The 120,123-nt window shown below is 60.5% G+C and overlaps 10 protein-coding genes across 30 annotated transcripts; 2 read left to right on the top strand and 8 right to left on the bottom strand.

The window, feature by feature from the left end:
• Positions 1 to 5,974: 5,974 nt before the first annotated feature.
• QRICH1 (glutamine rich 1) lies at positions 5,975 to 29,461 on the bottom strand. Of its 6 annotated transcripts, none has more exons than XM_074835706.1 (11): positions 29,448 to 29,461; positions 28,177 to 28,237; positions 24,223 to 24,552; positions 14,748 to 15,767; positions 11,348 to 11,525; positions 10,594 to 10,748; positions 9,680 to 9,794; positions 8,233 to 8,341; positions 7,728 to 7,879; positions 6,932 to 7,022; positions 5,975 to 6,167 (listed from the first exon to the last, which is right to left on the bottom strand). In XM_074835706.1, the coding sequence occupies exons 3-11, from the start codon at positions 24,529 to 24,531 to the stop codon at positions 5,975 to 5,977; spliced, it is 2,322 nt and encodes a 773-aa protein (XP_074691807.1). In that variant the 5' UTR covers positions 24,532 to 24,552; positions 28,177 to 28,237; positions 29,448 to 29,461. The 6 variants fall into 6 exon arrangements, with proteins under 6 accessions (XP_074691807.1, XP_074691804.1, XP_074691803.1 ...); XM_074835703.1 differs by having other exon boundaries at positions 28,177 to 28,285; positions 29,361 to 29,454; XM_074835702.1 differs by having other exon boundaries at positions 29,361 to 29,454.
• A 1,059-nt stretch (positions 29,462 to 30,520) lies between these two features.
• QARS1 (glutaminyl-tRNA synthetase 1) lies at positions 30,521 to 37,956 on the bottom strand. The gene is made up of 24 exons (XM_074836092.1): positions 37,786 to 37,956; positions 37,426 to 37,573; positions 37,241 to 37,350; positions 37,050 to 37,125; positions 36,759 to 36,823; positions 36,490 to 36,543; positions 36,234 to 36,291; positions 36,040 to 36,111; positions 35,789 to 35,874; positions 35,473 to 35,559; positions 35,264 to 35,363; positions 35,072 to 35,150; positions 34,840 to 34,948; positions 34,619 to 34,749; positions 33,690 to 33,782; positions 33,273 to 33,410; positions 33,112 to 33,199; positions 32,890 to 33,033; positions 32,248 to 32,352; positions 31,748 to 31,840; positions 31,361 to 31,488; positions 31,079 to 31,145; positions 30,780 to 30,905; positions 30,521 to 30,702 (listed from the first exon to the last, which is right to left on the bottom strand). Exons 1-24 carry the CDS (start codon positions 37,951 to 37,953, stop codon positions 30,652 to 30,654), a joined length of 2,376 nt encoding a protein of 791 aa, XP_074692193.1. The 5' UTR covers positions 37,954 to 37,956; the 3' UTR covers positions 30,521 to 30,651.
• Positions 37,957 to 39,003: 1,047 nt separating this feature from the next.
• On the bottom strand, positions 39,004 to 41,882 carry LOC141928139 (epidermal differentiation-specific protein-like). Its single transcript, XM_074835843.1, has 2 exons — positions 41,754 to 41,882; positions 39,004 to 40,297 (listed from the first exon to the last, which is right to left on the bottom strand). Exon 2 carries the CDS (start codon positions 40,280 to 40,282, stop codon positions 39,224 to 39,226), a length of 1,059 nt encoding a protein of 352 aa, XP_074691944.1. The 5' UTR covers positions 40,283 to 40,297; positions 41,754 to 41,882; the 3' UTR covers positions 39,004 to 39,223.
• On the bottom strand, positions 41,769 to 47,449 carry SLC6A8 (solute carrier family 6 member 8). Of its 2 annotated transcripts, none has more exons than XM_074835841.1 (14): positions 47,166 to 47,449; positions 46,645 to 46,899; positions 46,114 to 46,245; positions 45,231 to 45,498; positions 45,023 to 45,155; positions 44,664 to 44,798; positions 44,465 to 44,568; positions 44,252 to 44,376; positions 44,062 to 44,174; positions 43,844 to 43,981; positions 43,482 to 43,584; positions 43,301 to 43,401; positions 42,882 to 43,052; positions 41,769 to 42,284 (listed from the first exon to the last, which is right to left on the bottom strand). In XM_074835841.1, exons 1-14 carry the CDS (start codon positions 47,263 to 47,265, stop codon positions 42,153 to 42,155), a joined length of 2,010 nt encoding a protein of 669 aa, XP_074691942.1. In that variant the 5' UTR covers positions 47,266 to 47,449; the 3' UTR covers positions 41,769 to 42,152. The 2 variants fall into 2 exon arrangements, with proteins under 2 accessions (XP_074691942.1, XP_074691943.1); XM_074835842.1 differs by having other exon boundaries at positions 46,645 to 46,863; positions 47,166 to 47,448.
• Positions 47,450 to 49,021: 1,572 nt separating this feature from the next.
• Positions 49,022 to 71,378, bottom strand: USP19 (ubiquitin specific peptidase 19). Of its 12 annotated transcripts, XM_074835712.1 has the most exons (28): positions 71,281 to 71,372; positions 67,474 to 67,573; positions 67,064 to 67,308; positions 65,205 to 65,261; positions 64,013 to 64,141; positions 63,324 to 63,457; positions 62,584 to 62,991; positions 61,443 to 61,710; positions 61,153 to 61,309; positions 60,976 to 61,047; positions 60,366 to 60,481; positions 59,831 to 60,045; positions 59,359 to 59,560; positions 59,139 to 59,272; positions 58,791 to 58,949; positions 58,594 to 58,704; positions 58,317 to 58,427; positions 58,063 to 58,164; positions 57,170 to 57,310; positions 56,908 to 57,026; positions 56,545 to 56,682; positions 56,091 to 56,455; positions 55,298 to 55,408; positions 54,567 to 54,783; positions 54,091 to 54,243; positions 53,820 to 53,983; positions 53,558 to 53,736; positions 50,563 to 51,689 (listed from the first exon to the last, which is right to left on the bottom strand). In XM_074835712.1, the coding sequence occupies exons 3-28, from the start codon at positions 67,170 to 67,172 to the stop codon at positions 51,456 to 51,458; spliced, it is 4,305 nt and encodes a 1,434-aa protein (XP_074691813.1). In that variant the 5' UTR covers positions 67,173 to 67,308; positions 67,474 to 67,573; positions 71,281 to 71,372; the 3' UTR covers positions 50,563 to 51,455. The 12 variants fall into 12 exon arrangements, with proteins under 12 accessions (XP_074691819.1, XP_074691820.1, XP_074691813.1 ...); XM_074835711.1 differs by lacking the exon at positions 67,474 to 67,573 and having other exon boundaries at positions 71,281 to 71,378; XM_074835710.1 differs by having other exon boundaries at positions 67,064 to 67,573.
• A 474-nt stretch (positions 71,379 to 71,852) lies between these two features.
• LAMB2 (laminin subunit beta 2) lies at positions 71,853 to 82,243 on the bottom strand. The gene is made up of 33 exons (XM_074835958.1): positions 82,026 to 82,243; positions 81,705 to 81,868; positions 81,466 to 81,601; positions 81,218 to 81,291; positions 80,882 to 81,070; positions 80,740 to 80,803; positions 79,713 to 79,915; positions 79,505 to 79,625; positions 79,034 to 79,222; positions 78,769 to 78,948; positions 78,579 to 78,691; positions 78,391 to 78,470; positions 78,175 to 78,310; positions 77,875 to 78,030; positions 77,650 to 77,777; positions 77,449 to 77,566; positions 77,141 to 77,333; positions 76,925 to 77,068; positions 76,584 to 76,815; positions 76,345 to 76,508; positions 76,041 to 76,265; positions 75,251 to 75,465; positions 75,031 to 75,127; positions 74,579 to 74,951; positions 74,323 to 74,507; positions 74,005 to 74,246; positions 73,734 to 73,937; positions 73,494 to 73,638; positions 72,955 to 73,162; positions 72,717 to 72,858; positions 72,432 to 72,608; positions 72,193 to 72,352; positions 71,853 to 72,112 (listed from the first exon to the last, which is right to left on the bottom strand). The coding sequence occupies exons 1-33, from the start codon at positions 82,066 to 82,068 to the stop codon at positions 71,976 to 71,978; spliced, it is 5,337 nt and encodes a 1,778-aa protein (XP_074692059.1). The 5' UTR covers positions 82,069 to 82,243; the 3' UTR covers positions 71,853 to 71,975.
• Positions 82,244 to 82,388: 145 nt separating this feature from the next.
• On the bottom strand, positions 82,389 to 97,334 carry LOC141928166 (laminin subunit beta-2-like). Of its 2 annotated transcripts, XM_074835905.1 has the most exons (36): positions 97,240 to 97,334; positions 96,743 to 96,850; positions 95,064 to 95,113; positions 94,357 to 94,532; positions 94,128 to 94,251; positions 93,939 to 94,012; positions 93,649 to 93,837; positions 93,506 to 93,569; positions 93,226 to 93,431; positions 93,025 to 93,145; positions 92,554 to 92,742; positions 92,276 to 92,455; positions 91,781 to 91,893; positions 91,569 to 91,648; positions 91,157 to 91,313; positions 90,824 to 90,976; positions 90,558 to 90,716; positions 90,353 to 90,474; positions 89,949 to 90,069; positions 89,210 to 89,396; positions 88,882 to 89,025; positions 88,227 to 88,458; positions 87,544 to 87,707; positions 87,229 to 87,453; positions 86,609 to 86,823; positions 86,432 to 86,528; positions 85,527 to 85,905; positions 85,259 to 85,443; positions 84,956 to 85,185; positions 84,628 to 84,831; positions 84,099 to 84,243; positions 83,806 to 84,013; positions 83,572 to 83,713; positions 83,096 to 83,272; positions 82,846 to 83,002; positions 82,389 to 82,664 (listed from the first exon to the last, which is right to left on the bottom strand). In XM_074835905.1, the coding sequence occupies exons 1-36, from the start codon at positions 97,323 to 97,325 to the stop codon at positions 82,531 to 82,533; spliced, it is 5,697 nt and encodes a 1,898-aa protein (XP_074692006.1). In that variant the 5' UTR covers positions 97,326 to 97,334; the 3' UTR covers positions 82,389 to 82,530. The 2 variants fall into 2 exon arrangements, with proteins under 2 accessions (XP_074692006.1, XP_074692007.1); XM_074835906.1 differs by lacking the exon at positions 97,240 to 97,334 and having other exon boundaries at positions 95,064 to 95,109; positions 96,743 to 96,759.
• Positions 97,335 to 98,942: 1,608 nt separating this feature from the next.
• On the bottom strand, positions 98,943 to 109,006 carry CCDC71 (coiled-coil domain containing 71). Of its 2 annotated transcripts, none has more exons than XM_074835699.1 (2): positions 108,933 to 109,006; positions 98,943 to 106,383 (listed from the first exon to the last, which is right to left on the bottom strand). In XM_074835699.1, the coding sequence occupies exon 2, from the start codon at positions 106,319 to 106,321 to the stop codon at positions 105,128 to 105,130; it is 1,194 nt and encodes a 397-aa protein (XP_074691800.1). In that variant the 5' UTR covers positions 106,322 to 106,383; positions 108,933 to 109,006; the 3' UTR covers positions 98,943 to 105,127. The 2 variants fall into 2 exon arrangements, with proteins under 2 accessions (XP_074691800.1, XP_074691801.1); XM_074835700.1 differs by lacking the exon at positions 108,933 to 109,006 and adding an exon at positions 106,484 to 108,798.
• Positions 108,611 to 113,469, top strand: LOC141928078 (uncharacterized). The gene is made up of 7 exons (XM_074835740.1): positions 108,611 to 108,722; positions 108,850 to 109,008; positions 109,185 to 109,493; positions 109,567 to 109,952; positions 110,569 to 110,729; positions 111,104 to 111,236; positions 112,763 to 113,469. Exons 1-7 carry the CDS (start codon positions 108,611 to 108,613, stop codon positions 112,967 to 112,969), a joined length of 1,467 nt encoding a protein of 488 aa, XP_074691841.1. The 3' UTR covers positions 112,970 to 113,469.
• Positions 113,470 to 113,976: 507 nt separating this feature from the next.
• On the top strand, positions 113,977 to 118,834 carry KLHDC8B (kelch domain containing 8B). Of its 2 annotated transcripts, none has more exons than XM_074835813.1 (6): positions 113,977 to 114,037; positions 115,002 to 115,471; positions 116,432 to 116,596; positions 116,813 to 117,037; positions 117,282 to 117,383; positions 118,187 to 118,834. In XM_074835813.1, the coding sequence occupies exons 2-6, from the start codon at positions 115,099 to 115,101 to the stop codon at positions 118,381 to 118,383; spliced, it is 1,062 nt and encodes a 353-aa protein (XP_074691914.1). In that variant the 5' UTR covers positions 113,977 to 114,037; positions 115,002 to 115,098; the 3' UTR covers positions 118,384 to 118,834. The 2 variants fall into 2 exon arrangements, with proteins under 2 accessions (XP_074691914.1, XP_074691913.1); XM_074835812.1 differs by having other exon boundaries at positions 117,282 to 117,395.
• Positions 118,835 to 120,123: the final 1,289 nt, after the last annotated feature.

Raw genomic sequence — 120,123 nt, 5'->3', positions numbered from 1 at the left:
TATGTGGTGAGGTTCATCAGTCAGGTGCACTCCTGTAGTTTGGATGAACGTGTTTTAGTCTGAGCAAGGTTCTCCAAAAGACAATGCGGAGTTTAGAGAAAGACTAGTTAAGCTAGGCTTTGATAGACACTAATACTGACTTTCACACAGGGGGAGAAAAAAACTAAATGAGTGAACCATGCTACGGCCAGAAGCAGGACTCTCAGGTGGCTTGTTTGGGCTCACAGCAGTCACTTGCACATAATAGCAACCGCAGCTTCTAAAAGTTCCAGTTATTTCCCAGCTGAGCGTGGTTTTGTTCCTAGCTGGAAGGGAAGGCCTCAGCGCAGGGACCTTGCCTTTGCTGCGAGGAAGGGTAACGGTGTGGCTTGCAGGGGCCCTCACGGAACTAAGACAAGACAGCCCTTGCACAGTTACGAGCCAGCGACGAGGATCCACGATGCCACTTCAAACTTTATGCCAAGAGAGCGGTAGCGACCCCGTTACTACATGGTAACATCAGCGCCACCGTCCCGCACCCATGCGTCAGCAGTGCTTGAATGGAACTTCCCAGGGCTCCAATTCTTGTTCCCTGACGGTCTGCTATAAAAGATGGCATTTCACCCTGGTTTTACTTCCTTACATCATTCCTGGGCTGATTCTTGGCTAAGAGTGATTTCACCTATCCAGACACCCATTCCCCACTGTCTGTAGCTTGCTCAGGCTACAGAGCTGTAAGAAAAGCACCGTCCTTTGCAGTAAATAAAAAGTGTCTCAGCTCACACCACCGCAAGGGCACCAGACACTCATCCCAGAGGCCGAGTTGAGAAACGCAGCCTGTAAGGACACGCACTCCCGCGTCCGCGTGACCTGTCACAGGCACAGCAGCGCGGGAGGCATCGTGCCAGACCGAGATCAGTTTAACAGGTCTCTTTACCCTTTATTTTAAATAAGGGCAGCGCTAACAAAGGTTTGCTAAGCCTATCCAGGAGGCACACACCGATCTTGGCTGTTAGGCCAGAGCACGGGCACAGCAGTAAACAGGCAAGTTGGCTCCTGTTCCAATAGAAACACCAGACAGAGTTTAATGGTTCTCAAACAGACTACAACAAAGGCTGCAGGGAAAAACATTTTATTTCCAAGCAGATTACAAAGAGCAGAGAATATAAGAGTAAAATTAAATTAAAAAAATAGTTGAGTGCATCTCTTTAAAATGATTTGTAGTGTGAGTTACTCACGGGGCAAAGCTACTGGAGAGTTCTGAAGGTCACTTTGCAGGATGCCAATCACATGTGCTGTTTAGACCAGGGTCAACACGGGAGGGACAGACAAGACGTATTTTGCATATAGGCTGCACACTCATTATCAAGCGAGGCTCTGGGCTGCAACGGGACCCTGCCTTTCTGAGACATCCCCTCCACCTCATTCTCTCCCGCAGTTCCCTCTCAAGTTCTAGACGCGGTTTTATTGCTGCTGTAAGTGGGTTCAATCTGCCTCCCCATTCTGCTGAGCTCAACCGAGAACGGAGAAGCAGGCAAACGTGGCTGCCATGCACAAAGTTACACAGAGAAAGTGACTGTAGCGCTGAGAGCCGAGCTTCAGCCACGCAACAAAGGGAACCGACAAGTAGGGGGACACAGCAATCGCTTCAGAGATTCTGGGGCAGCGTGTCAGACTTCTGGAAGAAGATTTGAGATGCTCCTTAAGGTAGGAAGATGCTCGAGCTGAGAAGGGCTCTTTCCTATGCATTGGCACCAGTGAAACAACAGGCTGGAACATCAGGATAAGGTACGTTCCCTGTAGTATTTGAGAGGAGCAGCTCCAGCAAGAAGATGGAGAGAAAAGCCCCGTATAGGGTGGAAGACGGTTTATATCCCACTTTGACAGTGAATTAAGAGTCCAAACACTAATTGCAAGGAAGTCACTATTAAACTTGGATGAGAACGCAATTTGGTTGGACTGTGCAGAGTCCGTGTCTAGCAGCACTCAGACCACCAAGAGGATGAGCAACTACAGTATCGGCAAGTCCTCCACCCCACGTGCGCTCGGAGGGCTCTGTTCTACCACTTCGGGATGTGTTCTTAGCACAGGAGGCTTGAAGATGGCCTAAGCCATTCTGTGCACACCGAGGCAGACCGCAGCCCCGATGGCAGTTGAGAAAAGACTGTCTTAATTTCTGCCCTAGGAGCAACAGTGAGAAGAGGATTCTTGTTTAGGGATCAGATTAAGTCTTTTTTCATTGGTCCAAGGCAGAACAGTTCAGGAACTACTTCAGACCTTGTCTCCCACTGACAACTGAGGAGCTCTCTAGGGGTGAAGCAGCCAACAGCTGAGAGCCCTATTAAGTCACTTAGACTGTTCCCTAGAGTAAATCACCACTCTAGAGGGGTGAGGAACCACTCCCTAAGTCTGCTCTCCACTGCTTCAGCCATTACCACTTCGAGGAAATGCTTGAACACTGGAAAGTAAATGAAAGTCTAATGGTGCCATGGACAAGTGTGTGTACGAGGCTACAAGTTTTCCTTCGGAAAGCAACACTGTTAGTGTCAAGAGACAGGACAATACACGAGTCTCATGTCTGAATGCGAGGTGCTTTACAGTAGTCAGTCATGCTCTGCTTTCTATGGTTCCTTTCATACCAGAGACAAGATGGGCATAGTTCAAAACCAACAGCGCAGGGTCTCTAGCTTGACTTTCTCAGCTTTATTTATTTAGAGATCGATGCATTTTCAGCCTGTCTCATACAAGGCATAGGGCATGGAGAGTTCTCATTTAATATATACACGCATACAAGAGCTAGCAGTTTGGCACTCTCGAGCCGAGGGGGAATGCCCTTTAAGCAGCAGTCAAGCTGGTTATAGGAAAGTGTTAAAAAGCTATTTTACATGTTTGACTGGGAACGTTTCCCAGAACTTGGATAGCAACCCTAAGCCACAGCACACTTCTGTGCACGTCTTCCTATGAGCCCCTAAAAGGGAGCAGATCATGTTCTTCACTATCAAAGAACATAGTATTTATATTCTAGAAATACTGTACCTTTTAAACTAGCTCCAGAGAGCCAGACTAGAAGCCAGGTCCAGGAAAATAATCCTTAAGTCACAGTATATCGATTGTCTCTAAAAATAGGGAATGAAGTTAACATGGTGGACATTCTGATGAGACAGTACAGAACAGTACAGCAGTCCACTTCTGCATCAGCAAATCCCTCTTCTATGTACGTTCCAACAATGAGAAAAACGATGGGAACACTTCAGTCTGTCAGGACAAAACCAATCATAAATAGATCTCCACAGCTCACCACGTGCCAAGTTCCCCCGCTCTTCGGCGGTATACTCCAAGATCAAGGAGAACGCTTCCCCTACAAAGATTTTAGATCATCCTGCAGTTAAGGGTAGTAAGGAAAGTGCACAATCTAGAATTTTAAGGTAACGTGGACTTCTGTTTCCCCAGAAAGCTCAGCTGAAGTATCTGTTCACCCCTAACCTGGAACTGCCCTAATAGTCTGTCAAGTTATTCCAGCTTCTGGTGATTTTGAGAGTAAGCGGTGACTCCCAGCGCCGCCTAAAGAAACGACTCGTACGCCGGGTATCTGGCAGATGACTTCAACACCCACTGCGTTTCCGACAGACAGACAAAGCAGCAGGCTCACCCCGAGGTGCAGGCATGCTGCAGCTTCCCCCATGCAGTCCTGTGGAGCACATGCTGGGACTCCAGCACAGGCGTCTGCAGTTTCTCTCACAGCTTTGCAACTGTTCAGAAGACAGGACAAACTGCGCCGAAGAACGGGAAACGCAGGAAATGGAGGCCTGTCGGGCATCCTGAGCAACAAGCACACCCAGCTTCTTGAAACAGTGGGAGCTTGCCCCTAACTGTGTCCTTCAATACTTAAGTTAGGGCCAGAAATGGACATTCCAGGCACTAAGACATGAAGGGGTTAGAGGCTTCTGACAGCTGAAGCAGTAGCAGCCATCTCAACAGCGGCAACCACTGGCTCCCCGCGGCTGATCGGAGCTGAGGGTATGGGTGGCCAGTGCAACACACACCACCTGGGCACCATCTTCCCAACTTACCCACCGAGATCTGGGCCCCAACCCCAGGCTGTTTTCCCCTGGCATAACTCAGGGCAGACACTGAGCTAAGAGTCTAGTTCAGAGTACAGGTATTAGTAAACAACAGCGCGTTGCTACTTCACCTCTCTGCGCTTATTTGAGCACAGAGTCCGATACAGGGAACAAACTGCTCATACTGACAACCAGCTCAAGGGCATCTGCTTCCTCATGAACACCAACATCAGTATGAAGCATCAGAGGCTGAAAAGTCTCTCTCTAAGCCCGCACACCTCAACGCTGCTCAAGAGCACAAAGACAGGGAACATTATGGTTACTCTCATCATTTACACTGTGCACAACCGACAGAGAGGGCAGACCTTCCTTCTCAATACAGACAGGTGCTGGCCAACAGAAGCTTCAGAAAAATTGCTTGCCTGTACACAAGTTTAAGTTCTTTTACTGTAATATATATTTAAATATATACCTATATATTTTGGAACAGGGAAGGGACATGAGATGGAGAAGCAGGGAAGACAAGTTCAAGAAGCAGAGTCACCTCTCCGCATCCAAGAAGCTGGTGGCACAAATAACAAGCCTGGCTAGAGTGAACTCCCATTTCAAGCACAGTTGGCTACCCGCTGGCTTCAAAAGAGCAGACTATTTGTTAATGATATAAAATACAGCAACCATTTAAGATGCAGCAAGGCAAGGCTACGGGGCTGGGGTTTATGATCATGAATGATGCCAGAAGCTACACAGCTGTGTTAAAAACTGTGAAAAGGCTGTTAAACGGCAGGAGTAAGCCACATGCTGCTCCTGGAAGGCCTTTTCCCTCCAACAACCCCTCCATCATGCCGTTGGTGCGATGCGTTTGTAAAGGTGGGGAGAGGGGGGGATTTGCCTAGGGGTGAAGCCTCACAGGCTGGCCACAGAACATGAGGACAGTCTGATCTGGTCTCACAGATCCCATGTTCCTAGCCTGACACTGAGCTTCCATCAGCAAGCAGACATTCAGGTCCTTCAACAGAAGTTAATCCCCTTCTACCTTCCTAATTTGTAGGGGTGAAAGAAGTCCAGCGGAGTCGAGCTGGAAAGCACAAACAGGGATGAAAACAACCAGTTTGCATACTGATCTTTGTATATTGACCCCCCCCACCCTCACAGCTCACTCTTCCCCAAATAAAGACACATTGTTCAATGGCATGTTGAAAAGACGTGCTCGTCATTCTTAATAAACAACTAGAGTAAGAATACATAAGAGAAACAGGGTGGTATCTTTATATGATACACAAGTGTATGTTACAAGAATTCCATCAGGCACAGGAGCCTCAAGGTTTAAGGCCTCAATGTTAGGCCAAAAAAGAAGAGTGTGGTAAAGTTTGTACTTTTAACATCTAAAAATGTCACTTAAAGGTCTGAATAGAAATCGTTGGTTTTTGTTTTTGTTTTTTTGTATAAATCACAATTGCAGTTCACTCTCTCCTCTTCCTTCCAAGATAACAGCAAATTAACGTCCAAGCACAAGAAAAGAAGATGCCTGCCTCTCCTCCACTGGCTGAGCAGGTCCATCCATCATTCTGTGCCCTCTAGGCTGCACGTGCTCCAAGGAGACAGAGGCCTCAGCCATCCAGGCCAATCCTGTAGTTCATGTTTTCTACATCATAAAAAAAACCAGAGTCAACCAGCAGCTTTCCACAGCTCCCAGCTCGCAGGGGATATGCAGCCTCCAATGCTTCCAACAGTTTGGTGTGTTGGGTAGGATACACAATGGGTAGGTTTTCCTTTAGATTCTTTTAAAGAGAAGAAGCCTAAAAGGGCTTCATAACTACACCAATAAAAAACCAAAAACTTAGGCATCTCCTTTAGTGTAAAAGTCTGTACAATTTATCTTTGCTTGTCCCTCCCCCGTCACCCCGCCCCACCCCTTCTGAGCCAAGAAGGATGCCTTAGTGCATGGTGCTGGCATTAGCCACGGCAAGAGCTTCCTGAATCTCTCGTATCACCAGGATCCGGGTGAGCATCTGCTCCATCTGCTCTCTGCTGATCGGCTGGATGGAATACCAGATAGGGCTGTTGGGGGCCACCACTGGCTCTGGTGTCAAGTAAAACGTGTCATTCCGGCCTTTCACACTCTGGGGGCTGCATGAGGAAGATCAGAAATAACCAGACTAACAGAATGTCCTGGGAGGGAGAGAACCACCCCAGGGCTCACAATTCCTGACAGTGAACATCTGGCTGATGAGACATGAAGGTACAGAGTTACATCTAGGGGCGACAGCGGTCCCATAGGCCATGCCAAGGTTAAAAACCCATGGTGGTGACTACAGGGAAGTAATTTTTATTTCACGCTGGTAAGTATAACACACACATCGCTTTAGGGGTCTTTCAGAGTGAAGTAAGGATGGGGTATTTTCACATCCAGGCTAGCTACAGACCCATGTGTGCAGAGGAAAGTTTACATTAATTGTCAGAATCACTGTAATTTGGAGGCAAGTCCTTCGAGCCTCCCTCCAATCTCCACAGCAAGTCCTCATTTTTGTTCAGAAGCCCACCTGAATAGGACCCTAATCTCATGTAGTGGATGCTTCCAGATGTCTTGCAAGTCACAGGCAGAACAGCAAGTTCAGGCCAACACAGCAAACCTCTGGAGTGAGTACGTGATTAAGGGCAGCCAGTTCACAAATCAGGATTTGTCTCTTTAAATACCAGAGAAATTCAACTTCTGTGCCATCCGAGTAAATCCCACCCTCTCACATCAACGCCCCTTCCCATTTAAGTCAATTTATGCAAATATAGAAACTGTGCCAGCAATAAAACACAGCCCTGGAAACTAGGCCAGCTGCAAGACGCAGCTTAACAGTCACAAAAGACAAGCAACCATACACACAAACAAGAGCTCTCACCATTTGAAGAGGTAGAAGTCATACAGCTTTATCGGACACCTCAGGGGGTTCTCTGGATTCTCAGTCTGCTCTGCATACATGTCATCTGTAACTACAAACCAGCCCCCCCAGAAGTCTGTCAGACACTCTGTGTAAGTACAGCAAACTGAGCAGTGCCATACAGCCTCAGCGCCCTGAAGCGCCCTGTCACCAGGCAAGGGCTGGCAAGAGACACGGGGCTGTTCCAGGGCAGAGGCACCTGGTTATAAACGCTCAAAGCACCGTATAGACAGTTTGCTTTATCCCAAGGCTACTGAACAACACAACCCATCCGTATACTTCTTTCCGTTTCTCCTCCACCTGTGCCCAAAACTGAGAGAAATCTCACTACTGAGACTGCAAAGCCTCAGCTAAATCCTGGGTCCGTGCTTTTAAGAGGCCAGATTGTACTTACATATGGATTCTATACGGGTTCAACATGAGTCAAGATAAGAGAAGCCCTGCTAAAGAAGTTCCTCCCTCTGCTCATAAGCACTTATACCCAACAGGCCCTTTGCCCATAAAAACCAAAAAGTAACAAAAAAAAAGTTATCCTTGGCTCTCAGTAAGTCTTATATGCCTCATGTACGTCCCCAGGCTTATTATTAGAAGGCACTAAGCTCTCTCAGACAGAAAACCCAGAAAACTCACGCTGCTAGGCTGAAGGTAATGGGCAGAGCCTTGGGTTCTCGTGGCCCTACCTGCACACATCTCCAGGTTCTTCCACTTCCTTCAGCCCAGTAAGTAAATATTCCCAAAGAAAACTTCCAGACACTACCTTTCTGTCCTGTCTGGTGGATGCCAAGAGGCTTCAGATAGCGGATACTCGTGCTTTTATCCTTGGGATTAGAAGGGTTCTTCTTGGTCTGCCTCAACACCTTGGAGAAGGCCAGCTTCATGTGCTGGTCGACTGTTTTCAACAGGAAGTATCTGAGCAGCAAGAAGAGAACACAGGACATTCAGAAGCAAGTAGAGGATACAGCCACAACAGCGAGGTAGTTATCGTCACTCATCGTGAGCCCCCTGAAGCTCAAACCAACACCGAGCTAAAGACTGTTCCACCAGCAAAGCACGCAACAGCCGCAAGTTCAGTTTCCCCTCTGCTAACCCATTTCCTTATTGTACTGCATCTTCTTTCCTGATGGGGCTGCAAGAGGGCTCTGCATGCAACCATTCAAAATTAATGATTTCGCCCTAATCTAGTGCAGCGGTTTCCTACCAACCCTGTCAAGGCGTTTGAAGTTCTTTTATTCCCAAAGATTCCCAAAGATCTAAGTACTTACTTTGTATTAAAAAACATCAGTGTAGTGAGCAAGGTGGAAGGGGAGTGAGCTCCTAGCTGCTTACACTCCCACAGCATCTCTTCTGTTACGTGACTGGAGAGGACATAACCTGCAATAATCAGAAGTCAGCATCACGCCAGGAGACAGGCACAGCAGGAACACAGGCAGCATTTTATAGTCTGCAAGTATTGGAGAACATATAAATCTGAAGGGAAGGAGGAGGAGGAGGTCCTCACTGATGTCAAGATTCACTACTGTGCAAATAACTTTTTAAATAGCAGGTACAGTTAGGAAACACTTGTATACATATGTCAACCTCTAGTTGTGGAGAGTATGCTTCTGCAATACGCCTATACATCCCAGCCCAGAAAGAAATAAATATGCACTTAAACAGCTTTTAATTAATGGCTCTACTCCAATGCAGATGCTCCTAATCCAATAATATGTGAGAGCAGGCAGGCCAGTGTAACAAATCAGCTCTTGGCCCTGTGCGCAGCTTTAGTCAGCGCACGGTGCCAAGTGATGTATTTGGACACATGAGTAATCCTTTGATTCTCAGATTTTTTTTTTCCTTTGTGTAGAAGAGAAATACTATACTCCAAATACACAGATAAACAGAAAAACAGACAGCAGTATGAACTCAAGGGCTTGTGGAATGACAAAGCACAGATCAAACAGCCAGAATGAAGACAAAAGGATTCCAAAACTCACGGTGCTACTTAGCCATCTAGCCTGTAACATCAGCTACTTTTCTGAACACAAGCAATAGCTTCTTCACTGACACCTAATCAGATCAAAGGGAACGAAGTAACGAGAAACCAGGTTTCTGTGCTCTGAAAATGCAATTCTTAATCTAGTTCTCATACGCAACTCTGTCAAAATTTGTCTCTTCAGGAACCGCTCCCCTCACCCCACTGCCATCATCTTCTAAACACGGGGTTGAGATGAGCTGCATTTGATTGCAGCATTCAAGGCTCTAATCACGCATTGATTTTTTTTTTTTCTTTGACACTCAGTTGGTCCTGCAGACCGTATCCATCTGGCTACATGGCAATGTGACAGTTTTGTATTATCTCCCAAAGTAACAATACATATTAGAGGCAAGATGTGTTAGTACTTCAGAGGAGGAAGCTTGATTCAGATCAAGGATCAGCTGGCTTCCGAGTACGCCAATCTCATGACACGACAGAGTCCCAACAATCTGCCTTCTGATGGGTGACAAGTGATAGACAAATAATCCTCAACGACAATCAGGGCTACAGCCTGACTCTGCAGTAACCCTGGCCTTCACTGCAGACACAACATTTTTCTCCCTGACCAGTATGAGCTGTCCTAGGGACACCAAGTACTTCGAAAGGGTTTTTATTCAGATGACACTCACACTGTAGTTCAGTGTAACCATTCCAAACTCTGGAAAGTTTTAAAGTTCTTAAACAAAAGTTCTTACCAAGAGGGGAAATGCGGGGCTGTACGTCCTTGAGAACTTCATGCAGCCATTCAGTGAACCGAATATAGTAGAGATCTGAGAAGATGTCATCTACTCGGCCATTTTCAAAGAGATACTGTAAGAGATTCACAACACAGTCCAGTACAGGGGCAGCGAGCATACTCCTCAGACCAGACCTTATCCTAAGAGCCCACGTACCCAGTTAGTCAAGCATTTTACAGCATAGCACTGAAGACTACGACATTCTACTTAGAAGACTGAGGACCCTTGCACCAAGGCCAGTAAAGGGCAGGTAATCTCAGTTACTATCATGGGAATGCTAAGACAAAAAGGAAACAACATCTTAGAAAATAGAGCTGGTTGGATTTCACCTTTTATTTCAGGTGTGTTCACTGCAAGTTATTTCACATGACTGTCCTTTGGACACTACTTTTTCTGGTTAGGGAGAGAGATGCTCAATTCTCCTACCAGAGTTTAGCTCTGTTCCCACAGCTCTTCCAGAAAGCTCACTAATATTACCAGCTCAGGCTTCCCACACCACACAAGGCTAAGGTTTTGCCTGTTAAAGCTGCAAACTAGATCAAGTTTTGACATTGACAACTTCCTCAAGCATCATCCAACCCTCCTTCCCCCACCGAAAAAACTAAAAGGATTTATTTTCACCATGACACGGAACTCAGTTATTAAGTTATTCTTCACAAACTTAACTTAGTAGGTAAAAACATTGCTGTGCGCTAATTACATTTAGTCTGATTTTTTTTTTTCTTTCAATTGAAGCAAAGAGACTTTTTTCTTACGAAATTGTGGGGGAGCTTAATAGGAGCTACATTTTCCATTTTTATTACAGAGAATCCTCCCTATGCATGCTGACAACATGCACGACTCTGCTGCATGTAGAGCTGTCCTCCCCGTACCTTCTGAATACACAGGAAGATATAGTAGAGCACATCTGGATCGTAGGGTTCACCATCACCGTTTCGAGCTTCTCGTGTCATTAAGCATAGACCATAATTCAGCTCAGCCACAGCTGAAGAGATGAGATCTTCCTGGAACCTCAGCAGCTGACGCCCTGGAAAAACAGAACAAAGCCATATTATTTAAGCCATAAAGCCATATTATTTCCCAATCTTTCAGGAATGATTTCCCACATCTCTGGCTTTACCATTCTATCTGGCATGCCCAGTACTACCTCATTCTCCCAGTACAATAAAGCTGAAATAAATCAAGATCTTAGGCTGTCAGATCCACTAAAAGATAAACGGGCAACAATCCGACAGGAAGACGGTCTGCCCTGCCAACTGCATGACTATTGCCTTCTTTTACCATGTCCACAATGAAATGCTGCCCTGCAGCAACAAGGAAACAGCAACTCCGTGACTGCTCTACCAGCCTGGCTGGCGTTCACAGCCACTTTGTTTGTCCATGCACCACAGTCACACAGCGCCCTTTTCTACTGCTACCAGCCTGGGTGCTCACATTGGCTCAGAGTAGAGCCATGGAGAGAGTGGGAACGTGGAGTAATTAGTACTGCAGAGTAAATCAAAGTTTAAATTTAAAAACAATCACTAGTTGAACAAAGGTGTTTTCCAGAGCAGTAAACAGCTAACGTTTTAGTCATTCCTAATCCTACTGGAAAGGAAAGAAAGGCCATGTTGTCATGACACATACTTCCAATAGGTGCTAGCCTATTTTGGGCTTCTTTTTCCAGCTCTGCATTCTTGGTCTGCGCCCAGCTTTTCCACACCTCAAGTCCTTCTTCTGGCTTCAGAGAGTTTGGAAGTAGAAGTTCAGGTGAAGTCTGTGGCTGTGGTTGTGGTTCAACTTCAGCAACCTGAACAGTTTGAGCCTATAAAAGAAAACATTTCGGTTTATACGTACACTTTGGTATGTGACAGTTTGACAAAAAACAAGTAATGCCACACTACCTCTAGCCCCAGGATATCAGCCTTTTGCAACACCCGTCTCTAACAAGAAATTAATACAAGGAACGCAACTTTTGCTGTCTAACCTGAATTGCCTCTCACGAAAGAGTATTTGTCTCTCCAAGCACACTTCTAGTTTGAACGGACGTATCTATAACCCCTTTAGCAAATCCATCATCTCCCTACAACAAGAGCAGCCCAAGGCCCCTCGCAGACACAGCAGCTAGAGAGAGCAGGGAAGAAGAGCACAGTGCCATCAGCTTTACTAACCACTGCTGCCCCAAACCTGGACTGCCCTGAGCAAAGCTCTGGGTCCGATCGCGTGCTGTACACTGCTAGTATCCTGCCCCACCCTTGCCCACTGAGGGCAGGCTCTCGTCATTATTCAGGACGTAACAGGCAGACAGAATAGATACGTGCTGATCTTATCATCAACTGATAAGATTAATTCATTTGTAAGAGGTATAAAGTAATAACAGACCAGCATCAAAACATTAATTCAGTTGCAACGCAGTGCTCTCAAACTACAAAACACTGTTAGTGAGGACTAGCTACTATTCTGTGAAGAGCTACTGTATGACCTACTATAGACCTAAGAGGTCTCCAGACCCCTTGGATATTTACTTTGCAGCAGGACCTTAAGTCACCAAGAATTACTACCTCAAACTGAAACTTATTTTACGGGCAACCGATGGCACCTATCCAGAAAGAGCAGTGAGCCCTCCAGCTGCACTCTGCATTCTTCACTACAGTTTCTCAGTCCCATGCCACAGAAAGTCTCATGGCTACCTCAATTAAGGAGATTAACTTGAAGCTTTACAGCCCTTAGTCAAATTCTCACTGGCACCCTGAACGTGTTACAGACATAGCAATTCTTACATCAAAACAGTTCTGCTTTCTCTTTAAGAGCCACCCCAAAAAAGCAAGGCTCTGTTATAATGAAGCTTGTAACGTTATAATGAAGTTGCTCTGGCATTACTACAGACCATAATGGAAATGGCATAGAGACTTTAGCAATACCTGCACCTAGTATAACAAAAAAACAGCTGAAGAGGCAAAGCCTGCAAGAGCCTCCCACTGGAGCTTTCTGACTGCCTCTGGTTGCTTTTTCTTTTTTTGCACCAGCTTTTAATAGCTCTTTGCTTATCAGCCCCTGCATCACCAGCAGCGTCTACCACAGCTGCAGAGAGAGACTGACTGAAAAGGGCCCAGCTTTTAATCAAGGTAGATGGCGACAAAGTTTAAGTTGTCAAGCAAGCCTCTGCCTTAAAGAGGACAAGAGTCCAAGGATGAACTGACACCTTGTCTTTGTAGGAGCTAGGACTGAGCCTCGGCTCTCTTCCAAAGCACTGCCCCAGAGAGCAGAAAGCTTTCTAGAGCCAACCACCTCCATCAGCCCAACCTAAAGAGCAACCTTCTGCCCTGACCTCGCAGACACCTTGTCCAGTGTGGAGGCAGGCACACAGGCTGGAGTTAACTCGCTGAACTGGCAGTTGCTTCTTAACTGACTTACATTTTCCACAAATAGAGCAAAATATCTGCAACTTGCTCGGATCCCACAGCAGCACAATGCCAGAGGACAGCGTGGGGCAAGCAGGTAAATTCCTCTCAGTCTCAACAGTTGTGAGAGGGATAACGCCCAAAAGTTCGAAGTTCACCTATAGTAGCTTTACTGCCCTCTTAGAGGAAGAATGCATCCCTCCTGGACTTGCCTCTGTATTTAGGGGCTTATGCAACATCCAGTACTCTGATACCCAAGAATTGCAGACCACTGCGCAAAGGAATACACAGCGTTACCAGAAGCTTTACAAGTAACCATTAAAGAAATTATGGAGCTAGTACCACGGAAAGGATCCCAAGAATGTGGTTCATGCTCTTAAAAGACTCTAGAATAAGCCTAAAAATCCTGTTTAGCAGAAAGCTCAATCAACTTAGTTTGTTCAAGCAGCTGAAAGCGATGAAGTGATCTCTGAAGTACTAATACAGGGAACAGATGAGCTACACAAGGCTCTTTAAACATGACAGAACAAAAGCACCCCAACCAAACAAAACTCCATGCATTACAAGACCCATAAGCTGTAGCTTAAAGTACAGCTTTATAAAAGAGGGCAGCCAGCATCTGGAGGTTGTCTAGAGATGTAGGAAACCCTTTTCAGTGAAGACCTTAGTGGGCTACAGCCCATAATCATCTCAGAAACAATCAGACATGACTACAGAAAGTAATCCTTCTTGTCGCAGTGCTTACTGATGAAGTAGAGGGCATACAAGCCTTTATAGAGCCAACAGTGTTATTTATAAACTGGAAAGAATTTATAACAACATTTATGCTAGCAGACTTGGATATTTTTGCCCTCATTCCATTCAGCAAAAACAGGCTCTGACAGATCAATCACTTTTCACTTTCTGGTAATAAAAGATAAATGACATCCATTTGCACATACAAGAGAGGCCATTAATAGCCCTAGTTATTCAAGTTTTAAAAGCCAATTCAAAATAATCTATGGCTTAAAGTTAGCAACAAAGCCTTTAAAAAAACAGCAACAAATTTGGCTGCCATGTTCGCCAAGCACTACGAAGAGATGCTTACTTGCCACTGCTCGTTACTGTGCTCTTGCACACCAGGCATTTACCAGAAGCAGGATGTGGTGTTACAGACAGGTCCACCTGATTCATGAAGCTTGCTCACAACTAGTCAGATTTCAACACTTTACCTGGGCACTGGATCTGCTGTGGACTCCACGTGCTGCAGAACACAAAGTAGCTGCTAACTAGGTGACTAGTGTATTTGCACACCTTATTTTGCTGCAACCAACCCTGCCTGTCCACTGCAACCCCTAAAACAGCTCAGGAGAAGAGTGCAGACCTTGGAATACCCGCCAGGAAGAAGCTAGCAATGAACACGTATCTATTAATTTACATGATGAAGACTACTTTCTTTTGGGAAGTTTTGAGTCCTATTATTATGTACCAACATTAACACATCACAGTCCGACAACTATCAGGAGTCAAGTGTCCTACATGTCCAGGCTACTGGGACAGACACGCTTCTGCTTCCTAGATACCAGCTGCCTGCTGACATCCTCCCTCTCCACAACATTCACAAGTTGTTAATCACAGACTGAGACCGAGAAGCAGTTTTAACTTACTGAGCAAGTGACTTGTAGCTGCTGCTGTTGCTGCCCTTGCTCTTGGGGTGTGGGCTGCTGCTGTTGCTGCTGCGGGTCCCATATGTGCACTGTCTGTGCTGTATTCTGGTACGTCCCTGCCACAGCCTGCACTGCCACTGGAATGTGGATGTTGCCATTCATAAACTGCGCTGGAAAGAGCGAATTAGCAAGAGTCTGCACCACTTCCTCGTGAGAGTTCTTCACTACCGAAGTACTTCCCACCATCTTATCCTTGTCATCTTCCAGCTTCACGGTAGCCAGTGTCGTTGGCGAGCCACTGACGTGGACGGCGTTGTAGGCCTCCTGAGGGATGGCGATGTGGGTTATGTTTTGCTGCTGAAGGTCACCACGTGGTTGAGCAGAGTAAACAGGGATGGTCCAAGTCTCTCCAGTGGGGCTAGTAATGGTCCCAGTGGCACTGTACAGGTGGGCACTGTCCACTGTTAACAAGTCTGGCCTTAAAGAGACGTAACTTTGCTGCTGGCCCTGAGGAATGGCCAGCACTGTGGCAACTGGCTGCCCTGAAATAGCATACGATACAGTAATAGGCATATCCACTTTACGTTTCTTCACCGGCTGAAGGACACTAGCAGTGCTGATCCGCCGCTCTCCCTCTCGTGGAGATCCTTGTTGAGAAGGTGGAGGTGACAGTGCCCCAACTGTCTGGATCTGTATCTGCTGGCCACCAGTAATGGCCTGTCCTGCCACAAGCTGGGCCTGGATCTGCTGGTGTTGTATGTGTTCCTCCTGTATCTCTGCAGCCTGGATCTGTTGGGCAGTCTGCACGTGCTGCACTTGGATTTGAGCTGCCTGCAGCTGCGATGGGCTGGGGCTCTGAAGACACTGACTCTGTATTGTCTGGGACGCCTGCTGCTGCGCCTGGCCTTGGATCTGCACTTGGACCTGTATTGGTTGCTCCGAAGCCTGATGGACAGTGAGCTGTGGTGAGAGCTGCTGGGCGGAGACCTGCTGCGGTGACTGCTGGACCTGGACTTGAACCTGCAACGACACCAACCCAGCAGTTAGAGATCAGCAAGGGCCAGCGATTCAACAGGGGGGCCACCAACAGAGCTCTACGCTCCAGGTCTTTTATACTCAGTTTTATGATTCCATATATTAATCCTTTAGTAAAGATCTCAGGAAAATGAAACCAAGTCACTCTAGAAGCGCCTGGTTGATAACAGCGACACACGGTAGATGATGTGTTTGCTCAGCATTGCACATGACCACGCTTCTCAGCACAGAGAGAACAGCGCGTGAGCTGCATCTCCATCCTCAAAGCTCCGTGGGCTCAAGCCAACAGATTGCATCCTTGGAAGCCAAGAGTCTTCAGAGCTATTTGCATTGCTAAAATGTTATTTCAGCACAGGCCTGGCAATAGCAAGACTTTAAGGTCATGCACATTACAATTCTGATATTAAGTTTATCTTGCTACAAAATACAGAAGATTGCCTCATTCTTATTACGCTCTAAAGATTTTTTTTACCTCTTTCAACCCTAATCCCCCAAACGGCCACAGAATCACCTGCCAGTGACAGGCAGTAAGAAATATGGGTAAGCTGAAACCAGCACTTGGCTCTTTTCACATAAAGCACAGAAATATTATTTTGAAACCAATGGCTAATAGTAACACTGCACCAACGGGTGTCAACACAGCAAGTTGTAAGTTCAACGTGAATCTCTGTCATGCGCTAAGGGGCAACACTGCAGCATTTGTTTTTTAAACTTCAGAAGTAATTTTTTTGGCAGTGATAATTAAAACCAATTCTTTCTTCATTATTTAATTTCATTTATTGTCCAAATTACTCAGTTGTATTTTCTAGCTCATGCACTTACACAATGCTGAATAACATGGGCAAAATATTTTAAGACTAGGATCCAAACACAGTTCCTTTTATTTTAGGGAAAAAATAAAAACCAAATCACCCCCTCTCACATCAGCGCTCCTTTGTCCAAGGTCTGTCACACTACCTAGCAGCAGCCCAGGAGCCAGAGGTTACCCCCAACACAAAGTTCAGGTCTCAACTTCACATTCCAGGCCTCAAACCCAACCCAGCTGGTATCTTCACTCTCAGGGCACCAAGAGAGGTCTGCTCTTCTCCTCCAGACACTTCACCACTTTGTCCCCCACGTTTACACAGCCACTTTTGTTGCATTTGCCTTGCCCTAGAAGCCATATCTCGGGTTCCCATGACCATCTGCTTCTCCAGGTTTCCTTAACACTTTAAGGGAATTAATTACTCAACCTCTCCTGTCAAACCCAACTTAGAGATGTAGAGCTTTATTAGTGGCACCTACGAGGGCCATATGAAGTTTGAAGCCAACACAGATTTATTTAGTTGCAAAACTATGTCTTCCTACTCAGGTTCTCTCAGCCTTTTCTACCTCACTTCTAGAGTCAGTCAAGCTAATGTAGCGTTTGCACAGAGACATCACACTAGCCAGCCTGACAATACCAAAAAGAACCACCACGCAGGTCTGCACTGCACAGAATCATGAAATCTCACTTCTGAACATCACCTCTAAGAAGTCTTAAAAACCGTTAAGGATTTGTTTGCAGCCAATTAAGAGTTGCTAGGGAAAAAAAGCGGGGTACCAAAATGCACCTCTTGTAGACCAGTTTTTGTAAGTCATCTCCTGTTCAGAACTAATTCTATTTCCAGGAAGAATAGGGAGTTTTACAGGTTCCTGCTGGGAGCTACATGCAGTATACTGTAATCCAGATGACGAGGACTTTCTATAATAATTTCCTGCAAGGTAACAAGAAACATATGACCTTGTGTCAGCATGACAGTTTAAAAAGCTGCATCAATGAGTGATTTGATCACGCAGTTAATTGAAAAAGATTAAGTCACCTATGGGATGCTTCTTCAGTTCTATTTGATACTCTTATCATACTGCCCTACAGCACGAGTACTGCCGTGGGCAAACAGGCCCAAGCACAAATCCCAGTTAAGAGTTCAGTATGAGAAAGCCAGTTTCAATTACACCTCTAAGGCAAGTATTCTCCAAAATATCTGGCTTCAAAAATCACTAATATAGTCCTTAGTATTAATTTAAGTACCTTTTTAAGGGATTACCTGCAAGGCAAAGCCCCAAGACTGGACAAAGTAAAATGCACTATTGCACTGATATATATACAATTTCACACAATAAACATTTGCTTTTATCTGTTAGGATTCAAAATCACGTCACAGAAAGAGGTAAAGGTGTCATTTATCCTATACTTCTGCAGTGTGTTTTCAGAATCTGCACAGGTTGACTTAGAACACCTTAAAAGTACCCCCACTTTCTTCCCATACAAAATTTTACATTACAGTTCCTGTTACTGCGGTAACATATACAAAGTAGACACTTTTTTTTTTTTTTTTTTGCTAGCAGTAAGAATTGAAAGCCTGCTCCTGCACTGAAACAATTTTATCACATAAGTGCAATTAGAAAGGTAATGGAACGGGTTTAAGCAAGAGGCACTGTCTCAGAACAGACCCGACAAGACAGCATTTTTTTCCTTCTGCTTTTATAGACTATTTCAGTTGGAAGGAACCTACAATGACCATCTAGTCCAACTGCCTGACCACTTCAGGGCTGACCATAAGCTAAAGCATGTTATTAAGGGCATTGTCTAAATGCCTCTTAAACACTGACAGGCTTGGGGCATCAACCACCTCTTCCAGGAAGCCTGTTCCAGTGTTGACCACTCTCTTGCTAAAGAAACGCTTCCTCATGTCCCGTCTAAACCTCCCCTGGCGCAGCTTTGAACCACCAACCATTTTAAAGCCTGAGACTACTATCTCTAAAAGTCATGGGCAACTTTCAGCAGATGAGCAATCATGACCTGAGGCCCTACGATACTCCCCCAGGACTAAATCCTAACCCCTACAACTAGGATGTCTTGCTACTGCTCTGGAATTCACACAGTGTTACTGCTAACACCCAAAGATGAAGAAATGAGACTCCAGAATCACTGGGTGCTCTCCATGCTGCAGACTGCAGACATCATGCTTCTGACTACAGACTGCTCCTATTTTAAGAGGATATTGGAGCCCTACCTACTGCACATTACGCATCCCTTGTGAATTACACATCCATTTTTAACAACCATAACTTGCAGTAGATCCCTCCTTATTTTCAAGTAGGTTGTACCCAGGAGTGCTACAAGCATTCCTTTCAGATTTACAGACTTCAACCCAGTCTGAGACCAGAGCTTCTTACGTTGACCTCATTGTCTAAATTGCTATACGAGGAAAAAAAAAAAGGACAAAGAATTACATTGAACATTATCAGCGGTTGACTTTTAAAAAGATGCTGTACAAAGAGGAATGCTTTAAGTTTACAGGCCAAGACCAACAGGGAGGACTTCAAATCTTCACCTTACGCTGAAGATTAAAGTGAGAACATGTTATGCTGGGAATTCCTGTATTATACTGGTGCAAGAGAGGAACACGCCAAGTTACCAGTACTGAAAAACTGCTTACTGCCAGAAGTCTGGATCTAACAGCATGAAAAGAATCACTTCCCAGCAGGCTACCATCACACAGAGAAATGCCTTTTTACCATAAAGTAACTAGAAGTTGGACCAAGCACTAGCTGACTAGAGAGTCAAAAGTGTTAGAAGTCAGCCCTGTATCGGAACAGGAGGGCAGAACTAAATTTTAAGAATTCCCTTAAAGAAAATCTTCTGTCACATTAAGCTCAAAAACATATTCTATCCAGAACTGAGCACATGCTCCTGAAATTACTTATTTTCTCTTCGCATGAGAACAGCTAAAGCCTGCTTTCCAAAAATTTTTTTTCCTCATGGTTGACAGACTAACTCCAACAAACTTCCAAGTAGGATTCATAACATGTCTGCCCTGTGCAGATTCTCTGCCCAACAAGGAATCAGACTGCAGAACTGCAGTTCTGAAACAATTAAGCTGAAAGAATTCCCAAGCAAAGAAAATCTCATCTGTGGACTGACTGTATTACCTAATATTTCCTAAAACCTAACTCCAAATGAGCACGCATACCAACCTCTGGCTTGCATGGGTTTTCTGATATCTAGCTTGCCCTAGAACACCTGACAGGCTCTTAAATGCCTCTTTTCACAAACACACCTTGGTTTCTGAAGCTACCTTTTCACTAGCAAGTAGTAAGATACACCAAGAGCAGACCTTCAGAGAAAAACTGAAGGCCAATGTCTAGTCTTGTCCACTAGCCAAGCTAGACAAACACCTAGACACAACAAGACTGCATCTTATGGCTGAATTTCATCTGAAGGGAATCCCAAATTACAGGCTCCAAACCTATGAGAGATAAGTGGAGGCAGGTGACAAACTTGCCGAGGGAAGTGTGCTCCAAATCCCTCCCCAAGAGGTAGCGTAGGTGCACCTCAAACTTGCACAACTGTGCAAGCTCACAGAAGTCAAACACTTGGACAAAAATTGAGAGCAGGAGAAGAACAATCTCATAATTATTTTTTAGCCCAATTTAAGGAAAGAAGGCTTAAAATACACTTCCCTCAACAACAGGCCTAAGATAAAGCGACTTCAGCATTAAAAACTAACACTGTAATAAAGAGTTCCTTCTAACATTATGCCAGAAAGCACACGCACAGGTACAAAACAGGCCTCGAGTACAGCGTAGGTGAAAAGACTGATCACCGAAGTAGCAGGAAATGTTGGAACTTGTTATTCAACTACTTTACAGGAAGTCCTTTGCTATCTATCTAAGTAAACAAGGTGTAAGGGGAGTGTACAAGCCAGCTTTGCAGAACAACTGCCAGCCAGATTCTCACTCCAGGTTTTTTCCTCTGCTCATTCATCAACATCAGAGAGAGCATTCAACGGGCCAAATTAGGCTTTGTGTGTGTCTGAACAATTACAATATCAACATTATATTGTTAAGCTGTACACTGGGACAGGATTTAGGCCTAAGACACTTAAAACTGGTGAACCAGGTTAAACAAAACCAGCTTACCTCTCAAAGAGGAACCTACTTCCACATACAAGAAGATGCTGCCTTGAAAACACCAGTCTTGACTATAACCATGCTTTGAACTGGCACACTCAGCCCTAGCAAATGATAATTAATACTAGCTGCTACACTAATATCTTATTGGAATGCCTTTCAAAGGCAAGTGAATAGGAGCCCTACCTCCAGGCTAAACTTCAGAACCAGGACTGGGGCAGGGGAAAGCTGCATGCACCAGAAGCGAAGGAAAGATGTATTCTGTGCAGAGCCAGAGATAAGATTTTCTTCCAAGCTACTTAAGAGCATCTTTCCCTGCCTTATGTCATTAATAATGCCCAGCTTCCTATAATGGCCCGAAGTCACAGAATAGGCTCGGGGAACACTGAAAAAGCTGAACAGTAAACACATAAGGACTGCAGCAGTTAGAAAGACACAAGTCTTAACTGAAAGACATTTTACACAGGCATTTAACCATTCCCTATATAGTTCTGTGATCTTGCTCACCTGTAGCATCCTCCCCTCAAGCCCTGTCCAAGAAGCTCTTGCCACCTAACCATCAGACTGGCTTAATAAAAAGCTAAGACTGAGGATCTTCCCCACATGCACTGTATGTATCCTACACAAAGATACTTTCTGTCCTCTGATATTCTTTCAGTTAAATCTTCTTGCAGAAGAGGAAGAAGCGCAAGAGGTTCACTGACCTCTGCAGAAATACCATATTCAGTAAGGAAGTCAACTCTGACACCTCTTCTCACTGGCATCGTCAACTCGATGGCCTCAATGCACAAGACCAACGAGCAACGATCTCACCAAAGGCAGAGCTGATAAAACTCTTACTTGACTAGAGAAAAACACACCAGCCACACCCTGATGCTACACAGGGTATGAGAACTCGTCATACTAAACTCTTTCTTAAGATCACTAATGGCACCGCTGTGATACTGGGTATGGAAGGAGCTCCAAGACACTTGTACTGTAGCACTGACTAGTATATAACCAAGAGTCGCATCCGCTCATTTGGCAACAGTTTGTTGAACCTTTTAGGCAAGAAAACCCTACGGTGGCAACTTCTTCAAACAGGAAATTTATTTTGTCAGCATAAACAAAAGCAGCAAGCGGTCACGCACTGCCTGTCGTTGTTCACAGCAAGTAAACTCTCAGATGAAACCTGAGCACCGTCTATCTTTATGATCATAAGGTTGCCATCAGCACTTGCTATCGTGAGGTCATCTGACTGGTCATATTATTAGTCACCTTCAGCACCACTGTCACACTGCCAGACGTAAGCATAGTCATTCAAAGGGTCTTCCACTGATTTGCAATTGGATTAGCCAGAACTAAACAGATTATCAAGTACCGAGATGACATAAATTTGATCAAAAGCTAAGAGGCTTCAGCGGATGACCAGAATTTCTCATAATACAACACAAGTGGTATTTTCGCAAAGCGAGCCTGCTGGATCAGGTGCACTGCTCTAGGGGAACACTGTCACCCCCAGAGTCACAAAAATATCCAGCTTTGTTCGGACACCACGCTCTGCTACTGCTGCTACAGTGACAGCCTTGAGACAGGCAAACACTAAGTCATGGGCTTAACATAAATCATGTCTCACTAAGAAATCTTGAAAGACAGAAGAACACTCTTGCAAAGGGGTAAAGACATTCCTCTCCATGCCATCCTTGAAAAAAAACTTCAAGATAACTCTGAGCTAGCTGCTCAAATACACATGAATCCAGCTGCAGCCATATCTAATACCAGATGTGCCACCTAAAGTGTTCTGAGGGTTTGTAACATCCTGAAATGAGCGGCAGGGTAGGCAACACAAACACTAATTACGGGCTCTACTGACAGATGTGAGAGCAGGGATTTTAAAGCAGAGTCACATCAAAAACAACAGGGAGAGAGGAGACAACAGTCTTCAGGAAAGTTGCTGAAATCTTGACTTTCATCAGATATTTTTCATATTCAGGGTACAGGCCATTCAGTTTAAAGAACAGGAACAGGTCTCTGGCAGCAACTCTATGGTTATTTTCAAGAAGGTCATGAGATTATTTTTCTCTGGAGCATATGATATATGACCTCCCTCCCTATCTCTGTTACTAGAAGACTTGCAAGGGTCAAGCCTGAACTTTGAGTAGTTCTGAAGCAGCAGGAAGGGGAAAAAAAAAAAAAAAAAAGATTCCTTGGGATTTTTACAACTGGTTTGGGGGCCTTCCACATCTTCAAGGCTGAGGCAACCAAAAAAACCGACCCTCCTAGTTCCTCTACTGAAAAATGAAACTTCTCCCAAAATATGCGCTAGCTGGCAGAACCAAAAGCACCCTTTAGCAGTTTTAACAGGCTCACGCAGAGATGCAAGTCATGTCTGTGAGACTAGAGGCTTTTATTCTTCAAAAGCCTTGTGACACAAGTTACTGTAGGGCAACAGGTTACAGAAGTCCCAGTTAAGCATTTATTTACTCAATAGAGAGAGTAATTGGAGACGAGTTACCCAGAGAAAGAGGTAAGTTTGTCTTTGCTGTAGGATAAAAGCACGCAAGTGAGCTGTTAGCACAAGTCTACTGCACTGCAGCAAGTTCACACTACCTTATCTCCAGCCATTCGTGCCTCCATACCCTCATTTGTTACAAAAGAAGAGAGCTCACAACTTTACATTCATGCTACAGAAGGCAGAAAGATTAGTATCTGAAGTGTATCAGAATTACAACTGTTCAGAGACATAAGAAAACCTCAGTAAACGCCCTGCCACCTATAAACTCTTCAAATTACAAAATGTGTTTGAGGACCAAAACAGTTATCCTAAGTTACATATTTGGTATTTTTCTCCTCGGGTGCTGGGTTTGCTCATTTAATACTTCACAAAAATTACTGCAATACCTATTTAAAAGAAAAATGGAGAAGAATCCTTCCACTGTGCAAAGGGATAATCTACCTTGACACATATGCATCTTTTAGAGTTCTTTTCCCGAAAGGTATCTTCCCCTGGTTCGTATCGTAAATTGACTCGCTGCATTTCTCCCTCACTTAAAAGCCAGTTCAAGAACTACAACTTTTAGAATGTTCAAGCAAAATCCTTTAACGAGTACTGATTTCATTTTAAAAAGCCTGAAGGCGAGTTAGATCCCACGGCCACCCTGAACAACCAGATAAAGTAAGACCAGCAGAGGGGGGTGGTATTTATAGCAGCTCCACACAGAGTGCAAGGCTTCGGGGAGTTGTGTACATGCCAGAACTGTCAACCATTTCTCCAAGAGGTTACTCCACTACATTGCTATGTATGCTACCCCTCCTACAGTGGGGCTCAATGGAGGCACAGTCAAGACAGAAATTTACTACTAAATTCCTTAAACAAAAGGGAAATAGTACTGCTCTATATCAAGTTAATTGGCCCTGTTTCTTAAGTGCTTGCCTGTGATTTCAGGTTAGACAGTAGCTGGCTCTGAACACTACTCCACGGGTTAGCAAGTCATATACACATTTAGAGGTGATTTAAGATGCTTACCTGGACTTGCTGGGGTTGCTGAACCTGTATCTGCTGCTCTGGCTGAGTTTGCTGCTGGACACTGGTTGTCACAGGACAAGCAAGTTCAAGCAAAGACCCAGCCACCTCTGTGCTGTCCGTGTAAATGCAGTTGCCACCCTGCTGATACACCATTGTGGTGGTGGCCGTCTGCTGAAACTCCTGCAGAGCTTCCGGCCCCTTGGAAGCAAGGGAGTCCAGAAACTCCTTCATCCTGTGCTGGGGGATCGATCGCGCCTTCACACGGATGTATTCTTCAAAGGAAATGGTGTTCTCCAGAGAATTATTCATATTGCAAGGTCCTTAGGGTTCCTTAAGGAAAGAGAAAGTAAAAGTCTTAACTGCAGCACTCCTTTGATGCAAGGATATTCCTAACTCCAGTAAGCAATTTCTCATACTGAGTACCGTATGAAAACTAGCAAACATGCACAGCCAGATGCCCGAGACAGATGCTTTAGTTTTATGAGGCATCTTGTGCTACTGCACATTTCTCAGATTAACCCTTAGCAGCTCAGGGAAGTCTGAATGATATTCAGGTGTAACTGTGGTACTATTCAGAGAGCTCACTGCCATGTAGAATCTTCTAGCCTTGTACTTCACCCAGGCCAGGTGAGTCCCATAACAGACAAAATCAAGTCATACATTTCATTCATTTGCAGCATGCAGCATTAGTGAGAGAAGCTCAGAAATCAATATCTGTGGCCCTGCGTTGCAGCCACAGAGGCGGGAGAACCGAGCAGTATGTTCTCTCAGGCCATGCAGTTCTATTCTAGGCAGCTAATGGGAAGCACAACGGAAGAGCAACAGATGCAACATTCAGCCCACTGCTATTAGGACTAGGACAGCCTTATCGATTGGAACATAGCAAGCAAAAGGAGAGTGCTGGAATCAGGAGATTCCTCAAACAGGGAACTACACACATGGAGAAGCAGAGCTCTGGAAATGACAAAGGAAACAGCAGCATCAGTTCTTGATGTCCTTTTAACATAGGAAGAGGTTAACATGAAACATGCCATGTATGAAGACAAAGGAGAGACAGAAAAAGAAATCAAGTGATCAGAGAAGAAGTGAGAGCAATGGAAAAAAAAAAACACACAACAAAAAAAGATGACTCCACCTGAGAACATTAGAAAGCTCTAGGGTATACTGACAGCATTCTTCTCTTATTGACTTGTCTTGTTTAAACCCACAAATTGTTTCTGCAGTGAGTTTACTGGTTGTTTCTAAGGCACTAATTAGTCTTGATAAAGGATGAATAGATTTGAGCTATAACACTACCAGATACTGAGATGGTTGTGAAAAGATGTGAAACTGCACAAAGATTAGGACTAGAAGAGGTGATTCAGTACTACTAGATCAAGCTGCAAAAAGGAGGAAAAAGGGACAAACATCACTATATGTACATTATGACTGTAGTTCTAAAGAGAATAGGTACAAAAGCAGAACCTTTTATATCGTTTTACCATGATTTAACAAAGTGGAACCAAGGCAGAAATACATGGTTGAACATAAGACTGCAAGAGCCTGTGTGAAAATGGGAGTTAGCTCTAGGCTGTCAGTGGCGCCCAAGCATATTCCGCAAGTCCAGCTCCAATTCCCACCAAAATCAGAGGGAGCTAGAGCAAATTCTAACCGCTCTTTACCATTACGTGACAGCGGTCTAAACACACAGAAGTTTTTGTTTACATGGAGGAGGTTCATGGCTAGTGCATTGGACCAGGCTCACAGGAGACAGAATGAATATCAAAGGTAAGGGGGAACACGCACGAGGCAACCTGCGCTCTATCTATAGTTTCTGGAGTTATTAAGCAACATTTGTTGCTGTATGAGATTACTACAGAAAATAAGTCTTAAAGCATGCATCAGTGTTTAGTAAAAAGCATCAGCTAACAGTGTTCATTTAGTAAATCAAACAACTCTTAAAAATCAGCATACAGAAGCTCCCATAGAGCCCATAGCTGGACAGAAAAACAATTCTCCTGCCTTTCAGAGATTCTCATCTGACACTTTTTCAAGCCATCTCTGCGTGATAGAGCCAGTAAGACTATTCAGTTAGTTGCCAAGTGAGGTTTCCTCCAGGAGCCACCCAGAAGTACCCTACACCTCTACAGGACACGTTATTAACCCTTTCCCAGGTGACCTTATGTCCAGGGTGAAACCAAGGGAGAACAACCTTGTTAATGCGTCCTCCCTGACTCAAGACGGGACCTACACCAGGCACACCCAAACACATCTTGCATCTAGTTGTAAGATGCTCTGTTACATACTCTGAAGCTGGAAAACAGATTTTGAGCAATTAACTTGTCCCGATTTTCTACCTGGAACTTACAAATATTTGACTTCAGTATTACAGTTTGGCTTTCAGAAGAGCATAATCGTTTTGCATGTCCACTCTGAGGCGCACCAGCAGACACAGCTTTCAGAGGGAAGACTTAGGAAGAATAAGCCTCCAGGATGACATGCTGGGAACCCAGAGGTGACCACTACAGGTGCTCTTTGAGATTACATGCTCTTTCACAGCTAGCTGCTGCTGAATAGGATGGGCTCACCTCTCAACAAAGGTCCTGCCTTCCTCCTTGCTCCTGCAATTGGTGCTTATTATGTTGTTAACGACTCAGGGAATAGCTATTCACCTTCTGTTAACCTTGTCAAGGGAGAGAGGGGGAGGTCAGCAGGGCCACTGTTTTCCACAGCAGCTATCTGTTAGCCCTAGCATTTGCTTTTGGAACTCCGACCATCCTGTCAAGAGCTGCTCACAGGTACATCATGCTCCTGTGTAGCAGAGACCAGAAGCCACCAGAAACCCAGACACATAAGCAACAGACCCAAAGATCAAGAAGAGATCCACCACCAAATCATCACCTACCTCTTCCAATCACCAAGAAGTGGAACAAACACAGAATTAATTTCTTAGATACAAATCCTTGACTCTGTTCAGCTGTTCCATCTTAACTCGTTCTTTTTACCACCAATATCAAGAGCCTACTGGGCCAGTCTTCCCCTACCAGCAAACCTTCCTCCGTCAGAAGCTATCAGAAAGAATCTCTCTTTTCCTCTCTTCTAGCATGGAAAAAAAATCTTCCTTTATATTTGCTTGAAGTTACTACACTGAGAGCCACTAACACCTGAAACAGCGAGACGCTCATCCGAGCCACTGCAGCCCTTGAAGCCCCAAGCATGGATCAGACCCCACCGTGCCACGTGGTGTTTGCTCCTGCTCCAGAACAGGAGCAGGATCCTCCTTTGGTTTTCTCTACAGCTCTCCAACTCTGGCAATCAGAAAGGAGCTAAAGACACTGCAGGTAACAGTGCGGGCTGGACTAAGTTTCTCCCAGAGTCGTTCCTGTCAGTTTGAAGGCTGCTTGGGGTTATTTAAAAGCACTGAGCCACTCAAAACTGCACTTCACAGAACCCTACCAGCAGCAGAGGCATCAGGTCTAGATGAAGATTCAGGAAAGTAATGCTGTACTCCCAGAAGTTTTATTTATTAAAACTAAACCCACCTGCATTTATGACAGAAACCCTCTTTAAGGCTTAAGTGTGCATTCAACAGGCTTTTGTAGGGCAACGTACACAGCTTGCTGCTGCAGTCACCACTTTTACTGTTATTTAAAAAATACTAATTTACACATCCCATTTATCCCATAGACACGCATTAGAAACAGCAAATACCCGTCCTCACTAGATCTCAGCAGCATGTTTTTAATACTGCATGTCAGATTTTTTTTTTTTTAAAAAAAAAGCATCCAAGCAACAAGCTTTCTCTGATAAAGGGAGGTAATTCCTCCCTGTTCAGCATAACTGCATTTTTTTCCAGGAAATAAGTTCAAGAAATTCTTTGAAGATCATGAGCACATACGGTTAGTTCATAAAACTCAGACTGAGGTTACTGAAAACACACACACAACTTGCAGCATGTGGACAATCTGGACTCACCAGTCACCATGTTGCATGTATTTCTGCTGCTCTTGTCCTGAGCTCTTAGACTTGTAACGTTCTGGAGAAGACAGAACAAAGAAGCCCTTTCCATCCCCAGTTCCTCTTTCTTTATTAAAGCCATTTTATTTTTAATATGTATTCCATTAAGAAAAAGAAAAAAAAAAATCAGGAAAGAAAAATATGATCATCCACACAGCTAGCAGCTCCTACTGAAGAATTGCGAGGTGCCCAATTCCTAACCATTGTGTCCCTCAGCCTGATCAGTGTTACTAGGAACGAGAGTGCGAGCACATCTGTCACAGGGCGCAGAGCACTCGCACCCTGCGGTGACAAGCGCAGCGCAGCCGGTGACACCGGAGTTACTGGAAGACAGAACTTAGAACAAGGCAGCAGCAGTGACCGTATCCAGAGGTCCCCCCCGCTCCCCCCGCAGGTGCTCCCGGCCGAGCCGCCGCGGCCCGGGACAGACGGGAACGACACACACCGCCCCGCCACCCAGCCCAGACGAGGCGAAGCTCCATATTTAGCCCCTGAGATCATCGGCCGCGGCTGGGCCTCTCCCCTGTTCGAGTGGGGGACGCCGAGACCACGGGGCTTCCTCCTGCGGCACGGCCGGCCCTCGCCCAGCACTGCCCGGCCCCGCTCCCCGCCGCCGCCTTTGTTCCCCGCCGGGGCGGCCGGGCCCAGGCCCGCGGGAGGCGCCGCGCCGCCGCCCCCCCCCACCCTCGCCGCCGCAGGAGCCATGTTGGGGGCTTCGCCGCGGACGGCGGCCGCCGAGGGCCGCACCGCGCAGAGGCGGAGGCCGCGCCTTCCGGCGCGCGCTGCCGCCGCCCGTGCCCGCGCGGGGAAGGGGCCGCCCCGCCCGGTGCAGGGGGGGGGGAGGCGGGGACGCGCCCGGTGCACGGGGTGGGGGGGGGGCGTAAGGGGGGAGCAGGGGGCGCGCCCCGCGCGTGCACGACCAAGCTGCGCGCGTCCCCGCGGGCGGGTGGTGCGCGCCCCCGGCAGGCGGGGCTGCCCCCTCCCCCTCCCCGCCGGGCCCGCGCCGCCCCCGGAACCGCCGCCGCCTCCCCCCCGCGCCCGACGGGAGGCCCCGCCCGGCCCCACCGCCGCGCACCCCCTCCCGCGGCCCGGCCCGGCGGCCCCGCTACGCCGCGGCGTGGCCCGGCCCGGCCCCGCCTCACCCCGGCCCCGCTGCCGCCGTCGCCTCGCACCGCCGCCGCCTCGGCCCCGAGTCTTTTCCCCTCACAGCTCCCTGGGCGCCATCTTACATTCAACCCCCCGCAGCCAATCAGCGCATGGCCCTGGCCTCGCGAGAGCGCGGCCCCCAAGTCCCGCGAGAACTCGGCGCCCGGGCCCGCCCCGCACCTTAAAGGGGCCGCGCCCCGGTGCGGGGACGGGGGGGGGAGACGCGGCCGCCGGAGGGCGCCTTCCACGGGGGAACGGCCGCACGGGTCCGGGACGCGCGGGTGGCCATGACCTCGACGGGGGTGGGGACAGCCCCCGGTCGCGGCCGTGGAGCTCGGGACGCCACCCGCACGCATGGCCGTGGGGCGCCGCCGGCCGAGGGGTCCCGCGAAGCCGCTCCGCGCCCGGCGGGGGGCGGCCCGGCCGCGACCCCCACGGAGCAACCGGGGCGAGGCCCCGCCCCGCCCCACGGGTGGGCGAGAGCCCAATGCAGGGGTTCCCCAGGGAGAGCTCTGCAGCCTCCGCGGCCCGTATCGGCGGGGGCTGCGCCCTGTCCCCGGGCGGGACCGCGGGGCGAAGGGTCCCCGCACCGTGGGGCTGAGCCCGGGCTGCTTTAACGTGCCCATGTGCTCGGCGCGGCCTCCCCGTCACGGCTGGCGCTTAAGGTGGCCCGTGGGGCCAGGCAGAGCTTCCCCACCCCCGCCACGGCAGGGCCGGGGCCCCGCTCACGGGGCTCAAGGCACCGGGGTCACGCCGGTCCCGCGGGGGCACCCCCCTGACCCCCCAGCCCGGGGCCGGGCCGGGGCCACCCCACTCGAGTCCACCTTAAGGGGGGCCGGCGCTCGGGCGGTGTTTGTACACAGTGTGCACACTCTCCCGCCTGCCTGCGCTCTGCTGCCCCTGCCTGCACCCTGCCTGCACCCGCCCGCGGCCACGGCGGGCTCCGGGGACCCTCCCTCCATCCCACCCCGACACCCTCAACCCCAGACCAGCCTCGCGGTCCCGGGTGGGGGGAGCTGCATGTCCCACGGGGGCACCAGCCCTGTACCGGGGGGCAGGAGCAGACCCCAAGCTCCCAAGGAACAGGGGAGACCCCCTCCTCGGCACCCCAAGGCTGAGCGGGGGGACAGGAGGTAGTGACAGCGCGGGGACAGGGTTGGGATGCTCCATTTATTGAGGCGATGCTGTGGGGCGCCCTGGGGGGCTGCGCCAAGGCACGGCGGCTCTGGGGGTGCACAGGGATCCCCGGGGAAGCACCACCACGGCGGGGCAGCAGCAGAGGGGCCCTCAGGCCTTGCCAGGGTCCTCCTTCAGCGTCACTGTCCGGTTGAACACCATCTGGGGAGAGGCAGAGGGTCAGCTCGGAGCCCCATGGAAGGGAGGGGGTGCCCCGCTGCCCCCTCCCCAGGGCTCACCTTCCCCTCCTCGCTGTCCGGATCCACTGAGAAGTAGCCCAGCCGCTCAAACTGGAATTTATCGAAGGGCCGGGCGGAGAGGACGGAGCTGTCGACCAGGGCGCTGCGGAGCACGCGCAAGGAGTCCTGGCAGAGGGAGGCAACTTAGCCAGCACCCCCAGCCCCTTTGCCCCCCTCCCCCCAGCCCCTCTCCCTGCCAGGAGGGGTAGGGATCACGTGGAGGTAGGTGCCTCAGGTGTGGGTGGACGAGATCCCCAGCTCCCCCCAGGCCCGTAACTCCAGCTCCTACCCCTACTCACAGGATTGAGGTCACTCAGAAAGCCACCGGGCACCTCCGACGGATCCTCAGGATTTTTGTGCAAAAACCTGCCATGAGACAGAGTCTTATCCCAAAGCCACCAGGGCGAGAGGACGTGGTGCCCCGCGGTAACTATAGGGCAGCAGCCTGTGGGACCCCACAGCAGCATCCTCCCCGCCAAGGAGCCAGGCAGACCCCAGGAAGCGGGCTGGTGCACGGCCATGCTGCCGGTCTGGCACCGCTGAGCTCGCGCCTGCGCCTCTGCGGCGAACCGGGTACTCACAGCCGCTCGTAGAGCCGCACTTCACACACCAGCGGCTCCGACACCCAGTGGATGAAGGCTTTGGGCTTCTCCGCCACATCCGACTTGGTGCAGGTCACCTCCAGCTCTATCACGCGCCCGCTGGCATCCTTGGACACAAAACAAGCCACCAGGCAGCAGTCAGGCAGCAGTCCCATCCCGCAGGGCAGCCCTGGGGCTGAAGCACCAGCCCCCCAGCTCTGGGCAACGCTGCACCCCACTGTGCGAGGCACAGAACTGGCAGGGAGCTGCCACACAGGCAGCCTTCACCCACGCTGTGCCTGCAGTGCCCAGCCCAAGGTGACTATCGCTGCCTTCCCTGGTGGGGCACGGCCCAACCTCATGTCACCAGTGCCCAGAGCCACCCACCTTGATGATGTTCTGGACGGCAATGACGTAGCCAGCGTGGCGCAGCCCCACTGGCTGCCCGGGGGCCAGGCGCTTGTAGCCCTTGTCCACCTCCTGCGAGAGAGTTCATGGCTGCAGAAGGGGTCCTAGCACAAGCAGCAGGTCCCTCCCTCCAGCACGTCCCTTTGCCCCCACAACTGCATCCCCCCACCCGCTCCTGCCGTGCCAGGGATCGCTGCACCCAGGGCTGTATCAACTCCCACATTGCTGCGGGACGTTCCCCAGCACACAGGCCAGGTGTGGGCACTGTCAGTTGGAGGGGTCCTGGCCAGGCTGAGGCCAGCAGGCGTTTCCCCAGTGTTCATCAGAGCTGCTGGCACTTTTGGGACTTGCAGTCAGGTGCCTGACACCCACCTTTGCCCCAAGCAGCATCAGTGCTGCACTCAGCGCTGCCAGGCTCCTATTGCCTGAGCAGGAGCTCCCAGGAGCAAAGGCAGTACAGCCCAGTGGACCCAGCTCACCTCCCTGAAGTCTGTCTCCTCGATGTAGACAGTGGGCTGGAAGGGCACTTTGTGAAAACCCTGGCTCTCATCAGCTGGGAAGTTGGGCACAAGGACCTCAAGTGCCTGGGGAGAAGGAGGGGGTGAATGCTGACCTTGGGGAACCCCATTCCCACCCCAGCCCGCAGCAGTCACAGAATGACAGAATCATCTGGGTTGGAAAAGACCTTGAAGATCCTCCAGTCCAACCATGAACCTCACACTGACCGTTCCCAACTCCACCAGATCCCTCAGCGCTGGGTCAACCCGACTCTTCAACCCCTCCAGGGATGGGGACTCCCCCCCTGCCCTGGGCAGCCCATTCCAACGCCCAACAACCCCTTCTGCAAAGAAATCCTTCCTAAGAGCCAGTCTGACCCTGCCCTGGCGCAGCTTGAGGCCATTCCCTCTTGTCCTGGCGCTTGTTCCTTGGCTCAAGAGACTCATCCCCCCTCTCTGCACCCTCCTTTCAGGGAGTTGTAGAGGGCCATGAGGTCTCCCCTCAGCCTCCTCTTCTCCAGACTAAACCTCCCCAGTTCCCTCAGCCGCTCCCCATCAGACCTGTGCTCCAGACCCTGCACCAGCTTCATTGCCCTTCTCTGGACACACTTGAGTAAGTCTCACCTTCGGGCCAGGGAAGTTGGTGATGGTGACTTTGAGGGGCTCCAGGACAGCCATGGCACGGGGGGCCTGCTCATTCAGCACCTCCCGCACACACGCCTCCAGCAGATGCGGCTCCATCGTTGCCTGGGCCACTGTCACACCGACCTGTGGGACAGCTCGCTGTCACCATGCCAGCCAGGGCCCCATCCACCTGCCCCATCCCATCCTGTTCCCGACACCTACCCGGGCACAGAAGTTATTGATGGCCTCGGGGGGGAAGCCTCGCCGGCGCAGGGCTGTCAGCGTGAAGAGCCGTGGGTCATCCCAGTCCCTGAGAAAACACTGGTGAGACAGCCAGGTGTGCCCCGGGCAAGACCCACCCTGGCTGCTGGCCCAGCTCCTACCTCACAGCACCCGTCTCCACCAGCCGGATGATCTTCCTCTTGGAGACAACGGTGTAGAGCAGGTTCAGGCGCCCGTACTCCCACTGCACAGGGCAGTAGACATCCAGCGCGTTGCACAGCCAGAAGTAGGAGGAGCGCCTGCAAGGGAGGCACAGGCACAGCTCGGCTCAGCCTCACGCCTGCCCACAGCCCCACAGAATCACCAAAAAGACCTTGAAGATACTCCAGTCCAACCATTAACCTCACACTGACCAGTCTCAACTCCACCAGATCCCTCAGCACTGGGTCAACCCGATCTGGTTGACGGAAACACCATCCCCCAGCACTCTGGCAGCCAGGACGTGGCCAGCTGCTCCCCCCCAGAGCTGCCCTGCCAGGTCCAGCTCAGCCCTGGGCCGTACCGTGCGCGGTACTCACCTGGCCTGGAACTCCTTGGTGCAGAGGGAGTGTGTGATGTGCTCGATGGAGTCGCAGAGGCAGTGTGTGTAGTCGTACGTGGGGTAGATGCACCTGCAAGGCAGACGCAGTCAGCGCTGGGGCTCAGCCCAGTTGCTGCTCCCTTCCCGACTGTGAGAGACTGAAATGTCCTATGACCGCCTCAAAGCTTGCTTGTGTCTGTGCAAACCTCCAAGAGAAGCTGCTGCGGCCTGTGAATTGGTCTGGGGGATGTCGCCCAGAGAAGCGGGAGCGTATTGAAGGATGCACCCCCCCACTTCCTTGCGGTTGCATTGTCTGGACTCTTTACACAAGCCTCAAAGGGGCAGACATGTACTGAGCTGGGCCCATCCTGTAGCCATTTGTGGCTCTGTTGTGTAGGCCAGACCCCATGCCTGCATTGCCAATGAACTGACAAGAGGCAAAGGTTCCTGCCCTGAAGCCAGATGCAACAAAACCTGTTGGACCAGAGAAAAAACACTAAAGGTGGGCAGATATGCTAATCAGCGGATACGATGAACTTAAAAAGGCAGCAGAAAATTTTGCTCAGTGTGCATCCACCATCGAAGCCAGATCCGTGTGCACTCACCACCGAAGAACTGAAGACTGAGGACCCACGGGAAGCTGCTGGATCCATGGTGGTGACTATTCTTGCAGACCTATCCCCCATCCTTGCTTTATTTCTGTCTTTTCCTTCCATTCCGTCCTATCGCTACCCCTCTTCACCTTTTTCATAATAAAAACCTGTTTTGGGTATACGGCATTTGACCACATTTCTGTCTTAATCTCGCTCTTGGGATCACACCAAAACCTCCCCTGACATTAGATCGGGACATTAATGACACCTCCCCGCTCCTGGGAGACAGGCCCACCCCCACCACGTGTGCCAGGACGCCGCAGGCCTCCCCTACCACTTGTCCCCGGTGCGGTGGTGCGGAGTGAACTTGACGCGGTAGGCGACAGGGTCCATCTTCCCGTCCTCCATCACCAGCTTCATCCGCAGAGTGGCCTCCCCCTCCCCAAACTTGCCCTTTCGCATGTCCTGCAGAGCACAGAGGGAGGGGGAAGCTGTCGGCTGAGCCATGAACCCAGCCCCCATGGGCACGCAGCGCCTGCCCCCAGCCAGAATTACCTCGAAGAGCAGGAGCGACTCCTCCACGGGCCGGTCCCGCCATGGGGAGGGTGGTGGGTTGTGGCCCTTGATCTCCTCAACCTTCTGATGGCAGACGTACGCCTGGCCCCTATGGAGAGGAAACGCCGTCACCAGACGTGAGTGACCCCATCCCTGGGCGAGGGGGAGCCCCAGCTGCGGCAGGGGACATCCACACCGCCCCGGCACAGCCACACCGCCCCGGCACACTCGCCTGCGGATGAGCTCCAGGGCCCAGGTGTAGAGTTGGTCAAAGTAATCTGATGCATGGGTCACTGTGTAGGGCTGGTAGCCTGTGGGGTTGGGAGAAACAGAGCAGGTTGGAGGCACCCCCAAGGCCTGGCAGCAGGACCTGCATGCAGGGATGTCCCCAGCAGCACCTGGCCCTCCCTAGCCCGAGCTGTACCCAGCCACTCCACCATCTCCCGGATGGCTGTGAAGTACTTCTCCTCTTCCTTCTCAGGGTTGGTGTCATCGTAGCGCAGGAAGCACACGCCACCGTTGGCCTGGGCACGGGGGGGACAGTGAGCAGCCACTCCCTGAGAGACCACAGGGCCAGGCCAGCAACCAAGCAGTGGCTGGGGGGAGCTGCCAGCAGGGCTTGGTGCTTCTCACCTTGGCGTAGCCAAAGTTGAAGTTGATGGCCTTGGCGTGGCCGATGTGCAGAATCCCATTGGGCTCAGGAGGGAACCGTGTCCGCACCTGCGAGGGGAAAGGGGACACCTCTGTCCTTCGGCAGGAGACTCGCCCCCTCCCTGACAGCAGGGGCACTGACATGAGCCCCAACGATCCCACAGAGCCCCCTGTGCTGCCTCTGGCCATGCCCCCAGTGAGCTGTGTGTCCCCCCCAGCCACCCCACCTGCCCAGCTGCAGCCTGGCACAGCAGTGCCACCCTCGCAGGGAACCGCTGGGCTGGGGACGTGGCCTCACCTGCCCACCCGTGATTGTCAGGTGATGTTTCAGCAGAGCCATGGTGTTGGGTGTCACCACGTAGCCCTCCGTCTTGTAGTTCTCTCCTATGGGCAGAGAATGCTCAGGGCTGCAGCACAGCCCAAACCAAGCCAAGCCCAGCAGCCCGTGGGGAAGGACATGGGATCAGTCTGGGGGCAGCACGGGGAGCCAGGGCCAGGCACAGAGTCAGTGGAGCAGCCCCGCACATGGCAGTGACTCCTCGTACTCACCCGGCTTGTGGAACTTGAGGGCTTCTCCCCGCAGCTGCTCCAGCAGCGACCGTGTCTCCGTGCCCACCTCACCTGCAGGGAGAGACGGGGCTGAGCAGGGGCCTGACCCCAGCTCCCAGGGTCCGGCTCAGAGGCAGGTCACAGCCAGGAACCGAAGGGCTGGGCAAGCTGACCGCAGGAGGACAGTCTCTTACCGTTCTCCACCACAACCACCTTCTGCTTCTCTGCTGGGGCCGGTCGGGCCTTCGCAGCCTGCAGGGACCAGCACAGCATCCTGAGTGCCCAGCCCCGGCACGGACCTTCCCCTCCCAGCTCAGCCTGCTGCCCCCAGCGCTCCTTCAGACCCGCGTCCATGGTGGCAGCTGGGCCCAGAGCAGCGATTTGGGACCCTGCCTGGACACTCAGCAGGGAACTACCACCCCCCACCCCAGCTCCCACTCTCCTCCTCACCTTTGGTTTCTTTTCCAGGTCAGCTTCTGTCTTTGGCCCCAGCAAATGCAGCACCTAGAGAAGAGAGACACAGACAGGAGTAGAAAAGGCTCCTGCTGCCCCAAGGCCTGGAGGTGGCCCTGTCCAGCTGTCACCCACCCTCCCCTCACCCTGCCTGTCCCCAGCACCGAGCCCTCCCACGGGACAGGCCAGCAGGTCCCGCCCAGGGCACAGCACTGACAGGGGGACACCACCCCAAGCAGCGCCCGACCCACTGCCCTCGCACCCACCTGCAGGTCCACCTCGTTCTTGATGGTCTTCCCGTCCGCCCACCGCAGCCGGCTCCGCGCCTCCCCTGCAGACAGGGCACCCCGTGGGCAAGGGGCACGGCCCAGCCCGGGGGGGGCTTCAGCCAGGAGGCCGTGGCCAGCAGCTGGAGGCAGCCCTTGCCCCAGGCCACCACGAGCGCCTGCCCACGCCGGGGATGTGACGGGACGTCTCCTCAGCGTCGGCTGAGCTGGCTCTGGGATCCAGGGGAGTGGAAGTGCCAGGCAGGGGCTGCCCCGGTGCCCCACACTCACCCATCAGCAGCCCCATGTTGAAGCGGTAGCGCTCCGCCAGCAGCTCTGCTCGGTGCTCGCCGATCACCGCCTCCACCTGGGGAGCGGCATGGGGACACGGGGGTCAGCGAGGCAAGACGGGGAGCACGACGCCAGGGCCAGCGTCCCCCCTGCGCTGTCCCCACGGGGCAGGCAGGGCCGTGGCCACTCACCGCCTCCTCGATCTGCTCGGGGGTGACGCAGACCCCCACGCCACAGGCCTGCTCGAAGTCCGCCACGTCCAGAGGCTCCAGGGGGTGGCTCCTCACGTACTCCAGGGCAGCTGGGGACAGAAAGGAGGTGAGGAGCGGGGCTCTCCCCTCCCCACCGGGGCCGGGGTCCCGGGGCCGCACGGTACCGCTGAGTTGCAGGTCGGTGAGGATCTCCCGGCGGGCGATGTAATCGACGAGGAAGCCGAGGTGCTTCGGATCCCTGAGGCGGGCGGCCGCGTTGTACAACAGCGTCCCGGTGGCTTTATCCAGGGTGGGGCCCAGCGCGCTCCGAGCCTGCCGCCGCCCCGGGGAAGCGTTAGGGCTGAGCCCCGGTGAACCAGCAGCCCCGGGGATGGGCGAAGCGGGGGAGGGGGGAATTACAAGGCCGCTCGGTGGAGCCGGGGAGGACGCGGAACCGATGGGGTGTCCTGGGGAGGGGGCGGGGTCCCGGCGGTGACGCCGCCGCCGCACCGGGGAACCGGGGAGAGGGCCCGCGGCGTGCTCACCTGCAGCACGGCGCGGCGGAGCAGCGCGCTGAGCGCCCCGTTGCGCAGCGTCTCTCGTGCTTTGGCCTCGCTGAGGCCGATGCCGGTGAAAAGCCCCAGCGCCTCCTCCACCTCCTCCGCCGCCATCGGCCCCACCGCCGCCTCCGCCGCCGCCTCCGCCGCCGCCATGCTGCCGCCACTGCCCGCCGGGGGGGCGGGGCCACGCCCAGCCAATCATGGCGTGGAGGGCGTGTCGCCGGCGCAGGTCGAACCAATCGACAGTGAGAGAGGCCCGTCTCGGCCAATGGGATGGGCGAGCTCGGCGCCGGCTCCGCGAATAGGCGCGTAGGGGGCGGGGCCAAGCCGGCGGCCGGTTGCATCATTTAAAGAGCCCAGTGGGGTCGGGAGCCACGTGGGGGGCGTGGCTGGAGGCAGGGCCTGGGGCGGGGCCGCCGCCCATGACAGGCCCCGCCCTCCCCCGCCCCACCGGGCGCCCACCGCCCCGCGGCCCTTTGTCCTCGCCCGGCCGCCGTAGCGCTCCGCCGGCTCCCGCATCCCGCATCCCGCCGGCTCCCGCAGCCCCGGCGGCAGTCTCGGCCCTCCCGTGTCCCCGTGTGTGTCCCCGGCGGCCCCGAGGACGGTCCCTGCGACGGGGCGGTGGGGACACACACGCCCAAGGGCCCGTGCGGGGCGGAGCTGGGGGGGATCGCTGTGGCCACCCCAGCCCGGTGTGTGCGGGGGCCCCCCCGGCTCCCCCAGACCCGTGTCCCCGCAGCTGCCCCGGCCCCCCGCTGTCCCCCCAGTCCAATGTCCGGTTTCCCCAGCCCGGTGTGTGTAGGACCAGGCCGGCCCAGTGTCCCCTGGCTTTCCCAGCCTGGTGTCCCTTGTACCCCCCAGCCCAGTGTCCCCCCACTTCCCCACCCCCCGTGTCCCTCCAGCTCCCCCAGCCCACTCTACCCCTCAGCCCGGTGTCTCCGGGCTCCCTCAGCTTGGTGTCCCTCCAGCTTCTGCAATCTGGTGCCCACTCCCCCAAGCCTGGCATCCCCTGGCTCTCCCAGCCTGCTGTCCCCCCCAGTCTGGTGTCCCCACAGCTCCCCCAGACCAGTATACCTCTCAGCCTGGTGTCCCCCCAGCCCGCTGTTCCCTGGCTCCCTCAGCCCCATGTCCCCCCCAGCCCAGTGTCCCCCCAGCTCCCCCAGCCCACTCCCACCCCAGCCCCAGCAGAGCAGATCCGAGCGGTTGGGGAAGGGGGTTTATTAGCAACACCCGGCGGGACGAGGCACCATCAGGTCCTGCCAGCCGGAGCCATCCGACACGACCAGGGCACGGCTTGTCCTGGCTCCCCCCAGGCAGGTCGGGCAGGTCGGGCAGGCAGTGCTGGTGGCCCCGGGGGTCCCGCACCACCAAGAGGACAGAGCTGATGCCCAGCACAGGGGCAGAGCTAAAGCTAGAGCTAGAGCTAAAGCTCCATCCCAGTGCCAGGCACTGGCTCCGTTCCATCAGTGACTGCCTGCTCCCTGCCTGCAGCCGGCAGAGGCTTCAAGCTATAGCGAGCACTGATGTTGGTACCCGAGACGCTGCGGTACTCGCCCATCTCCGTACGGACGGCTTCATTCTGGGTGATGGTCAGCAGGACTGGGACGGAAAGCGTCACCTCCTTCCGCAAGACCTGGATGCTGAGTGCCGTGCGCGGGGGGACCTTAGCCGGCAGCTGCACCTCCACGCGTTCCCGGCGGGTGTTAGATTCGCTGCGCCCTTTCTGCACCGTGAAGATGTTGGAGGCTTCCACGGTCAGCGTGAAGGAGAGCCCAGCTTTGAGGCTGGTGGCATTGCTGAAGTGGAAGCTCTGCCAGAGCGTGGTGCCGTACTCCCGGCTGCTGCTGGCTGCCAGCGCCTGCTCCGAGTCTGTCTCGTTCACCCCCTCGATCTCATCCACCAGCACCTCCCGCTCCGCCTCCACCCGCTTCTGCTCCCAGAGGAGACGCGCCGAGACCAGGGGCCGCCCGGGCCGCAGCGGGCGCAGGTGGGACAGCCGAGCCTGGAAGTTCAACTCGGGTTTATAGTCAGCGAGACGCTCACCGGGCCACGCCAGGCAGTGCCAACCGCCCCGGCCGGGGTGCTGGTAGAGCAGCCAGACGCCTCGCTGCACCACATGGGAGGCCACCCGGTCGTTGAAGTACCCGTATGCCAAGTTGGTCTCCTCTGTCACCACCTTGCAGGCACCTTGGAAGTTGGGGCGCTCGTAGAGGGTGATCTGGGGGTCCCCCAGGTCATGGTGCACAAGACGCAGCGCCGAGAAGCTGTTGGGCCGCCCCACCGAGGGGTACTCGCCTTCCTCGAAGGCGTGCGGCTCCCCCTCGTACTTGGGGTCTGTGTAGGCAATCCAGGGCTGCCCCACCACCTTCAGGGAGGCAATGCAGTCCCCAAAATCCAGCTCATGCAGGTCGGGCACGTCGCAGGTGAACTCCCGGCTCAGCCCCTCAAAGTTGGCACGCTCGTACACAGTGATCCGGTTCATGGTGCTGCAGGCACCCTGTGAGGGCACAACGCACGTCGTCTCCTCGCGTGGGTGCTACGGGAAACCCGTGAGGAAAGCCCGGCCAGCAAAGGGGCCTCCTGGCATCCCCTTTAGTCCCTGTCTTCTGCCTCTTCTTTGCCCAACTCTGCCCGGTCCCTGTGCTCCCACCGTCTGCGCTGGCAGCGCCCCGACACCAGGTCACGGCCGTGCCTTTTACAAGGGGGTGGTGGGGCCGGGGCGTGCTGCGACACGCAGCGAAGGCGATGACGGCTCTCGCCCCCGCGCCCAGCCCCGGCCCCGCTCCGGCGGCGGGGAGCCAGCCAGGCCCCGCACGGCCGCACGGCAGCCGGTACACCGGGATGCCAGCCGGGCCCGCAGACCAGCCCTGCCGGAAAGTCCTGCCGCGCCCAGGGCACCCGGCGCTCCAGTGCTAACGAGTCACCGCCAATTATCACTGATGCTTCTGCCCTGCCTGCGCTAATTACGGTGTGCGTTGCCGGTGGGGCAGGAACTGCCGGCTCGCCCCAGCGGGGTGATAGGGTATTGTGGTGGGGCGAGCCAGCGCCCCGAGACAAGCCCCTCCGGCACTCCAGTGCCCCCGGGGGCACAAGACACGGCCCCGCCATGGCACGGCACCACTGTCCCAGCCTCACGCCCCAGGATGGCCGGGGCAGGTGGTGGCACTTCTGCCCCCTTGTTCCTCCACGGGCAGGATGGCCACGGACCACCCAGCGTGGCCACAGCGCTGCTGGAGGGCGATGAGTGCCAGTGCTGGGCGCAGCGGGACGCTGACACCCAGCCAAGGCACAGCCACCCCAAACACAGCATGTCGGGGGCTTCCTCAGGGCACCATGTGGGTCCCCATGGGTGCTGGCCTCCCCAGGGAGCTGTCAGTGCAGGGCACAGGGCACATGCCCCGCCTGGCTGGCACCCCCCTGGGAAGGGGACTCGGGCAGCTCGAGGGGTCTGGGGCAAGTAGAGCCTCTGGCTTCTCCTGGCTATGTGCCTGGGCCCTGGGGCTACCTCATGCTCTTGTCCCCACAGTTCTGCCCAGCCCAGGGAGCAGAGAGCCCCAGAATCGACATGAGCAGCTCCCGGTGAGGTATGGCTGGATCCTGACCCCCCCCTGCAGCCCCCACTCTGGGCTAGGGACAGCCAGGACCCCCAAAGCCTCTGGGTTGAAATCTGCCCCTTGGGGCCAGTGCAGGGCTGGGAAGCGGGGCCAGCCCCAGCTGCGTGGGGTGCCCCAGTGCTGCAGGGAACCTGCAGGCACCCACATCCTGCGGTAGAGGAGGACAGAGACCCCCCTGCTCTGGTGGCCTGTCACCCCCCGATTCACCCCAAAAGAGGAACCCAGGTGTCCCCCCATCCCTGAGCCCTATCCCCCCCCAAACCCCTGTCCCCCACAGGGAGGTGCCACCCCACATCTCACCCCCCCCAGCTGCCCACGCCCATGCCCCCCGTCCCCTGCCTGCAGTGCCGGGGCTGCCAGGGTCTCCCAGTTTATTGCCAGATGTCGGGGCGGTCGGGGTTACACCAGACAAACGCTACAGGAAGCGGTTAGTGAGCGGGGGGCTGCGGGGGCTGCGGGCGGGGGCCAGGGAGGGGCCGTCCCGCTCGCTCCCCCGGCCCGCAGCCTCCCCATCGGCCCCCCGGGCTGCCACGCTCCCCCGCGCTGGGGACCCCTCCCGCCCCCTGTGGCCGCCCCGGCCCTGCGGCCCCCAGCAAACCCCCACCTCCCTGTCGTGCACCCCTCCCTGTGGCGAGGCCGGCGGGCCGGGGCGGCGCGGGGGGCACGGGGCAGCGTGGGTGGGAGGCGGTGCTGGCATTATTGCTATGGCGGGCGGGAGCAGCGCGACCCTCCCCACGCTCAGATCACAGTCTCGAAGAGCGTCGCCTTCTCCTTGGGGGGCTCCGGGGCCAGCAGCTTGGCTTCTGCCTCGGGCGTCAGGTACTCCAGGTGGTGGTGGCCCCAGATTGGAGTGGTCAGGAGCTGCCAGCGCTGCGGGGACGCCGTGTCAGCACCCGGGGATGGCGGCACTGGGGAGTGCCTGGACCCAACGTGGTGCGTGGGGATGGGATTTAGATGGGGATGGAGGTGAGGCCGGGATGGGGAAGGGATTGAAATGGGAGCGAGAGAGGGAGAGCACGGGGACAGGGATGGGATTGAGACAGTGACGGGATCGAGACAGCGAAGTCAGCAAGGATGGGATTTAGGTGAGGCTGGGAGTGAGACAGCGATGGCCACGGGGACAGGATTTGGATGGGGATGGGGGTGAGACTAGGATGGGGAAGGGTTTGAAATGGGATTAAGACAGGGACAGGGATTGCGTGGGGACAGGGGTGAGATGGGACGGGATTGAGAGCGCAATAGGGACAGGATTTGGCTGTGAGTGAGTGATAAGGATGGGGACAGGGACAGGATTTAGATGGGGATGGGACTGAGTGATGCAAGCAAGGATGGGATTCAGGTGAGGCTGGGAGTGAAACAGGGATGGGGACGGGATTTGGCTGGGGATGGGGAGAGCGGGACAGGGACAAGGATAGCCGAGATGGGTTGGGGACGGAGGCAGGAGGGCCCCCGTCGCGCCGCCCTCACCTCGCGCAGGGAGCCTTTGCAGCGCAGGAGCTTGTAGAGGACGGTGCAGGGGATGCAGAGCATGGAGGAGAGTGCCAGGACCCAGCCGATGGCGTCCCCCCACCACGGGTACACGTACGTCTTGTTGTAGGTCAGTGGCTTGTAGTTCACCACGTGGAACACGAAGATGCCCTGGGTGGAGGAAGAGTTGGGGGAGGTGAGATCCCGCGGGGGAGGTGAGATCCCGCGGGGAAGGGACGTGGCAGCCCCAGACCCCCCCCACACGTGTCACCCCACACTCCCGATATGTCACCCCGTGGCCCTGACACCGTGTCACCCCGTGGCTGCCGTGCCCAAAGCAGCCGCCTGGGGGAGCCCGGTGCCCGCGGCAGCGAGCACCCGCAAACCCACGCGTGTGTCCCCCCCCGCGCCGGGCTCACCACGCAGACCAGCGGGGTCACCACGGCCCAGCACCACTTCATGAAGGGCAGGGGCCGGTAGCCGATCATACGGGCCACGTCGTCCATGAAGCGGTCGGCGCCTGCGGGGAGAAAGGCGTCAACCGGGCTCTACGGGGCACCTGTGTCCCCCCCCACCCTGCCGTGTCCCCCCTGGCCTCACCATAGACCCAGGCAATGACCACGCACTCCCAGAAAGCCTGCCACAGCAGCGTGATCCCGCTGGCCGAGTAGTTGTCAAAGAGCTGGAACACGTACATGCCGCCCTGCCGGGATGGCACCGCATGTCACCGGGGCTGTGCTGGCTGCCCCCGGCCTGGGGCTTGGACACCCTGCACGCCACGGGCACCCCGTGCTCCCACAGCACCCCCACGCCACGGGCACCCCAAGCTGCCGTGGGTGCAGCAGCCCCAGGGAGCTCCCACCCCCACGCTGGGGCCCTGTGGGAGGTGACATCCCGGGGGGGGGCAGGTGTGGGTGCCCGGCGTGAAGCCGTTTGGCCGGTGTCCCCGCTGCGTCCCCCACCTGCGTGACCATGGAGAGGTCGATGAGGCAGCAGACGATGCAGCAGAGCGCAGCGGTGAGCTCGCGGCGCAGCGAGCCAGCCCCCGGCTGAGGGAACAGGTCCAGGATGCCCGTGATGAAACCCTCCACGCCGACAAACTGCGGCAGAGAGCGGGGCTCAGCGGGGACGTGCCACCTCGTCCCCTCCCTGTCCCTGTCCCCCTTGCCCGCCGCTGCACCTGGCTGTCCAGCCCCAGCACGAGGAGCATGAAGAAGAAGAGCGTGGCCCAGAGCGGGGACAAGGGCATCAGCGTCACGGCTTTGGGGTAGGCGATGAAAGCCAGCCCGGGGCCTGCGGGAGAGCAGGGTCAGCGGTGTCACCCCAGGAGGGGACACGGTGCCAGTGAACAGCCACCGCCCAGCACTCACCGGACTCGGCCACCTTAGAGATGTCCACGCCTTGCTCGGAGGCCATGAAGCCCAGCACGGAGAAGACGACGAAGCCGGCAAAAAAGCTGGTGGAGCTGTTGATCACAGCCAGGATGTAGGCGTCCCTGCGGGCAGAGCGGGTCAGGGGGTGCCAGGGGGACACTGGGGGACACCTCGGAGTGGGGGGACACCCCGCAGCCAGCACAGCCCTACCTGTAGCAGTTGTTGTGGAAGCGGTTGTAGCTGCCCAGCGCGGTCAGGGCGCCCAGCCCGATGGCGTAGGAGAAGAAGATCTGGGTGCCAGCGTCGATCCAGACCTGGGGTGCAAGGGAGGGTGTCAAGCGGGGGGTGAGGAGGGTGTCGGGGGGATGCCCAGCACCCAGCCCTCTCCTGTTCCCCCCGCTGCCCTCACCTGTGCCTCAGCCAGCTTGGACCAGTCGGGTTTCAGGTAGTAGACGATGCCACCCAGCGCCCCGGGCAGTGTCACCCCGTGGACCAGCAGCAGGATGAGGACCACGTAGGGGAAGAGTGCTGTGAAGTAGACAATCTGCAGAGGAGTGGGTGCCGGTGAGACACCCCGGGCCGGAGCTCTCCGTCACGTGCCACAGGTGTCCCAGCGGGACCAGGGCTCGGGGATGTCCCCAGCAACTGGTGGCACGTCCCAGACAGATGTGGGACAGGGGATCTTGCACCCCCATGGGCTGCAGCACAGGAGGGGCAGGAGCCCTCGTGCCGGTGGCCCCGACGCGTCCCCCACCCCACCAGCGTCACCTTCCCAGTCGACTTGACACCCTTCCAGATGCAGAAGTAGACGACGACCCAGGTGGTGACCAAGCAGAGGATCATCTGCCAGTTCATCTCCCCCGGCTCGCTGAGGTCCCCCGAGAGCCGCAGCACCTTGTTCCTGCAAAGCGGGGCTGTGCTGAGCACCAGCATGACCCTCCCCTGGGCGAGACCCACCCTGATCCCCCACACTCACTCCCAAAACTCGATGACGGGCGAGCGCTTGCTGGCCAGGTCGGCACAGCTGAGGTTGAAGGGCCCGGCGCTGGCGTTGGCGCTGCCGTTGCGGCAGAGCTCGAGGTGGAAGAGCTCAGCGCACTGCTCGGTGTTCCAGGCGTGGCCGCAGGTGGCCCAGGGCAAGGTGTCCGTCAGCGAGTGCACCAGGTAGAAGAGCCCCCACACCAGGATCATGATGTAGTAGGAGTTGCAGAAGAAGACGATCACCATGGAGGCCAGGCCCAGACCTGCGGCACGGGGAGATCAGAGCCCACGGGCACCCACAGGCACCCAGCAGCCCGGCGGGGTGGGGGAGCCAGCCGTCTGGGGTGGGATGGGGGGTGCTGGCAGGGATGGGGTAGGACATGGTGGGGACGCAAGGAGCTGGCAGGACAGCGGGGAGCTGGTGGGGACAGGCCAGCGGGAGCTGGCAGGGCGGTGTGGGAGCAGCCGGCAGCACGGACAGGACTGGGGGGGGCCAGCGGGGCACCGCTGAGGTGGGGATCAGGCAGCCCCCCGGGGAGGCCGGCAGCACGTAGGCAGGGAGTCACGGGGGCCGGGCAGGGCAGCGCAGGGTGCCACGAGGCATGGGTGCAGGCAGCTGCCACCCTTGGCCAGGGCGCAGGGTAGCAGTGGGACGCGGGCAAGGTGCACGGGAGCAGGCAGGGCGTGGGCAGGGTGCCGCCAGCTCTGGCAGGCTGCAGGCAGCCCGTGCCCCAGGCAGGGTGCTGGCAGGGTGCTGCCAGCCCCGAGCAGGGCGCCGGGGGGCCCCTGGGTAGGGTGTAGGGTGCCGGAGGCCAGGGGCAGGGTGTAGGAGGCCACGGGCAGGACGCAGGCAGGGTGCAGGCAAGGCGCGGCATTACCCTTGAAGAGGGGGGCGATGTTCCAAGCGGCGATGCCCCCCTGCTTCATGAACTGCCCCAGGGCCACCTCCAAGAAGAAGACGGGGATGCCGCCCACGAAGACGATGAGCAGGTAGGGGATGAGGAAGACGCCTGGGGCCGGGGGAGGGGGGTGCAGGGGGCCGGCTCAGCCACCGCCGCCCCCCCCGGGCCCCCCCGGGCCCCCCCCTTCCCTCCCTGCGCCGCCCGCCCCGGGCGCAGCGAATGGCGAAGGCGCCTCCGCGCCCTCCCCTCGCCGCGCCGCCGATGTAGGTCAGGGCAGGCAGGTGGCTGGGGGCTCCCCATAGACCCCCCACCCCGGTGGGTGCCACCGGACACGCGTGGGGTGACCCACGAGTCCCTCAGACGGCCCCTCGCCGCGGGGAGGCGCGGGGTGGGCTGACCCACCGTGGGGGTGATCCCCCGCACACACTTCGGGGTGAAAAGGGGTGGGGGCGTGCTCCCACGCGCCGTGGGGTACCCCCCACGCCGTGGGGCAGGCGCGGGGCTCACCTCCGCCGTTCTTGTAGCACAGGTAGGGGAAGCGCCAGACGTTGCCCAGCCCCACGGCGAAGCCCACGCAGGACATGATGAAATCCATCTGCCGGGTCCACGTCTCCCGCTCGGGGACGGCCGCTTTCGGGGGGCCGGGGGGTCCCACCAGCGGTGCCGTCACCGCCCGCTCCTCGCCCGCCGCGGGGGGCTCCGCGCCCTCCGCCTCCCCGCGGGCCTCTGCCGAGACCGAGTTGGGGAGGGGGGGGGCCCACGCTGCCGTCACGAGCGCCCGTGGGGGCGCGGGGAGGGAAAAGGGAAGGGGGGGGGGAATGGAGGCGGCCCCCCCCCCCCCTCCCCGCGCGCCCCTCTCCGCGCGTGGGGGCGTGACGTCAGATGTCAGGCCGGCGCGTGACGTCACAATGCAGAGCGGTGACTCACCCCGCGGCGGCGGGAGGGGGCGCGCCGCGGTCGCGCGTGGCCGTGGGCCCCCCCCCCCTTCTCATCCCCAACCTCATCCCTCCCCAGCGCTCCCCGCTTACCGGAGCCCGCGGGGGCAGCGGCGGCGGCGGCAGCAGCGGCGTCGCGTCGCGGGGCGGCGGGCGGCTGCGGGGCGGCCGTGTCGGCGGGGACGGGGGGCATGTCGCGGGGGGCCGGGGAGCGGGGGCGGGTCGGGGGCGGCTCCGTGGCCGTGGGAGGGGGGGGGGCGGCTCAGAAGCAATCCACGAAGCACTTGAAGGTGAGTCGGAAGAACCTCATTGAGGGCGGCGGGGCGCGGCGGGGCGGGCCGGGCCGGGCGGGCGGCTCAGAGCCGGGCTGCGGGGCCGGCGCCGCGCGGCCGCTCCGGGGCTCTCTGCGCCGCGGCACCGGGCGGCGGCGGAGGCAGCGACCGGCCGCGCCGCCCCCCGAGCCCTATTGGACGCGCCGCCCGCCCGCGGCTTGACGGGACTTGCAGTCCCGCCGCCCCGGTGCCGGCGGGGCGTCACCTGGGGATACCGGGCACTAAGGGATACGGGGCGATAAAACACCCCGCGGGACAGCGCGGGGACGGGGCGCTCCGGGCACCAGAACACCGGGACTTGCAGTCCTGGAGCACCGGCAACGGGGGACACCACCAGGCACCAGGACTTGCAGTCCTGGAGCACCGGGACACACCCGGAGCACCGGGACTTACAGTCCCGCCGCACCAGCACCGGGGCACACCGGGGGATACCAGGCATTATGGTGTCAGGACTGCGCCGGGTGACAGCGGGTGCCAGGGCGCACCGGGGGACTCCAGGCACTGAGGCAAAGTGGGGGACACCGGGGGTCCCCCCGCTGCTGTAGGGTGCACTGAGAAACAGCCAGCACATCAGGGGAGAGCAAGCACCAAGTCACACCGGGGGACACCCCACGGGCCGCAGAGCCCAGCAGGGACAGGGAGCTGTGGGGGGCACCAAGTGCCAGCGGCCCTGGGGGGCACCAGGGGACACGGAGCTGGGTGGCACAGTGGCACGTGGAGGATGAAAGCCCTGGGCAGAGGTTGAGGGGAGAAGGAAGTGATGTGTGAAACGTTGGGCGTCAGCGTGTGCCGGCCCACGCTCTGAGGTGACAGAATGACGGACCTGCCCGCGCCCTGCTTCTCTGCCCACCAGTGTCTTGCCCTGAGCTGGAGCAGGCTGAGACTGCCCCGGAGAAGGACTCGGAGGAGGGTAAGTCGAGGCGTGCGCCGGCTGTCAGCGCATGGCCGTGGCGTGCCCTCGCCTCGTCGTCGTGCCGTGCTCCGGCACTGAGCAGAACTAACCCCAGCGCTCCCTCGCCTCAGCGTTGATCTTAATGGGCCGCGGCCTTCCCGGGTCAGAGAAGGGTGCACGTGGTCTGCGAGGAAGAGGCCCTGGGCGTGGGGCAGGCTGCTTCCCGCTCGGGTGTGACGGTGTCACCGAGCCCAGCCCTGGGACACCGGGACAGTGACATCTGTCCTGCCAGTTCCTGAGCAGGAGCTGCGCTGGGCTGGGAAGATCCCAAGTTGTGTCACCCAGCAGGCTCTGGGGGCTGGTTTCTGCCCTGGTCTGGGCTGCTTTGAGGACAGAGTAGGACATCCTCGTGCCACAGAGGGTGGAACAGACCTGATGGAAATCACCTTTTTGCCTTGAAGGCTTCAGGACACCTCAGGGCCACACCTGGAACCTGGCAGGCACCTGGGGGAGGTTCTGCCTGCAGCGCTGGTGCCCTGGGGTTGGGGCCCACAAGCTGCTGCATGAGGGCACCCAGGGTGGCAGGGTGCTGGGGACCCCAACACCACACTGGGGCAGGGGGGGGGCTCACCAGGCACCAGAGTGTCCCAGGGGACAGCAGGCAGCAGAGGCGAGTGGAGTTCAGCGAGTTTAATGAGTGCAGGACAAACCCCGACCCCCCACCCTGTCCCTCCCACCCCCTCCCCGGTGCCCGGCCCGGCCCGCACCCCCCGGGGCAGGCGCCCTGCAACACCCTTAGTCGACTTCTTCCATGCTGCTGTAGGAGGGGGCCGGGCGCTCAGCGGGGCTGGCGAAGCGGTCGGGGAGGCCTTCCGCGGCCAGCGCCGGAGCTCCTTCGGGGGCCAGGCCGGATCCAAACGGCACCGGGGGCAGTCCCTGCAAGCAGAAGGCAGGCGTGAGAGGGAGACCAGGGGTGCGAGAGGGAGACCAGGGCCCTGCCCTCCCATCTTCTCCTTCCCTGCCAAGGGCACAGGGTGCCTGGGGGGACATGGCCCCTCAGGATAGGGACCCCACACAGCATCCGTGGCCCGGAGAGCCGCAGCTGGTGCCAGCCCCCAGCAGGAGGGCAGGGGGAAGGCAACGTGCCCAGGGCTCCCAGCAGCAGCCCCCGCCCGAGGAAAGCCAGGCTGTGACACGCTCAGCCCGGCCCCGGCGCTGCCGCCTCTCCCCAGCCCGGCACTCGTGCCCCCGGGGCTGCCGCGGCCAGGGCCGGTCTGAGCAGAGCCCCGCGCCCCGGCACGGGCACCCAGCCAGGCCGGGCGGCAGCGGCGAGCTACGGGGCAGGCTGCCAGCCTGTTCTGAGGAACAGCAGCACAGGACCAGAGGGGATTTCCAGGGCCGAGAGCGCCTAGCCCGGGCCTCGCTGCCGGCCACCCACCTGCGGGGAGGGTGGGCAGGCAGGTGCAGGCAGGGGCTTGTGGGCCCCAACCCCGGGGTGCCGGTGCCAGGCGGAGCAGAGGTCACCCCACCGGCGCCGGGCACTGACTCAGCCCCACGAGGCCAGCGCCATGGGCAAGCGGGGGAAGTCGCTGAGGCCCAGGGCTGCAGACAATGAGGCGACTGTTCCAGGACAGCCACCTTATGACCACGGCACGGCCCCGCCGGGCTCCCCGGCTGGGTCCCGCTCGGCAGGGAGGCCACCACGGCACACGTGCGAGAGGGGTGCAGGATCGAGGCGGCGGGGGAGCCCTGGGCTCCTCATTGTCTGGCTCAAGCCCCAGCCAGAAACACAGGGGAGCCCCTTCCCTGCCAAGCATCCTTCCCCAAGCCAGCCAAGGGCACTGCCGGCGGGACGGCAGCGGAGACGGAAAAGGAAGTCACACGGCTCTGAAGTCACCTCTCCCACCCAAACACGCCGGAGCAGTCTGAGCCACGCTCAGCCAAGGGCAACACGTCTCAATGTCAGACACCTCTGGAGCTCCAGCCCATACCCTGGCCTCACCGGGCTCCCCAGGTCCTGCACATGCCCCGCCAGGGCTGCTGTTCCAGGGCTGGGGAGGGGGAGCCCAGCTTGTGCCCCGTGGCATCGGCAGGCAAAGCTCTGCCCTGAGCCTTCTGCCACACAGGGTGCACCGGGCACCCGGTGGAGCCCAGGACACGGGGACTGGGCTGGAGAGTCTCCTCAGGCACAGGAAGGGCACCAGCTACAGTGCAGAGTCCCTGCCCCTGTGTGGGGTCCCATCGCACAGGACAGGGACGCTGCATCTCTTTGGAAAAACCTGGCTTTATTAACACACCGAGGTCCTACCTGCACTCCCCGACCCCACACCTCTCCCGCAGCACGGGCAGCCGATCCCCTTGCAAACGAGGTGCTGCACCGTGCTCCCCCAGCAGACCTGGCCCACCCCCAGACACAGCCAGGGACAGCCCACACGCCCCCCTGGGCTAGGGGCTGGTGGGAGCCAGTAGCCCCCGGAGGCAGGTGCTCCCCCTGGGCACCCCAGCAGCTGCTTGAGGGAAGAGGAGCTGTGGCAGGGGCTGAGCCTCCAGGGAAGCACACGAGCCCACAGTGACAAGCCCATTTGGCCCCAGCACAACTGGTGCAGGGGCAGCTGGCACCGGGAGGCTCAACGGGGGGCTGGCAGGAGGGACCGGGCTGGCCCAGGAGCCTGGTTGTGCCAGCCCCAGGGATCGCAAGGCCCCTGCAGCAGCACAGCTGGGAGCCAGGACCCGTGTCAGGGCATCCTGCCCTTGCTGTAGCCTCCCAACAGGTCTCCAGTTCTTTCCTGGGAGCCAAACAGAGGTGGGTGATGTTCCTGGGGGGACTCCCAGGCCCCAGCCGCGCTGCAGTGGCAACATCCCTTCCTGAGCAGCAGGTAGCCACGAGGTCTGTCCCGCTCCCAGCGGGCAGCAAGGGTGAGGGAGGGCAGATGGGCTGCTGGTTCTGGGCCTTGGCAAGGCAGCGGGCTGGCCACACAACCCTGCCAGCTGGCACGGGAGATGCCAGAGCAGACAGGCAGGAGCCGACAGCCCCACACTTCCCTTGGTGAGTCCTTCCCGGCAGTTTCTGTCCTGCTGCCCGACGTCTTCGTCGTGTAGCGTTCTAGGACAGTGCGTGCCCCGGCAGCCCTGCTCCCGCAGCTGGCCGCGTACCCGTGCCTATCTCCAGCGGGTCTGGTAAATGAGCGGGTAGAAGACATTCAGGAAGAGAGCCACAATTGCGGCCGTGGTGGCCAGGACAAAGTATCTGACGCAGCCTTCATCTGGGTGCTGGGAGATGCCCGGATTCCGCTTCTGGCCACGGGGCCTCCAGCAGTTTCTTGCAGGCCTTTGGGGCGCCTCGAGCTGCAGCTCTTGTTCTTCAGCCTCCAGTTCCTGCCAGATCAGAGAAGCCTGCGATGTGGAAACCTGCGTCAGCACTTGGAGAACACAACGGGCAACACCCCTCGCCATCCCCCGGGGCAAGCGGCTACCTGCAAAGCCCAGCCCCGTGCCCAGCCAGCCCTCCTCCCCATGCAGCACCATCGCGGTCGCGCCCGCCCCCGCGGCTCTTCGGGGGTCTTCGGGGTCTCCGGAACGTGGGGCGCAGCCGGGCAGCTCTGCGGAGGGAGCGTGGGCAGCTGCCAGGCTGGGTCTTCGTGGGGAGCGGAACGGGCAGCCGGATCCCGGTGGAGCTGATGCGCTGGCATTGGTGGGTTCCAGGTGGTGAGGAGGCAGGGAACAGCCAATCACAGCCCAGCTTTTAGGATCTCTCAACAGGATCTTTCAGACGACAGCCAATCCAGAGCCAGCTGGGGCAGCAGGAGTGGGAGGTGCGGTCACAGCACAGCCAGTCACAGCTCTGCTTTGGTGGGTGGGGATGCTTCGACAGCCAATCGTAGCCTGGCTTCCAGGAGGATTATCTGCAGGCAGCCAATCACAGCCTGGCCCTCACTGTGCAGGGAGGGGGGGGAAATCTTGCCGAGCAGCCAATCAGGGCGCAGGTCTCCGGAGGGCAGCCAGTGCCTGGGAGGGTGCAGGGGGGGTCCGAGGCGCTGAAGGACCCGCTGAGCCCTGGCGGGATCCAACGCGCCCCATCACTGCGGGGGATCTGGCGCTGCCAGGGGCCCGCTGAGCCCCGGTGCCATGAGGGGACCCGCTGAACCCCGGCGCCGTGGGGCGGACAGTGAGCCTCGGTGCCACCCCGGGCCCCCCAAGGCTCCCGCTGCCGGCGTGGGAGAAGCAGCACAGCCTTCCTGTTGCCCAGGACCCCCCCTCAACGAGGGGAGCTGCTCCAGGACACGCACAGAGCACCTCCCACCAAGGGCAGGAACAGCCCAGGTAGGAGGACACCAACATGCTGGACGCTCCCTGGCCACAGGGACAGGCAGCTCCTGTCCCCAGCCGAGAGGGCAGAACCGGGGTGCCGGGCTGAGGGCTGCGCGAGCCAGACGGGTCAGGAAGCCCCACAGGGCACACGCGTGTGCAACTATGCCTAGAGATGAGCTGAGCATCATCCTCAGAGCCCATGGGGCCACGGGGGTGCTGAGCGCAGAGGGAAGGGCTGCAGCACAGCGATGCAGGGTGGGGGCTGGCCAGGTGGGCGCTGCGTCACGCCCCAGCCTGGGCCTTCATGTCAGACGTTCACGCAAAGATCAGCCCGACTGCTCCCCACCAGCACATGCTGAAAGCAGCCTGCAGGCTGGCCCACCCCTCCCCTCCCCTCCCCTCCCGGGCAGCCCGGCAGCAAGAGCTCGCTCTGGCAGGTCTCTCTTCAGCACCCTGCAGAGGCTGCCAGGCCTCTGGCTCAGCGCTGGCATTTGCCTTTTTTGCACCTAGCTTGGCCCCGAGCTGGGCCCCAGCAGAAAGCGTCCCCCACACCCTGCCTCGAGAGCGGCTGCGGAGGGCAGGTTCTCACTGCTCCCTGGCACAGCCAGCTCCTGCTGTGTCGCTCACAGCCTTCCTCCGGCACAAACCCCGGCGAGGCTGGGCCCTCTCCTGCCTCCTCCGGTGCCCTCCCATCAGCACTCCCACTCCTGACGACAGGAACCAGCTCTCCTGTCATCCCTCAGGGCAGGGACCGTCTCAAGCTCACAGAGAGAACAGAGCAAGACAGGACCCAACACGTGGTTGGTGTCGAAGAGGGGCAGAAACCACACCACAGCTGCGCCAGGCTCCGTGGGTGCTGGCAGATACCGGGCCGGGCCCTGTGCGTGGGCACTTGGGAACGTTTCAAGGCTCTGCGTGGCTCCAACAGCGCCGAAAGGGACGCGAGCTCTCACCTGGCTGGCAGCAGCTTCGGCAGAGGGGGTGCGCTCGGCTCGGTGGTCTGGGGGGTGCCCTGGCAGGGGTCTCTCCACAGGAGAGTTCCTCCGGCGATAGAAGAGGACGTAAGCGTATCTGGTTACCACCTGGCTCTCGTCCACGGTGGTGACTGTGCTGTCGTCAAAGAGCCGCCAGCCTGAGAGGAGAGAAGGGTTAAAGCAAGCAGACAGGCCATGGCTGCAGGAGCAGGGAGGGTAAAGAGGGAGGGCAGATCCTCACCCACATCGCTGCGCTGGCTGTTCTTGTCATTGGGCAGGCGGGCGTACGCTGTGTAGTGCCCCCCAATCATGCCTCCGTAGTGGTTGATCACAGCGTACAGGTCGTACATGGGCAGCTGCTGCTCGCCCTTCCGCCCGATGCAGAACTTGCTCAGGTCCAGGCTTCTGGGGAGAGACACGGGGACAAATTGGGGCCGGTCAGTGTTAGGCAGGGACAGGTTGGGCTGTAAAGCAGTGCCAACCCAGCCATTTCACCCCTCCCAGGCTCTCACCGGACGGGGAAGTCCACCATGTCGTTGATCTTGTCTCTCCAAATAAAGCTACGGAAGGAGAAGCGCTTGAGCTGGATGATGAGGACGTTGGGCAGCCGCCACAGCATCAGCTGCTTGGAGGCCTCGCGGTGCTGCTTGCACTTGGGGCAGTACCTGGGGGAGGAGTAGGGTCATTACCGGCATGGGGAGAGCCTCAGGCCTCGTGGCCCAGCCCAGCCCCGAGGTCCCCCCACATGTGGGGCTGGCAGAGGAGACGCGGCAGGTCTCAGCCTCCCCTGCCAGGGACAAGCCAGCACAGTGCTGCGGAGCACTAGCATTGCTCCCTGCTTATGGCCTCCCTCCCCAGCGCACAGGGAAGGCCAGCCCAACGCTCCTGGCTGCCAGAAGAAACAGCGTGCAGGCCCGGGCAGCTCCCGGGAAACCCCCCACTGCTGCCTGGGCCCACGGGCTGGAACCCACCCTGCTGCCTTTCTCACCATGCTTCCTCCGGAGCCAGGACTTCGGGCTTGGTGAAGAGATTGAGGCACTGCTCCAGGGTGAAGTGGCCAGCCCGGGCTGCTTCACTGGCCGAGCCTGGATCCTCCACACACTCCAGCTCCTTGGACTCCACCAACACAAATTCCTTGAGGCGCTCATTGTTCTTCCACACCAGAGCGAGGGAGCAGTCGTCTGTCAGCTCCAGGGGGGTGTCACCTGCAAAGGGGTGCACACCTCACATACCTGCCCTACACCAGGCCAGGCCAGGCCACCTTGCCAGGGCTAGGAGCAGTCTTGCCCATCCAGTGCTTGCCAGGAATGGAGAAATGCCCCATGGCCACATTCACCACCCCACAGCAGCGGGGCGCAAGGCTGACACAGCCCCTCTCGGCAGCGCCTACGTAACCACTGCTGGATGGGGGCACCCATCCCACCCCGACAAGAGATCACAGACCCTCTGCGGATACAGGAGGTTGAAGGGAATGGGGTCTATTTGCTGAGGAGAGCAGGAATGTCATGCCCAAGAAGAACTTCCAGGCAGCAGCTCTGTGCAGCAGAGCCCTGCCCTCCCCTGTGCCAGACACAGCTTTCACTGTCCAGCCTCAGGCCACTGTCACATCTGGGGTTCACCTTGTGTCAGGCAGCCTCTGGCTCCTCGGCCAGGCAGATCCACCACCCTGCCAGAAGCCATGAGGGATGAAGGTGGCACTTTCCGGGGCTCTGGGCTCACCTTTATCTTCCAGCTTGTGCTCTCGGTTGGCAGCGTCGATCTTGTTGATGTAGAACTGCGTGGCGCGGGCGCTCAGCGAGTCTGGAGTGTGTTGGTACCCAGGGATGGCAGCTGTGGACAGGCAGGGACAGATCTGTGGTGGCACTGCCTGTCTGCCCTGCGTAGGGGCCAAGAATTTGCAGTGCCCCCACCCCCACCTCACATGCTACGGCCTTGCAGGGACACAACCACGTGCCCCATGTCCTTGACTATTTTTAGCAGGCGCCTGCCCCTGGCAAACTGCGATCCTCTGCCTGCCTTGCCCCTTCGCTGCACATTGCTGCCATCCTGAGACGAGTGTCTGGAAACGTGACAGGCAGGCAGCCGAGTGCGAGAGGCTGCTCCCGTGCAGCTGAGTCAGAGCGAGGGAAACGCTGCGGCTCACAGCCCCGAGGGGTTCAGCCCGCACCGGGTTCTGCCCTCCCACGGGACTCTTGGGAGGTTTCTGCCAGCCCCTTGCCTTCCCACAACAACAAAACACTCCAGCTTCTTTCTTCATCAGGTCTCCACTCTGCCCCGTGGGCCCTGCCAGGGCAAGGCAGAGCATGGGCAGGCAGGCATTTCAGGTGGGGCAGCACTGCCAAAACACAGCTCCCAGGGCCTCGTGTTCCCCAAGGGTCTCCGGGCCAAGTTCACAAGGGGAGAACAGATGTTGTGGTGGGAGGACACCCCAAGGAGGAGGAGTTGCTCCTGTTTTGTCTCGGGGCTGCCTGAGCTCCTGGCACACACGCAGTTACCCTGCAGCACCTCTTACCTTCTGGCTTGAGGGCTCTCTCATAGGACGGCTCCTTCTCGCAACAGCTGTCGCCCTGCGACTCCATGTGCTCGGAGAAGCCCGAATCCAAGCTCAGCAGGGAACTCCTGGCTGCCAAGACCTTGCTCCGGACAGTGCCGGTGTCCGCCAGCTCCGGGTGCAGCTCGGGCACAGCTGGCGAGAGCGGGGGCTCCTGCAGGAGGCTGGAAGCCCTATCCCCGTCCCCCAGCTCGGGGGCAGATGTGGCTGCTGCACAGCTGCTCTTGGCTGGGGGTTCCAGCTTGTCTGGGAGCAGAGGCTGCAGCCCCTGCTCCGGTGACATCCGGCCCAGCTGGAACGGAGGCTGGAACACGCTGACTGAGTACCTGGGCAAGGAGGTGGCAGTCAGAGCTGGCGAAGCAGAGGGCTGAGCTCAGCTCTGGGGCAGAAGCACCCTCCTTCCCCAGACCCTCACCTTGCGTAGCCCTCCAGCAGCTGGGCCAGGCGGGCGTAGGTGAGGCGGGATTCCGGCACGCTGATGAGGAAGGGGAAACCGATGTTCTCGGGGCGGCACAAAGCCTTGTGGTCCGGCCAGTGTGTTTTCTGACATGCCCTGTAACACATACAGCCCCTGCTGAACCCAGCATCCGCGACCGCCCTGGGCAGGAGCACGGCAGGGCCAGTGGGGTGTGCTGGGGGTGAGGGGAGCACCGTGAGCCAGACTGGCTTCCTCCCAAAGGCCAAGCCTATCCCACCTCCTCCTAGTGAGCTGAGCTCTCCCACCCAGCCTTTCAAGGCACGAGATCATCCCTCCCTGCCAGGCACCAAGCCAACTCACACGTTGCAGTAACCGACTCGATAGCACCTCGTGCAGCGCCTGAGCTTCTCATCCTCCGGCAGCTGCTTCTTCTGGCAGGCTGCACACTTGGCGACGGGGCCGCTGGGCACCTGCGGACGCTGCAGGAGAAAGGACCCATAGGGCAGGGAAAGGCACTCGGGCAGCCTCGGTGGGCATCCGTGCTCGCTGCAGCTCGTCACCCTTGCATGCAGCTCTCCCCCTCCTGCTCAGCCTCCCTGTGTGTCCCAAAATCCCCTCGTACCTGCTGGACCTGCAGCTCCACGACCCGCTCCTTAGCCAGCTCTGGAGACAGCACCTCAAAGCAGAGCAGCAGGTCCGTGGGGGAGACCGTGTCCAGCGAGTTGGATGGCAGGAACATGCGGTGGAAGCGATTCTTGATCACCTGCCAGAAAAACAGTGGAGTGGCACCGTGTGAGGGCTGCCCCACGCTTCCTCTCCTGAGAATGTCTTATGAGGAGTGGCTGAGGGAACTGGGGGGGGGTTTAGTCTGGAGAAGAGGAGGCTGAGGGGAGACCTCATCGCCCTCTACAACTCCCTGAAAGGAGGGTACAGAGAGGGGGGATGAGTCTCTTGACCCAAGGAACAAGCGCCAGGACAAGAGGGAATGGCCTCAAACTGCGCCAGGGCAGGGTCAGACTGGCTCTTAGGAAGTATTTCTTTGCAGAAGGGGTTGTTGGGCGTTGGAATGGGCTGCCCAGGGCAGGGGGGGAGTCCCCATCCCTGGAGGGGTTGAAGAGTCGGGTTGACCCAGCGCTGAGGGATCTGGTGGAGTTGAGAATGGTCAGTGTGAGGTTAATGGTTGGACTGGAGGATCTTCAAGGTCTTTTCCAACCCAGATGATTCTGTGAAAGCCACAGACAGCAGCCCCACAGGGATGCTGTGCTCAGCTCACCCCCACCCTGCCAGGGGAGGATGGACATCCCTTGCCCTACTGCGGTGGCCAAGCCCTTCTAAGCAGGGATCTGCCTGGCAGCACCCTGTGCCCGACACTGCCAGGCATGGACAAAATCCATCCCATGGATACACTGGATATGGGCAAGCGACTGTCGGTGGCCATATTCCCTGCGGAGCTCGGGGAGCCAGAACACCCACAACAGCAGCCCATGGGTTGCTCCCCAGCTTGAGCACTCTCACCTCTGCCAGGCGCAGGTTTTCTGGCTTCACGCGCACGCTGTGGGCCACCGAGTCAAGTACCTCCATGGCACTGGAGTTCTCCTTGCTGATACTCACGAGGAACTACCACCAAGAAAGTGCCACAACAGTCACACCACACCAAGGCATATTGGTTACTTAACACAAGGCTCAGCCTGCTGGTACATGACCAGCTGCCTGAGGCACCTCCAGGAGCCCTCTCAGGCTCCCTCCCCACAGTAGATGGTGTCCTTTACCTTGATGGGTTTCTTGTGCGGCTCCTTTGCGAAGTAGTAGACAGTCAGCACCTTCTGCTTTTGCGGGAGGGGCACAGGGAGGTACAGGAAGGGGTCAAAGGTGATGGACACCTGCAGATATGAGAGCACACTCAGTTGTGGGAAGCGGTTGTAGCTGAGATCAGCAGGGAGGCAGCCCCAGCCGACATGAGATCCAGCCTTGCCCTGTGCTCTCTGAGGGTCAGGAGCCTGCTGCTGCGCAGCTAGGACTGGGACAGAGCCTCCAGGGCTGCCCTACCTTGGAACACACTGGGCACACCAGTTTGGATTTGTACTGGCCCTGGAAAAGGTCCACAATGAAAGAGTCATTTCTCATCTTATGTCGCTGCCAGGCCTCCTCAGCTACCACCTGTGGGGAGAAAGGTCTCAGAACTACACTAAATCACCCAGGCTAGAGCTTGCTCTCACAGTGGATTTGTGGAGGAACATCCTCACCTCGTCCGGCCTCCCATCTGAGTCAACGGTCTCTGTGTAGGGCTTGTTCTGGATGCGGTTGAGGTCCTCGTGCAGGCCATCGAGCAGGAAGGCCATGAACTCCTGAGCATCGTGCTGGGCGTAGCCAGTGAACTGGCTGGCCTTGCTGGCCACGATTGCCTGGGAAGAGGCACAGTGGTCACGGCTGGCCAGCAGCTCCCCCGGCAGCACTGCCTATGCTCCACACAAAGTCTGTCTGCACCCACCCACACCCACCCAGCTCTCTGTGGCACTAACAGGGCAGCCAAACGCCCACAGAGGAGGGCTGGGGACCCACAGCGACCTCCTGCGTAGCGCCTGTGGCCCTACCTTCAGTTTAGAGGGCTGGAAGGCATGGTGCGTGCCCTTCCACAGCGCTCGAAGCAGCATGGCAAAGCCGATGGCCAGGCGTCCCCCCGTCCCCAGCGGGTTGTTGCAGTTGATTTCCAACTCAAAGGACCGATCTGCAAGAGACACAGGAGAGCGAGGGTGGCCGCTGGCTGCGCTGTCCGAGCAGCAGGGTTCTGCTGGGCTCCCGGCGTGGGCTCACCATGGAAGTAATCCCGCAGCTCCCGGGTGTTGGACAGGGACTGGATGACGCTGTTCATGAAGCAGGTGTTGCCCAGGTTCACCAGCCCCGTGAAACCAGGCAGACAGACCTTCTTCTTCTCATCCTCATCCTCGTCATCCTCCACGCTCTCGGTGCTCACGGGGCTGTGTGTCATCGGTGGCACCATGCAAGTTGGTTTGGGCTGCCAAAGCAGAGGTGGGTGTGAGGGTGCTGCGCTTGGGGGGTCTCTCTGGGAACACCAGGGAAACCCAGAAAGCCCAAGGCACCCCTCAGACAGAGCTGGAGCCATCACACCATCTCCCACAAGCCCCTGATCCTGCCAGCTAGGACTGAGGAGCACCACCACCTCCTCCACAACAGTTTGCCATCCCCAGAGTGACACCGAGGAGGTGGGGTCCCACAAGGACCTTTCCTCCCACCCAGGTCAAATCCAGCGTGGGGCCCCACTCACCGATGGGATGTGCGGCTCTTGTTTCACTGCCACATGCTCTGGGGCTGTACGGGCTGCCACGCCATCCAGACCCCCATCTTCTACACGCGGCTTCTCTTTGTCGCTGGCTCGGGCCTCTTCCTTGCTGGACAGGGGGTGCTGGTTACTGCCGGGGGGGTTCTTGTCCAGAGGGGTAGGGCCTGTAGGCATGGCAACCTTTGCACCACCCACTGCACCTTAAAAAGGGGGAAGGGTGGGCCTGTGGTTAGCAGCACCGTGCGCTGCCCACGGTGGGGCTGAGCTGCTCGGTCCATGCTCACACACAGGCTCTCTCCTACCCCTCTTCCCCGTGAGCAAGGGGAACAGCGGTGCCCTTCCCCTAACATTTGGCTTGCCCTGTCCCACACCTCTCCTAGCTGCATCCGCTCAGCCCCTCTCCTTCCCCACAACCCCACACCAGAGGATCTGGCACCAACCAGCAGCTGCCAGCGGTGAGGGGGGCCCCTGCCCTGCTAGGGTGCAGCAGACAGGCAAGACAAGAAGGCAGGGTGCAGACCTCGTGTGGCTGGAGCCTCCAGCCCCCCCCAGCGCTGGCTCTGGCGTTTTTTCAGGCAGACATCGATGCGAGCCACCGTGAAGTTGTATGTGCACTGGTCCGGCTCAATAAGGTTCCTGCAAGACATGTGGCAAGTCAGGGGTGCCCCAGACCCGCCCCCAGCAGCCTCAGAGATGCTGAAGCCTCTACAAGGCAGGGCCATGGCCTCTGGGCAGACAAGACAAGGGTGGAAACCCTCAAGCCTGGCCACACTGGGCACACAGAAGGCCCCTTTCCTGGGAGATCCATTCTGCTTGGCTCCACATGCCCCTTCCTGCTGGATATCCTGCCCAAAGCGCACACAGGCTGGCCTGCCTCTGTCCCTAAGAGGTCTAGAACAGGCTGGGGGGGTACTGCGGGCAAGGAGGCACTGGGATTTCCTCCCCTGCAAGCCACCACCCAGAGCTGCAGCAGTCCAGGCTTGGGGCATTAGTCCAGCACGGTGTAAGGGAGATGTCCAGGTGCAGAAATGAGCATTCCCTGCACAGACCCACCAGTGGGGACCGGCTCCTGCTCCAGCTCTGCACTCTCAGCTCCCTCGCCCTGGCGTGGGCTAGAACAGGAGCCATACCTGAGCTTCACCTGCCACCGGAACACTGTGTGGGGGCCACAGCCAGGATGGAGGCGAAGGAAGTTTGTGTCACTGCAAAGAAATTGGGAGTGAGTGAGAAGAAGCAAACAAACAAGTAGCCCAGCCACAACCAGGAGCTCCGCAGCAGTCTGGCACCACCCCGAGGCATGCCCGTACCTCGTCTGGAACACCAGCGTGAAGTCTTGCTCCCGGAACAACACCTTGGATGTCTCCTTGTGGATCTCCTTCACGTAGACGTGCACTACCACCAGGTCGTTGCCTTTCTCATATGAGTCATTCTTGACAAAGGTCAGGCTCACAAAAGGCTCTGGCTCTGAATGAGAAAAACCATGGAGAGAGACATTACCTACTTTGCGCATTGAGGCAACGCTGCAGGTTAACCCAGGAGAGGTCCTGAACAGATGGACCTTCCCAACGGGGCTGATCCCCAGGCTCCAGCCACTCACCATCAGCTGCTGCTTCCAGAGCTACGTCATCCTTGGACCAGTCCCTCTTCTCACTGTCTCTGCCCAGGGGAGGGGTGGCTGCTGGGACAGTCTTAGAGCTCTCTCCCAGGACAGGCGTGCAGTCCCGGCCCCGCAAGGCCTCCGCAGGGCTGCCTGGCTGCAGGACTCTCTTCTCCACACAAGTGGCAACACGGTGGGGGAACACCTCTGTGGTAGCTGCAAGAGGCGGCATCTCCACAGGAACAGCCTCCTTGGCCAAAACCACAGCCTTTCAAGAGAGAGAAACACAGTGAAAAACAGGCACCGTTACTCCCAAGCTGCCCTGGCCCACCCGTTGTGACTCCTGCCAGCCAGGCAGGCACAGCTCCACACCGCCCACTTCCCCCACACATCCCACAACTCGCTTGGCCTCGTTAAGCACCACCGCCCAGCGACCGCAGGGTCACAGAATCACAGAATCATCAAGGTTGGAAAAGACCTTGAAGCTCCTCCAGTCCAACCATTAACCTCATACTGACCATTCTCAACTCCACCAGATCCCTCAGCGCTGGGTCAACCCAACTCTTCAACCCCTCCAGGGATGGGGACTCCCCCCCTGCCCTGGGCAGCCCATTCCAACGTCCAACAACCCCTTCTGCAAAGAAATACTTCCTAAGAGCCAGTCTGACCCTGCCCTGGCGCAGCTCGAGGCCATTCCCTCTTGTCCTGGCGCTTGTTCCTTGGCTCAAGAGACTCATCCCCCGTCTCTGCACCCTCCTTTCAGGGAGTTGTAGAGGGCCAGGAGGTCTCCCCTCAGCCTCCTCTTCTCCAGACTAAACCCCCCCAGTTCCCTCAGCCGCTCCCCATCAGACCTGTGCTCCAGACCCTGCACCAGCTCCGTTGCCCTTCTCTGGACATACTCGAGTCATTCAATGGCCTTTTTGGAGTGAGGGGCCCAAAACTGAACCCAGTAATTGAGGTGCGGTCCTCACATCACCCTCTCCTCCACCACAGCCAGGCCCACGCCAGCCCCTCAGCACCACCCGCGGAACCCTGGAGCCCATCTCATCAGCAGGAACAGCTCCCTGTGTGAGCAGCATTCCCTGCAGGGGGGCTGAGGGAGCAGGGGTGCCCCCCTCCGTTCACCTTGGTCCTCACGTACCTTCTCCAGTGGCGGTGCGAGGTCTGCGAGGGCTGTGGGCGCATCGACCTGGCTGGCTCTGCCATTGCGGCGGCTGCCTGCCCTCCCGCTGTGCCCTTTGCTGGGCTCCACGCTCCCAGTGACTCTGGCGTTTGGCTCCTCTTCGGTGGGAGCCACTTTGAGGTATACTGCCCGCTTGGCGCTGGGGCCGCTCTGCGTCCCTGGGCTGGCTGGGCTTTTCCCTCCCAGGGCCTCGCTTCTTCCCGGAGCCCGTTTGGGGTTGGAGGGCTCTCGCCGGGACCTCGGCAGCTCTGCGCCTTCAGCCCTCGGCTCTTCAGGGGCCAGCTCTGCAGAAGCAGCCTTCTCCTTCCCGTTCTCCCAGCATGTGGCCCCTTTGGCTAGTTCTTTGGATCCGTCTTTCCTTCTCTTCTGTGAAAAGCAATGCAGCACAGTGGGAAGGTATCCAGGTAAAAACACCCTTCACACTCTCTGCCAGCCCCTCACCCTCACTCCCCCTTCCCAGGGCATGCCGAGGCTCTGCTCCAGAACCTGGAGGCTGTGTGGCAGGTAGGAACGGGTGTACGATAACAACTCCTTCCCCGGGACAGAGACAGCTGGCTCACTGCCCTCATGGAGCACATGGACGCAGGATGTGCCCCCACATTGCTCCCTGAGCAGCTGAAGAGCAGGGAGCAAAACCCTCACCCCAGCTCCCCCGGGCTCCATAAGCTCCCTCAAAAGGCACATTCTCCCCTCCTCACCAGAAGTGAAGACCAGGTATGGAGTGGGATCTTCTTCTGAAGCACCAGCTGTAGAAAGTTGCCCTTCTTGCACTGGACCTTGCTGCAGGAACTCTCAATCTCCTCATAGAACTGACAACTCCACTGGCGCCCGTCTGGAAGCGGAGGGGGACCGCACCTCAGGCAGTGCTCCAGGCAGCTGTCACCTAACTCACAGCCCCCTTTCACCTGCCCCGAGGATCAAGGGAGCACTCATCCAGAGCCAAGGAGGCTGCAGGCAGGCTGCCACCATACCCCAGGAGCCTTCAGGGCTTCAGCCAGCTTCCCTGGATTTGCTTTGTACATCTGGCTGGCCCCCTTCCCAGAGGGAAGGCCCTGGGCCTCCCTGCCCTCAGGGGCACAGTCACTTTTCCAAGGGATACCCAGGGCCGACTCAGTCATCCCGGGGAGGAGGGGACAGAGATGCACCAGCGGGCACTTGTTCACTTGGCGCAGAGGCCAGCTCCTGTCCTCCCCAGCTCCATACCCTTCTTCTTTTACACTGCTCTCATATCAGCCCCGCTTGCTGGCTGAACCTGTGCCAGCTGACAGCAGGGCACTGCCTCTGAAGGAAAGGTTTTAAGCCTGCCTGGATCAGCCCCATGTCTAGGCCAGAGCTGCGCCAAGTCCCGCTGGAGAAACGCCTGCACCAGTTGCTCCGTTCTCCATACCTGGTAGTTTGACCACACAGTCTGTGTCGGTGAAAGCAGCATCCACATCCTCCACCTTCAGAGCTCCACTGCCTAAGTTCAGCTTGACGATGATCTCGTCAGCATTCTGCTTCCAATCCAGCAGCAGCTCTAGGAAGAGGGAGGGAAGTGTCATCCACTCACTGGGGCATGAGCCTGCGGTGCCCGCTCCTTGGCTTGGGAGCCTGAACACATGCTCAGTTCAAGGAGGTCAACACAGGGGACACAGATCATGCCAATTAAATGGGACGCTCGCAACCTGCTCTCATCAGACAGGCCACAAACAAGAGCACATGTTGCAGCAGGGCAGGTGAATCCCAGTGGGAACTGGAGAGATCAGAAAGGCAGCGCTGCTCCCAGCCCCGTCACGTGCAGCAGTGGCGGCTGGGAAGGAGGGGTGGCTCCTGCCAACTACAAAGCAATAGCTGCTTTCCCAGGGAACAAGGAAGCCACAGAATTACTCTGGGGGATTCAAGTGGACTCTGACCACAATCAGAAATTGCCACTTTCCCTTTGCAGATGCAAATCAAGCAGCCCAGCTGCAATCACCAACACCCTGTATTCCTGCCAGGTGAGCACTGTTAACACAGCTGAAACACGGGCAGGCTCGCCAGCTGGGCAAGAACACCGCACCCAGGCAGAAAATGGTGCAGCAGTGTCATTCCATCACAGGCAGAACCTCCCCCAGGTGCCTGCCAGGTTCCAGGTGTGGCCCTGAGGTGTCCTGAAGCCTTCAAGGCAAAAAGGTGATTTCCATCAGGTCTGTTCCACCCTCTGTGGCATGAGGATGTCCTACTCTGTCCTCAAAGCAGCCCAGACCAGGGCAGAAACCAGCCCCCAGAGCCTGCTGGGTGACACAACTTGGGATCTTCCCAGCCCAGCGCAGCTCCTGCTCAGGAACTGGCAGGACAGATGTCACTGTCCCGGTGTCCCAGGGCTGGGCTCGGTGACACCGTCACACCCGAGCGGGAAGCAGCCTGCCCCACGCCCAGGGCCTCTTCCTCGCAGACCACGTGCACCCTTCTCTGACCCGGGAAGGCCGCGGCCCATTAAGATCAACGCTGAGGCGAGGGAGCGCTGGGGTTAGTTCTGCTCAGTGCCGGAGCATGGCACGACGACGAGGCGAGGGCACGCCACGGCCATGCGCTGACAGCCGGCGCACGCCTCGACTTACCCTCCTCCGAGTCCTTCTCCGGGGCAGTCTCAGCCTGCTCCAGCTCAGGGCAAGACACTGGTGGGCAGAGAAGCAGAGCGCGGGCAGGTCCGTCATTCTGTCACCTCAGAGCGTGGGCCGGCACACGCTGACGCCCAACGTTTCACACATCACTTCCTTCTCCCCTCAACCTCTGCCCAGGGCTTTCATCCTCCACGTGCTGCTCATTTCCCTCCTCCTCCGCTTTCTCACACCCCTCCCCTCCCCGGAGCCCTGCCTGCAGCACCACAGCAAGTCAGACCCCAGGACAGCTGCTCTGGGCTACACCACTATACCCCAGTCTACCCAGCAGTAGAAGCAACACGTTACCACACTGCTTTGAGGCATGTCTCAGTGTGGAGCTTGTGGTAACCAGGCTGTGTGTCCCTGCTCAGCACACCAGGCCATACAGAGGAGCCCTACCTTGATCCAACGAGGATAACCTGATGTTTGGTTGTGCTCAAACCAATTCTGCTGTTAATGACAGCACCGCATGGCCCAGCCACACTTTAACATTCCCGTTCCTGCACAAGCTGCCAACATCCACGGCCGAAACCTCCTTCTAGATTGGGCTGGGGAACCAAATTGACCTGACACCTAATCCCCACTCCCTGCAGGATTACCTCCGACAGCCAGAGGCGTCTCAGGGTCCGCACCACCCTCACAGGGCGGTGAGCTCTGCCAGACAAGGGGCTTAAAGTGACAGCACCTTGTCCTGGAGCAAAGAAACAGTGGCAACTGAGGCTGTTTTCCCCACCCCAGAGCACTCAGAGGGCTGTCACTACCTCCCTTGACTGGCTACAAACCAGTAGGAAACCTCTGCTGACCACCACGGTCACTGGTGCGAAGCTGCGGCTGGCAGTGGGAGAAGCGCTGCAGAGGCACTGCCTGGAGGATCTACAGCGTGCTCCAGCCCCTCATCACCCCTGCACAGAGGGGGACGGAGGCAGCATGACCACACTGCAGCCCCTGTGAAGGCAAGAGCCCCCTGCTTCAGAAGGAGCGGAGGGTCAGGCCTTACCAGAGAAACAGCACACCTCCCACTTGAGAGAAGGCACAACGCTGCGCTCTGTGCACCGTGGGATTTTGCATCGGGGACTGCAGCCGGCCATTCCAGCACAGATCTCAGTAAGCTCTCATTTACCTTGGCCTATAAAACACCCTGTGATTTTGAGGTTACAACAGTCATAACGGAGCAGGCACAGAAATCAAGCAATTTTCCAGGGCCGCAGGGACTCTTGTTCGCATCCTGCCCACAGGCATTCCCTGCACCTGAGGCATCGTTTTTGTCATCGGACACACAGGAGCTACAGGGGGAATTACTCCACAGCAACCATTTCACTTGAGCCACACCTTGCCCTGACCCAGAAGCTAAAGCACCAGCCCTACCCGCGGGCCCCACACTCGGCAGGTGCTGTCAGCACCCCAGCGCTGCCTCGCAGCGTCTGGCCTTGGCACATCCATGGGGAAGCAGCACTGTCTCCAGCTACAAGGGTGCCCACAGGCTTCAGTCCCACTCCCCCTGCATCGGGGCAGCTCAGTCCCAGCCAAAACCAGAGTCTAGAAATAACCACCAAGGCCAACTCCAGGCTTAAGCTAACAAGGCCACAGGCCTGACCTTTCTCACATAGCTGGGCCTAAGTAGTGCCCGAAAGAAGGAGGTTACAGGTCCAGGGAGGACACTGTGCTGAAGAGGATCCCACATCACATGGGTCACCATCAGCTGCAGGAAGCGATTAGTTAAATCTGCTTATCCTGCAGCAGATGGCTGCAAGGCTCCCACCCTGCGGTGCCCAGAAACCACGGGCCTGCTCATTGCAGCCCTGCCGAGGGGCTCTCACCTTCCTTGCTCTCCTGGTTGGCTCGATCCTTCTGCTTCTTCTTGTTGGTGGCATCATCTAAGCCCCGAGACACTCTCCTCTGGCCAGGGGCATTGGTGCTGCTGGACATTTTCAGCCGTTTGGAGGACACAAACGGCCCGCCGGGGTCAGTAATGGAGTCTGGGTCAGGGGTGCGACGTTTTCTTCCTGGCCCAGCTATCTTGGCGACTCTCTGTGGTCAAACTCTCTGGCAAGGAACTAGTGGCCTAAAGAGAGGAGAGAGCGAGCGTGGCAGCAGGTGGAGAAGGCCCAACAGCATCAGGATCCAGTCTCTGCCCCAGCATTGGGCCCTCCCAGGGCCAGTGCCCTCACACGACCTTCCCTGAAGCATTTACGGGAAGCCCCACGCAGTGCTCAGTGAGGAAACCTACCTCATCACAGCTGTTACAACGCTTACTGCCAAAAGCATGGGCTTGTCAGAGCTCCCAAGATACAACCAGGGGTCTTCTACATGTGGCCCACATTAAAAACCTGGAAAGCAATTGTCATGCTCACGGCTGCCACTACAATAACACTGGCCCAGAGGGGCCGCTGGCACTAACAAGAGCTAGAGGCAGAGCCGAGGGCGAGGACACGGGGAAGCCCTGATGTGCAAAATCGAGTCTCCAGGGTCAGCCGGGGCAGCCTGCCCCATGGCTCAGGGCAGCAGCTATTTCAGTCAAACAAGTGCCCCATGTAAGAGGGCGGGAACGGGAGCAAGTAACGCCCTAAGAAGGAAGAAAGGGGAGAAGCAGGAGCAAGCCCGGGACAGTCTCCTGTGACAGATGAGAGCAGAGCTCTCTGGCAGGAGAGTTCCTCCCCCTCCGCCCACCAGCTGGGAGCTTAACCAGCATGACTGCACCTTGCATATTCATCTCCCCGCCGGTTTACAGACAGCGTCAGCGGGGCCTGGCCTGGAAACAGGACACCTCTGCTCTTCGTGCCCCAAGGAGAGGGCAGGGCAGGCAGGGTGCTCGCCACTGCCCCCTTAGACATGCCCTCCCAGGCAGAGCCAGCTCCCCTATGGCGTTCGGGAGCCGCTGGCCCAAGGGCTGGTCTCAGTTTTGCTCTCCGATGGAACAACCCACTGAAAACGGTCCCACTCGAAGTGCCTCAGTGGAGGTGGCGAAAGCTGAGAGCTGGGAAGGCTTCCTCCCTCGCTGCCCCGGCTGCACACCCTGACCCCAGCAGCACTCACAGATCTGCAGGGGTTTGCGGAGGGGGAGTGGGCCCAGCCACGTGGATCCTGCTCACCTCCAAGTGCTGGCAGCCTGCAGCAGCTCCTGGTGCACTGATTCACACCCCATCCCACGGCCCTGCTCCCATCTGAGGGCACAGAGCTGAGTCTGACAGCATCTTGGCCTAGCCCAGCTCCACAGAGCCTGCTTCTCCCTCAGTGGGAGGCAAGGCATGCTCTCAGGAACACCCTGTCCTGCCCTCACCTGTGTACCGAGCACAGACCCCACAGCTCTGCTCAGGCAGGAGCAGGGGCAGGAGGCACCTCCAAGGGAAATGCTCAGTCAGAGGGAGCACACTGGCGGCTCTGTGCTACCTGCCCCACGTCACTGGGGCATGTTCTAGAAATGCTCAGGGCAACAAGTAGCCACAAAAGTGGAGTTGTAGCCACAAACTGCAATGGACCCCAGAGAGCAAAGAAGTCCCGCCCTGCCCTCAACTCTAGCAAAGCCAGTCCCACGGCAGGCGCTGCGCCCAAACCGTTTCTCTTCATGCCAATCCGCCCTCGTAACCAAGAGCCACCAAAGCCAAGTGAAAAGCTCAAGCACCGAGCCCAGCCTGGCTGCCTGGCACAGGCAACTCCTGCCACCCGTGGCAGAGGGGCCCGAAACAACCTGGAGACGGGGATGCTGAGCAGAGCCTGGCATCAGCCCCAAAGAGCCTGAAAGAGTACGGTAGGACAGTGACACCCCCAAGTTGCCACACACACACACTGGGTCTCCCTGGGATGCAGCAGCACCTCTGGCTGCAGAGGGAAGGGAAGGGCCTCTCGCAGCGGCAAACATGGCCATGGTTCACAAGGCTGGGCTTCTGACACTGGCAGCACGCTGCTGCTCAGCTCCAGCCCCCACCAACACCGAAACAGGCCGGCTGCAGATGCTACAGATGCTTCCTGGCACTGAGAAAGCTAACCTGGGCTTGGCAAACACACGCAAGCATTTGTTGCTGCATTTCTTTTGCCTCTAGGGTGAGAGCTCGAGGAGTGGGAGACAAGAAGCAGTGACTGCTTTGTGCAGGGCCAGGCGAGGCTCCATTGCCTCCTTCCTGCACCTCCGAAGGGGTGGCACAGGGTAACTGCTGGGCAGGGTGACAGCAAGCTCCAAAAGGGGTACTGGAGGGCTGAGAAAGTCCTCCCAAGAAGGGGTGAGAGCCAGGGCTGCACATCTGCTTTCACTCGTTCAGGAGAAGCCTGCTGCTCTCATGCCTCACTGAGGGCTCTGCTCCCTCGGGTGCTTTACCGACAGTTATTCCTGATGGCAGGCAGGAACCGAGCAGGGCTGGAGCTCTGCCTGATTCCAGCTGCCAGACTGAGAGCAGCCCGAGGCTGCTGCAGGCACCACCTGGTTTTGAAGGAGTGCAGGCAAAGCAGTGTTATTCCCATTCGACTATTCTAATCCCTGAGACTTTCTCCCTCTCTGCCATTAGGAAACGTGCAACCAGGTGCGATGTTCAGCCCCCTGGTGCGGAGGATCACAGAGGTTTTGGCACTGTGAATGTCGGGACTGTGGGAGCCACTGCAGGGGAGAGGTGGTCAAAGGCCACCCCATCTGGACAGCAGGTGTACCTCTGAGAAGCTCCTGATGGGCTGGGTGCTTGTACAAAACCTTACACAATCCTTCCCCGAGCCAGGAAAGCCTGGCCTCGCGGCTGAGAGAGGAGGCACTGCCTTGCCCTCTGCTCTCCCAGCCTTTGCATTGGTGCGATCACCCACATGGCTGCAGCACATACCGGATCAAGATGCCCAGCCAGAGCGAAACTGCTTTCTGCCAAGTTTGTCCTACCCTAAATCAGTTCCACAAGCCAGTTTGCTCTGGGGCTGCACAAACACTTTCACTGGCTCAAGAAAAGGGAGAACTCAGGAACGGGAGTGAAGAGCCAGGGAGAAAGGCCACCCCTTTCCCATTGCAGCACCAGACCGGGGTAGTGTAAATGCTCAGGGAATGACAGCAGAAGGTGCACAACAAGACATAACGTGCCCTCTGTGTTTGGGGCTCATTTAGTTCTTGGCAGGAAGAGGTCCCCTGGTTCTTGCCTGCTGCACCCCCCCCTCAGTGCCTAACGGCCTTTGCTGGGGTAGCTGCGGAGAAGCCTACCTATCCCCCAGCCTCATCCTTCCACAGACTCTTGACTGCCCCGAATACAGCCAACAGAAACTCTTCCCTCCTTGTGCACACAAGTACTTTTGGCACCTTCTGCTTCTCATCCCCCCTGAGGGATCAGAAATCTCAAGACTTGAGCTCATCTCTTACTTCAGTCTCTCGGCGTGCCTGACGCACAGGCTGAGCCAGAACGAGCACAGAGCCACTCAGAGCAGGCACCCAGCCCAGCGCTACCACACGCAACATTTCCAACCCGTGTGGAAATCAGCGTGTCCCCAAAGCACTGTGACAACAGCGAGCCTTTATAGCTGTGCTGCGTGGGGAGCCCGGCAGGCCCAGCTCCCCCCAGGCCCTGACAAGTCTCTGGGGAAGATGACTCTGATCAGACAGCAGCTGGTGGCGGGCCCCCGGCCTGTCCTGCGCTGCCGCCCGGCCTCACACATTTGGAGAGGGGAAAGGGACCGGGAACGGTGCTTCTGCCCCAGGCCCAGGCAGCGCCCCCACGCAGGCAGAGCGGCCCGTCCTGCCGTGCCCCGCGCCCCGAGGCTGGGCTGTTTGTCCCTCGCCGCCCCCACCTCCTGCCCCACCCCAAGCCCCCTCGCTTCAGGCCCCTCTCACGTCACCGCCATCCGCTACCCGCTCCCACACCGCCTCCCTCCCCGCCGCCCCGGCCCTGCCTCGCGCTCCCCGCCCCCCCCGCCTCCTCCAGCCCCCGGGCCGCATCCCGGCCTCCCACCGCCCCCGGGCCCTGCCCGCCGCCGCGGCTCTGGCCCTCACCCCGCGCCGCCCCCGGTCGCCGCTCCCCGCCCCGCCGGGCCCCGCCGCCGCCCCGGCGCGGCCGGTCCCGGCCCGTCCCGCACTCACGGCCCCGCCCGCCGCTCCGGTCTGTTTTGTTTGGAGCCGAAGTTCCGAGCGGGCCGACTCAGGAGACAGGCCCGAGCCCGTGACGCACTTCCGGAAGCCGGCAGGCAGGCCCACGTGAGGCGGGAGCGCGGTGACGGGAGGGGGCAGATCACGTGGCACGAGGCGGGGGCCGGCCGCAGACTCGCTCCCATCCCCTCCGGCGGTCCGGCCCGGCGGCGCTATGGCAACGACGCCCGCCGTGACGTCATCACGGCGCCTGAAGGGGGGCCGATCCCGCCCCCCCAAGGGCGGGCAAGGGCGCGACCCAGCCCGGGGCTGCCGGGGCGTTCCCATGGCAACGGGCCGGGTGGCGCCGCCGGGCCCGGCCTACAGCGACAGCCCTGGCCTGCTCCGCGGGTGTGAGCCCGGGCCCACCGCGCCTCCGGGCCCCGCAGCGTGTCCCCTGCCCCACAGCCCGGCCCCCGGCTCCACCGCTGACCCCCAGGGGCCGGCCGGGGCTGGCTGCCACCCCGGGGGCTCAGGGAGGCCCCAGCGGATGTGGAGGCCCAGGGCACGGGGCAGAGGCCAGGCAGTCTTGCTCTGTAACTTTATTCACACAGGGGGGTGCCCCGCAGCCAGCCGCAGCCCCAGCTCCGGGGCAGGCAGAGACCGGGCAGCGGGGAGGGTGCCGGGGGGTTCCAGGCCCCTCCGGGGGATTACTGGCAGGTGTTGTAGATCTGGACCTGCTGGTTGATGGTGGCCAGCACCTCCCTCATCCTGGCCTCCAGCCCGCCCAGCTGGGCCGCTTTGGCGTCCAGCACTCGCTCGTTTCGTTCGTACGCCTCCTCCAGCGCTGCGGGGACAGGGGGGGACGCAGGTCAGTCCAGCTCCCCCCCAGCACCTCCATCCCCTGAACCCCCGCCCCAGCCTCACCTCGCAGCCGCTGCAGCTTGCCCTGGGTGTCCCGCAGCAGCCCGGCGGCCTCGTCCCGCAGCTGTTGCGCCCGGCTGCCCGCCTGCTGCGCGCCCTGCGCCCGGTGCTGCACCAGCTCCTGAGCCGTCCGGTACCGGTCCCGCAGTGGCCCCTCCAGCACCTGCCAGGCAGCGGGGACAGTCAGTGGGACCCCCACGGGACCCCCCAACAGCTCCCCACGCCCCTCCCTGCTCACCCACCTGCTTGGCCTCGCTGGCTCGGTCCCGCGCGGCACCAGCTGCCTCCTGGGCACGCGTGGCTGCCAGGCTGTTGTTGGCACGCTTCACCTTCAGAGCGTCTGTCTGTCCATCCAGGAGCCCGATCCTCCCCATGGCGCCCGCCAGCTGCTGCTCTGCGCTCACCGTCTGGGCCTGCATCTGGGGACCGGTGGCGTGGCGGGTGGGCACGGTCAGCTTGCCCACGCGGTGGGGACAGGGCCCTGCTCGGCCCCGTGGGCCTGAGGTCACGGGGACAGGGCCCCTTACCATGCCGAGGGCTCTCTCGCTGTGCTGGATGTCACCGGCGGCACGCTGCAGCGCCTGCTCGGCCATGCCCTGGGCTCGCCGTGCCTCCTCCAGTGCCTGCCGCACCGCCTCGGCCGTGCCCCGCACGCCCTCTGCCCGCGACCTGCAACCAGGGCGACATGGCCTCAGCGCCATCCTGGGCTGGGGGTCCTCAGGGTCGTGGGGTGGGGCTGCGTCCTCCACATCCCCCTGGGCTCACCTGGCCCGCTGGGCATCCTGCAGCAGCTGCCCAGCCTGGCGCACGTCACCGGCCGTCTGCTCCAGGATGGCGTCCACGCTGGCCAGGCTGCGCACCCGCGCTTTGATCTCCTCGGCCAGGCGGTGGATCTGGGCCGGCGTGGCAGGGAGTGACAGCTCCAGCACCCGGCTGGCTACCACCTCGATGCTCTCGGGGTCGGCCCCCTCCTCTGTGGGTGGGAGCTGTCAGCGTGTCCCCTGCGGCACCCCAGGGCGGAGGGGACAGGCGGACTGAGGGGTGGTGGAGGGCAGGGGGGAGCCAAGGGGAGGGTGAGTGGGAGCAGGGGAGGGTTTGGGGGGGCACGGCATGGTCAGAGCAGGGCAGGGACCATGCAACGCAGCGTGGGGCAGGGACTGGGGTACTACAGCCCCCATGCAGTGCGGGGACCATGCAGCGTGGCACGGTGCAGGGTCAGTGCACTGTGGTGCAGGTGCAGAGCCACACGATGCCGGGCAGAGGCAGCCAGCCCCCCCCCGGCACACCGGCACACCGGCACTCACGGCTCAGGAAGGCCTTGATGTGGCTGATGAGCTCCCGCAGCTCCTTGTTGGAGCTCTCCACGCGGGCCCTGGTCTGGTTCGCCCTGTCCAGGGCTGCCTGCGCCCGCAGCCGGGCTTCATCTGCCTTCCCCTTGGCCTCGGCCACCTGAGCAGGGGCAGAGACCCTCAGCGTCAGCCCCGAGGGCTGGGGAGGGGCACGGCCACGCCACCCGCTCCCACCCGTGCCCGTGTGCCACGCACCTTGTGGGAGAGCTGGGCCACGTCGCTGGCGGCACGCTGCAGCTCCTCCTGGGCATGTCGTGCCCGGTCCAGCGCGCTGTCAGCCGTGGACACAGCCCCACCGCAGCTCAGACCCCCACAACGTCGTCCCCCATCCTCATCCCGGCACCCGGCTCCCCCGCAGGGACTCTCAGCACAGGGCACATCACCCGCCACACCGCACACCTGCAAGGCAGCACAGGCTCGAGGCGGCTCCGGGCGCCGTCCCCCGGGTCCCCTCCCTCTGTCCCACCTTCTCATTGAGCGGGTGGAGGCTGAGCGCCCGTGCCCTTGCTGCCAGGTCCATCAGCGCCCGCCGGCTGGCCGCGTTTTGGCGACTGAAGTCGTCCCGCCGGTTGGCCAGGAGCTGCTCGGTGCGGCGCCGGGTGGCCGCCGAGGTGCTGACAGGGCTGGGCACGGTGCGGGTGGAGGCATCCGCCCGACGCTCGGCCTCCCAGGACTCCCCGTGGGACTGGCGGATGCTGTCGTAGGCACCTGGAAGCAGCAGGAGCACTGTCAGACCCACGGCCACGGCCCCACTGCCCCGGCCTGGCTCTGCTGCACAGCTCACCGAGGAAATTAGAGGTCTTGAGGGTGTGTAGCCGGTGCTCCAGGTCCTGCAGGCTGTGGTTGAGGGCACGGGTGCCCCGGTCCACCACGCTCAGCATATGGCTGGCGTTGAAGTTGGCGTCCTGGGTGGCTGTCAGCTTCCCCTCCAGCCGTGTCAGCCTCTCTGTCGCCTCCTCAATCTGCCGCCTGCAAGGGAAGGGGGTGACAACCCGCCGCCGAGGCCACCCCACAAGCTGTGCCCCACGCTGGGTGCTCACCGCAGCCCCTCCGTGGCGTGCGTCAGGTGGGCGGCGGTGGCAGCAGTGGCATTGCGGGTGGCCACCACGTCACGCACGGTGGCCAGGCTCTCCTCCAGCTGCCGGAAGGTGCCCTCGAAGGCGCCGGCGGCCCCGGTGTGCTGCAGGAGGCTGGCCCGCTGCGCCAGCGCCCGGGTGCGGGCAGCCAGGTCCTGCACCACCCGGTCCCAGTCCCCGAAGCAGGGGTGGCAGGGCTGGCAGGCAGGGAAGGCGCCGGCGAAGCCCCGGGCGCACTGGTCACAGCGGACTCCAGAGATGCCGGGCCGGCAGTCGCAGTGGCCACTGCCGCGGTGGCACTGGGCACTGGCGACGCCGCGGGGGTCACAGTCGCAGACTGCGGGGACAGCGGCGTCAGGGTGCCGTGGGGCCTCCTGCAGCCCCCCCACGGTCCCCCCACTGGCATCAGCTCTCACCTCGGCACTGCTGCCGCGGGTCACCCCAGTGGTCCTCCTGGCAGTCGGCGCAGGTCCGGCCCCCGAAGCCCGGCCGGCACGAGCACTGCCCCGTGAACTGAAAGACACAGAATAAAAGGAGTGAAATTCTTTAACACACGGTGTGGCCGAGGCTGGCGCCGCTGCAGCGCACCCCCAACCCCATCCCGGCCCCCCGGCCCTTGTCCCCGTTGCGTCTCACCTGGTTGCAGGCGGGTGTCAGGGTGTGCTGGGGGTGGCAGGCGCAGGGCTGGCAGCCCTGCCCGCTGCCCAGGTTCCAGAAGTTGGGGCTGCAGCGGTCGCAGCTCTGGCCCTCCACGTGGGGCAGGCAGTGGCACTGCCCGCTGCGCCCATCGCACTGGCACTGCTGGGGCCCGCAGGTGCTGGTGTCGGTGCCCAGCATGTTGCAGGAGCAACCTGGAACCAGATGGGTGCTGAGTGGGGACAGGGACAGGGACGGGGATGGGGGCATGAAGACAGGGACAGGATGGGGAAGAAATTGGGATGGAGATGGGATGGGGGTGCAGAGGGTGCGGGGACACAGGCAGGGATGGGATGGGGATGGCAATGGGTGAGGGTGGAGGCAGGATAGACAGAGGTTGGGCAGGGATGGGGTGGGGACCAGATGGAGGTGGGATGGGAACAGCATGAGGACCACTGATGGGGATGGGATGGAGATGGGACATGGACAGGGTCAGGATAGAGATGGGATAATGATGGGATGGGGACAGAGTCACGGTGGCAGTGGGGAAGGGAAGGCAACAGGGACAGGAATGGGCATGAGGTGAGGCTGTAGATGGGATGGGACAAGTTGGGACAAGGCTGGGGCTGCAGTGCCAGGGCTGGGCAGAGGAGACAGCCCAGCACGGGGCAGGGCTGCAGGGACCCCACAGCGCTGTGCACCAGCAAGCGCAGCCATGGGCACACATGGTCCCCAGGGATGTGCTGGGCCCTGGAAGCAAGTCTATCTCAGCATGGCCGTGGGTACTCACGCCTGCAGCTGTGCCGTGTGGCGTCCCCGTAGTAGCCAGGCTGGCACTCAGCGCAGTGGGGCCCTGCTGTGTTGTAGAGGCAGCGCAGGCAACGCCCTGTACGCCGGTCACACGCCTCCGGGTCCGTCACGTCGATGTTATCGTGGCACTGGCAGGGCAGGCAGCGCCCGCCGGGCTGCAGCGGGTCCCCGTAGTACCCAGGGGCACACTCATCACAGCGAGGACCTGCCGGCACAGAACGCTGGGCAGTGCCTGGGGACAGGGGACCCCCGAGGACACCGAGCGTGCTGCGGCGGGCACCCACCTGTGTACCCGGGGCTGCAGTGGCAGACGACCTGCCGGGAGCGGCTGTCCTGGTAGCAGGAGGCGGCGAAGTGGCGGGGGCTGCCGGGCCCCTCAGGGCAGGGGCAGGGCCGGCAGTGCTGCCCGGAGCCCAGCGCCGGGTTCCCAAAGTGTCCGTCTGCGCACCTGCGGGCAGGAGGTCAGCGGGGGCCGGGGCTGCCGGCAGCACCCTGTCCCGGTTTGGGCACACACCCCGCTTACCTCTGGCACCTCTCGCCGTCCGTGTGGTCACGGCAGCGCAGGCAGCTGCCCGTCCGGGGGTCGCAGTCCTCGGCGTGCCCGTTGCACTGGCAGGGCCGGCAGGCAGGGAAGCCCCAGTAGCCGGGCTGGCAGCGGTCGCAGCGTGGGCCGTGGGCGCCCTCGCGGCAGGAGCACTGCCCCGTGGTGCTGTCGCAGACGGTGCTCACCGACCCCTCGCTGCTGCACTGGCACGCTGGAAGGTACAGCACCCTCGGTGTCTGCCCCCGGGCTGCAGAGAGCTTCCCTCCCCAGCACCCCCAGCCCTGGGGCACCCAGGCTCCTCTCCGGGCTGCGGCACCCACCTCGGCACCCGCCAGGCCCGAAGCCAAAGGTTCCTGGGGAGCAGCGGTGGCAGCGGCGTCCCACGACGTTGGGTTTGCACCGGCACTGCCCGCCCTGGGGCTGGCACTCGGCACTGAGCGAGCCCTGGGGGTCGCAGAGGCAGGCTGCGGGCAGAAGAGCGGGGGGTGAGCGGCGGCTGCGGCGGGGCGCGGGATGGGGCGCGGGACCCTACTCACGCAGCGCCCCGTCGTGCAGGATGGCCGAGAGGCTGTGCAGGAGGCTGGAGCAGGGCTCGGCCACGGGTGAGGGCCCTGCGGTGTGGAAGGGCTGGGTGCAACGGTATCGCTCGAAGGTCTCCCGGCGCTCCATGGAGCTGGGGTCACCCGCGATGAACATCTCCAGTGAGGAGTAACGGGGCAGGAGCACCAGCTGCGGGGGGCAAGTCAGTGGGATGTCCCACCCGTCTCCCTGTGTCCCCTACGGCTGCATCACCACCCCCCTGAAGGGTTGGTGTCCCCTGTCCCGCTGCTCAGCCGCCCCTCACCGAATCGATGAGCACGCTGGCAGTGGGATCCTGCTGAGCGGTGGCACAGTCCAGCTCCAGGCGGAGGGTGTAGGAGACACCTCGCTCCAGGCAGATGGGCTGAGGCAGCACCACGTACCTGGGCAGAGGCAAAGCAGAGCACGGGCAACCAGGTGCCTCCTGTGAGCCCCGGGCACAGCCTGGTCCTGGGGAGGTGCTCACCTGGCACCGGAGGGGAGGCTGGTGGAGAGCTGGTCGTCAGCTGGGATGGTGTTTCCACAAGGGCTGCTGGCGGAGACGGGGCTGGGGCGCAGCACCCTCACCCTCACCTCCTGCCAGGGCTCCGGGTGCTGCCGGCAGAGAAGGGGCTGTGTCAAAAAGCCTCCCCACCACCACCTCCCAGTCTGGTGATACATCCCACCGTCAGCTTCACCATCTGGTGCTCACCTGGGGCTCATAGCGGATGATCACGTCATACTCGGTGGAGAAAGGCACGTCACTCACATGAAACTCCACCCAGCCACCTTCCAGCACGCGGGCAAAGCCCATCCCAGTCCATGAAGCTGGGTGGTCTGTGGGGGGCTCACGCTCCACCACTGAGCCCTGGTGTGAGGAAGCATCATGAGAGGGACCCCAAAAATTGCCTTGGCTTGGCAGGCACCACTCTGCCCCGCTGTGCCAACCAGGCAGAGCAGTGCCTGCCAGCTTGGGGACTCTACAAAGAGCCACCCGGTGCCCTGCATCTACCTGATGAAGCCGAGCATCCTCAGCCTCATAGGTGTAATGGTCCAGGTTGATGCGGTAGAAACCAGGCTCCACCTGGCCACACTGTCGTCCCACCACATGGCTGCGGCACTGGCACTGCCCCGTCTCCACAGCGCACCTGATACCCCAGCGGCACCATCAGCCCCAGTGCCGGCAGTGACGCCCCCCCTCACCCCCTGCATCCCCTCAAAGACTCACAGGTTGTTGCGGGCACCTCCCACGTCGCAGTCGCAGGGCCGACAGCCGGGGAGGTCGTGGCTCAGTCCCCAGTGCTCGGGCTGGAGAAGGTAAGGGTGTCAGGGAGCGCCCGGCTGCGGTGCCACGGTCCCAAGCACTGTGCGTGGCCCCCGAGCATCACGCACAGGCCCCGGCATAGCCCCACTCACCAGGCACTGGTCACAGTTGCGCCCGGTCACCAGCCGCTTGCAGAAGCACTCGCCACTGACAGGGTCGCACCGGCCGCCCTCGGCCACCGTGCCACGGGGGTCACACTGGCACCCTGCACAGAGAGTCAGTGGCGTCTGGGGGGGGCGAGCCATGCACTCAGCCCCTGCGGGTGCCACCCCTGGTACCTACGCTGGCAGCCCTGCGGGTTGGTGGTGCTGAGGCCAAAGAAGCCGGGTTTGCAGCGGTCGCAGCGGGGACCGGCCACGTGCTCCTTGCAGCGGCACTGCCCCGCGATCAGCCCCCGTGCTGGGTCGTCAGCGCTATCACACAGCCCGCCGTCCAGAGAGCCCTCGGGGTCACAGTCACACGCTGGGGGTACAGGCAGGGTCAGCACCCCGACCCCTCGGCCCATCCCGCACAGCCTGTCCTGCGCCACACACCCCCCGGCACCGACCTCGGCACACCGCGGGGTCCCGCAGGTCCTTGCTGGGGTCCTTGTAGTAGAAGGGCTTGCAGAGGTGGCAGCGGCGGCCCATGGTGTTGTGCTGGCAGCCATCACACACGGCCCCGCTGGCGTTCCCCGTGGCCAGGAAGACGGCCATGTCGAAGTGGCACCGCCGCGAGTGCTCGTTGCAGTCGCAGCCTGCGGGGACGGCACCGCAGCACGGCATGCAGCACCCCAACTCCCCGCCCGGCAGGCAGCACCCCCTGTTCCAAACCTCCCCAGACCTGACTCCCAACCCCAGATCTCCCCGAACTACAGCCTGCTGCACCCCAAACCCCCCACAGCCAGTCTGCAGGATGCCAGTCCCCACCCAAACACACCCCAGCGTGCAGCGCCCCAAAATCCCTGCCACGGCGCAGCCCGCCAGCCCCGACACCGGGATCTCTGTGCCAGGCGCCGGTGCTGGCACAGGGCACTCACGGCGGCAGGCGTTGGTGCTGGAGCCCTCGGCCGGGCGCCAGGGCAGGTCGTGGTAGAAATCCTCACAGCGCTCGCAGTTCAGCCCCTGCGTGTGGTGCTCGCAGACGCAGCGCCCGTGCACCTGCCGGGATGCCATGGTGAGGGGCTGCAGGCTCGGGCAGCGCAGCTACCCGGCTCCAGCAAGGCACACGGAGCCATCTCGCCCTACCATGCCGTCGGCAGTGGCGGGGGCTCTGCTGAGCGGCGCACATTCGGAGGCGTGCCCGTAGCAGAAGCAGTTCCCGCGCAGCACCAGCTCGTAAAGCGCGTAGTAGTACTTCTCCCGGATCTCCCGCCGCGAGTCCAGCAGGTTGTCCCCCAGCGTGTGCAGCTTGGTGAGGTTCACCCGCAGGTTGGTGACACGCAGCAGGTCTGGGGTGGGGAAGAGATTCACGTTGGCACGGGGTGGCCGGGCTTGTCCATGCGTGGCTCGGCTCTGCCGGGCACGGCTGGGGTGGGGGTGGCTCGGTGGAGCTGGGCATGGCTCGGCTCGGCTCGGCACAGTTGGGCTGGGCTCTGCGTGGCTGTCTAAGGCACAGGTTTTTTGGCACGGGGCTGTGCGTGGTTTGGCTCACACACACGTGGCCTGGCTGGGCTGTATGTAGCTGTGGTGGTTCAGCTCCTGTGCACGTGGTTGTGCGTGAACAGGCTGTGCACAGGCTGAGACCCTGCAGGCCACCCCCCCAGATGCAGGCTGGGACCCCACCAGTGCAGAACAAGCACCCGGAGTAAGGGCACGTTTCTGGGCAGCGGGGCACCCACCGCTGGGGGCTGTGCCCGGCAGGCGCAGCATGGGGGCCTCAGCAGGACATGACGGCTCCCCAGGACTGCAGCTTCCCAGCAGCCCTGCCCTGCAGATTCCTCTCCTGCTCCCAGCCTAAATTTAGCCCTTGGTGATTAACCCGCTGTGTCCTGCGCCCGGCCCAACTCCTCTGCTTGTCACCAACCCCATCCCGCACCGCAGCCACCGCTCGGTGCTGGGCTCAGCTCCAGCACGGCTGTCCCCCTGCACTTGCCCTGATGCAGCCTGATCTTTAGCTGCTCTCACAGAGGAAGGGGTGCAGGAGAGGCCTGAGCCCCCGCAGGCTGGATCTGCCCCTGACCCCGCCGTGGGGCTCAGAGCAGGGCGAGAGCAGCCAAAATAGCTGCGCCCAAAATAGAGCAGCCAGGCGGGAGCCTGGGGCAAGGCAACTCACTCTGGATGGCGGGGCTGTAGGGGTCCCGGATGGGGATGGCGGGGTCCAGAACCCGGTAAATCACCTGGGGGAGCACAGCAGGGTGGTGAGGGGAGAGCGGGGGGGGTCCCCCAACCTTCCCGCAGCACTGCTGGGGCCTTACCTCCCCCTCGGTGGAGGGCTCGATGTCAGAGTAGCGGGACTCGCAGATGACGTCGTCGACGCGGCGCGGGGGTCCGCGGGGGACGTGGGGGAAGGAGGCAGCGCAGTCGTAGGCGAAGTAGCGGTAGACTTTCCAGCTGCGTCCGAAATCAGCCGAGCGCTCCACCAGCATGGCCGCGGGGCGGAAGGTCTGCGGGACACCCAGCTGGGACGGGGGCCGGCCCCACAGCCCCCACGGGCTTCACCCCATCCCACCCCATCCCATCCCATCCCATCCCATCCCATCCCATCCCATCCCACCCCATCCCGTCCTGGGTAGCCATGTGCCAGGACCCACCTTGAAGGTCATGATGAGGTGGGTGAAGTGGAACTCGGCCTCCAGGTCCAGCTGGATGCTGACGTGCTCCACACCTGGGGACAGAACGCGTGACTGTGGGGAGCACCCACCTGTGGGTCCCCAGGGCTTGTCCCCCTGACCCGGCCGTGATCCAGGGGCGCGGCCGCGGCCGCCGGCTGAGTCACACTTCCTCAGCGTGGGAGGAAGGGAAGGAGAGCCCCCCGGGACATCCCACCACCCCCGCTCACCGTTTTCTGACTGCCACCAGGCTTTCTTGGGGCGGGGGGCGAAGGTTGTGACCACATTCTCGATGCGATGGCTGTTGGCGTTGGTGCGGGCGTCATAGGGCCGCCGCGAGTCGCAGACGAAGCACTTCTTCTCCTCCTACAAGCGGGAGGCTCGGCGGTGTGTCCCCCCACACCCATCTGGTGCCCCCCCATCCCTGTCCGGTCCCCCCCGGTCCCCATCCTGTCCCCATCCCGCTCACCTGGAGGTGGCTGACGATGCAGTAGGGCTGGGGCCGGCGCAGCCCGCAGGTGGAGGTGGCACTCAGGCGGGGGGCTCGCCCCACTAGCAGGTCACCGGTGGCCGGGTAGCAGCTGCCACGGGCACAGCCCTGGGGGGAGTCGGGGGCCAGGGCCCCCCCCAGCCCTGCGGGGCAGGGGGCGGATGATGGCGCCGGGGTGGGGGGGGCGTGGGGGCCCCTTCCGCGGCCACCCGGAAACAGGACGGCGGGGCCGGGCCGGACCCTGGCCCCCACCGGGCCCCGCTGGTGGCGGGGGGGGGGGGGGGGGGGGCGCAGACTCACCGGCCAGCAGTGGCAGCAGCAGGAGGGCGCCGGCGACCCGCATCGCGGGGGCGTAACCGGGGCGCAAGGGGCGCGCAAAGGGGACGCAACCGGGGCGCAAGGGGCGCGCAAAGGGGGCGCTCGGCAGGTGCCCGACGGTCCCGTCCCGGTCCCGGTCCCGTCCTGCCCTGCCGGTTCCCGTTGCCGTTGCCGTCCCCGTCCCGGTCCCTCCCGCTCCCCCCCACCTCCGAGCTGGGCGGCGGGCGCAGCGCTCGGGGCTACGCGGAAAGCGCGGGGCGGATCCCGGCCGGAGCGGGGAGCGCGGGCGCGGCCGGCGGGCAGGCAGGAGACAGGCAGGAGACAGGCAGGCACCGGACACAAGCAGCCGCTCTTCAGGACTTTATTTACAGACGCGGCCGCGTTACAAGCCCAGGGGATGGGACCCCCCGGGCTGCGGGGACCGTGGGGCGGGGGGGGACTGCGGGGCAGGACCGGACCCCAGCCCCCCCGGCCCCGCCACCGGTCCCTAGCAGGTGGCGTAAGCGTTGGCCCTCTCCCGGATCTCCTCCAGCAGCCCCCAGACCCGCTGCTCCAACGCCTGCAGTCGCATCGCCTTCGCCGCCATCGCTCGTTCGTTGGCCCCGAAGTGCTGCTCCAGCTCTGCGGGACGAGGGGGGGCACGGTCAGGGTGCAGCCCCCCACCATGTCACCAGCCCGCCTCACCCTTGGGACACCAGGCAGGACATGCCCAGGGGGACAAGGGGACACATGCACCAAGAGGTGGGCACTGAGCGGGGTTGGGATGGTGGGGATCGCCCACCACCACACGCTCCCCCCTCACCTTCCAGCTTCTTCTTGCTGCTGCTGGCCTTGTCCAGGAGGTCCCGGGCCTCCGCCGTCAGCCGTGTCACACGCTGCAGGGCCCCGCCGGACACCCCGGCCAGCCCGCTCACCCGGCCCTTCAGCACCACGTAGCGCTGCGTCACCTGCGCCAGGTCCTGGTGGCACAAGGGCACGATGAGGCTGAGCTCCCCCCTGCACCCTCTTACCCCCTTGGTGCCACGATGTGGCTGGACAGGACTGGGGTCCACCTGACTGAGTGTCCCGGAGGTGGCGGTGGCACGTTGCGCCCCGTCCTTGGCTTGCTGGGCCATGCGTCGGGCATCCTGGCCCTGCTCCTTCAGGGCGGTGACGCGCTGTGCCAGCTCCCGCAGCCGCCGCTGTGCCCGTGACTCCTTCCCCTCCAGCGCCTGCAGCCTGCGCTCCGCCTGGGCAGGCACGGGCACCGGCTGCCGGCGGGCATGGCGACTGCCGCACCCACGGTGCCGGCCCCACTGCCTTGGCAAACCCATGGCACCTGCCCCACACCATCCACGTCCCCCTGGAACCACCCTCACTACCCTTGATGTGCCCGCGGCATCAGCTTTGCTCTCCACACCACTGACCCCATTACTCCCAGTGCCCCCACAGCACCAACCCCATTGCCCCCCAGCACACCCAAAGCACCAGCCCCCCTCCCCAGCCGTTCCCCCAGCCCCACCATGCCAGCAGCCCCGGTGCCCCTCACCTCCTTGGCTCTGCTCTCAGCCACTCGGATGGCGTCCTTGGCACTCCGCAGGGCTCTCCCCGCTGCCGTCGCCTGTGCCCGCGCCACCTCCAGCGCCCGCTGTGTCCCCACGAGCTCATCCCTCACGCCCTCCGCTCGTTCCCTGCGATGGCACGGGCAGCTCCAGCCCCTGCCAGCGCTGGGGGACGGACCCCCCCACCTTCCACCCACCCCAGCATATCCCCCACCACTTGCCTGGCGTCCTGCCCCTGCGCCAGCAGCCCCCGTGCCGCGGCCAAGCCCTGTGCCGTGCTGTTGAGCACCGCGTCCACCCCCTCCAGCTGGCCGATGCTTTCCCGCATCTCCCGCAGCAGCTCCTGGATCCGGTCAGGGCTACTGGGCAGGGAGATATTCAGCACCTGCCGGGCCACCAGCTCGATGCTGCCTGGGTCAGCTCCCTCCTCTGTGGGGACACAGGAGCAGGGTGGGCCCAGGGTGGGTGTGCTGAGCCCCGCCATTCCCGTGTGCCCACCCGGTGCAGGCGCTACCTGCCAGGAAGGCCTTGATTCGGCGGATGAAGTCCCGCAGCTGGGCTGTCGCCTTCTCGGCGCGGCTACGGGCAGCCTGCGAACGTCCCAGCGCTTCCTCTGCCCGGTTCCGTGCCCCCCGTGCCAGTTCCTGCACCTCCTGCGTCTGGGGGGGTGTGGGGCTGAGCCGGAGGGGGGGCAAGGGGTGGCTCCGGGGAGGGGAGGGGGTACGAGGGAATATGCAGGGGGACAAGATGGGGGCATGCAAGGGGGTGTAATGGGGTGTGCAAAGGGGCGTGGGGGGCATGCAAGGGGACATGAGGGGGTGTGCAACAGGGTACAAGGAGGCATGGAAGGGGTGTGCAAGGGGACATAAAGGGGGTGTGCCAAGGAGTGCAGCAGTGGCCCAAGGGGACACACAAGTGGCCCAAGAGGCGTGCGTGAAGGGGCGTAAGAGGGACATGCTTGGGGGCATGGAAAGGGCCCAAGCAGACCATGCAAAGGGGGCACAAAGGGACCCCAAAATGTGCCCTGGAGCCACCACCCCTACCTTCTGTGCCACAACACCCAGCTGCCCCAATGCCACCTCCAGCTGCTGCGAGGCGTTACGGGCACTGTTCAGGGCTCGAGCCGAGACAGGCAGTGCCCCCGCACACCCCGTGCCACCACAGCGCCGTGTCCCCGTGCTGTCCCGGCACAAGGCTCCTCCGCAAGGCGCTTGCTCGCAGCTCCAGTCCCCGGGCGCCCCACAAATCTGCGGTGATGCCAGTGATGGAGATGGCAGCTCAACACCGCATGGCAGGAGCCCCCCATGCCACCCTGGCACGAGGATCTCCCCCTCCACGCGCCTATTTGCCGTCCGCCGGTCCCACTCTCACCTTCTCATTGATCCCGGCAATGCTGAGTCCCATCACCCGTTTCTGCGCCTCCCTCAAGGATTTCCGTGTTGCGGCCGTGCCACGGCGGAAAGCATCGCCCTGCTGCCGCAGTGCCCGCTCAGCCGCCCGCCGTGTCGCCTGTGCCCTGTTCAGCTCTCCCGCCGTGCCGTTGGCCACCCCCTCCGCCTGCCGCGAGGCCTCCGCCGACACCAGGATGCTGCGGTAAGACTCTGCGGGTGCCAGCATCAGGGTTCAGCTGGGATGGTTGTCACCAAACCCCCAATCCTCGTCCGATGCTCTTACCACTGAATCCAGCCGCTGCTACGGTGCTCAGGAGGATTTGGAGGTGGGAGGTGGTTCGGTTGAGACCCCCCAGCTCACGGCTCAGCCCAGCTAGTTGGTCGCGGTGCCGCACATCTGCCTGCGCCAGCTGGTCTAGATGTTGCTCCAGCTCTTGGAGCTGCTTCCAGAAATCATCCAACTCCATCCTTTCGGGGGGAGAGGCGTTTCAAGCCTTTTTGGGTGAGAAAAAGAGGGATCCCCCCTGCCCCAGCCCACCGCACACACTTGCCTGGTGCCATCCAGCTGCCTGGGCAGCCCGTCAAGGAGGGGGCCACCGGGGCTGCCCCCCTCACCCAGCAGCCGCTCCACGTGCCCCAGGGCCTCCTCCAGTGCCCGCAGGCGGCGGGGGCTGAGCAGGGGCGCGGAGCCCCCCTCCCGCAGCGCCCGCGCCTGCATCCCCAGGCGCCGCAGCCCGTCCTGCAGGCTGCCCAGGGCCGGGTCCCAGCGCCCGAAGCAGGGGTGGCAGGGTGAGCAGCGGGGGAAGGCCTCCTGGTAGCCCCGCTGGCAGCGGTCACACCTCAGCCCCCCGAAGCCCGGCCGGCACTGGCACTGCCCAGTGGCCTGCTCACACTGCGGGCTCTCAGCGCCCAGCGGCTCGCACTCACAGGCTGCAGAGACAGGCGGTGGCATGTCCCGGCCTCCCCAGGGGCCCCCATGTCCCCAGAGTGCCACCATGTCCCCAGGGTGTCCTATGTCCCACAAGCCCACCATGCATTCAGGGTCCCCTGAGTCCTCCATGTTCCCAGACACCCATCATGTTCCCAGGGTTTTCCATGCCCCCAGCATCCCACTGTGTCTCCAAGGTCCCCCATGTCCCCTGGGTCCCACCATGTCCCCAGCATCCCACTGCAGCTCCAGTGTCCCCCAAGTCTGACGGGTCCCCCATGTCCCCAAGATCTCACCGTGTCCCCGGGATCTCCTAACTCCCCTGTGTCCCCAGTATTCCACTGTCTCCCCAGGGCCCCCATGCTCAGAGTTTCCCACCGTGTCCCCAGGGTCTGTTATGTCCCCAGGGTCTCACTATGTCCCCAGGGCCCTCCCCATGTCCTTGGAGTCTCACCCTACACCCAGGATCCCCCCACACCCCACATCCCCAGAGCCTCTGCTCCCCCTGTCCCTGGGATGTGCTCCCACCTCGGCATTCCCGCTCGGGGTCTCCCCAGTGATGCTCCTGGCACTGGGAACAGACGCGGCCCCCAAAACCAGGCCGGCACTGGCACTGCCCTGTCACCTGCAGCGAGAGTGGCGTGCTCAGCGGGGCAGCTCACCGGGCTGGCAGTGGAGACGTGCCGGGGTGCCGAGGGGGCTCACCGCATCGCAGGCGGGGTGCAGGGCACGTGTAGGGTGGCAGCCACAGGGCTCGCAGCCCCCCGGCCCCCCCAGGCTCCAGAAGTGGGGTGCACAGCGGTCGCAGGTCTTGCCCACCACGTTGGGCCGGCAGGCACAGGCGCCCGTGCCGCGGTCACAGGCGCAGGCACCGGTGGCGCAGTGGGAGACCAGTGTTCCCCGCGGGTCACAGCCGCAGCCTGCGGGCAGGTGGGCGACCCTGTGGGGCGCAGCCCGTACCCCCTGCCCAGGCAATGCCCTCCTGGCACCTGGCCCCAACACCCCAAATCCCCCACCTGGCCCCAAACCCATGCACAGCCCCAACACCCCCCTCCTGACCCCTGTCCCCTGCCCAGCCCCGACCTTGGGCACAGCCCCAAACCCCCCCCCAACAGCCCCAAACCTCACCTGGCCCTGACCCCACCCAGCCCCAAACCCCCAGACACCCCCAAAACACGCACAACCCCAATGCCCCCCAATGCACCCCAACACAGCCCCAAGCCTCACCCCCACCCTGAGCCTTTGCATCACCCTAAACCCTCCACACATCCCCAAACCCTCGCACGGCCCCAGCCCTGGTGCAGCCCCCTCCCTGCCCCACTCACGCCGGCAGCTGCGCTGCAGGGCATTGCCATAGTAGCCGGGCTGGCAGTGGGCACAGCGGGGCCCGGCGGTGTGGTACAGGCAGCGCAGGCAGTGGCCCGTGTGGGGGTCACAGGCCCCCGGGTCGCTGGCATCGATGTTATTGTTGCACTGGCAGGGCCGGCATGCACCCCCCTCCATCTCCGGGGCCCCGAAGTAGCCAGGGGAGCAGCGGTCACAGCGGGGCCCTGTGGGGAGGTGGGGGGGCTGTGGGTGCTGGGGTCCCGCAGACCTGGTGCTGGGGGTCCCCACTGCACGGCACCCGCTCTGCCCCTCACCGGTGTATCCGGGCGCGCAGAGGCAGACGATGTGGTGGGTCTCATCGTCAGCGTGGCAGGCGCTCCCGTGGTAGTGCCGTGTGCCGGGGTAGCCAGGGCAGGGGCAGGGCCGGCACTGCTGCCCCGAGCCCAGCACTGGGTCCCCGTAGTAACCATCCTGGCACCTGTGAGGACGAGGGGCGAGTGCTCCAGGGGTCCATCCCATCCATCATATCCCATCCCACCATCCCATCTCATCCATGCCATCATATCCCATCTCATCCATCCTATCACGTCCCATCCCACTATCCCATCCAATCTCACCCCATCATATCCCATCCCATCCCATCCCAACTCACCCATCCCATCCCACCCCATCCCATCCCATCCCAACTCACCCATCCCATCCCATCCCATCCCATCCCATCCCATCCCATCCCATCCCATCCCAACTCACCCATCCCATCCCACCCCATCCCATCCCATCCCAACTCACCCATCCCATCCCATCCCATCCCATCCCATCCCATCCCAACTCACCCCATCCCATCCCGTCCCGTCCCGTCCCATCCCGTCCCATCCCATCCCATCCCAACTCACCCATCCCATCATATCCCATCCCATCATATCCCATCACATCATATCTATCCCATCCCACCCCACCCCACCCCATGCCATGCCACCCCTCCTCTGACCAGGCTCACCTCTCGCAGTGCCGGCCGGCGGTGTGGTCGCGGCAGCGCAGGCAGCTGCCCGTCCGGGGGTCGCAGTCCTCAGCGTGCCCGTTGCACTGGCAGGGCCGGCAGGCAGGGAAGCCCCAGTGGCCGGGCTGGCACTGGTCACACTGCCGGCCCACGGCGCCGGGCTGGCACCGGCACTGCCCGCTCACCGCGTCGCACAGCTGCGACACCGAGCCCTCCGGGGAGCAAGAGCAGGCTGCGGGATGGCACGGCTCAGGTCAGGCACGTGGGTGCAGGGACACAGGGACAGACAGACAGACAGATGGGGGACCAGCATCCAGGGCATGTCCAACCCACGGGCTACAGCATGGGAGGGCTCATGTGGATGCACAGGTGGGCAGACGGACAGGCGGACGGACAGATGAGGGAGTGAAAGGCAGGGCAGTGCGGGGCTCAGATGGATGGATGGTTGGATGGATGGATGGGTGGGTGGGTGGATGGATGGATGGAAAGACAGATGGACAGGGAGGGAACTGAGACCAGACCCATGGGCTGCAGGACAGCAGGGCTGGACAGATGGACAGACAGACAGGCAGGTGAACAGGCAGATGGGCAGCGAACAGGGCTCTGACAGCAGGACAGACAGGGATGCCTGGCAGGCACAGATCCCGCTACTCACGGCTGCAGCCCAGGGGTCCGAAGCCGTAGCTGCCTGGGGCGCAGCGGTCACAGCGCCGGCCGAGGACGTGGGGTTTGCACTCGCACTGCCCTCCCTGCGCCTGGCACTCGCTGCTGCGGGAGCCCTGAGGGTCGCACTGGCAGGCTGTGGGCAGCAGGGCCGGTGTGGGCCAGGGTTGCCCTGCCCGCACCCTGCCCACACCCTGCCCGCACTCTGCCACCACTGTCCTGCCTGACCCTGCCATGAGCACGGGTTCCACCCTCGCCCGCTGCCCCGGTCACATCCCCCGACCCTGGCAGGGTGTCCTGCCTGCGGTGGCCCCACTCACGCAGTGCCCCGTCGTGCAGCATGGCCGAGACGCTGCAGACCAGGCGGGCGCAGGCCTGGGCTAGTTGGGGTGGGGGAGCCATGCGAAACGCCTCCAGGCACCGGTACCGCTCCAGCTCCTCCCGGCGTGCCGCTGCCTCCGCCCCATGGAAGCCCGGCAACTCCGACACCCGTGGCAGGAGCACCAACTGCACCGGGCAGCAGGAAGGGGAGAGGAGATGGGGCTGGGGGGCACAGCTATGCCCTGCCATGGGACCTGGCCCTGCTCCCAGGCCAGATCTATCTGCCCCACGGCAGCTCCAGCCCAGATCTGTTCATACTCATGCACAAGTTGCCATCCCCACAGGCCTCCTTATCCCCACCCCTGTTGACATCCCTAAGGCCAAACCCAACTCCATCAATGTCCCCAGGACCATTGACATTCCTTTCCCCATCAACATCCTCATCCTCTTTCCTATCCCCATCCTCATCCCATCCCCATCCCATTCCATCCCCACTCCCATCCCCATCCCCATCCCCATTCCCATCCCATCCCATCCCATCCCATCCCATCCCATCCCATCCCATCCCCATTCCCATCTCTATCCCCATTCCACCCCATCCCATTCCCATCTCCATCCCCACCCCCCGTGCAGCCCGATGGGGGTCACTGCCCAACCCAGTCCATGGTCCCCTGTCCCTGCCCACCACCCCACCCCTGCCGAGCCCCAGACGTGGGGTGCCGCGGGACCCCCCCTCACCGAATCAATGAGGATGAAGGCGCTGGGGTGGCGCTGGGTGACCCCAGCCCGCTGAAGCCGCACGGTCACCTCATAGGGAGTGCTGGGCTCGAAGCAGAAGGGCCGGGACAGCAGCACGTACCTGTGCAGAGGCAGGTGTCAGGGCATGGGCACAGTGCAGCCATGGGAACGGCCATGGGACAGCAGCAGGACCCAGCCACCTTCCTTGTCCCCGTCCCCGTCCCCATCCCTCGCCTGTGTGTGGTAGGATTGTCCCTGTTTCCATCCCTTCCCCATCCCTCAGTCTGGCAGTGCTGCCCTTGTCCCTGCCCTGTCTCGATCCTTGTCCCCATCCCCACCTTCATCCTCATCCCATCCCCATCCCACCTCCATCCCACCCTCACCCCATCCCGTCCCGTCCCCACCTCTGGCCGTGGGGCAGGCTCTCCCGGTACATCTGCTCGGAGGGCAGCAGGTTTCCGCAGCGAGGGCTGGTGGGCAACGCCCGGGAGCTGACGCCGACCACGGCCTCCCAGTCCTCGGCCGACTGCGGCGACAGGCGAGGCGGCGTCAGGGCCGGGCCGTGCCGTACACGCCGTGGCCGTGACCGTGGCCGTGGCCCGTGCTCACCTCAGGCTCGTAGCGCAGCAGCAGCTCGTAGTCCATGGGGTAGGGCACGTTCTCCACGCGGAAGGTCAGGCCAGCCCCGTCCCGCACCCGGGCGAACCCCGAGCCCGTCCACGTCACCATGCGCCCGGCGCCGTCCCGCACCACCTCCTCCACGTCCGGCTGGGCAGGGCACCAGCACAGCTCGGCCCCGGCTCTGGGCACCCCGGTCACCCCCACCCCGCAGCACCCCCCGCCATGCCCCATCCCACCCCCCACCCGGGGCTCACCTTGGGGGGCTGCTGGCGGCTGCGGCGCGAGGGGCTGCGGGGCTGGGGGGCACGGGGGGGGCTGCGCTGGTGCTGTGGACGCCCCTTCCGCCCCCCCGGCTCCCCGGTGTCGTACTCCAGGCAGTCCTGGGGCACCTCTGCCCGGATAGCACCCTGCAGGGACGGGGTCAGGGGACGGGTGGCCATGCACAGGGACAGCCGTGCTCCGGGACAGCCATGCGCAGAGCACAGTGACAGCCACACGCAGGACAGGGTGACAGCCACGCATGGAGCACGGTGACAGACATGCACAAGCCCAGGCTGGGGGTGCAGGGACCCCCCCAGCAGACTCACCGGGAGCTGAGGGTGGCCGTGGCTGTGGCCAGTGGCCTGCTCAGCCTCGTAGGTGTAGTAGTCGAGGGGGGCGCAGAAGAAGCCGGGCTGTACCTGGTCACACTGCCGCCCCATGAGGTGGGGACGGCAGGGACAAGCCCCGTCCTCCATGGAGCACCTGGGGGTGACTATCCTGTCCCTCCGTCTGTCCTTCTGTCTGGCTCAGTCCTCACCCATCCCTCCTTCCATCCCTGTGCCCATCCCTCCATCTCTGGGGATGGGGATCTCTTCGTCCGTCCCTCCCTCCCAGCCCCCTCTATCTCCCCAGCCCTGTCCCCATCCCTCCCTCCTGTCAAATCTTCACCTCCAGCCCTTTCCCCACTCCCACCCCTCCCTGTCCCCATGCCCCGCCGGGTGCTCTGCTGGGCCCCACCGGTTGTTGTAGGCTCCCCCAAAGTCACAGGCGCAGGGCCGGCAGCCCCCCACGTCGTAGCTCAGGCCCCAGAACTCGGGCTGCAGTGAGAGAGGGGGAACATGGGGCAGGTGTGGGGCCACCCTGGCCCTGGGGGCTGCCGTGGGGCTGGGGAGATTCATGACCACGGAGCACGGAGTGGGGCAGGCTGTGGGGCAGGCAGGAGCACTCACCACGCACTGGCTGCAGGAGCGCCCAGCCACAAAGCGTTTGCAGTAGCAGTCCCCACTGATGGGGTCGCAGGGGGAGCTGCCCGTCACCGTGCCCCGTGGGTCACACCTGCACACTGCCCCCCACAACATGCACGCACCCCCACATGTGAGGTGCTGCAACGTGGCACCGCAGCCCACAGGTTTCATGGCCCTCCCTCCCCATCCCATGTCCTTCCACCCCTCACCCCTCCATCCCCATCTCCCTGTTCCCATCCCTCCATCCCACATCCCTCCATCTCCATCCCTCCATCCCACATCCCTTCATCCTCATCGCTCCATCCCACATCCCTCCATCCCACATCCCTCCATGATCCCTCCATCCTCATTCCCCCATCCCATCCCTCCATCCCCATCCCTCCATCCTCATCCCTCCATCCCCATCCCTCCATCCCCATCCCTCCATCCCCACCCCTTCACCCCACATCCTCCTGTGCCCATCCCTGGGTCCCAGCTCACGCTGGCAGCCCTGCGGATCGTCGTGGCTGAGGCCAAAGGCTCCATGCCGGCAGCGGTCACAGCGGGGACCAGCCACGTTCTCCTTGCAGCGGCACTGCCCTGCGATCATGCCCAGTGCCACGTCCGTGTGTCCATCGCAGGCGCCTCCATCCAGCGAACCCGCTGGGTCGCAGTCACACGCTGCCGAGAGAGACAGAGACCGCGCAGAGCCATGGCTACCGGCACCGGGAGCCACGGGGCCAGGGCAAGCCGTGGGGTCGGGGTCCTGCGGCACTCACGGGCACAGGCCGTGGGGGCGCGGATGTCGGAGCGGGGGTGCCGATAGTAGAAGGGCTTGCAGAGGTGGCAGCGGCGGCCCATGGTGTTGTGCTGGCAGCCATCACACACGGCCCCGCTGGCGTTCCCCGTGGCCAGGAAGACGGCCATGTCGAAGTGGCACCGCCGCGAGTGCTCGTTGCAGTCGCAGCCTGCGGGGACGGCACCGCAGCACGGCATGCAGCACCCCAACTCCCCGCCCGGCAGGCAGCACCCCCTGTTCCAAACCTCCCCAGACCTGACTCCCAACCCCAGATCTCCCCAAACTACAGCCTGCTGCACCCCAAACCCCCCACAGCCAGTCTGCAGGATGCCAGTCCCCACCCAAACACACCCCAGCGCGCAGCGCCCCAAAATCCCTGCCACGGCGCAGCCCGCCAGCCCCGACACCGGGATCTCTGTGCCAGGCGCCGGTGCTGGCACAGGGCACTCACGGCGGCAGGCGTTGGTGCTGGAGCCCTCGGCCGGGCGCCAGGGCAGGTCGTGGTAGAAATCCTCACAGCGCTCGCAGTTCAGCCCCTGCGTGTGGTGCTCGCAGACGCAGCGCCCGTGGATCTGGGGGCGAGCACCCAGCTCAGCATGGCCACTGAGTCCCACGGCACACGGAGCCGTGCCAGCGGTCACCTGTCCCTCACCATGCCGGGGACGGAGGATGTTGGGGCGCCAGGTGCCGGGGCGCAGTGGGCGGCGTGGCCGTGGCAGAAGCAGCTCCCACGCAGCACCAGCTCATCCACGGCGTAGTAGTACTTGTGCAGCACCTCCCGCCGCGTGTCCAGCAGGTTGTCCCCCAGCGTGTGCAGCTTGGTGAGGTTCACCCGCAGGTTGGTGACACGCAGCAGGTCTGGGGGGGTGGCACCGTCAGCACCCACCCCACTGCCCACCAGCCCCACGACCCCAGCACCCCTGGCCACGCACCCTGGATATCTGGGCTGTAGGGATCCGCCACAGGGATGGAGGGGTCCAGCACCTTGAAGATGACCTGGAGGGAGGAAGGGGTGGATGAACCCAGCCCCCCCTGGCCCCCCAGCACCCCTCCACACCACCCCAGCCCCACACACCTCCCCATGGCTGGAGGGCTCGATCTCGGAGTAGCGCTGGTCACACAGCACCTCGTCCACCAGTCCCGAGGGCTGACTGGGGACACCAGGGAAGAGCTTGGAGCAGTTGTAGGCGAAGTAGCGGTAGACTTTCCAGCTGCGCCCAAAGTCGGCCGAGCGCTCCACCAGCATGGCAGCGGGGCGGAAGGTCTGCAGGACACCCAGCTGGGACGGGGGCCGGTCCCACAGCCCCCACAGATCCGTCCCGTCCCACCCCACTCCATCCCAGGCACCCACGTGCCAGGACCCACCTTAAACTTCATGATGAGGTGGGTGAAGTGGAACTCGCCCTCCAGGTCCAGGCGGATGCTGACGTGCTCCATGCCTGGTGGGGGGACAGAGGTGCTGGCCGGGGCCAGGGAAGAGCCCCCCAGTCCCATGGCCACGCAGCCCTGAGGCACACGGACATGTGGACAACCCCGCTGCCACCCTGGCCTCACCATTCTCTGATTGCCACCAGGTCCGCTGGCCGTGGGGGCCGCTCAGGTAGATGACGTTCTCGATGCGGTGGCTCTCGGGCAGGGATGGGTCCCGCGAGTCGCAGGTGAAACATTTCTCTGAGTCCTGTGCAGGGGAGCGAGACCATCAGGGATGGGTGGCTGGGAGCTGCACCGGTGCCCGGCTGTGCCAGGGCTGTGCCGGAGCTGTGCCGGGGCCGGGTGGGCTCACCTGGAGGTGGCTGACGATGCAGTACTCCTGCGGCCCGTCCAGCCCGCAGGTGGAGGTGGCACTCAGGCGGGGGGCTCGCCCCACCAGCAGGTTCCCGGTGGCCGGGTAGCAGCTGCCACGGGCACAGCCATGGCTCGAGTCCGGCTCCTGCCAGCCCCTCGCTGCCGGTACCCCTGCTGCAGAGAGCGTGAGGGCACAGGCTGGGGGCTGTGCCAGGCCCCCAGGCTCCCCCACCCTGCCATGCACCCCAGATGCCTGCCTGGCACCCACCCCACCCCCAGCCGTCCCATCCTGTCCCAGCTCCGTGTCCTGACCCACTGATGCAGCACGAAGCTCTGTGACCCAGAAAGGTGCTGGCAGCAGTGCCGGGGCCTCGTGACCGGGGGGCAGGGACCGGGGCAGGGCGGGCAGCGCAGCGGGGGCGAGCGGGGGGGGGCCGGGCAGCCCCGGGGCACCAAGCGGTGCCGGGGAGAGTTGGGAGCCAGGTCAGGCGCTTGCTAATCCCGCTGGGGCTCAGCACTGCCCAAATTCCCCGCTGAGATTTGTGGTGGTCAGGCCCTTGCTGCTGCCAGCCAGTGAATATCACCATCACCACCACCTCTGCCACCCAGCACCCTCCACCCGGGCTGGGGTCCCCGGGGCCACCACAGCCCCCAGCACCACGGGTACGCAGGGTCGCGCGGTGCCCCACCGAGGCCAACGCTTACCCAGGAGGAGAGTGAGCACCAGGAGCTCCATGGGCAGCTGCGGGCTCTGCCTGGGGGGACACAGAGACGGCCCTGTGGCAGGGCGTGGGGTACGACATGGGGCACAGGGCAGCTGGGGCCTGGCCTCTCCCAGCTCTGGCACAGCCATGCCCCCTGGGGTGCACCCACCCAGCTCTGGCAAAGCGGTGCACCCTGGGGACAGCACTGGGAAGCGGGGGGTCAGGTGAGGGAAGTTGGGTCCCAAAGTCCTCCAGGGTGACACCCAGTGCCCACCCCCATGGCTGTGCCCCCACCCTGCACGGCCCCAGGGGGCTGCGGCACACAACCGCGGGTGCACGGCCATGCCCCGCACCCCAGACCCCACACGAGCTGTGCTGTGCCCCATCCTGCCCTGCTCGGGGCAGATCCATCCCTTCGAGTGTCACTGGTGTCCCTGGGGGGTCCCAGTGCCGGGCCAGGGCCAGCCGGGGAGGGGAGCCAGGAGTGTCGGAGCCGGCTGGGCGAGGGCGTCCCTGCCGCTGGCTGGGGTCCCGCTGTTAAATTTAGGCTGGAGCTGCCTTTGTGCTTCCTTCTCTCCCGGTACCGCCCGCTCCCAGCCTCGCAAGCGCTGGATCAAAGCCTGGCCCCGGCGCTGCCCAAACACATCTTTCCTGTCCCCACGCAGGAGCCAGCCCGGGGCAGGGGGGCTCAGGGTGACGGGGGGAGCCGTGACTCTGCCCCGGCACTGGCCGTGCTCGAAGCCACGCCAAGGTGGCCGGCAAGGTGGTGCAGGGCCGCGTGCTGGTGCGGGGGTCCCCGAGCCCCGTGAGCCCCCGGTACCTGGTGTCCTGTGGCGTCCGGCAGGGCCAAGGCCAAGGGCGAGGGCGGCGCAGGACCCGCTGCCCCCCGGGCTGGGCGTGCAGAAATGAGCCGGGGCGAGGGCGGCGATGGGATGGCGGCGGCCAGTGGCCCCCCCCTTTCCCCGTGCACGATTCTTATTCAAATGGGCAGCCCGCTGAAAGGGACGGCGGTCTCCAGGCTACGGGAATGTCACTGCCGATTCCTTCTGCCTGGAGGCCCCCACCGCCCGCCCGCCCGCGGAGGCCAGGCCGGCCAGGCGTCGGCAGCCCGGGCACGCCCCGGCCCCTGGGTGGCACGGCGGGCCCTGCCGGCGAACAAAAGGGGCCTCGTGGGCCGACGAGCCAGCGGCGCCGCGTTCCCCGGGCTCCCGGCACGGCTCAGCAGGAACGCGCCTGCTGCCACTTGCGGGGCGGCGGGGCGGGATGGGCGCCTGGTGCTCCGGGAACCAGCCGGCACAGCTGTGGTGGGGGCCACGGCACCGGTTTTTGGCCCCACCTGGGGATGCCCCACGGCGGAGGCACCATGGAGCCTCGTCGGGGCGTTTGCCACCGGCACAGCCACGATGCTGCCAGCTGGGCACGTCCCTTCCAAGGGACCCAGCCCTCCCCACTGCCATGGCTCCCCGGGCAAAGTCCGGCAGGCGCCAGCCCCGGGAAGCGCACGGCAGGTGTCGGGGGGACCCAGCCCGTCTCCCCCAAGGGACCCTGCGGCCTTTTCCTTGTGTGCCGCCTCACCGGCACCCAGCCTGTGCCCCGGGGCTGTGCCATGTGCCGATGGCTGTGCCATGCCCCGGGGCTGGGCCGTGCCCCACCGCTCCCCGCCAGTGTGCCGGCTCCTACCTGTGCCTGTGGGGCCTGGGGTGCTGGGCAGGTGGCCGGTGGCCCAGGTGGGCTGCGGAGTCGGCCAGCTTGGCCCCGCTGGGCTCAGGCTGGGCTCGGTTGCTGTTCCTGGAGGAGGGCGGCCGGCGCCTGTCTCCTCCTCCGGCAGCTGTGCCAGGGGAGGGGAGGGACCTGCCCGCACCGAGCGTTAGCCAAGGTGAGGCAGAGGCCAGGTACAAGCTGGCGGTGGCCCAGGCGTGGCATGGCGGTGCCCCGTGCCCAGGCTGGCCAGGAGCTGGCACAGCATCCCCGCAGGGCTGTCGTGCCCGGTCATGCGGCAAGTGGGGCCACTGAGACAGGCAGCCCAGCCAGGACTCGCCCTGCACCGCACGGGCCCGTCTGTGCCTCTCGAGGGCACGTCTCCAGCAGCGGTACCAGTAGCCCGCCGCGCTCTCCCAGCACCCGCACCGGATGGATCCTGCTCCCCTCCCCGTGCCCTGAGCCAGGGCCCCACTCACCCCGTGCTGGTTAGTGCTCCCCGGGATCCTTCGGACCGGCCTGGCCGGGTGCTGAGCCAGCAGCGCCGGCGCCCTGCAGGGAGCATGGCCGTGCACCGGGGCTGGGCTCGACAGAGACCCTGCTGTCCCGCAGGGATGGTGCCTTTTATTAGCCGAGGCCGAAGGAAGGAAAAGGAGCCGCGTGCTCTCCACGCCAAGGCTGTGCTCTGGCCGCCCGCCGGTGAGCAAGGTCACAGGCAAATCAGCAGCTTCCCGGGCTGCTGGCCATGGGGGTGCCAAAACCTGATCCCCCAGGGACACCCCGACACAGCACAGGCTGGTCCCACGCATCTCAGTGGGGTGAGGGATGCTGTGGGCAGAGCCCTCTCGTGCTCTCAGCAGGCGCTGGGAAACCCCTGAGGAGGGGTAAGGCTGTGTCCGGTGAGGCTCCAGCAGCACAGGGTGGTGGCCAGGCACCACCAGCTCCTCGGCTAGGAGAGCTGGCAGGAGATGAGCTGATAAAGAGCCATTAGCACTGGCCGGCAGGTCTGTATCGCAGGGATCTTGCCAAGCAAACCTTATCTGCTCTGAGGAGATCCTAAGTGGCCTGATAAAGGCGACTGTAACAGGATCTCTGCCTTGAAAAGCAAGGTAAAAGAGGGAGGGAGGGATCCTCAGCTGGATCTGAGGGACAAGTGAGGTGGCCCAGCCCACATCCAGGCACCCCCTGGCTCCCCTGAAAGCTCCTCTGACTTCCCACCCCCCCCCCCCCGCGATCCCCTCAGCCGCCACACAGCTGAACACGTGGGGGTGGCCCGTGTCTGCCCGGGGAGATGCCAGCAGCTCTGCCGCAGCCCTCGGTCACCAGCGTTTCAGAGCTGCTGAGCATCTCCCTCGGGCACCCCCAGCCTCGGCTCCACCAGCACCTTTCAGCAGCAATCAAAGCACTTTCGCTCAGAGGGGCGGCAGCGGGAACCGGCAGCACTCGCCGCTTTGGGGTACAAAAAGGAGAGGCCCCCGCCTAAGCCTCGGCAGAGCCTCCGAGCTCCTGGGGCAGCCTCTCACGCCTGGCCAGCCCCGCTTGGACCGACTTCAGTGCACTCAGCGGGCGGCCAACGCTTCCCTGAACATCCCGAGCGAGCGGCAGAACCGCTTAACCACTTCCTGAGGAATGAGCTCCCGCACTGGAGCCGCTGTCTGCCCCGGGGGGGGCCACGGTCCCACCACCGTTAGTGCCGGGTCAGCGCACCGACGGCCCCGCAGCACAAACCAGATCCGGATCGCACGCGGGCAAACAATGGGGTTTCTGTTGAATTAACCGGTCGCAGGGTCCCGGCTGCAGATCGGGCAGATGTAGAGAGAAGCTGGAGGGTGGGCAGGCAGGCAGGAGCTGGCAGAGCACCTGCCAGCACCATGCTGACCCGGTGCGTTTCTAGGAACTAACCTGGAATGCAGATTTATGCCAGTTTACACCAGCTCAGCACCAGTGGCACTCTTCTGGAGCATTTCTCATCCTGAGCCAAGCATTCCTTAAGGGGGCTTGGGTAACCCCAAAGCTCACTGGAGGGAACTGGGGAAGAAGAGGTGGTGGTCTCCAGCTGAGCGTGCCCCACACAGCAGCCGGGCACACAGGAGACCCCATTCCACGGAGCTCACACGGGGCCGGAGGCAGGAGCCCAGGGAGGAGCCGTCTGGCGGGGCCCAAAGAAAAGCTGGACACGCTGGGCGGTTCTGAGCACCATTTTACTGAAGGGCTGGACACCTGCTAGGACTTCATAACAAAAAGTTCACTTCATTTAAGAAAAAAGACAGTCTGGTTTTTGTCCCATTTCCCTCCGAAGAGCGGAATAATACTAACGCTGTCTTTTCACTAAACAATGCCATTCCAAAATATACAACACTGAGTGTGGAGCAGCCCAGCCTCATATTAAACATTAAATATTAATATAGCTTCGGAAACATTCTACACAAACAAATGACACAGTAAAAAGTTCACTCGAGAACAAGATGGTCAGTTGTTGTAAATTCACCATACAAAAGTTTGTTACTCGCCCTCCCGCGGGCTGCAGTCGCTGCTCCCCGGCCATCCCTCAGGATCCCCCCAACACCGGGGGATGCCCACGGCTGAGCCGGCAGCACCGGGCCCAGCCGGAGCAGACGGGTCACACTGCGGTGTGGAGATGGATCTCTAGAGACAATGGTTGGCAGAGGGGAGAGTGAGGGGCCGGGCAGTGCCCGCCCAGAGGCCCCGCATCCCTCAGAGCGGCTGCTGCGCCTCTGCTCGGGAAATGCTACTCCTGGGGAGTGCTGCACCGGCAGCCAGGAGGAGGGAACGGTGTCACACACTGCTCCTTCCCTGTCACAAACGCCAACACTCGTTTGTCCCGTCCCAGGCCTGGGCAGCGTGGCGGAGCAGGGGTAGGAGGGGGAGGTATTTCTGGGGGTAGCTTTGCAGCACCTTCTCTTTTACAACAGCACCGCGTGCCTGACTGTGTCTGTGGGAATCACCAGACTCTCACAGGGGCTGCCTGTAGCAACAGGAACGGAAAGGGCTAATTAAGACAACAAGGAGAGAGTCCCAGACGATAATAAGGCCTTTAAGGGACTCCCCGGGGCAAGGCCTAATCACCCCCGCAGGAGAAGGTATTTCAGATGCTCACCCGAGGAAGTGCACAGACCTGGCAGAGACACACCACAGCCAGGGCTCCTCTGTTTGCAGATCTCCTGCTGCAGCAGAAGCTGGCCAGCCAGGCGCTGCTGGCATCTTTGGTTTCCCCTAATCCCAGCTTCTCGCTTTTTCACCAGACTTCCTCGGTCTTCCTAAGCAAACTGAGGGGTCTGGCCTTAGCACCACGGCTTTGGAGGCAGCAGCTGGCCAAGCTGCGAGTGCTGGCAGCGTCACATCTACAGACAAGGTTCACTCGACAGCCGGGGCTGACCTAGTGACAAGGGCTGGTTCTGGGACAAGATCTCTGCTCCACCAGCCAGCGAGGCACCTGGCACCTTCCTAACAGCACCCAGCTCCAGGCAGGAACAGGCTGCAAGGAGAGGGAAACCCCAGCGTGGTGCTCTCTAGCACAGAGTCCCAAACGCGAGGGCCTGGGAGCAACCTGCCCTGCTGCCCTCTGCACGGGCGGTGCCAGCCCACCCAGCTCGCAAAGCCAAGGGCTGCAGCACTGTTAGGAAGCTGTGAGATGCCCCAGAACAGCCATCCTCTCCTTGGGCCCCCTCAGCTCCCAGAAAGCCATCCATCCCCATCGGACCACAGGTGCCATTTTGAAGACTGAAACAGGAACTGTTACTTCCACACAAACCAACTTGCTTGAGCGGCAGGAGCTCCACACAGCTTAGCACCGAGCCTGCCAACCATGGCTGAAACAAGGATCCTCCCACCTAAACCTGCCCTCCTGCCCGGGAAGCTGATCAGCTCGTGTCACACTGTCCAGCTGCAGCTGAGAGACAAACCTGCTCTCTGTCCCCACGCGTTCCTTGTGCCGTGGCCAAAGGCCCAGCTCCCAAACGGGGAACTTGGACCCAAGGGGGAGAGCAGCTGGAGCAGCTGCACTCCCCCACATGCTGGCAAGGTCTGGCCATGAACACAGCACAAGTCACAGCTGAAAGGGCCCAAATTCTGTGCTCAACCCCTGAATCCCCCCCACCCCCGGTCCCCCCTGTCACAGCTGGAGCCGGAGGACTTCCACCAGCTCCACCAGTGGAGAAGTGCTGCTGGTGTACGAGGGGGGCCCGGAGGACACGCGGCAGAACAGGGGCAGCTGTGGAGTGCTCACAACACTCCAAGGGAGCACACCTCCTCCTGGCACTGAAATACCACTAGTGGGCTACAAAACAGGAGTAACAAAATAATCCCTTCTTATTCTGCAGAAAAGTGCTTAAGAAATTCTGTACAAGGATCGCCATGGCAGCTGGCTCTGCGGGTAGGGGGGTGGAGGAAAACAGTTTGGAAGCAGCGGCACCACGCTACATGGCTTGCAGGGAAGAGGCCAAGCAGAAACTCCTCCAACTAAAAGTAGCGGCAGACGGTGAAATCTGATCACAGTGGACATGAGCTACAAAACATTTCTACCAGTTAACAATGTGATTTCAACTGGTATCTGATGTCAGCTTCCCCTTCAGCTGCCTGCCGGACAAGCTGCTCTCCCCACGGACCTTGCTGACGGACATCTGAAGCACACAGGAAACTCAAGGACCTTGTCTGATGGAGGCGAAGCATAAACTCTTGGTTCTTGGCAGCTGAATAAAAGGAGAAATGATTTCCACAAAATCAGTCGGAAGAACAGCCCTTTGACCGCTGGCTGAATCATTTCTAGAAGTGACAGTGGCACAAATCCATGCAGTAAAAGCATTCCTAAGAGTCTCCAAAGCTCTCGGCTGTCATGGTGCCCAGGAACAACATAAGCTGGGTTAGGCACTTGGAAGAATTCAAAGTGACTAATACAGAAACAGGTCTGGACAACCTGCATACAGCACACTCGGCAGAGATCACAGCACTCCGGGCAACGCATTTCTACCTTCTCTGCCAGTTACTGCGGCGCAGATCCCTGGAAGGCAAGTTTTACCCTGCTGTCACAGAATAACACAGGGTGGAAGGGACCTCTGGAGGGAGATCTCTGGTTAGATCAGGTTTTAGGCAGGTCTGGTTTGATCAAACCCTTCATCTTCCCTAAACACCAGACAGCGGTATCCACAGCACGGCCCCTTCTGCAGCCTCCTGCACACCCGTGTCGAAGGCCCGGGATATCAGGAGCACCTGGCTGTGAGATGAAGGATGGCGGAGCCAATCACCATCAGGCTGCAGGCACCCGTCTGCCAGCGCTGGATGACAGGCAGCAGCTGCTGACACTGGCACCGGGGGGCTGTAAAGCCCCTCTGTGAATAACAAGCTACAATCCTTCCAGCCAAGTTCCCAAATCACCTGCGAGGGGTAAGAGGAGACAACAGGAGCGCAGAGAATTGAGCTCCAGAGCTCAGGGGCCCTGCAGAAGAGATGTGCAGAAGAGCAGACGGACTGGACTGATGATGGGCAAGTCCCTGAGCACAGAGCTACGGGGTACTGGATTCCCTGGCAGGAGCCTCAGTGACACAGGAGTGTCTCTAATGCTCATCTCTCCCTGTGGAGCAGAAGATCTCTTGCTGGTGGCCTGGGAAGGACCCTGGGGGAGCCGTCAAGCACCCGCAGAACTCAGCTCAGTGCTGGGAAAGTCGTGGCAGTGCTAAGGCGGTATGTTTTGCTGGATGTGTTAAGCAACAGTACAAGCCAAGTCCTTGACTGGCAAAGACCCAAGCTGTGAAAGACACGAGGTGATGGAAAAGAGTGAGGAGGCAAGGCAGCAGTGCAGCTGGGGGAAGAAATACAACAAAGAGGAGGGATGTAGCCTGGTAAGCTGGCCTGAGGTGCTCAGCTTCCTGCTCAGGCTGGAGGAAAAGCAACCTCAACCCAAATTCAGCCTTGTTGATGCACAGTTGTTTTCCCACCGGAGGCCAGGCACTCAGCTTGGATGTCTGCGCTGCATGAAGAGGCTCCAGAGACAGTTCTTGGTGCCCTTATAAGGGGCTGGGAAGAGGGGAAGCTGCCCAGCAGCCCGTCAGACAGTGATACCACAGGCAGGAGTTCAGAGCCCTCCTCGGGAAACAGCCAAAAAGAGAAACTCCAGTGCAAGCCTTCAAGACCTGGCATTTGAGAGCGTGGGAATGAGAAAGGTCTGAAGGAGTGGGAACAAAAGGGACAAAGCAATTTTTGGCCGGTTAACAGCGATGGAGGGTCCCTGTTCATCCAGCATCATGTCAGGACAGGGAACTCTCTGCCAGGGCATTTTAAAACACAGAGCAGAAAATATTTCCTCCTCCTCTGCAGCCAACCAGCGGCATTCACAGGTCAGTCTCAAACACTGCAAGTTATGATCTCTGACAGCAACTCAGATATGCACAGTAAAACCACACAGAACCCGAGTGTGTGATCCAGAGCCTGCATCATCCCCCAAGGGAGAACCTGCACCCTGCTCCACCTGGGCGAGGGGGAAGAACCCCAGCTGTGCCTCGGGGGTCCCAGCTTCCCTGCCTTCTCAGTCCCTCGTGAACCTCCTCTCTCCTCTGAGTGCCATGGTTTTCCTCTCTGAGCTGGGGATCAATGGTGACCCCTTTTACAAAGTGCTGAAATCCAGCCAGGTGCTAGGGAGGGGCTGAAACGTGAGGAGCTGGGGCTTCCCAGGGGAGTTCAATCCTTCAGCCAATGTCCACAGAGATTACTAGGTCAGACAACTGGTATTTTGAGCTGGTGAGAGAATGAGTGGATTACCAGCCTGATGCTGCAGAGATCCGAACGTACAGCAGCGTACAGAGCCAGGTCCATGCCCGGCCCGATGCTGCTTCCTCTCCCCACACCGCCAGGTTCTGCTTTTGCAGTATCCCAACGCAGACAGTCTCAGCCGAGGCTGTCCCTCCCAGCTGCCCGGTGACAGCGGCAGCATCTACTGCTCCAGCATGGTGTTTCTCCTGGAGCTCACAGATCCCTCCCCGTGGGGAGCAGACCCGACCTCGGCCAGCATGCAGTCCAGCCATCGGCAGTGGTTCCGCAGTGCCTCCTGGGGACGGGCAGAGCCTGCGCTCCGGGAGCTTTCACACCTGCCACACACCTTCTCGTAACATCCCAGATGGCACAGCAAAGCTGTCACCCATCACCACACGGCACCCATCTCCCCTCCGACTGCTTCACCCCCACAAACCAACAGAAACTCTCTACGTTTAAGTACTGGCGTATATACTCTCAATGCTTTCACTCTTCTGCTTTAACTCAGGCTCAAATACCCCACTGAGCTCTGGGACCGGCAGGGTGTATCTAATACATTCAAACACAGCCTGTGCCTTCTCTACTGGCACCTAGAACCTGCTCCTGAAACATCACAGCAACAGCACAGCAGTCAGGTGGTGGGCAGGACACTTTACGCAATTCCTGCTAACAACTCCAGCCCCTCGGTTGTAACAGTCACAGTTCATGCTCTACATCTGCACCTGGGGTACAGGAGAGCAGAGCAATTGGGTGCTGAGGAGGAATCGCTCTTTGGAGGCAAACCCTACCATGAGTTCGGAGCTTCTGCTACCAGTGAACGGAGGAGGCACCTAGAGATATCAGGCAGACTTGCAGGCAACAGCCCTGTAACACTCCCCCACTCTTACGCAGAGGTAAAACCAAAAGAATGATTATAACTATAGTCAACTATCAACTGGTAATTCTCCAAATTGTTTGGCATATCTGGAGAGAAACAAGTGGCTATAACTCTGCCTGCCTCTGAGCTGCTCAAGAAAGCCCAGAACAGGCTGTCACAACACTGAATCACAAAGAAATCCTGGCACCTTTCAACAAAAGACTGGCTGAAGGGGAGGGGGAACAAAAGCTATCGAACCCAATCCCAGAGGGATGGAGGAAGTGCATCTTCCCACAGTTCCTGGGCCATATGCACATATATGGATATATAGATATATTGATAATAAAGTTATAAAATTTGATCAAAATAAAACCAGTAAATGTACAGCTTGAAAAAGAGCAGTATCACAGTGCATCAATGTCATGAGAAAGTCCCCTGTTTTACCCCTGCGTGAGCGCACAGCCTGCCACGTTCAGAAGAGCGCCTGCGGGAAGCGAGCCCTCCTCCGGCCTGCTGGGCTCGCCACGGGCCAGAGTCACCATCCCGTGTTCTCAAACAGGTTTTTGTATTTCTGCAGTTCTGCAGAGAAGTGGTGACAGGCAGAAACTGCGCGAGAGCAGGCTGCTCCGTCTGCAGGTTAGTCGACAGATCGGCACCAGAGATCCAGAGTCGCCCTTAAACTTCTCCACGCTCTGGTGCCGGGCTCGTATTTTACTTACATAAAAAAAAATGTGACAAAGTGAAGAAACTCAGGGGACGCTGTGAGAGTGGGACAAGGGCTGAATTCGGATCACGGGGGACAGATTGACCCTAAGAATCTTCTGTGCTCTCCTCCTCACTTCATCATCAGAGGAAGAGTTGCCCACCTTGATGGCCCGGAATTTCAGCAGGTTCAAAGTGCTCGGAGCTCGTCGAGATTTATTTCGGACAGGAATGGTATTTGCTTTCTTTCTCTGTGGTGCTTCTCTTGTTTCTGTAGCTCTTCTCTTCTTTTGCCCAACACTTTCCCGGTAAGTGCTGCTGTCCTTCCATTCTGCTTTCCCCACCAGTGCTTCCTTATCTTTCATTTTCAAGCTCTTGGACTGCGGTGCTGCGGTGCAGCCCTGGGACGAGCTGCCTGTGACCCTCCCGTTGAGGACTCCCGAGGCTTTGCAAGCATTGCTCTCCTGCAGCACTCCACCCTTTGGTCCCTTCAAAAGATTTAAAGTGAGGGTGGCAGAATCCGGTGCTTTCTTTATCAAACGCCTGTACCCCTTACCTTCTGTTACTTTAGTGGTCTTGCCTGAAGAAAACTGCCTCGGTGGACTCGAAGCCTTAAGGAGTTTAAGGTCCGAGGGCGAGATCCCAAGACGCCCTCGCGTGTACTTGGACTCCAAACAGGACGCAGTAGTTTTCAGCGGCACCAGAGCTTCCAGAACTACCGACAGTCTCATGGCTGGATACACGTCAGGATACATGCTTGTAGGGAAACCCACTGCCGCGGCCTTGGACGTGCCCGATCTCGTCTGCTTCAAAGAGCTCAAGAGGAGATTTGTGGAATCCCCTTTAGAGACAGGTTGAGCGGAGACTTTCGAAGAGTTCACGGCAACGCTGGTGGGTGAAGCAGACACCTTTGCCACGGCCGCGGTGTTTCTAGCCGGGCTCTTAGCAGACTCGGCGGTGCTGGCGCAGTTGTGTGGGGTGCTCTCTTTTGTCTGACTCGGCGTGTCTGCCGTGCACGAGCTGTACCCGTACACATCCTTACTCCTCAGAATTGTGGGCTGGTAGCCCTCCTCCTTCAGGCTCTGAATGAAGGCCACCAGTTGGGTTTCTGTGTCCGAAAGGTCCTTGGACATCGGGTTGAAGACTCGGAGGGCTTCCTCCAGCACTTTCTGTCCTGCAGAGGAAATTCTCGACCAGGAATGAACAGCTTTTTCTTCCACATTGTTCACCGCAATATTCATGGCATTAGGCAAGCGGGCACTTCAAAAAAGGTCCAAATTACTGGAAAAACAACACTTCACACCTCAAAAGGAGAGAGAAAATAGTTAGTTTACAGCAACTGAAATAATCTTGCATTTTTAAGCAGGGACCTGAAACTACTAAGACCAGGCGTGGCTACTCACAAACATCAGGTTGGATTCTGGGCATAACCCAAGTTAGAAGCACCATCAAGAAAATTCCGTCACTCATTTATCTCTGCAGTAAAACTGAAACATCTCTCGCAGAATATCCTCAACCTAAACAAAGATTTCAGGCAATCCCATCCAACCCATCCCATGATGTAGGGTTCCAATGGTGAAATCAGGAAAATCTGCAGCCCGTTTCCAGTTTGACACACCCCAGCTTCGGGTAACTAGATCTCATTTTCCCTTGGTAAAGCAGCCCTTCATTGAACCCTCTCCCTGTGCACGTGCCAAGAACACCACGATTGAGCCATCTCAACGCTAAGCAGCCTGAGCACGTCAAATCTATGCAGCATCACGTTCAATTTTCCAGCTTCCTAACTGATTCTGTTCAAAAATTGATTCGGAGTCCCTGCCAAAGCTGCAGCATCCTCCTGAAGACCAGACAGCGGAGCTGGAGGCTATTTCAGATGTGCTTCATTGATGCCGAACATTGTGGCAAGAAAACACTTCTTGCTGCTCCTTTGTTTGAACAACGGTCTGCAACTTGCTGTCACAGCAAACTGGTGTTGATCCAAGGGCAGTCACTGCCAAGTGAGGAGGAAACAGGAAATTTAAGCAGGGCCACATGAAGGAAACACATCACTGGGCCCAAGTGTACAATGGCCTGAGGGATAATGCTGGGATCATGCTCAGGGCACTACACTGCTGTCTGCCTGGGACAAAAGCACTAATTATTGTTTTAAATAAAAAATAGGCACTGAGCAGCAGTCCAGGCAGGATTTTGTGATGCACCCAGCAGAACTCCAATCCTTTCACACTGAGCTGGCGGCCTCACCAGCTCCACAGCTGGATGCTGCACCAAGAAGTTATAAAATCTTTAGCTTCATTGATATCTCTCAGAATAACGAGGAGGATTCAGTGAAAGATCCTTTTCGGGGAAATGCGGGTGTTGGAGATGCTACTGGAGAGGGCAGTGCACAAGCAAGAAAGCTGTGATGGAAAAGTTAGTGCCTGAGCAGATAGAGCAAGGAACTACTCGTGTCCAACGTTCCTCCCAGAACTCCAGTTTCACCACAGCCCCGGACCGGTGCCCGTGTCGCCACCGGCTGCACAAGAAGGGAAGAGACACAAGCCAAGAGCAGCCCCAGAAGGGGAAGCACAGGTCAGCGGGGGGGTAAGAGCCTCCGCATGACAGACTAATCTCAGTCAAGTGTTCTGCAGACGTCACGGCAAAAGAGGGATTTGGAGGAGGATAATGTGGTTGTTCTGCCACAGGCGGGGGATCTCCCACGGAGAAGGGGAGGCAGGCAGGGAAGGGCTCCGACAGCCACGGCCGGCGTCATCAGCCAGCGGTGAGATTTGCCACCTCCAAAGCGAATAAGCAGTAGCAGGCGCAGAAAGGCGGCAAGGATATAAAGCTTAATCCTGATCTGAAAGAGAGGAAGAAACCAGCGGAGAAGCACAGGTATCAACGTGTGCTCAACAGGCTGCAAAATGGATCGTCTTCAGGCTGCAGCAAGCCCAGGAACAGCTGGGACACCTTAAGGGGTATTCTGGTGCTGAACGGAGAGGCTGTGACATCTCAACATCGATCCGCTTGGTCTCGTTTTGTCCAGTGCAAGTTGTAATAGGAGCGAAAGCCCGCCACGAGCAGGCACACCTCCAGTCTGCCCAGCCAACGGCAAGTTCCCTCACTTGACACACTACCAGGGGATGTGCCCTGGTTAAAGTGCCACAGGGCCACGGACCCACAGTGCTCCTGGCACGGATGCGAGCAGAGCGCTGGCGGGACCCTCACGCAATGCTCGAGCAATGCCAGCAGCACGGGTTTGGAGGCCCGGCTGTCCGGGGATGGAGCTCGAGGAAAATGTTTCTCCGGGTGCACCGGAGGGGCAAGCCGGCTGCCGGCAGGGCCAAGACGCGGGGCTGGGGCAGCCGGTGGGGATGGAGCCTGGTGCGGAGACCCAAGGAGGGCTCGGCGAGGGCCGCCGGGGCGGGCAGCCCCCCGGCTCAGCCTCTTCTTCTGGCCCACCCCTCGGCGGAGGAGATGCTCCGTCCCGAGCGCCCGTCCGTCGCTCCCCTCGCATTGACCGTCACCACCCTCCGCCCAGGCTCGGCCCGGTAATGAGGGGCCGGCGCGAGCCCTGGCCGGGAGCCCTCCGCCCGCTGGCCGGAGGAGCCCCGGGGCGGGAAGAGCCGCCCGGTGCCGGTGCCCTCGCTATGGGGCTGCGGGGAGGTGATTGGTGCAGACAGCGGGTGCGGCCCCCTCGCTCGGCCCGCGCCGACTCCCGGGCCTGGGGGTGGGGGGGGGTTGTGGGGGGGGGGCCGGGGCGGGGCCCTCAGCGCCGCGGCTCCGCCTCCAGCGCCCGGAGGCCGCCCCGCCGGGCGGCTCAGCAGCGCCCTCGCCCGGGAGCGCGGGGCCCGGGCACCGCCGGCCCCAACCTACCGGCCGCCGCCAGACCCGCACCCGCCGTTGCGTTACGACCGCCGCTCCAACATGGCCGCCCGCGGAGCAGCCGGAAGTACCGCCCACTTCCGCTTCCGGCCCCCTTCCGCGGCGCGGGGCCACGCCCACAAGCACCGCGCGGGGTCGGCCACGCCCCCCCTCGCCCGCCCGCCCGCCCGCGGCCGCCCGGCCCCGCCCCCGGCCCCGCCCCCGCCCCGCCGCGTGCCCGGTGTCCGTGGTAACGGCGCTCAGGGCGCGGGGGCGGGCGGTGCCCCGCGGCGCAGCCCCGGGCCGGCAGGGGGCGTCGGTCGGCGGAAACGGCGCGGGCGGAAGCGGCGTCGTTTCCAGGTAACGGCGGCGCGGCCGGGGCCGGTTCCGGTGGCGGGGCCGGTTCCGGGGCGATGAGCGACGGGGCCGGGCGGCGACGGCGGCGGCGGCTGGTGCTCCACGTGGACCTGAACAACACGGTGGTGGCGGCGGACGCGGTGTCGGGGCAGGGCCCGCGGGCGGCGCTCAACTCCTTCCTCAGCACCGTCACCTGGGGCCGCGCCGGGGCCGCCGGTGAGCGCCGGGGCCTGCGGGGGCCGGGCGGGCAGCAGCGGCGGCGGCGGCTGAGCTCCGTCCTCTCTTGCAGGCGAGTGGCAGTGGGCGAGCGATCGCCCCTCGCTCGGGCCCCCCTGCCCCGGTGCCCAAAGCTACTACAGCCACCACGGCCGGGACCCGGCCTTCACCGAGGCGGGCCCGGGCCGGTGCTTCGGTAGCCTCCACGCCCGCCACCTGCAGCTGCTGCAGTGGCCGGGGCGGCCGCACGACGTCTTCTCGGTCCAGGAGGAACCCAGCAAGCGCTACCACCTGATCCTACCCGCCTTCTTCCGCCTCCTCGACACCCTGCACCGGGACGGGAGAGCGTTCGCCATCATCTTCAGGACCTTCGGCACCGACCTGCCCCGCGCCCTGCGGGCCGTGAGCTGCGCCCTGGCTGGGCAGCACCCCCAGTTCCCCACCCTGCGGGACGTGGCGGTGAGTGGCACCCCGAGGAGGAGGAGGAGGAGGAGGGCAGGTGGAGGATGGCCTGCGCGGAGCTCCCCGCGCCAGGCTGCTCTCCTTAGCCGGCCTGCTTTTAACAGCACTGGCTTCTGCGGAGAGAAAACGCGGTCAGCTTCTCGGGGTGAAGCTGTTAGCCGGGGAGGGGGAGCATGTGTGCGCGCGGATCCTGTGTGGGAAAGGTCTCTCGGGGCAGCCCAGGTTGGACAGGGCACCCCTTCTCCCGGCGAGGGGCCGCTGCGGTGGAGCGGGGCTCCCTGGCACAGAGCCGATCGCAGCCGCGCTCTCCCCCCCGGCAGCGCATCAGGCAGGAACGCTGCGATCAGCTTCAGTTGTTCCTCGGGGTGTTGATGTGGAACAGAGGTTGAAACGGGGGCAGTGTGCAGCCGGGAGGTCATTCCTTTCCATCCCTGGGCAGGGAATGGTTTTTGGTTGAGGTGGGGGGGGGTTCCACGACTCGTCTTGTCTTCTCCCCAGCGCCATCCTTCCATCCTGTGGCGGTGGGGAGTCTCCACCCTGCTGCTTGGTGTCTCTGCCAATGCATGAAACAACCTGTTTGCTTTGGAAACCTTTCTTCTGCCGCTTTCTGCAGCTCCCTGTGGACCTCACCCCCGGCCAGATACGCTGCAGCAAGCGAGAGGTGGTGCTGACAAGGGGAGCAGAGCGCCTGGCCACCCGGGAAGATGGAAGAAAGCTTTATGACTACTTCAGCTCCTTTGAGGGAATTGGAGGCTTCCAAGACCACTTTGACTGGTGAGGAACACGGCACTGAGGCAATGGATTGGGCATTTTCTTCTCTCCTGTGATTCTCTGAGCTTCTCCTGGGCTGGGATAGCTCCTAGTCTGGATGTTTTTATGTTGTTGGGATGCTCCCTCTTTTGCCTGTGGGCAGCCTGATGGGGCTCTTGCATCTTTCCTCAGGTCCCCATCCCCTGGTGTACCTCCTGCTTTTCTCCAAACACACCTTGATTTGGGGTGCCCAGGACACCCCAAACACCCCCTCATTTGCCCAGGAGGCAGCAGTGGGCAGAGGGACAGGACAGTCTCTGTCCTGCTGGTGGCCCTGAGCCTGGCCTGCCTTTACCTCTCCCTCCCCTGACTGCTCCTTGTCCTGTTTGCTGTTTCAGGTGGGCCAGAAATCATTTCTCTTCCCAGGGTGGGAAGCCCCTGTGGATTGATCCCCATGATCCCAGCGTTCACCACATCTTCATCGACGACAACATCCGGCTGGACGATGCGGACACCATTGTTCATCCCCAGGTAGGTGACTGAAGGCCCCTCCGGCCAGCTGCCTGCGCTGGGGGGTGTCCCCAGTGAGGTCAGGCAGGTTTTTGTCCCCTTTGCATGAGCATGAGCCTGCAAAGGGGGATCAAGGCATAGCCCTGGTGTCGGTGCCGGAGCAGGGAGGGTGACACCGGCCGTTGGCAGAGAAAAGCAGGTGCTGGCTGCCCGCACTCGCTGCCTCTGCCCCGCCAGTGACAGCAGCAGTGGTGGCAGGCCAGCCAGCCTCGGCACGCGGCTGCGGCTCGTCTGTGGCACCGAATTGAAAAGGCAGCATTTACGATGGAGCACGCTTGGAAAAGGGAATATTTAGGCAGACAGAAATGCAGCTGGCAGTTGGACAACTGTCAGTGCTCCAACAAGAGCTGCAGATCCATGGGCAAGCCTGAACCCTGCCCGTTTCCATCCAGGAGGAGATAGCACGGAGCGGGGAAACCTGTGGCAGCTGGTGAATGGTCGGCAGCGTTTGCCAGGCAGCCAGGGAGTGGCGAGGGATGGGTTGCTCATCGGATATTCACTTCCACACAAGCTCTCTCAGCTTGTGGATTCGTAGCTGATAGCAGGAATTGTCACTGCCTCGAGCAGACCTGTCAGGAATAGGCTTCGCTTTTACCATGCCTGATTGAGGGGAATTACTGTGGACAGCTCTGCTGAGAGCCTGAGGCCCCTGCGTGCAGCAAGCTGGTGCCTGCGTGTCTGCAGCAGCTGGAGCACGGCTCCCGCAGCTCCACTTGCTGCATTTCAGTCTCAGAGTGTTTCCCTGATCAAGGAGTTCCTCCTTTCGCCATCTGTAGCCGGCACAGCTGCTCAGTCGGGCCGCTCGCCTTGTCTCGGGGCACCCCAGGGCTCCCCCCACCCTGGATCAGACGGGTGGGATCAAGTGATGGTGGCAGCAGACCTCGCTGGGGTCTGGGCAGCAGCTGAGCATCTTGCCAGCACGGCTCATCCCCGCTGCCAGGACATTGCTGTCCTGCAGCCAGGATCGGTAGGTTGGACACCAGCTTCCCCTCCTCTTGAGTCACCAGCTCTTCAGGGCTGTCCCCGTGTCAGTGACAGTGACAGAGCAGCCCTGGGAGGGAAACAGATTGCCAGGTGGCTTTAGGCAGAGTGCAATAAAGATCAGAAGGTGAAGACCCTGTTCCTGGCTGTGCGACAGGCTGTTGGCAGAGGTTTTGCTGGGGTCGGCTGCCATCTTCTTCCAGCTGTGTGGTGTGGCCTGTTCCTTAGGAGAGCTGCAGCCACATCTGTCACAAGCTGATTCGGAGCCAAAGTCCCTTTCTGGGCAGGAGGGGAAATCTGGAGAAACTTCACCTTCTACCGCCAGACCGGAGATGGCAGCCCCTGCCCTCTACCTCCGACCCACAGCCGGCGTGCGGGCGCCGGGCCGAGGAGGAGGAGCACAGAGTGCTGCTGCCAGGCTCTGCGCTCGTGCCGAGCACGGCCCTGGTGCTGCTGCTGCCCGCAGAGGGTGGCGAGTGCTTCTGCGCGCTGCTTTCTCCCCGCAGGTGTTTTCGGAGCCGGGCAGCAGCAGCCCCAGGCGCGTTCCCACCTCGGAGCTGTACGACATTTGCCTGGTGCAGACCGACCTGCTGGAGGCCATCGCTGACGAGGACTATTTCCTGCGCTGCGTGAGGAGCTGTGAGGAGAATTATGATCGCTACCTGGCCTGCATGGAGAAGGACACCCCGAGCCAGCGGTGGGATGGACAGTGATGCCACCGCGTGGGGCTGAGGGGCTTTGGACTGGGACACCCCCTCTTTCCTGCTGCACGTCCCGGGCTGTGCTCCCGCTTCGAGATGACCCCTCTCTGATGCGTGCTGTGCCCGCTCAGCCCTACCAGGAGCCTCCGTGCCCATGCACAAGCATCCTGGGAGGTTGTGTGACAGGATCCCTGGAGGAAACAGCTTTCCTTTCCTCGGCAGCGCTGTTGGGAGCTGCCTGCCTGGCTGGAGCCCCTCCGCAGGCAGTGCTGCCCGTTGTGCCTGCTCCCGTGTGAGGGCTGGGGCTCGCTGTGCCCCTCCGCTCGCCAGGCAGGGCCCTCCTGCCGCGGCGGTACCGCAAGGAGCCATGTGGTGTTCACACCTCCCTTCCCGCTCCCGTACCGGTACCGTACCGGCAGCACGTCCGAAGGCCGTTTGCGCCGCGGCGTTCTCCCTGGCAGAGCTAGCGGGGTTGTGTCACTTCTGCCTGTTTTTTAAAGCAAACCTTTCTAGCTCGTTTCTGGTGTGAGTTTTCTGCCCGCGCTGGTGGGTGGAAAGCGCCTTTCCCAGCGTGTTCGTTTGCAGGGCTCAGCCAAGTGGGGACAAAAGTGACAGTAGAGGGTTTGGGACCTGTGTGCGCTTTCCTGACGCTGCTGAGACCCCGGCAGGGTCACGCTCGGAGCGGGGCCGAGATCCGTCCCCGGCAGCCCCGCAGTGGTGACGGGCAGGGGCTCCTCTTCAGGGCAGGACGATGGTTTCTCAGCTCCATCAGCCCGGTGCTGGGGCGGCTCCAGCACCGGCAGCGTGTGGCTGGGGAGCACCGAGTGGGGGGCCCCGCCACCGGCTGCCACCGAGGGGTCTCTCCGGTCCCTCTTCCTGCGGCGGCTCCTTCCCGGGGGGGTGAACGGGGCAGGGGCGCGGCGGGCCGGCAGCATCGGGGGCCCCGGGAGGGCCGGGCGGAGCGGGGCGGGGGGGTGGGGGGGGCCGGGGCGGGCGCGGCGCCGCCCCCACCGGCAGCGGGCGGACCCGGCGCGGGCGGCGGCGCGGAGCGGCGGGGAGAGCAGCGGAGCGGGCGGAGAGGTGAGCGCGGCCGCTGTCTCTGTCCCGCTCCCGGTAGCGGGGCGGCGAGGGGCGGGGAGCCCGGGCCCGGCGGAGCGGCGGGCAAGAGGGGGGTGCCCGGGGAGCCCCGGGGGGTGCGGGCTGTGCAGCGGGAGCCGCGGAGAGCGGCGGGCCGGGGGGTGCGGGCTGCGCGCCGAGAGCAGGAGCCTCGGGGAGGTGGGGTCCGGACTGTGCACGGGGAGCCCCGGGGAGCGGGAGCCTCGGAGAGGTACGGGTCGTGAACCGGGAGCTCCCGTGGGTGCGGGCAGAGAGCCCCGGGGGAGCGGGAGCCCTCGTGGGTGTGGGCCGAGAGCCCCAGGGTGTGGGAGTCCCGGAGGGCGCAGGTGGGGAGTCCCGGGGAGTGGGAGCCCGGAGGGTATGGGCAGGGAGACCCGGTTGGTGCAGGATCCTCGGGGTGCAGGTGGGGAGCCCCAGGGAGCGGGAACCTTGGGGAGCAGGAGCCCAAGGAGCAGGATCCCTGGTGGGTGCAGGCAGGGAGCCCCAGGGAGTGGGAGCCTGGAGGGTGCAGGATCCCTGGTGGGTGCAGGTGGGGAGCCCTGGGGAGTGGGAGCCTTATGGGGGTACGGGCCATGTACTGGGAGCCCCAGTGGGTGTGGGCCAAGAGCCCCAGAGTGTGGGAGTCCTGGTGGGTGCAGCTTGTGCACTGGGAGCCCCGGGGAGCAGGAGCCCGGAGGGTGCAGGCAGGGAGCTTTGGGGTGCAGGTGGGGAGCCCCAGGGAGTGGGAACCTCGAGGAGCAGGAACCCTGGTGGGTGCAGGCAGGGAGCCCCGGGGAGTGGGAGCCTGGAGAGTGCGGGCAGGGAGCCCTGGGGTGCAGGTGGGGAGCACCGGGAACGGGGGGCTGTCGCACAGCCGAGGGGAGCTGGCTTGCTGTGGCTGGGGGAAGCAGTGGGTGCCTGGGTGCTGACCCAGGTGCTCTCCCTGCAGGAGGTGGTGGGCAGAGCCGGGCTAGCGCCGAGCCGGGCCGGATGGGCGGCACGGCAAGGCCAGGGCCCGGGGAGCCCCGGGGCGGCTGAGCCGGCCCATGGCGGCGGGCGCGGGCGCCTTCGCGTGGGTCGCCTTCCCCGCCATGCCCACGCGGCGCGTGTACTGCAGCGCCGCGCACCACGACGGGCAGCTCTTCGTGCTGGGCGGCTGCGGCAGCGGCGGGCGAGCCCTGGGTGCCGCCGAGGTGCTCGACCTCTCGGCCCAGCGCTGGACCGTGCTCCCGCCGCTGCCCACGCCACGGGCCGGAGCCGCTGCCCTCGCCCTGGGCAAGCAGATCCTAGTGGTGGGCGGCGTGGATGCGGCGCAGAGCCCTCTCGCCTCTGTCGAGGTCTACCACGTGGATGAGGGCAAGTGGGAGAAGAAGGCGGCGCTGGCTCAGCCCTCCATGGGCATCTCGGCCGTGCAGAGAGGTGAGGGCTGGGGATGGGCCTCAGATGCATGTTACTCTCCAGAGAAGCGGGGATGTGTCAGTTGGGGATGCTTGGGTGGGATTTCGGGTTGACCCAGCGCTGAGGGATCTGGTGGAGTTGAGAACGGTCAGTGTGAGGTTCATGGTTGGACTGAGGATCTTCAAGGTCTTTTCCAACCTCGACGATTCTGTGATTCTGTGATTTGAATCCAGCTGCTGCTTGGCACACAGCATGAGGCTTTCACCCAGCAGCCAAACTTGCCACTTAACAACAGGGTGATGCTCCTGCCCCAGCAGCCCTGTTGCAGCCTGGAGCTGAGCAATGAGGAGCCCCTCTGGGCCTTCCCCAGCTGCCATGGCTGGGAGCTGTGCCGGGGTGGCCGAGCATGCTGCTCCAGCCCGGCTCGGTGTGCTGTGCGTTGAATGTGTGGTGATTCCTGCCCAAACTTTGCTGAGCAGCCTCCGAGCCTTGGCACTGCCCGTCAACCTGTGTGCTGGGAGCCAGGGTTGGTCCCCGTATGTGGTGCCTGTGTCTGCTTCCTGGCTGGGGATCCCGTGGTGTGGCCCCAGGCTGCAGTGGGGTGGGCAGGGCAGAGGGGACAGCAGGGCAGCAGTGGGAGCAGGCAGGGGTGCCGGCCATGCCGGGAGCGGGAGCAGGATTTGGCAGCATGGCTGTGTTGCCATGGTGTCTCCAGGGAGATGGTACTGCCGAGAATAATTAGAGCCGATGGCCTTGTGCTCCGCTCTGCGCCTGATGGATGGGGCTGAGAGGGGGGCGAGAGGGTCCCAGCCGGGTCAGGGCACTGCTGGGCTCAGGCCTGGCCACGCTCACCATCCCCCAGCCACCTGGAGCAGCGGCTGGCCACGGGGCTTGGCAGCGCCCTTGCTGCCTGCCCTGGAGGGCACGGGGGGGACTCCCAGCCCCACGGCCCCCCCAACCTCACCGCCGTCTCTTTTGCAGACGGGGCCATCTACGCACTGGGGGGAATGGGTGCGGACACCTCTCCCCAGGCGCTGGTCCGTGTCTACGAGCCGGCGAAGGACCACTGGCAACCCCTGCCCTCCATGCCCACCCCCTGCTACGGGGCCTCTGCCTTCCTGCAGGGCAACAAGATCTTTGTCCTGGGTAGGTGCTGCTGGGGCAAGCTGAGAATCCCCCCGTGCCCCTGCCCTCTCCCTCCGCTGCCTCCCCAGACCGGGGAGCGACCTGCTGCACCCCAGGGTGGCTCTGTGCTGCCCTTCTACCCCAGTGCTGCAGCCGGTGGGCCCCGTCCTGCTTGCTGAGCCCACCAATGGTGCCGGCTCGGGGCGCCGGCAGCCGCAGCGTCTCGTCTGTGTGCAGGGGGCCGGCAGGGCAAGTTGCCCGTCACTGCCTTCGAGGCCTTCGACCTGGAAACGAGGAGCTGGACACGGTACCCCAGCGTGCCCAGCCGCCGCGCCTTCGCTGCCTGTGCCATGGCCGACGGTGTCGTCTTCAGCCTGGGGGGGCTGCAGCAGCCAGGTCCCCACAACTTCTATTCCCGTCCCCACTTTGTCAACACCGTGGAGATGTTCGATCCCGCACAAGGTGAGCTCTGTGTCGCTGGGTGGGGTGGGAGCATCCCCTGAGGGTCCAGGATGCCTCCCCGGGTCTTGGTGAGGGGTGTTTGTGCCCAAGGGACACCGTTCACCCAGGCTCTGAGCATCTTGCACCCGTGGCAAGTCCTGCCCTGTGCTCCCTGGCCCCAGGGACCCGTTAGCACGGGGGTGTCCTGGCCTCAGTGTGTGAAGCAGAGCCCTGACGAGTGATGCTCACACCCTCTTGCCCCCAGGTGCGTGGAGGAAGCCGACCCGTGCCATCCGCATGAGGGAGAAGAGAGCTGACTTCGTGGCTGGCTGCCTGGGAGGAAGAGTGGTGGCTGTGGGTGGCCTCGGTAATGCTGGGGGTAGGCGTGTGGCTGTGTTCCCGTCCCCGTCCTTTGTGGCACATCAGTGACCTGCAAGGTCGACTGTGCAAAACCACAGGAGTACTGCAACACCGTCTGCAGCCGCGTCCCTCCTGTGCCCCCCAAGTGCTGGGGGGACCCTACTGCCCTGCCCTACAGGCTGCCCCCACTGAGCCCCTTGCCCCTTTCACCCCCCAGCCAGGCTCTCCACAGCTCATTTGCAGCATGCCGGGCTTTCACAGCCCGTGCCAGCTCAGCTCCGCCACTCAGGGTTGCAGCACCACATCCCTCTCCTGAGAGAACTGGGGAAAGGTTAGTGCTGTCACTCAGCAGCGGGGAGGGCTGCCCAGGCAGCCGCAGCACCCCCCAGCCCTGCAGCCAGGGCTGCCAGACCCCGCCGAGCTCGCCCAGGGCAAGCTGGACCTCCTGCCACAGGGCAGGAGGAGGTGATGGGGAAGGTGAGAGGTGCTGGCTGGATCTCTGCGGCGTGGCGTTGCTTCTGAGCCCCGCTGCGGCTGGAGCTGCCCTCCCTTATCCTCCGGTGATGGCTGCAGAGGCAGAGCCAGACGTGCGGCATCGGTGACAGCAGCCCTCTCTGTGGGGACGCTGCCAATCCTCTTGTGCCCCTGCTAATCGCCTCTGGGATGGCAGAGCCCCCGCAGCTCAGGGCTCGGGGACCGGCTGCCGCTGGGGGCTCTGGCTGGGACATCAAAGGCATGCGAAGGGGGAAAGGCAGAGCGTGGGGAGTGGGGAGGGCTGTGACAGGGCTGACGCCATTCTGTCTCCCGCAGGGAACCAGTCCTGCCCGCTGGACTCAGTGGAAGGGTTCAGCCTCTCGCAGAAGAAGTGGGAGCCGCTGCCGCCCATGCCCACCGGCCGCTGCTCCTGCTCCAGCTGCCCGACACCCAGCCTGCTCTTTGTCATCGGTGGGGTGGCCCAGGGCCCCAGCGGCGCCGTCGAGGCTCTGTGCCTGCGTGAGGTGCCCTGAGCAGGGCTCCGGGGACCAGCCCCGGCCGAGCACCAAGTGCCTGAAGACAGGAACAGGGTGTCAAAGCACCCGTGCGTGCGGGTGACCCGGCTCCAGGGAGCCGCCGTCTCATTGACGCCGGGTGCCGGAGCAGCCGCAGTTTCTCGCTGTGCTTTGGAAACCCCTCTCGGCTCCTGCACCGGCTGTGGCAATGGAGCCCAGGGCAAAAATCCTGCCTGGCAGGAGGGCTGCGGCCAGCAGCGTGGAGAGAGCAGCGGCGGCAGGACTGTCGCTGGCTGCGCTGCCCCGTCTGGCTCCATCCGTGCCGCGGCATGTCCGTGCCATGTGTGTAGCAGTGAGTGCTGTGTCGTCGTAGACCCAGTCGATGTCTCATGTAGCACAGAGGTGCCCTGTAGCTCAGTGCCTAGGAGGTGACGTAGCACCTCGAATAAATGAAACACGTGGAATTTTACCCTGCTGGTCGTGTTGTCCTTGGTTATCCTGCTCCGGGCAGGGGCATTGCGCAGCCTGTTGGGAAACCCCAAAGGAGAGCCTGGTGAGCCCTTCCCTGGCCAGACCCCATGCTGTGGGGCAGGGACGGTTGTTGCTCCTTTCCCCCCTGCCAGGGCAAGCAGAGCAATGCGATGTAAGGATCCAGCTGTACTTTTGGAGAGGGAGAGCTGAGCCATGGGTGCCCTGCCTCAGCACAGCCTTACTCCTGCTTGGCCTCTCCTGTGGGCAAAGGGGCTGTTGGGGGGGAAGGCAGCAGCAGGAGAGAGGCTTTGTCAGAGGGAGCCGTGGTGAGGGCTGCCAGGATGCTGAGAAATAAGAGAAGATGGCTAATGATGCCAGGGCTCCTGGGCCCCGTCCAGCACCACAGACCTGTCTCAAAGGATGGAGCACAGCTGGTGCTTGGGAGAGCCAGATCTGGCTGCGTCCAACTCCCCCAGGCAGGAACACCACGTCTCCCGCTTACTGGCTCCAGGAAGGGAAGGTAAGCTCCGTACTGGTGGTGTCTGTGGGTGATATTTAGGGGTGCACAGCGAGACTGGTGAGGGGATGACCCCTCAAATTGCCTGGTGCCATGGGATCACCTGAGCCTCGTTGGTCTTGGCTCCATGTGGAGTCACGCACCCCAAAGCAGAGAGCGGTGGTAGCAGTCGCAGGCAAGGGATTCGATCTTTCACTGATACATCAGAAAGATCTCACAGGTCCAGGTAAATATCAAACACCGATGCTTGACCTTTCGGAGAAGGCAACTGGCACAATCCTCGGGTGGGTAGCAGGGCTGGAGAGATGGGAGGCTGAATCCTGACAGAGTGCAGCAGCATCCTGCACACTGCTGGGGCAGGCTGCACTGTCTGCCGCGGGCATCGCAGCATGGGGGAAGTTGGAAACCGTTCAGAAAAGAGCATTCACAAGATATTTTCGGTGTTGTTGCCCCATCGCCTCCACTGTCTGCTCGGCACGGTGACTGTGGGGTCTGTCCCGATGTGCCACGTGGCCATTTTCCTGCGTTTTGGGAGGAACATCCTGGGATACCTGGGCTGGCGGTACCTCGGCTGAAGCCATCCCTGCATCTGCCTCTGGAGTTGCCATAGAAACCACCACTGTGCCAGAGCCAGCATCAACAGGGAGCCCCGAATTAGTGATTGAGCTGTACCTTGGCAGCTGGGGGGATGCGCCAGCAGCCAGAGAAGGTCAGCGGCTCACGCTGTGCTGGGGGGGGCTGGACAGAGGGACCCCCTCCTCTGAGCATGA

This window comes from Strix aluco, chromosome 11 (genome assembly GCF_031877795.1).
Source record: "Strix aluco isolate bStrAlu1 chromosome 11, bStrAlu1.hap1, whole genome shotgun sequence".
Lineage (NCBI taxonomy): Eukaryota > Metazoa > Chordata > Aves > Strigiformes > Strigidae > Strix > Strix aluco.
The sequence above is the reverse complement of the archived record's forward strand: the minus strand, read 5'-3'. Positions and strand labels throughout refer to the sequence as shown.

Coding starts and splice junctions, on each gene's coding strand:
- QRICH1 (XM_074835706.1), bottom strand. CDS start 24,531: ATGAATAATTCTCTGGAGAACACCATTTCCTTTGAAGAATACATCCGT. Junction 11,526..14,747: donor AGCTACAAGTCACTTGCTCA/GTAAGTTAAAAC, acceptor TTTCTTTTATAG/GCTCAAACTGTTCAGGTTGC. Junction 7,023..7,727: donor CCACCAGACAGGACAGAAAG/GTAGTGTCTGGA, acceptor GCTGGTTTGTAG/TTACAGATGACATGTATGCA.
- QARS1 (XM_074836092.1), bottom strand. CDS start 37,953: ATGGCGGCGGCGGAGGCGGCGGCGGAGGCGGCGGTGGGGCCGATGGCG. Junction 36,112..36,233: donor GGTGGTTGTGGTGGAGAACG/GTAAGAGACTGT, acceptor CTCTCCCTGCAG/GTGAGGTGGGCACGGAGACA. Junction 33,783..34,618: donor CACCGCACCGGGGACAAGTG/GTAGGGGAGGCC, acceptor TCTGCCTTGCAG/GTGCATCTACCCCACGTACG.
- LOC141928139 (XM_074835843.1), bottom strand. CDS start 40,282: ATGAACCGGATCACTGTGTACGAGCGTGCCAACTTTGAGGGGCTGAGC.
- SLC6A8 (XM_074835841.1), bottom strand. CDS start 47,265: ATGCCCCCCGTCCCCGCCGACACGGCCGCCCCGCAGCCGCCCGCCGCC. Junction 46,900..47,165: donor CGCTGCCCCCGCGGGCTCCG/GTAAGCGGGGAG, acceptor TCGTGACGGCAG/CGTGGGCCCCCCCCCTCCCC. Junction 44,377..44,464: donor TTCCACAACAACTGCTACAG/GTAGGGCTGTGC, acceptor CTCTGCCCGCAG/GGACGCCTACATCCTGGCTG.
- USP19 (XM_074835711.1), bottom strand. CDS start 67,172: ATGTCCAGCAGCACCAATGCCCCTGGCCAGAGGAGAGTGTCTCGGGGC. Junction 58,165..58,316: donor CGCACAAGAAACCCATCAAG/GTAAAGGACACC, acceptor TCTTGGTGGTAG/TTCCTCGTGAGTATCAGCAA. Junction 54,244..54,566: donor CTGGCTCCGGAGGAAGCATG/GTGAGAAAGGCA, acceptor CTCCTCCCCCAG/GTACTGCCCCAAGTGCAAGC.
- LAMB2 (XM_074835958.1), bottom strand. CDS start 82,068: ATGCGGGTCGCCGGCGCCCTCCTGCTGCTGCCACTGCTGGCCG. Junction 81,071..81,217: donor ACCTCATCATGACCTTCAAG/GTGGGTCCTGGC, acceptor GGTGTCCCGCAG/ACCTTCCGCCCCGCGGCCAT. Junction 73,639..73,733: donor TGGCCCAGCTCTCCCACAAG/GTGCGTGGCACA, acceptor GCCCCTGCTCAG/GTGGCCGAGGCCAAGGGGAA.
- LOC141928166 (XM_074835905.1), bottom strand. CDS start 97,325: ATGCTCCCTGCAGGGCGCCGGCGCTGCTGGCTCAGCACCCGGCCAGGC. Junction 89,397..89,948: donor CCTTCATCCTCATTGATTCG/GTGAGGGGGGGT, acceptor TGCCCGGTGCAG/TTGGTGCTCCTGCCACGGGT. Junction 89,026..89,209: donor GCTGCACGACGGGGCACTGC/GTGAGTGGGGCC, acceptor TGCTGCCCACAG/CCTGCCAGTGCGACCCTCAG.
- CCDC71 (XM_074835699.1), bottom strand. CDS start 106,321: ATGAATATTGCGGTGAACAATGTGGAAGAAAAAGCTGTTCATTCCTGG.
- LOC141928078 (XM_074835740.1), top strand. CDS start 108,611: ATGAGGGGCCGGCGCGAGCCCTGGCCGGGAGCCCTCCGCCCGCTGGCC. Junction 110,730..111,103: donor TTCCAAGACCACTTTGACTG/GTGAGGAACACG, acceptor TTGCTGTTTCAG/GTGGGCCAGAAATCATTTCT. Junction 111,237..112,762: donor ACACCATTGTTCATCCCCAG/GTAGGTGACTGA, acceptor TTCTCCCCGCAG/GTGTTTTCGGAGCCGGGCAG.
- KLHDC8B (XM_074835812.1), top strand. CDS start 115,099: ATGGCGGCGGGCGCGGGCGCCTTCGCGTGGGTCGCCTTCCCCGCCATG. Junction 115,472..116,431: donor CATCTCGGCCGTGCAGAGAG/GTGAGGGCTGGG, acceptor TCTCTTTTGCAG/ACGGGGCCATCTACGCACTG. Junction 117,396..118,186: donor TGGCCTCGGTAATGCTGGGG/GTAGGCGTGTGG, acceptor TGTCTCCCGCAG/GGAACCAGTCCTGCCCGCTG.